Here is a 125,555-nt window from a genome sequence, read left to right as displayed (position 1 = left end):
GCAAAACTAAGCAGCTGATTATTGACTACAGGAGGAAGGTAGCTGAGTTCCAAGAGCTGGTCCTCATTTGGGAAATGGAGGCAGAGAAGGTCAGCACCTTTAAGTTCCTTAGAGTTAACATATCAGAGAATCGGTCCTCTGACCAGCACATAAGCATCATCATGAAGCATGTCACCAAAACTTAGACAAACTTCTACAGATGCACAGTGGATAGCATCTCAACTTGTTGCTCATAGCCTGGTATGGCAACCCCAATGCTCAGAAACATAACCGGCTTCAAAAAGTGGTGACAGTCTCCACCCCGCCCCCCCGCCATACTTTCCTCCAATCACCTTAAAGTTCACCCTCGTATTAGTCATTTCTGCCATGGCAAAATGTCTCTGACTATCCACTTTGTGCTGCAAAGTTCAAAGGATATATATTATCAATGTATGTAAGCAGTATGCATCCCTGAGATTTATCTTACCACAGACAGCCACAACACAAAAAAAAACCATGGAACCCCTCCAAAGAAAAACAGACACCCCCCCCCAACACCACCATCATGCAAAAAAAAACATCAACCACAAAAGTCAATGAAAGAGTCCAAGCGTGTTCAGTTTCAGTTCCATTCTAGTTCGATCTAGCTCTGTGTCGTTCGCCCCGAACAAAATCGGACAATATAGCAACAGAAAAAGGAGTGATCAGAAACCAGAAACACATCGATATCAGAAATGTTGTATTTGATATAAGGTGCTAAAACAAAGCCCTGATCCTTACAAATACGTAAAAGAACTCATGGGACTGAGAGAAGTAACGCAGTTGCCCCAGCAGACTGGATGATATTCATCCCTTAACAAATCGCGCAAAGGGAACAGATTATCTCATCAATGTCATAATGCTGATTGTGGGCACTTCCTTTTCACAAATTGGATGCCACATCTATATTACAGCAAAAAAAAAATATGTCAGAAGTACTTCATTAGTTGTAAAGCATGTTGAGACATCCGGAGATTTTGAAAGGTGCTATCTGAGTACAAGTCTCCCTTTCATAGGTTCAGGCTTGCAAGGGAACAGACAACTTAAAAAAACCCACTGCTCATTCATCACCTTCATTTGCGTAAGCGTCTGTCATCTGTGGCTTGCTGCTTTCTGTGTGCGTGAGAGAGAGGTGAAACGTGGCACATTTGTCACTGAATGTTAAAACAATCATCCTGTGTCCAATGGAAAAAGAGATCGATGCACAATCTGGCTGTAACAAATTCCAGACTCATCTTGGTCACTGAATGAGTACTGCTCAGATGCAGGGGATATTTTGCATTGATGCAATTCCTGGACTATTTTTGCAAATCTTGCACAACAGGAGGCCGGGTTGAGAAGCATAATTCACCTTCAGTCTTTTGCTCCTCAGAATCATTTTAATTGGAAGATTAAAAACAATGAGAAATAAAACTGTGTCAGGTTTTTTTTGCTTGAAATCATTTAATTGCCATGGTTCTAAGCTACAAGTTCACAGCAGGCCTGTTTTCAAAGATTTCAAAGTGTAGGAGGGCTCTGAAGACAGAGTACCCCCGGCAAGCGCTTGTCACCACACAAAGGGATGTTTTAAACCTTCCCTTTCTCTTGAATTCTCCATGCTCAATAATTTACCTTCAGTTTTCTTTCATCTAAGGCAAGGGCTCCCAACCTTTTTTATGCCATGGACCAATACCATTAAGCAAGGAGTCCATGGACTCCAGGTGGGAATGCCTGGTCTAAGGGCATGTGGCTTGGTGGATAGAACTCTCATCTCAGGTCAAACCCCAGAGAGACGTCCATACCCATCTGAGGATATCAATGTCCACAGCCTCCCGGCTGATCAAACCATCAAACCACTTTCAATAGCAGAGAGCAGATCATAGGATCGAGAATTTGGGGAAATTGGCAGAGACCGGACATGATCACATTGAATGGTGAGGCATTGATGATCTACTCCTGGTCGCATTTTCTTGTGTTTTCATGGAAAAATGGGGTGCTCGTCTGGTAAATCCCTATCACAAGGTACGTGCATTTGTGGTGGAAAGTTTCAGACACAGCTAAGCATTTCCATATCAAATGAGAGATTTGCTGTCCAGCCTCATCTATGAGTAATAGTGAGTAATAAAGCAACTAATAGAGGGGGTGACCCTTTGATACCCTGATCCTCGGGGACATTTGGACAGGTACACGAATAGAAAGGATTTAGAGAAACATGGGCCATGTGCAAGCAAATGAGACAAGCTCGGATAGACGTTTTTGTCAGCATTAACGAGTTGGACACACACAATGCTGGAGGAACTCAGCAGGTCAAGCAGCATCTATGGAGGAGAATAAACAGTCAAGGTTTGGGCCGAGACCCTTCATCAGGACTGGAAGGGTAAGGGGCAGAAGCAGGATACAAAGGTCGGTGGAGTGGAAGCTGGCAGGTGATAGGTGAAGCCAAGTGAGTAGGTAGGTAGGAGTCTGTCAAGGTCCAGTGCCCCCAGTGCGGTCTGCTCTAAATCGGTAAGTCCAGACATAAATTGGGGAAGCATTTTGTCAAGCACCTTCGCTCCATCCACAACAGGTGAGATTTCCCAATGGTCACACATTTCTTCCCCATTCTGATGTTTGGACCGAACAACAACTGAACCTCTTGACCATATCTGCCTGCTTTTATGCATTGAGGTACTGCCACATGATTGCCTGGTTGGATATTTGCATTAACGACCAGGTGTACCTAATAAAGTGGCCACAGAATGTGAATGAAAATCTTTCTGCTTTCTTATACTGACCCAATGGATTACATGCTAGTTCCCTGATTGCAACACTGGTTCATTGTGTTCCCACAGCATCACTTTACTGTTCTCCCTTCTTGGAATTGGAAGGTCCCGTGGTCTGACAGATTATTTGAGAGAGCTGGTTGTTGATGTCTGCAGCCTGAGAAGAGCATCATTTTTCATAAGCATCAAAAAGCATTTTCTTCCTCAGAGCCTCCAATTACGCTCTCAGTGTCGAGTTGTGGTTTGGTAAATTATGACATCCTGACAGTTTTAAAAATCACATAACGGATTCACAATGCTATAAGGGGAAGCTTTAGACTTACAAATTACACAGGCATTACCCCTGTCTTGTGTTTCTCTTCCATTTTTTTGGTTGCCCAGTGACCAGGTAACAGATGGTCAGTGTAGAACTTCCCCCACTGTAATCAAGCTAAATAAAATTTTTGGTTACACCACATTTAGAGTAGGGAATGCTGTTCTGATCACCGGATTACGGAAAAGGCGTTCTGGCTTTGGAGGGGGTGCAGAAGAGGTTCGCCAGGATGTTGGCTGGATTGGAGAGTATTAGCTGTTTGGGATGTGTCCTCTGGAGCATTGGAGGCTGACAGATGGAGGGTCCACACAGAACTTCAAGGCGAGTGGTCCCTGATTTGAATGCGGCTGGCTCCCTGCACATCTTCCATCTGTGCCGGTTTGAGCATCAAACTAGCAACTCGGCCTCATAAAAAGAAACGGACAAAATGCTAAGTAAACGGCAAGTTGCCACCTGATGAGCTACAAGGCACGGGGAGGAAAAACTAACTTAGTATAAAACTTTGAGAGGCATAGATAGGGGATAGAGGCTTTTTCAAAGGATGGAAATATCAAAAACTAGTTGCCAGAGCTTTAAGCTGAGAGGGGAAATGTTTGAAGGAGAGTTCTGAGGCAAGTTTTTTACACAGAGGGTGGAAGGTGTTGGAACATGCTGCCAGGGACCTGGTGGGAGCAGAAAAACTAGCAGTTCATGACACATTTAGACAGATACATGAATAAGTCCATCACGAGTAAAGCCCTCCCAACCACTGAGCACATATACACAAAGTGTTGTTGTAGGTAACCAGCATCCATCATCAGGGACCCCCCACCCCCCAGGATGGAGGAAGATACAGGAGCTTCAGGACTCACACCACCAGGATCAGGAACAGTAATCACCCCTCAGCCATCAGACTGTTGAGCCAAAGGATATAACTTCACTCAACATCATTGAAATGCTCTCACAACCTATGGACTCACTTTCAAGGACTCTTCACCTCATGTTCTCAATATTTATGTATTGTTTGCTTATTTATTTATTTATTTATTATTTCTTTACTTTTGTATTTGCACACTGGCTGCCTGCCCCATTGGTGTGTTCTGTCATTAATTATATTATGGTTATTTTCAGTTACAGATTTATTGAATATGTCCTCAAGAAAATGAATCTCAGGATTGTATATGGTGACATATGTGTATGTATTTTGATAATAAATTTACTTTGAACTTCGAAATGACAATTGAGGAACATAGACAGCCAGAAGGAATTAGTTTGCATGGGCATCGTGCCTGGCTCAGACATCATGTGTCGACAGACCAATTCCTGCGCCGTAATATTCCACATTCTATACTTTTTGTTCCATGTTCTAATGTAACCTCTTGTGTTCCTACAATCCAGAGTCCAATTTTGCTCTCCTTCATGTCTCATTTCAATTACTGCGCTGATCTGCCTTCAGTTATTAACAAGTTAAACTGACTCTCAGCCATCACAAGCTTTCTTTCCTCCTTTAAAATATTCATAAAAACCTGCAAGTACCCGAATAACTCCTTATGTGGTTTAGTGTCATTTGATAATGCCCTGGCCATTTTATACTTTACTAAAGTATTATAAAATGCTGGTGGTTTAATTGCTGTTCTTGTGCCATAGCTCTGCATAATGAGCTGATAACTTTTTTACTTGTGACCTAATGTCTAAAGACCTCCTTTGTTGAATTACTAGCTGCTTTATTCGCTGTGATCCTTATTAAAATCTATTTTCCTTCTCTACACAACAAGCATCTTTTTACAGAGGCTTTTGAAATAAGTACGAATGGCCACTTTGATATGGGTGGTGGAAGGATGCTGTCCAAGGCACTGATTCAAGCGCCACAGCATTTCAGAGTCATAGAGACAGCACTGATGGCAAGGCACAACAGTACAGCTGGAAGAGCTGCTGCCTCACAGTGCCAGAGTTTCATTCCTGACCTAAGCTGCTGTCAGTATAGAGTTTACATGTTATCTCTGTGACTGCTGGCGTTTCCATATGTTGCTCCAGTTTACTCCAGCAAATTTCCCCTGGTCATCATCATCATGTGTCGTGTCGTATGACGTAGGCAATTGTTCTTGTCAAATTTTTCTACAGAAGTGGTTTACCTATGCCTTCTTCTGGGCAGTGTCTTTACGAGACGGGTGACCCCAGCCATTATCAATGCTCTTCAGAGATTGCCTGCCTAGCATCAGTGGTCGCATAACCAGAACTTGTGATCTGCACCTGCTGCTCATATGACCATCCACCACCTGCTCCCGTGGTATCATGTAACCCTGATCCAGGTGCTACACCTTGCCCAAGGGCGACCTGCAGGCTAGCGGAGGGAAGGAGTGGTTTATGTCTCCTTTGGTGGAGACATATGTCCAACCCACCACCCAAAATTTCCCTTCGTATGTAAGTAAATCAAATCCTCACTGGTTTGATTTGACACAAATGACATCTTTCACTGCATGTTTCAATGTACATGTCATAAATAAAGCTAGCCTTATATTGTTTTAGCCTAGTGAGAGGCAGAATCTGGGTGATGCTGAATGAGAATGTGTGGAGAAATAAATGGGATTAATGTAGGGTTAATGTGAATGGGTGGCTGATGGTCACACATTTTAGTGGCTGAATGGCCTGTTTCAATGCTACATCTCTATGATTCTATGACAATGTCTCAACTGTAGCCTAAGAGGCAGAAAATTTGGTTTGCCAGTTGTAAAGTTGACAGCTCATCTACTTCCAGAGATCTGATCAAACACCAAGATGATGCTTACACTGCTTGTTGGGAGGGAGGGGAGGGGGAATGTAAGACTGGGGTCTCACACATCTCCCTGTGCTTTCCAAAGAAAACCTTAGGTGTATTTCCTCCTGTTCTGTTCACTTTCTATTTCTCAGCTATGCGGCCATTAGCTTAATTGTTTAATAGGATTTAACGGGACTGGACACAAACTGGCTTCTACGAAGTTCTAAGTAAATTTATGCTCAAATTACAAATATGACGCCACGTACTCCCCTGAGAGTCATTCAGTAAATGCAAGCCTAACCTTCTCACCCATGGTTTTGATGTTGGGTGCTATCAGGCAGGATGAAATAGTTCTTTACCTTTGGGGTCTGTCATGAAACGTCTTAAACAGCTCCATACCATAGGACTCTGTGGAAAGCAGCAAGTGGGGACGGAATCAGAATCATAACTCTATTACTTCATTAATTATTCCAAAGATCTGATCACTCTGTAATAAACTGCAATGCATTATGCTGATTAACCTCAATGTTACAGATGGAGTTAATTAGAAAACAGACTTTCTTTATAACTATAATTTAAATAACCTATTTTCATAAAGCTCAAATTACAATATATGAATACTGATTATATCAAACAAATTATGCTAATTAAACCCAAAATGGAAATTTCTTCAGCAATCATACTTAATGTATCAGCCTACTAGTGATTATGTTCTACTGACGGAGTGATTTCCACAGAGCAACCGGGACACATTCCTCCTGGTGTGTTCAATGTTCCATTGTAAAGCCCCAATCGCTGTGTGGAAACGTCACTCATCTACTCAGGACAATGGCCAATGCACAGTAGACATAAACTTGGGACTTGGAAGAACATCGACCCAGATCCTCCAAGTAAACAAGAAAGAAAATGTTTTCCAGAAATCAAAACTGCAGGTACCGGAAGCCTGAAATTAAAACAGAAAACACTGCTAAATCCTAGGGAGAACAGACAACATCCATATTTTAATGTATTTATGTATTAAATTAAAGCATATTTTGGAACACTATTATGAAAGGCAGTGCCTGATGTGGACAAATGTAGCAGCCGCTTTTGGACACAGTAAGATTTCTAAAAATTGGAATGAACTGAGTGGTTAAATTTATTTTTGGACGTGTTGTTGATTAGTTGGCCAAACACCCCCCCCCCCCGCCCCCATTTACCTTTTTTTTGGATTTGCACAGTCTGTCTTCTTTTGCACGTCGGTAGTTTGTCAGTCTTTACCTGTGTGTAGGTTTTCATTGATTCTATTGTCTTTCTCTGTTCTACTGTGAATGCCTACAAGAAAATGAGGTAGTATATGGTAACATATATGTATTTTGATAATAAATTTACTTTGAACTTTGAACTCAACCAAGTTCACCAAAGCAGATTATCTGATCATTGTCATGTTTGCCTTTTGGGATCTTGATGTGCACAAAGTCGCTGTTGCAGTTTCTGCATTAAAGTGGCTAATTGCAACAACATGGAAAAGCAATTTGGAATGCAATTATTTTGTAAAAGGTGTTTAATAAATAAATTGAAGCCTTTCCTTGGAGTATTTATTACTAACAGAGCGCTTGCCAAAGGATTAGAGGTACATACGGTGCAGTGGAATAAATTTAAGTAACTTTGCACAGTAATAATTCTTATAGAAAATTGCAGTGAGTGAACCATGGTGACAGAAAAATCAATTTCAGTCACTTTACTACAATCTGGTGAACAAGATTGATTGAGGGGGGTATTACCCAATCAACTCCACTGGCTAATTATAGTGTTCAGCCTTCATTAAAGAGTCCCTTTCACAAAATGGAATACCAGTTGGACCGTGTGTTTAAATACTGAATGCATCCACCTGCAGTTCAGTGGGTAGTTTGCTATCAACCCAATTATATGGTTCCATTTATTGAAAACAGTAATTCTACATTGGCTCACCAATGTGTTGGGCTTAAGAAATTGGTCAGACTTAACTCATCATGTTAACTACACAGTGATAGAAACACACTGTGAGAAGTTGGATGTATAACCGTCGATTTAATGTGGGAGTTGTTACAAAATTACCAAAATACTCGGATTTTAGAATTCAGTCAAGTAACAGCCTGCTGCTGAATGTGGACAAGGCTTAGAGGGAAACAGAAGAAATAAAAACATTGCACTCAATGTCAGTACAACCAATGAATTCAGAAAGGGTAAGGCAAGGGAACACACACCAGTTCTCATCAAGGGCTCGGAAGTGGAAAAGATGGACAGTTTCAGGTACCTGGGTGTCAATATCTCTGAGGATCTATCCTGGACCCAACATATCAAAGCAGTTACAAAGAAGGCACAGCAGCAGCTATATTTCATTCCGAGTTTGAGGAAATTTGGGAAGGATACTCGCAAATTTCCACAGTTATTCTGTGGAGAGCATCCTAACTGGTTGCATCACCGTCTGGGGTGGGTGGGAGAGAGAGCACTGCACAGGACCGGAAAAAGCTGCAGAAAGCTGAAACTCAGTCAGCTCCATCATGGGCACTAACCTCCCCAGCATCCAGGACACCCTCAAGGAGCGATGCCTCAAATAGGTGGCAACCATCATTAAGGACCCTCATCACCCAGGACATCCTTCTTCTCATTGCTACCATCAGGGAGAAGGTATAGGAGCCTGAAGACACACACTGAACAATTCAAGAACAGCTTCTTCCCCTCTGCCATCAGATTTTTGAATGGACATTGAATCCCATGAACACTACCTCGCTATTTTTAAAATTTTTTTGCACTGCAAATTTAATTTAACTTCTAATATTTATACTTCTTACTGTAATTTATAGTTTTTATTATTATGTAATTCATTGTACTGCTGCCGCATAACAACAAATTTCATGACATATGCCAGTGATACTAAATCTGATTCTGATTCTAAAATAATTCTACTGTTCAATGTATGAAAAATAATTCTCTAGTCCCACAAAGGGTAATTTTCTTCTGAAGATCAACATAAGTTTTTGCTCAATAGCCAGGCGTTTGGAATACAAATTATTTCTGGCATTTAGGAAGGGAAAGTGTGAAAGTTGAAGAGTTTATGGCCTACCATTATTATTAATCACCTTAAGTGGCTGATGTGCTTGCAAGTTCATAAACAATAATGGACCAGCCTGTAAACATGATTGTGAAGGGTACTGATCAGCTTGTTTTATTTAGAGACACAGCTCAGTACCAGATCTTTCCAGCCCAACAAGCCCACCCACCCAATTACACCCTTGGGATCAATTAACCCAATACTGGGTCACTGGTGTTGTAATAGCATTGCGCGAACTGCTACACTGTTGTGCTTCCCACTAAAATATGAAAGAAATGTTTTTAAATGTTGTAATACTTCAAAAATATTTGAATCATTCCCATTAGCAACCATCTCTTCTATGTCACAATAAAAATATCATCATATCGTTGTATCATTTTTAATATGTGCATTTCTAAATGACAATAAATGAGGACTGAGTGTCCTCATAATCTAAATCTAAATCTAAATAATTGATATCTCAGCCACAACTGCCTAAAGTCAATGTGGATTTATACGAAGGGCAAAGCTGTTTCCATCATCCATCCCAGTTCTGGAAAAATCCTGAAAGAATTTTCATCCAATGAAGTGATTAATTAGTATAGTCATTGCTATAATTCAGGAAGTATATGGAGATAATTTCTGCACAGCAGGTTCCTGCAAACAATAATGAGACTAGTAACTAGAGAAACAAAAGCAATTCTGCAGATGCCGGAAACCTTGAACAAAACACACAAAATGATGGAGGAATTCAGCAAGTCAGGCAGCATCTATGGAAGGGAATAAACAGTCAACACTTCAGGTCAAGACTTTTCATCAGAACTGGAAAGGAAAGGGGCAAAAACCAGAAGAAGAAGGTGGGGAAAGGGAAAGGAGGACAAGCTGGCAGGTGATAGGTGAGGCCAGGTGAGGGGGGAGGGGCAATGCGGTAAGAAGCTGGGAGGGGATAGGTGGAAGAGGTAAAAGGCTGATGAAGAAGGAATCTGATAGGAGAGGACGGCTGACCATTGTAACACTCTGGTTCTGTTGGCTGCGTAAGTCTAGGGAAGACACCCTCCGGCCCCGCTAGACATGGGAGATTGAAGCGCAAGCCTCCCAAATCCCCCTGTTTGTGTGGATGCTGCATGATTTGTTACCGTTACAAATCAGGACAACGAAATGACAGACAGCACACCGCACACAGTTAAAAGATTTAGCTTTATAATTCTTAATTTGACTAAAGAGTTAATGAAGATAAAGCAAAAACAAGAAAAGAGCTCATGTTAAGTGATACAGTCTAATGTGCACAAGTTGGAGCTCACGGGAATCTCCCCAGACTTCATCAAATCCCAGCCCCAGTCCGGATTGACTCCTCCGATCTCTTCTCTTTTCTACCCTCTCAAAAGCCCCAAGCCCAACCGTAGCTTCCCTCCTCAGAGAAACCTCCCCTGAATCCGTTCATCCCCATTCGATGGCACACAGTTCTCCTATCTCTTAAATGCAACAGTAACCCAAACAAGCAGCTTACACAGAGAACAGAAAAGCACAACTGAGATAAAATATGATCCATGTGAACCAGGGCATTGCACCATGAAGAAAGGGAAGGAGGAGGGGAATCAGAGAGAGCTGATGGGCAGGTGAGAAAAGAAGGGGTGAGGAATGCAATGGAAAATGAAAGGGGGGGGAGAGAAATTATGGGAAATTAGAGAAATTGATTTTCATGTCATCAGTTTGGAGGTTACCCAAACGGAATATGAGGTGTTGCTCCTCCAACCTGAGTGTGGCTTCATCATGACAGTAGAGGAGGTCATGGATCGTCTTTTCATTGGAATGGGAAGTCAAATTGAAATGGGTGGCCACTGAGAGATCCCGTCTTTCGTGGTGGATGGAATGAAGGTCCCAGATAACTAGATAAATTGACGTTAATAACATTGGCTGAGGGTTGTACTTTGGCAGGAACAGCACATGAACATTTGAGCAAATAGAAGGCTCGTGATTCAAATTTTTCTCCAGGGGACACATCAGTTTGAAGGCATAGTTGCTCTATTAAATGTGAGTTGTACTTCAGTTAGGAGCTGTTTCTGAAGCTTTCTTCTAAGATTCCACAAACTAAACAATCTCTCAGTGCACCATTGAGCCCATCACTGAACTGACAATGCTCAGACAATCTCTCCAATTCGGTCTCTTGAACTGAAATGGACTCCCTTTCCTCTTGATTTCACTTATGAAACCTAAAGCCTTGTCCAATCAATAATGGTTTCAGTTGTAAATGTACTTGCATTACTTTCACGATATCAGCAAATCTCATTTCAGCTTGTTTGGTTGGAGCAGTTAAACTTTTAAGTAAACTATGTATTTTTCCACCTATTACAGTCAGTAACACTAGCACTTGTTTTTCATTGGCTATTTCATTTGCTTCAAAATACTGTTCAATTTGTTGAGTATACATCAACCAGTTATCCATTGTGCAATCAAACGTGTCTATATTTCTGATGTACCCAGCCATTTCTGTTTTTAAGAATATTATTATAATTATCACTCGATAGTCAGTGATTATGAACTTGTGAATTTCATCTGTTTTCTGCCTTTCTTTGACTGTCTTTCTATCCTGGTGAAAAAATACCTGCTGTGCTTGTTTTTAAACTCAAATGTTGTCTCTCTCTCCTTCCAAAGAAGAAAGCGTGCTGCACATCAACAGGTAGGTAATTTTCTCAGATTTATTTTAAAACTTACTCATCATATGGTAACTCCAAAAACTAATGAAAAGAAAAATATGCAAATTGGGAAATGTGTCTGCTTAATTTTACTTTTAATGAGGCTCTCATATATGAGTGGTGGTGTAATGGTGCATGCCATTCAAGTACTTCATACATTTAACCCATAATTAATTATGTAAACAGAGAAAAAATGTTTAATCAAACAATTTATTCACAATATTACTGAAATATTAAATACACTGCAATAGTCACTCAACTAAAAGAAATGTAAGCCTAAATAATGTGCTTTTCTTTCTGGAGTAGTTTTATTTCTGCAGTAGGGTTTACAAACTACTACAGTTTAACTCTGCAACAAGTACCCTTAAGCCTAAGATGTGATTTTGTAAAGGTTGATGTTAATAAGTGTTTGATCAGAACTCCAAGAATTGAATTACAAAGGGTGATTACACCCACAGTAGTTTATAAGGTTAAGAGAAGATTTGATCAAATCTTTCGATTTAATAGGGGAATCTAAAAGGATAACAGCAAATTATTTCTACCGGTTGGGGATTCAAGAACAGAGAGAGGGAATCGAGAGCTTATTCTTTTAGAGATGAAGTTTGGTAAAATGTGAGCATGTCAAAGTGTGGGAGAAGCTGTGAACTTTCTTCTACAAACGGCCATGGAAGCAAGAGCAATTGTAAACATTAAATCTGAAATTTTAAATCTAAAAAGTTGATAAATCAGAAAATAGTGGAAATACTTAATGTGTGGCGTTAGGATGGAATTCACTTTATAGGAGGGAGGCAAAATGGCTTCTCTTGTTTATGTATTCCTAAATGATGTTAGCACTCTTTCCCTGTTTCCTCATTTAATTAACATTGATTGTAATTAGTTATCTCATCATGCATGGAAGGTTATAAATATTCTGGAAAAAAAAATCCTTTGCTGAGTTCAGCAATGGTTTCTTCAATATCCCTGTCTTCTGCAGTTAGCTCCTCTCCTTGGGGTGCTGACACAATATGTTACACAGGCACTTCGAACCCCTTGGTACCTCAGTGGAATACTACTGTTTGGATGCAATAATTGTCAAGGACAATTGTAATGACTCTGCTGCTTCCTGGGTAGAGAATAGCAAGCTTTGCACCGGATCTCAATTGAACTACTCGGTGTTTATGATCCAGACCTTCAATGAACAGTGGGGAATCTCACTACCAAGTACTGCCGTTGTCGGTATTTATAAATATATTCAGAATCAGAATCTGGATCAGGTTTATCATCACTGACATACGTCAGAAAATTCGTTGCATTGCGGCAGCAGTACAATTCATAAAAATACTATAAATTACAATTGAAGTATAAAAAAAAGTGGTGCAAAAAGTGAGTTCATGGTCCATCCATAAATCTGCTAATGGATGGGAAGAAGCTGTTCCTAAAACATCAAGTATATGTCTGTACCTCCTTCCTGATGGTAGCAATGAGATGAGGACACATCCTGATTAGTGGAGTCCTTTATGATAGATGCCGCCTTTTTAAAATGTTGCCTTTTGAGATGGTGGGGAGGCTAGTGCCCATGGTGGAGCTGGCTGAGTTTACAACCCTCTGCAGCTCTTTTTTTTTTACCAATTCTGTGCATTGGCCCCTCCATACCAGACAGTGATGCAACCAGTTAGAATGCTCTCCACAGCACACCTGTAGAAATTTGCTAGAGTCTTTGATATTTGTATATTCCATAGAACCATAGAATACTACAGCACAGAAACAGGCCTTTTGGCCCTTCTTGGCTGTGCCGAACCATCTTTCTGCCTAGTCCCTCTGACCTGCACCTGGACCATATCCCTCCATACACCTCTCATCCACGTACCTGTCCAAGTTTTTCTTAAATGTTAAAAGTGAGTCCGCATTTACCACTGCGTCTAGCAGTCCATTCCACACTCCCTCCACTCTCTGTGTGAAGAAGCCCCCCCCCCAATGTTCCCTTTAAACTCTTCCCCCTTCACCCTTAACCCATGTCCTCTGGTGTTTTTCTCCCCTAGCTTCAGTGGAAAAAGCCTGCTTGCATTCACTCTATCTATACCCATCGTAATTTTATATACATCTATCAAATCTCCCCTCATTCTTCTACGCTCCAGGGAATAAAGTCCTAACCTATTCAACCTTTCTCTGTAACTCAGTTTCTCAAGTCCCAGCAACATCCTTGCAAACCTTCTCTGCACTCTTTCAACCTTATTAATATCCTTCCTTTGATTTGGTACACAAAACTGTACACAATACTCCAAATTCGGCCTCACCAATGTCTTATACAAACTCACCATAACATTCCAACTCTTATACTCAATACTTTGATTTATAAAGGCCAATGTACCAAAAGCTCTCTTTACGACCCTATCTACCTGTGATGCCACTTTTAGGGAATTTTGTATCTGTATTCCCAGATCCCTCTGTTCTACTGCACTCTTCAGTGCCCTACCATTTACCCTGTATGTTCTACCTTGGATTGTCCTTCCAAAGTGCAATACCTCACATTTGTCTGTATTAAACTCCATCTGCCATTTTTCCAGTTTTCCATGCCCTTAGCTCGTCAGCCTTCCCCACAATACTCCTTGCATTAAAATAGACACACCTCAGAAGATTATTATCACCACACACAACCCTTCTATTTGTGACTTTACATGAACTTTTAACATCATTTATTTTCACCCCCACTCCGCTATCTGCTCTAGCACTTTGGTTCCCATCCCCCTGCAAATCTAGTTTAAACCCTCCCCAATAGCATTAACAAACCTCCCTGCAAGGATATTTCTCCCCTTGTAGTTCAGGTGTAACCCGTCTCTCTTGTACAGGTCCCACCTGCCCCAGAAGAGGTCCCAATAATCCTGAAATCTGAAACCCTGCCCCCTACACCAGTTCCTCAGCCACTTGTTCATCTGCCAGGGCTATTCTTACCCTCACTGGCACGTAGCACAGGTAGCAATCCAGAGATTACCACCCTCGAGGTCCTGCTTTTTAACTTCCTACCAAGCTCTCTATACTCACTCTTCAGGACCACCTCACTCTTTCTTCCTATGTCATTGGTACTGATGTGTACCATAACATCTGGCTGATCACCCTCCCACTTCAGAATGCTGGGCACGTGATCAGAGACATCCCTGACCCTGGCACCTGGGGGGCAACAAACCATCCGGGAGTCTCTGTCACGACCACAGAACCCCCTTTCTGTACCTCTAACTATTCGATGAGGCAGATACATAATATTTTGCCTATTTATAACGGAATTAGAGTTGATGGGGGATTCAAGGCGCACTCATTCTGAAACACACTAGAACAGCCTAAGGATGTCATATAAAGGCTTAACAAGTGCAGAGTGGTTCCTTAAAGTATTCTTTTGAAAAATGATCAGTGACACCCAAAGAACAACATTTCCTGGAAGCAAATAGGTCAAGGAACACAGAGGTATTCCTGATGTCATATTCAATGAACATAACTGTAGGAAAAGATACTGGAAATACTCAGCAGAATTGTGACAGGTGCTGTACAGCACTTCAAGCATTTTCTGTTCTTGAGATTCCGAGAACAAGAGAGATCCTGGCTTAATACATTAATACAGTAGCTGAATCACATTCAAGTTTAATATCACTGGCATATATCATGAAATTTGTTGTTATGTGGCAGCAGTACAATGCAATACATAATAATAAAAACTAAATTACTGCAAGGAGTACATATATATTGTAATAAATTATATACATATATATAATTCAAACCATTAACTAGTGCAAAAAGTGAAAAAAAGTGTTGAGGCAGTGTTCATAGGTTCAATGTCCATTCAGAAATCAGATGGCCGAGGGGAAGAAGCTGTTCCTGAATTGTTCAGTGTGTGCCTTAAGGCTTCTGTTCCTTCTCCCTGGTGGTAGCAATGAGAAGAGGGCATGTCCTGGGTGGTGGGGGCCCTTAATGATGGATGCCGTCTTTTTGAGGCATCGCTCCTTGAAGATGCCCTGGATGTTGGGGAGACTAGTACCCATGATGGAGCTGACTGAATCCACAGCTTTCTGCAGCTTTTTCCGATCCTGTGCAGTGTACCCCCCCCCCCCAACACACTGTTGGGGAACCAATTAAAGGAGTGGCTAACCAACAGAACTGGCCAAATCTGACACAGGACAGTCAACATTAATTCTATTTCTCTTTAGCTGCAGAGAATTTCCTGCATTCCCTGTTTCTTTTTTTAAATTTCAGGTTGACGATTTGTTTATTTTTTAATATTTTCATTCATGGCAAAGTAGAGATGTTAAACAGATAGATGTGGAAGAAGGAATATTATGTGGGAAAATGTGGATATTCATGGAAGTATAGAAAGGCTGACTTGTTTTTAAATGATGAGAGTTTGAAAGTCATTGGTATTCAATGGCACCTGGGTGTCCTTATGCTTAAATCACTTAAAGATTAACATGTAGCAATTAAGAAGGCAAACGGTAAATTAGACTTTATTGAAAGAGGAAGGAGTAGTGACCGTGTGCTCAACTATATAGGGCCCTGATGAGACAGTATCTCAAATATTGTCTATGTGTCTAGCTCCCTACCAAAGAACTACTTACTCGGGGGAAAGCAGTTAAAACTGATTATGTTGTTTCCTGGAGTGGCACGTTTCTCATATGAGGAGAGATCAAGTAGACTGGGCCATCTGGAGTTCAGAAGAATGACAAGTGACTTTGTGTGCATTCATTTTAAGGACCTGGGTATCCATGGCTAAGCAAAAATTTATCGCCCATTCCAAATTCCTTCAAAAGAGGTTAGCTTTATTTGTCACATGTACATCAAAACGTACAGTGAAATGCAAAGTTAGTGTCAACGCATATAGTTATGGACTGTAGTCTTTGATGGACTCTAGATCGAGGTCTCTCTGGGGGTGTTTGCATGGTATGGGGAGAGGGGCAGTCAGTGCTTTCAGCTGATGCAAGTGGGGGGAGAGTGGATGCTTCTGCAGCTTGTGTGTGGGAAGGGGAGGGGGCTTTCGTGCTCTGAAGCTGCTATCATTCATTCTTTCGGGCTCTTGTTTTGTGGATGTCTCTGTGAAAAATAAGAATTTCAGGTTGTGTGCTCCAATATTAAACTAAACCATTTGAATGACCGACACAGTCTGAGGTTTTGTGAGGGGCAGCCCGCCATGTTTCCAGCACCAACGTAGCATGCCCCCACAACACATTGACCCTGACCCTAGCTGTGCTCCTTTGGAATGTGCCAGGAAACCGGAACTCCCTGGGAAACCCATGTCATCATGATGAGAACGTACAATCTCCTTACAGTGGTGTAAGTTGAGCTCTGAATGCTAGCATGATAAGGTGTTGTGCTAACTGCAATGTAGTTTCTCTTTGAGAAGGTGATGATGAGTGATCTTCGTGAGCTGTTTGCAGTTCTTCGGGTGAAGGCACTCCCACAGTACTGTTGCCACGTTCCAGGATTTGGAGCAGTGGTGATGAATAACTTTCCCAGTCAGGATGGTCTGTGGCTTGGAGAACTTGTTCCTTCCTTTGTAACTGTTTGGTGGTAGAGGTTTAAGGCTTGAGGTGTGCGGTCAGAGTAGCCTGGATGAGTGCCTGCAGTGTGCGTGGTAGGCTGTGCACCCTGCAGTTACTGTGTGCCAGTGAGGAGTGAACGGATGTTTAGGCTGGTGAATGGAATGCCAATCAAGCCGGTGACTTTGTCCTGATCATGTTGACCTCCTTGAGAGTTGCTGGAGCATCACTCACCCCTGAAAGTTGAAGAGTATCCCATCGTGTTCCTGACTTTTGCCTTGCTGAGAGGCTTTGCATGTCAGGAGGTGAGGGTGCCCAGCCTCAAACGTGTTCTTTAGCCACTGTCCTGGGGATATAGGACCATGTATTTGCCTTGGACGGAGGGTGGAATGGGGCTTGTTTTGCTGTCACTGGGTATGTTCTGTATTGTGTTCTGTGATGTTTACTGAGCATTACTGAGCATTACAACATGCTATATTGGCGCGGAATGTGTTTCAATACTTGTGGGCTGCCTCCAGTACAACCTTGTGTGTTGGTTGTTAACTGAATTGACACATTTTACTGTATATTTTGACGTACATGTACATGTGATAAATAAATCTGAATCAGGATCTGTGATCACCTGGCTGATCCAGTTGTGTTTCTGGTCAATGGTGACCCCCCCCACCCCCCCAAGGTATGGTTAGTGAGGGACTTGTCAATAGAAATGCCAAGGGTAGGTAGTTCAACGTGTTGGAGGTAGTCAGCTTCTGGGACTCTTGTGGTACGAAAGCTGCTTGGCACCTATCAGCTCAGGCCCGAATGCTGTCTGTGTCTTGTCACGTGTAGTCACAGCCTGCTTCACCCATTGAACAGCTGAAAATAGAATTATATATTATGCAGTCATCAGAACTCTACCTTCACCCTCTGCCACTTCTGACGTTATGACGAAATGGTCGGGGCTAAAAACTTCGGCTAAAAACTTCCTGTAGTGATTGACTTCCTACAACCGTCCTTTGTGCAAAATATGACTCCAACTACTGAAATATATTCCCTTTGATTCCCATTAAGTTCACTTTTACCAGGGTACTTCAGTTTAGTGCCACACTTGTTTCAATGTTGCCTTGACGTCAAGGACAGTCTCATCCCCCCTTCCTCTGGTACTCATCCTTTGTCCCATGTTTGGATTGAGGATGTGGCAAGATCTGGAGCTCAGTGATCCTGCCAGAACCAAACTGGGCATCAATTTTTGGTAATTATGCCTTGTTAAGACAATTGACAATGATATTTTTTCCTGATGATTCAGAAGACCAGTTGTTGATAACCAGTTGAATGAGATTTGATCAACTTTTTATGAAAGAACATAGCTAGATAACTTTCCATATTGTCTAGTAGTCCAATATTGTAACTAGAACAGCATGATTACAGGCGCATCTAGATACTGGAATGTTTAAGAGGGATTTTGTTCGGTCCAACACAGTCTTTGCTTATTCAATGCTCTTGGCCATTTTTCTGACATCAACTGGAGTTAATCAAATTGGTTGGAGGTTGGCTTCTCTTGATGGTGGTGATCTCTGAAGGAGCTGACACAGATCACTTACTCAACACTTGTTCAAACACAGAATGACCACAGGATTTTATGGATGAGATGAAATTGCTTCCCTTGGCTGGGTCACCTGGATTTAGACATCAGTCTCAGAGTAAGACATCAGCCATTCTAGACAGAAATCAGAAGAAATGTCTTCAATCAGTGTCATTAGGTTCTAAGAATAACTCATGAACTTATAGACCAGGGAGCCTGCAATCAGTAGTGGGAATGTTATTGGAAGATATTCTAAGAGACTGAATATATAAGTATTTGGATAGACAGAGTTTGATTACGTGGTGGAACCATCATGAACTCCCACAGCCCCCTGATGATCATGTGATTTCAGTCTCTTGAGCTGCTTTCAGGAGGGTGAACCCACGAAAAGCATCTGGACCTGATGGGGTACCTGCCCAAGTACAAGGACCTGTACTGATCAACCAGCTGGAGTGTTCACTGTGATGTCTAACCTTTTGCTTTGACAGTCTGAGGTACCCACCTGCCTCCAGCTGGTTTCAATCATAAGAAGAGCACGGTAACATGGCTCAATGACTAGTGTCCATTATCACTTACATTGACAGTGATGGAGTGTCTTTAGAGTTTGGTGATGAAATGTATCAACACCAGCCTGAGACGTGACTTGGATCCACTCCAATTTGCTTACTGGAGCAACAGGCCTACAGCAGATGCCATCTCATTGCCTCTTCACTCAGCCCTGGGATATCTGGACAGCAAGGGTGCATACATCAGGATGCACTTTATCGACTACAGCTTGGCATTCAATACCATCATCCCCTCGAAACTGATCAATAAGCTTCAAGGCCTCGGCCTCAATACCTCCTAGTGGAATTGGATCCTCGATTTCCTCACTTGCAGACCCCTGTCAGTTCAGATTGGCAACATCTCCTCCATAATCTCCATCAGCACAGGTGCACCAACAGGCTGTATGCTTACCACCCGCTCTACTCATTTTCACTTATGACTGTGTGGTTAAACACAGCTCCAATGCCGTATTTAAGTTTGCTGACAACTCCACTGTCATGGGCTGAATCAAAAGTTGGTGAAAATCAGCATATAGGAGCAAGACTGAAAATCTGGCTGAGTGGTGGCACAATAACAACTCAGTGTCAGCAATACCAAAGGAGCTGATTATTAACTTCAGGAGGAGGATACCAGAGGTCGATAAACAAATCCTCAATCAGAAGATTAGAAGTGAAGAGGGTCAACAACTTTAAATTCTTCAGTTTTATCATTTCAGAGGGCCTGTCCTGGACCCAGAAAGCAAGTGCAATTTATTAAGTAGTGCCTCTACTTCCTTAGGAGTTTGTGAAGATTCAGCATGACATCTAAAACTTTGACAAACTTCTATAGATGTGTGGTGGAGAGTATATTGACTGGCTGCATCACAGCCTGGTTTGGAAGCACCAATGCCCTTGAACAGAAGATCCTACAAAACTAGTGGATGCAGCCCACAGGTAAAGCCCCGCCCACCATTGAGCAGATCTGCACCGGAGTGTTATCGCAGGAATGCAGCATCGATCATCAGGGATCCCCACCACCCAAGTCATGCTCTCTTCTCACAGTCACCATCTGGAAGGAGGTACAGGAGCCTCAGGATTCACACCACCAGGTTCAGGAGCAGTTATTACCCTCAGCTATCAGGTTCTTGATCCAAAGCAGATTACTGTACTTCACTTGCCCTATCACTGAAATGTTTCCACAACATATGGACTCACTTTCGAAGACTTTTCATCTCATATTCTTGATATTTATTGCTTATCTATTTATTATTTCTTTTTTTATTTGCACAGCTTGTTGTCTTCTGCACACTGAATGAATGCACAAGTTGGTGAGATCATTCATTGATTTTATTATGGATTTTAGTATGCCCACAAGAAAACAAATCTCAGGTTTTAAATGGTGACGTATATGTACTTTGATAATAAATTTACTTCAAATTTGGACTTTGATTGAGGATGCTTGGTCGGTCACGTCTAACCAATCCTATCGAGTTTTTCAAGGAAGTTACCAGGAGAGTTGGTGAAGACAAAGCAGTGGATCTTGTCTGCATGATCTTTAGCAAGGCTTTTAAGTAAGTCCTGCATGGGAGGTTGGTCAAGAAGGTTTATTCACTTGGCATTGAAGATGAGGTAGATGAGCCAGTGATCAACAGTGACATCATGCAGACAGCTTACAAAACTACTAGGTACTTTTCTGAACTCCGATTGATTGCAGCCTTTAATTTCCCTTTTAAGAATACATTTTTGAGCTGACTCAATGACCTGGTGCTTCTGCCATCTCCATAGGATTTAGCGTGAGTGCAGCTGCAGTCATTGCTGGGGGTGTATGCTACGTTGATTCCTAATGGCGGAATATGAACCCGTGGATGCTCCATCATTCCGTGGGATACGAGGTTGAACTCAACATTTAACTTTGGGTGGGGACATGGAAGGGAGGTGTGTGGAGGGCGATGGCCTGGGTGCAGTTCCATGGACCTAGGCAGATTAATGATTTGGGATAGACTAGATGGGCTAAAGAGTCTGCTTCTGCGTTGTAGTGTCCTGTGACAATGACCCTATCAAGAAAGTGATCTCCGGATTGATCTACCCAAGAGAATTATAGGAGATCAGACCATACTCAACCAAGAAACTTGTAACTATCTGGATATTAAGTTAATCAGCGGATATAAGATTCCAGCAGGAAGACACCGAAATAAATTTGCATTTAGGCTCAACGTGCTGAAGTTTACCACCTCTTTTGTAATTTAAGATCTTGAGTACAGTACTTTTGCAATTCGATCCCGTAAGCAGAAACTGGTTTGCGCGTCGGTTTACATCTGCCGAGGACGCGCCATTCCGGTTGCTAGGGCAGGCCGCAAATCATCGCGATAACTCCTCTGGCGCGAGAGTTGGCCTGGGGACGAATCCGGGAGAGCGCAGTGACGATAGGCCAGAAGGGATACAAATCCAATTCCTGATTGGTGATGTCGGAGACAGAGGCCGGCGGCGATTGGCTGCTGCTCTCTCTCGCCCGCCCTCCTCCCCACGCGGTCGGGCAGGGACGGGTGGGTGTCGGGGGGGAGGGGGTAGCTCAAACAGCCGTCAGCTGATTGGCTGTAGCCACGGTGACAAACGGTCGCCTGTGGATTTGAAGACGGGGGGAGAAATGATGGAGGGCGATTCTCCTTCGGCGAGATCTTGAATCAAGCCGACAGCCGGGGCGAGCATGTGAGCAGGGAGGCGGCCGCAAAGCAACGAGATGCGGGCAGTGAACTGAAGGCGAAGGACCGTGCGGTGTGGCACTGTGGACCTGCTGGACCCGCCCCGGCAACTCCAGTCGCTGGTCAGGGGGTCGCACCGTTGCCGCCGCAGGCCGCAGGCTCCATCCTCACCCTAACTCTTCCTGCCCCCGTAGCGGCCCGAGCAAAGCCGGTCCTCGGGGGAGCCTCGCGGCACCAGTAAGCCGCAGCGACTCCGATCAGGTGCAGCAGCGTTTTTGAGCTTGCCCGAGCTGGGCTTGTGTTATAGCAGCCTGTGATGTAATTGGATGTTTGGGGGTTGCCTACCTATGTACGAGCTTGTTCTCAATTTATTTAACCCAGTTATTTAATGTATGACATTCAAGGGTTCCTAACCAAGGAATGAATCTTTTGGGGGGAAAAATTGCCAAAATGCTTAGTTGATCTGATGACTTCTGAATATTTGTTGCAGTCCATTTCAGAGATTTCCAGCGTCAATGTTTTGTACTAGACATTGATTTGTACTGAATTAGTATTCTGAAGGTCATCTACATTATGCATTTATTTTTAAATCTTTGATGTTCTTTACAGGCAAATCTATGGGTGCAATTGTTAAAATAAGATTAATTTTCAAATTCCATGTCGTGGTTTTTGTCTACTTACATTATTCTTCAGCAGGGAACAAACAAACCTCCAAATTCTTCTTTTTAAGATGTGCTGTACTGTCTAGGAGTGGTGAAATTGATTTTTTTTTCTGAGTTTAGCTGAATTCTAGTCTAGAAGAAAATCTGAGATTCACAGGGCCAGAAAATTCAGAAGAAATGGGTAGTATCATAACTTATGGCATTCAAGGGAACAATCTTGATAAAAGCCTTTGAATAAAAATACAACTGGGTTACCCACAATGAGATCTTAGTTACAGCAATGCAGAAACTTTGATAGCATTGGACTTTTGGTTTGACTAAAGGGGTTCAGTATTTTTTTATTTTTTGAAAGCCTAAAATTCCTACAGTTCAATTAGAACCTTTTATGACTATTCTACTCAATTGGCCTTGTATGCATGAAAAAGAAGGATCTTCTCTGATCCCTCTACTCAGGAGTGCAAAGACAGCAGCAAAAGTCCAGTGTTATTGTATTTGTACGGAAAATTGATGTCATGGTAAAAGCTTAGCCATTATCATATTGAAAGGAGGAGAATGCTTGAGGGGCTGACTGGCCCTTTGCCTCTGTTTGTGTTTTCTGTGTCTGTGAAGTCCCTCATCCAAGGTTACAATTATAAGGAACAGCAAGCAACCAATGTACAAAAGAAGACAAGTTGTGCAAATAATAATTTAAAGTAGTAAATAAATAGTACTGAGTTGTAGAGTCCTTGAAATTAAGTCTTCCGTCATCTTGCATTTAATCATCAAAACAATATAGATTGAGCACCTTTTACCTGAAATCCCAAAAACCGATTTTTTTTTTTTTTTGGCATTGAGATGATGTCATAGATGGAAAATTCTGTGAAGCACTGGGAGGGTTCCCAGGTGATGCACAAGTCTGTGCACACCACAGACAGTTCTGAGAAGTGACCTCACATATGTAATGAACAGAAGTTAATGAAAAATAGAAAAACACTGCATAAAGTGGAAAAAGTCGATAGCTTACTTTTCTGGTGGTTCAATGTACACATTATTGTTTCATGCACAAAATTATTAAAGTATTATATAAAACTACCTTCTATGATATAATTTGGGTCCCATCCCCAAGGTATTTCATTATATAGATGCAAATCAGGAAAAATCAAAACACTTCCAGCCCCGAGCATTTGGATAAGGAGTACTGAACCTGTAGTTGTAAAGTTTATTCTATGATAATGATACCAGTTAAATTGAATTTCCATTTCTCAAGTAACTGGAGAAGGAATTGCTTATCCAAAATTCCAAGTAAATTTATTATCAAAGTACATGTATACAATATATATATATACAACCATATATACAACCCTGTGATTCATTTTCTTGTGGGCATACTCAATAAATCTAATAACCATAATATCGTCAGTGAAAGACTGCACCAATAGGGTAACTGTGTGCAAAAGACACCAAACTGCAAACACAAAAAAGGAAAAAAAAAGTGTTAATAAGTATCAAATGTGAGTTGAAGACTCCTTGAAAGTGAGTCCATAGGTTATGAGAACAGTTCAGTGATGATTTAGCCAGCAGTAAATTTGAATTCTTGAGTAGACCCTGCTGCCTCTAGTATGATTACACAAGTCACAAATACTGTTTGGTTGATAACAGAATTACTAATTATTCAGTAATTTATTAGTGACGCCTTACTTGAACATCAGAGCTGACAGTAGGCTTTTCCAGTGGTGGTTGGAGTCCATCTTAAAACTACCAAATTTAAAATTGTACACACATCTCAAAATTCCTGTACCCAGCATTTGAAATCGTGCAAAGAAAGCACTTACAATAAAATGGCCTACCCCTTCTGTGTTAGTTTCTTTTGGTGATGGGGGTGGTGGTATGAAAATAGAACATGCCATGCCAATTTTAAGTTACATTTTACTATCTACATAGTACCAAAAGAACTATTTTCAAGTTGTCCTTCTTCAAATTACTTATGGGAAAACTTTACAGTAAGATTGCTTATATTAATTATTATGCACACACATTTGTGGACATAATTAGAACCTTGGACTGTTGCTTCCAGATATTTTTCCCATCTTAAACAGTGTAGTATATTATCTTGGACTGATTGTAAGTTCCCATTTGTGTATAATAAGTGGCAGCTTCTGTATTGTCAAAGGGAGTATTGTATGTAGTTACTTAAAATGCAGAACCCTTGCATGGTCAACATTAAATGTCTGTGTGGTTTGTTGCAAAACACAAAAGAAATGCCTTACTCAAATTATCTGGTAAGCATTTTTTATTTGAGTGGCCTCTTTTGACTGATCTGAGTGTGGGAAAACTTAGTTTAAGAATCTTTAAATTACAGAAATGTACTGCACAACTTCAAATTTAAATCCACATTTTTAAAAACAGGCGAGTCCCAAGTTCTCCTGCCCTAATTTTATTTGCTATCTGTAAATGAATGGATTTGGACTGTGTGGAGGAAATACCTTGGCTCTGCCTGCTATTGTATAAAGCATTGCAGCCAGGAAGGAAGAAATTGGCTCTCATTCTGACTCTTTGAATTGTATATGCATTTAAAATTAAAAGTTTTAGCTATTGGTCACTTTAGTTTTGAAATTGTTGAGTTTGTTAGCAATCTTTAGGGGGAAAGCTGACTTTGTCCCTTTTTCTTTTCCGATTGTCTCATAGCAGTAGACTTCATCTTCAGAATAAAATCTGCAGTACGGAGCATAGAACGAAAATGGATGAGCAAAGTGTTGAGGTAACTTAAAGTTGTTGAATGTCATGGATTCAAAACTTCAGAAGAAGCACTAATCTTTCTCTCTGTGGACTTTTCTTGTCCCGCAAAATGTTCTTGGCATTTTCTACTTTAATTTGTTTTGTGTATGGTTTCTAGGCTGTTCGGTCCTTCAATTGGGCAAATAGAGTGCAACAATTTTTGCTGGATTGATCACTTTGTGGCCTTTAGTGGTCAACTAAATAAATGTGCATATTCAGACAAGTTGACTCTCTCCACTATCCCTGCAACCCTCCCTCACACCAACTCTACTTGATTTGACATTTCAGCGTTAGTCTTGCTCTAGAATTTTTCCCAGATCTTGATTTTGAGACACACATTTCTGGGAATTGCTTGCAAGTTCAGGGTCATTGGCAAAGATCTGTGGACAAAAATTGTCCATTCTAAACAAAACTGAACGCATCCTATTATGTGAATTTAATAAAATGTCAGTGGCTGCTTAACTAATATTTCTTCTAAAAAGTTATCTTTAAAAAAGCCCATTATAATATTAAATAAAATCATGCAAAGTGTGTCACCTTGCTTAACCTCATACCATTCTTTGGCATGTAATCAAAAGTTCTACTGTAAACTTGTGTGAATACTGTGCGGAAAGTGTAACTTCATATCTTGGTGGATAACAGTACAGGTGGAGAGGTGCAAAAATCCTACAGATTCTGTTCTTGGAGCATTTGGTCTTGTGTCCACAGTTCTAGGTAAACACAGCTATTGAAGAGTTTTAGATTAGATTAGATTCAACTTTATTGTCATTGTGCCGAGTACAGATACAAAGCCAATGAAATGCAGTTAGCATCTGACCAGAAATGCAAAGGACAGTGTTACTTACAAAATAGCTGCGAATAAAAAGTAAGTGCTACAGCACACAAATATAAAAGTACTGAGACAGTGCAATATTGGTTCAGTATTGCTTAGCGCTGTGATGTGAGGTTCAGCAGGGTCACAGCCTCAGGGAAGAAACTCTTCCTGTGCCTGCTGGTGCAGGAACGGAGGCTCCTGTAGCGCCTACCGGATGGGAGGAGAGTAAAAGGTCCATGGTTAGGGTGAGATGCATCCTTGATAATGCTTTTCGCCCTGCCCAGGCAGCGTTTATGGTAGATGTTCTCAGTGGTGGGCAATTGGATGCCGATAATCTGCTGGGCAGTTTTCACCACACGCTAGAGTGCTTTGCGGTCCGATACGGGACAATTGCCATACCACACTGAGATGCAGTTGGTGAGTATGCTCTCAATGGTACAGCGGTAAAAGTCCGTCAGTATCCTGGGACAGAGGTGAGCTTTCTTTATGCTCCACAGGAAATAAAGCCCTTTTGATCAGGATGGAGTTGTTTAGGGACCAGGTGAGATCCTCGGAAATGTAGACACCAAGGAATTTGAAGCTTGATACACGCACCACTGCAGCTCCGTTGATGTAGATGGGGACGTGAGTGTGGCTCCTAGCATGCCTGAAGTCCACAATGATTTCCTTGGTCTTCTGGACGTTAAGGGCCAGGTTGTTGTCGGCACACCATGCGGCCAGGTGCTGGACCTGTAGGCCGTTGAAATTGGTGTTGGAGTTTTTTAAAGTAATAGAATCTGCTATTGTTTTACTTTTAGATCATTACCCAGCATACCTGCTGGGAATTACATATTTGTAGATGAAATGCAAGTATGTTTGGGTTGGTTGCTACCCTTGATTTGGTGGTAAACTGAGGTGTTGTGGATATGTGGAATGGGCCGCCAGAGGTGGTGGTTTATAATGTTTAAAAAGTCATTTGGGCTGGTACATGGATTGAAAAGGTTCAGAGGGATATTGACCAAACGCAGGTAAATAGGATTAACGTAGATAGATACTTGGCTAATAGGTTGTGCTGGAGTGCCTTTTTTTGTGCTGTGCAACTACAATTCTGTTTGTGCGCAATAATGTGATGCTGAAGACCAACTATGTGGTTGAATAATTCACTCCCGTGTATGTAAGACTTCTTAAAACCTACTTACGTTGAACTCTGGCCTTAGATCAGCATATCGTGGTGGCATTGCCAAGTCTTATTGTAGTGTCTTTTCATGCAAATATATATTTTGCTTTGGAGAGACTGCATCACTGAAGGTCAGTTAAAGATATGGTTATTGTGGAGAGAATGAAATGGATCTAATGCTCTTCACTTAATTTGTGCTGCTGGAAAAATTGTACTGGGAAACTGTCAACATGAGCTGAGTTTCTTAAAACGGATTAGAATGTATCACTCTCATAAGGTGCATAACATCATATTTTTCAACTTTTTTGGACTTGCAGGAAGTCCATACATCATTAGCTCATTTTCATAAGCCTTTATCCTCAGTAAGTTGTGATGGTATTACATCAGGTTACATTCCTATTTTATCATTGGAAATGTGTTCTACCAGAAAGAGTAGGATATTTTTAAATAACGAATTGGGCTTCTGGCTTGTAAAACAACTTTGGTGATACTGCTGAAGGGCTAGTAGCTCGGAGGTATTAAGCAACAATTGTAAGTCATTCAGGCATATTGCAAGCTTTGCTGCCTTTGCAAAACCTGACTTTTGTTTGTCTAAGCCAAGTGACTAAATGTTGGTCTGTTTCCTGACAAAGGAGGGAAGCTTTTCATGAACTTCAATGAGAGGACAACATAAAAAAACAGTTTTGATTTACTGATCATTTGTGGTTTAATCTATCAATCCACTATAACTTTTCAAATATCAAAGTTTAAATTGCTTTATGAAAATTTTCAGCTTCTAGACCATTTAATTCTACTTCCCTTCAAAATGATAGACCAGATATATGTTCTGTTGTCCAGCACCCTATTTATGAACAATTTTGCACAAAAATGTATTCTTGTTGCACTCCAAGTCCTGAAGAAATTTTAGAAAAAATGTACTGCTCGAAGTTTTGATATGTCTGGTAACTATATTCTTTTTTACTTTTCTAGAGCATTGCCGAGGTGTTCAGGTGCTTTATTTGTATGGAGAAGTTGCGTGATGCTCGGCTTTGTCCACACTGTTCAAAACTTTGTTGCTTCAGTTGCATAAGGGTAAGAAATGGTTATGCTCTGAGCTGCGTGTGTGTGTGTACATGGTTAATTAAACCATTTCATTCAACGAAGATGTTCTGATCTGCAACTATCCCTATACGTACATCCGTCCTTAAACTGTACAATTTCACAAGGATGGTTCCTGAGTAGCATACCAGAAATAAAGTAAGTTTGAGCAATTTATTGGAGTTCTTCACAGAAGTGTAATGTACAGTGAATCAGTTGTTACACAATGCTGGATTTCCAGAAACCACTTGATAAGTTGTGTTTTAAAGATTACTACAGAAAATAGAGCTCACAATGTTTGGGGTAACATGTTGGCATGAATGAAATATTTGATGAATGAAAAGCGGTGAGTAAGCCTGAAGAGGCATGTTTTAAAAATTTTGTCTAGATGTAACCTGAAGTGCTGTACGGTGCAGGGAGGTCAACATGATATACGTAATAGTGGAATGGTTACATAGTTGTTAGTGTTATGCTATACCGTGCCAGCAATACTGATGAAGGAGCTTGTGCATTCTCCCCAAGACAGCCTGGGTTTCCTTCAGCTGCTCCAGTTTCCTCCCACAGTCCAAAGATGTGCAGGTTAGTAGGTTAATTGGTCACATGGGTGTATTTGGGCACCGCAGACTTGTTGGGCTGGAAGAAAATCACTAGATTCTGGAATGTTTCTGGAGAACTGCAAAACTGCAAATGTCACTCCAGTCTTTGAGTTATTGATAAGGAAGTCAAATGCAATGTTAGCATTCCTTTTGAGAGGATTAGAATATAAACATAAAGAAGAAATACTGAAACTTCATAAGGCATTGGTCAGACCATACTTGTTCTGTAATTTAAAATGAAATTGTTGAAAAACAAAACATGGGGGGGGGGGGTAGCTCAGCATGTCAGGCAGCATCTGTGGAAAGAGAAACAGTTAACATTTAGGGTTGAAGTCCCTTCATCTGGACAGAAAAGGGGAAGACAAAGTTAGTTGGAGTATTGAGAGCAGTTTGGTCTCCTATCTAAAAGAAGGATGTGCTGGCATTGGAGAGGATCCAAATGAGGATCACAAGAAGGATCCCAGGAATGAAAGGCTTAAAGTATGAGGAGCATTTGATAGTTTTAGGCCTGTATTTACTGGACTTTAGAAGAATTTGGGGGGGGGGGTGGTGTCTGATTAAAATCTATTGACTATTGAAAATCCCAGGTAGTGGATGTGGAGAGGATGTTTCCTATATTGGGGAGTCTATAAACAAAGGGCACAGTCTCAGAATAGAGGGACATCCATTTGGACCAAAGATGAGGAAGTTCTTTTAGCTAGACAGTGGGGAATCTGTGGAATTAATTGCCATAGACAACTGTGGAGGCCATGTCATTGGATATATTTAGAGGTGGAAGTTGATAGGTTCTTTGTTAATAAGAGTGTCAAAGGGTACAGGGAGAAGGCAGGAGAATGGGGTTGAGAGGGATAATAAATCAACCATGATGGAGCAGACTTGGTGGATCAGTGACCTAATTCTGCTGCTATGACTTGCTGTGCTGTATCCCTCAATAAAATTTGGATGAAGACACCAAAGTTATCATTAAATTTACTGATGATGTTAGCTAGGAAAGCAAATTGTGAGGAGGACATAAAGAGACACCAGATGTATGTTGAGTGTGCAAAGATTTGGCAAATGGGGTATAATAATTGGCTATTGGTAAAAATAAAAGCATTATTTTAAATTGCACTAGATTGCAGATCTGAGGATAATAGGAAAAGCTAATTAAATAGGTACCAGAAGTAATCAGGAAAACTAATCATTGTTTTCCAGTTATAATCAACAAAGGAAGGCTACGCTTTGGTTATGTTGCGTGCTGGTGAAAACACATCTGGGAACCTGTGTATGTACTAGCTTCCTTATGTGAGAAGGTGACAGCAGTGCTTTGGAAGTGACTTGGCGAGGGTTTACTGAACTGACATCTGGAATGATCAAGTTGTCTTATGAATATGGACTGGGCAGACCAGCCTTCTACCTGCTGGAGTTTACAATGGATAATACGTCTAATTGACATATTGAAGATACTGAGGTGTCAGAGAAGACTTTCAGTTGTGGAAGAATCTAGACCTGGTGGTGTGCTTATAACTAAAGGGTTGCCTATTTAGCGAGGAGATGAGGCAAAGAATTTTCATTATCTTGGAAGTCTAGGAAATCTGATTCCTTCACTCAGAAGATCAGAGTGAGTATTTTTAAGATGGGTCAGTATGTTTTTTATGGGCAAGGGAAACAAAGTTACTGTGGATAAGTTGGGGTGAGATCAGATGTGGTTTTATCGAATGGTAGAGCAGACTTGAGGGCAGGGCAGCCGAACTCTTGTTCCAATTTTGTATGCGCATGCATAGGTTGCTTTAAAATTTGCCATTCCTATTGACCAGGTTGCATGCTTTTGCCAAAATCCTGTGAAAGGCTTCTTGATTGCAGATAATATAGGAACTGTTAATTGTAATTTGAAGCAGAAAATGTAAATTGAGGAAGAGGAAGATTTATATTAAAGCGCAAGAACTTGTGAAATCGCAGGTTTTAATCCAGTGAGATTGATTCCCTTTGTGTAACCAAATGTATAATGTATCTTGTATTGCAAGGGTGTTTGTTGGATTTTGGATAATACAGTCAAAACTGTTAGTAAGCGGAAAGGCTTAGAATGAAAGGCAGCTGGAAAATTTCCAAGTGTCACTGTAGTGTTGATAATACATACATTTCCATAGTCAGTGTAACAATGAAATGAAGCAGTATTCTTTTGAAATAATTGTTTTCATTCAAACTGTGGGAATGAACCAGAAAGATTACATCTTTCTGATGTGACTAATACTTTTATTTTTGGAATGGTATCCATCCTGAATGCTTCAGCTGACTATTTTAAAAATATCCTGTTAATGCTGGGGTATGCTGTAATCATTACTGAACAAATCCATTGGCGAACAGTAAAGCTTCTGCATGTAACTGCTGACTAACTGCACAATGGCACCTGCATGCATGTATTATCCAAGGAACTATTTGCTTGTTCAGCATATGAGCAAGTTGAACATCGCACATGCAGAGTGTGCAGAAATGTACATTTTTTGTCTTTTGGTTTTGTTAAATAATTCTGAGGTTATCTCCTACCTACATGAACCCACTTTACTTTAATGGAACTTGATGCGTCATGAGGCACATCAAGACCCTGCCGGACCCCCTGCAGTTTGCGTATCATCCCAACCGCTCAACAGACGACACCATTGTCGGCACCCTCCACCTGGACAAAAAAGACACGTACGTTCGAATGCTGTTTATAGACTTCAGTTCAGTATTCAACACAATCGTTCCTCAGCACCTGAATGGAAAGCTGAAACTGCTGGGCCTGAGCACCTCCCTCTGCAACTAGATCCTAGACTTCCTGACTGGGAGATCTCAGTCAGTCCGGATTGGAAACAGCATCTCCAACACCATCACACTGAGCACAGGGGCCCCCCAGGGCTGTGTGCTCAGTCCACTGCTGTTCACTCTGCTGACCCACGACTGTGCTGCAACACACAGCTCGAACCATATCATCAAGTTCGCCGATGACACGACCGTGGTGGATCTCATCAGCAAGAACGATGAGTCAGCATACAGAGAGGAGGTGCAGCGGCTAACAGTCTGGTGCAGAGCCAACAACCTGTCTCTGAATGTAAACAAAACAAAAGAGATGGTTGTTGACTTCAGGAGAGCACAGAGCAACCACTCCCCGCTGAATGTCAACGGCTCCTCCGTTGAGATTGTTAAGAGCGTCAAATTTCTTGGTGTTCACCTGTTGGAGAATCTCACCTGGTCCCTCAACACCAGCTCCATAGCAAAGAAAGCCCAGCAGCGTCTCTACTTCCTGTGAAGGCTGAGAAAAGTCCATCTCCCACCCCCCATCCTCACCACATTCTACAGAGGATATATCGAGAGCATCCTGAGCAGCTGCATCACTGCCTGGTTCGGGAATTGCACTGTCTCAGATCGTAAGACCCTGCAGCGGATAGTGAGGTCAGCTGAGAGGATCGTCGGGGTCTCTCTTCCCGCCATTACAGGCATTTACACCTCACGCTGCACCCACAAAGCTAACAGCATTGTAAAGGACCCCACACACCCCTCATGCAAACTCTTCTCCCTCCTGCCATCTGGCAAAAGGTACCGAAGCATTCAGGCTCTCACGACCAGACTGTGCAACAGTTTCTTCCCCCAAACTATCAGACTCCTCAGTACCCAGAGACTATACTGACATCTACATCATTTATTATATTGTAATTTGTCCTCTACTGTGCCTATTGTCTTGTTTATTTATTGTACTGCCTTGCACTGTTTTTGTGCACTTTATGTAGTCCTGTGCAGGTCTGTAGTCTAGTGTAGTTTTTGTGATGTCTTACGTAGTCTAGTGTAGCCTTGTGTTGTCTCACTTAGTCTAGTGTAGTTTTGTGTTGTTTCATGTAGCACCAGGGTCCTGGAGGAACATTGCTTCGTTTTTACTGTGTACTGTACCAGCATTTTATGGTCGAAATGACAATAAAAAGAGACTTGACTTGTTTAGGGCATCAACTTAAATTTACTTGCTGCTTGTTAGTCTGCTGGCTTTTAAGGCAGCAATCAAGGCCCTCTGTCTCTGGTGGTGTTCAGGGCTTCTATCATCGTGTCAGTAGCTTTTCTGTTTTCACTACTGTCGGTCATGCAAGTCCTGGGTGGGGATGCAGGAATACCATTGCACTCAGATGTTGAAGGATTCTTCATTGCCGTTTCCATAACAATTTTGTTTTGCCATTCAGGGTTGTTAGCCCTGAGCTGAACCCCAAACCTGGAGGACAGGTGGACTACTGTTAGTTTGTCCTCTACCCTTTGATGTGTTTGTCATGGGTGACCCTGCGTTGAGCCAAAGCATAAAGCCCTGACTCCAGCCAACATAGCTCTCCAGATCATTGAGGCACACAAGCCTCCAAACCACAGTAAGGTTGTGGTCCTCTTGGAGGAGCTTATATTTAGTACTAGATCATTTACTAGTTGAGAAGCTGTATTCCCAGGAGTCAGCAGATATTGGTGGGTTCATCGATCGTTATTTCATCCCCTTTTATTACTCCAGCTTTAAATGTTTGGAGTTTATTGTGTTGAATTCAAGCACTATAGGATTGGCACAATTGTGTGATCTCATTTCTTAAAATATACAGTGAATCCTAAATGTTGGTGATTTTCATTTGTGAAAAGGCCACCAGAACTCAAATGCTATCTGGGAAGCCTTATTTCTTTTACAAATGCTTCTTTGTCTTCACAGCGTTGGTTAACAGAACAGAGAGCCCAGTGCCCGCATTGCAGGTAAGAGCACATCAAAGGCAAGTCGGGGTTTATACAAAGCTGGAAACTAGGTTAAGATGTTTAAACAACCTGTGTAATGCTGCTTTATGTGAGCCTTTTTTGTTCTAATGCAGAAACCTTGTGGGAAGGCTGTTTAACAAGATAAGAGCCCATAGTATTACAGGAAAGATATTGGCAGGGATAGAAGTTTATCTGACTGGCAGGACGCAGAGTAGAAATTTTTTAAAAACTTTTGCTGGTTGGTTGCCAGTGACTAATAGTATTCTGCAGGTGTTGGGACCACTTCTTTTCATGTTATATGTCATTGATTTGGATGATGGAATTGATGTCTTTGTGGCCTAGTTTGCAGACAATGTGAAGATTGAAATGACAGTGTTGAAGAAGCAGGAAGTCTGTAGAAGAGGTTGGACAGGTTGGGAGAATGGGCAAAGAAGTGGCAGATGGAATGCGGTGCAGGGAAGTATATGGTCATGCATTTTGGTAGAAGAGTCTAATTAGAGGGGAGTGAATGTGAAATTCATTGCCACAGATAGCTGTGGAGGCCAGGTCATTGGGTGTATTTTAAGCAGAGGTTGATGGGTTTTTTATTAGTCAGAATGTCAAAAGTTATGGGGAGAAGGCAGGAGGATGGGGTTGAGAGGGACAATAAATCTGCCATGATGAAATTGTGGAGCAGTCTCAATGGCCCAGATGGTCTAATTCTGCTCCTGGGAACTTGTGGTTTAATGGGAACCTGTCGATAAATGTGTGTGAGTAACATTTTTTTTTCTTTGTTTTGAAATTACAAATATTTTCCTCTGTGCTCTAATCTAACAAAACCAGAAAATGGAAGTTCTCAGATGGTCAGGCAGTGGTGGAAAGTGCAAGCGTCATTGTTTTGCTGGCCTTTCTTTAGAACTCTAGTTTATACTTCCACCACAGCATTTTCGATAGTAAATTTCTACTTACAAGGTTCCATTAATTACTGAAGACTAAGGGGAATGAAGCAAAATTGTTCAAATTTTTAAATATTGGTGTGTATCTAAAGTCGAACTGTTCTAGGTGTTTGCAGGTATGGGAATGAAAATATGGTGAAAGTAATTATTTGTGTCTTTTATATCATTACAGTTAAAAGGTTAAAAATCATCAGCTTGGCTCTCTCAAATTAAGTTCCAGATTAATTTTACACAGATTTGGAATTATTGCTTAGTTGCCAGGTTGTCTGCTTTGGGGAAGAATGGTATTTGAATTCAAATACAAATGAAATGTGATTTGCTTGGAAAAATGTTTTGAGTGTTTTAAATTTGGTAATTAGATTACACTTTTCAAATAATTCTGTTTGATTTTGGGCTTTCAAAGAGATTGTTTGAAAATTTACAGTGTTGCAGTTTAGGATAACTTTATCTCTGAGTCTGCAGCATAATTTTAACAATGTTGTATTGCCTCTTTCTATCAAATATCAGAGCAGAATTTCAGTGCTGGGTGTTTAATAAATGATATTTATGTGCAAGTATAAGTAAAATATTCATAATTCCAAGTAGTGCAGGCAACTAAGAATTGGAGTTACTGAGTACTAAATACACTTCAGTTTAGTAAGAACTTTTATAGTACTGGTGTTATAAAATTTTTACTCAATCTAAGAAGGTGTCTTAATCTGCCAGTACCTGGAAGTGTTCTAGTTTTGTTTTTCCAGGTCTGGTCTTCCAAGGTAGACAGTTCTGTAGGTTGACAGGGTTTAAAAAGGCTTCTGTTGCTCCACATATTTTAATATTTTTACAGAATCAAACTGTCAAGTGAAAATGTTCTTAAGATGTTGAAAACTTTATACTTGTGCTGCCTATTTACTAATGGGGAAAGAAAAGGAGGTAGAGGGGATAATCCCTGGTAATTCATCTTAGTGTCATGCTTCTTTTGCCTATTTGAATATAATTCAGTAGTGCAGGATTTGTTGCACATAAATAGATGCATAAGTAAATGATTTGGGAATGGCTTAAATACTTAAAGTGGTTATTTTTGCCCATGACATTTGACCATTCAATCAATTGGAATTTCTGCATTCAGATTTATCTGCACTTTCAGTCTAGAATTGTTTTTTTTTAATTGCATTACAGCAGAGTGAATAACTGTTTGTGATCTTTAATGCTTTGTTCCACTCCCTCTTTGTTTTCAACTCTTCTGTCATGCTCTAACATAAGCTTGTGGTGGCACCTAGAACTTGGCATCTAAGAGAATTCTGTCCTCAGTATTGACTTTAATTTCTGTTGATTTTCTATTCCCACTTCTAGATCACCTAGATTCATTGCTGCTTGCTTGTCCCATTGCCATCTTTTAAGTAATTGAGTCTCTTTTGCCATCTACTCTCTTGCTGACATTTGTTTGTTCATTCCCCTATACCCCTTCTGTATCTTGCCTTTTTAACTTTTAACTTTTTAACTTTTCACATCTAGTTGAAAAGTCATTCAAGTAAATCACTAGGCTATCTCTCTCAACACAGCTGCAACCTGACCTGCAAGTATTTTTCTGGTTTTATTACAAACTGCCTCATCTTACTTGCTGTTGAAATCATCATTTATATGGAAGTAAGTGTAGAGCCTGCTTGGTCATGTTGGTACCTTCCTGGGAATGTCTGGAGTTGACAAAGGAAGACCATGTCCACCTTTTATGCACAATTTGTTGAGTGAATTATCTATTGTGGTCTTTCAATACTGTCTATGTGAACAGGTCAGTTATTATAGTTATGATTCTATGCCTGATTTTTGTGTAGGGCACCTCTTCAGCTACGGGAGCTTGTGAACTGCCGTTGGGCAGAGGAAGTCACACAACAACTGGACACTCTTCAGCTATCTAATCTCAATAAGCATGAAGAAAATGATAAAGACAAGTAAGTTTTTGCCACTATATTTAGGACTAAGGTCATGATCAAAATGTAGCCCTTTTGTTTTGAAAGGTTTTGTGCCATTGATGCAAATGTAAAAGTACTTGTTACAGAGCAACTCTGATTCAACTTCAGTCCATAACATGAATAACATGGCTGTTATTTATTACAACAGCTGTGGCTTGTTACCACCACTGTCAATTTTTGTGATTGATAAGGTGGAGGTGACTGACAGCAAACATACAGCTCTCAAAAATTTCCATTATGATAGACATTTATTATAAACTCTTGGGAGCACACTGTTTTGTTTAGTCATTTCAAAAGTAATTTATCACTTCCTGCCTCCTCCTCCCTCAATTTTTTCTGTTCTTCCCTCCATACATGTTTTTGACAACTAATCACTTGATCAGCTTTGACATTAACACCCTGTGCCTGAGAAGTGAAACTCACTAGAACACATTTAACAGGGTAAACTGACATTGAACTTTATAAAGTCTAGAGCTCAATTAGGCTTTAACTTTGTGTGTACAGTACAATGTTAAGACCATCTGTACAGAGATATGATTTGGGTATGAATTCTGCACTGCACAGAATGGTTTGTTTGGCCCATGAGGTCAATTTAATCTGCACATCTGCTTGCACATGATCTTTCCTGCAATCCCCTGCTTATGTGCCTGTCTAAATGTCTCTTAAACAGTGCCTCAGCCATTTCCCGGTAGTATGTTACAGGCACCAATCACTCTCTATTTAAATGTAAAAACACAACAGCGAGCTTCTCTCATTTCCTTGAAAGTTTACTCTGTCACTTTTTTAAAAAAATAAAAGTCCTGTTGTATTTGATATATCAGGGAGTGGTGATGGGAAGAAACTCTGGCTGTCTACCCCATTTATGCCTCAAATTTTTCTGTACTTAATCTGATCACCCTTCAGCCTCAGACACTCCACAGAAAACAATCCAAGTTTATCTAACCTCTCCATATGGCCTTTTAAGTCTCTTATTTCCAATAATGAGAAATAATTTGCCATTGTGAACTTTCTTGCAGAATCTTTGAGTGAGACCACAAATTTGACTAAATTTTAGAAAGCCTTAAGTTGCAGGTTCATGCTGATATATTGTGTGAATGGCCCGGTATGTCTTTCGTTTGGAATTACTGCAGAAACAGAAGGCATATTTTGATCTGGATTTATTTAATCCCTTGTTTCATAAAAACAACTTTACTCCAAAGTTGAGTCATTAGAATTTATTGTGAATTCAATTTTATTGCAGATGTGACAGTCATCATGAGAAATTAAGTGTATTCTGTTGGACTTGCAAGAAATGTATCTGCCATCAATGTGCACTTTGGGGAGGAACGGTAGGTACACCGGAGACTAATATTTCTACATTCACTTGGCCTGAAAATGTTTTATTAGGTTTGTAGCTGTAAACGATGTTAAGCTGTCATCCTAACTTCTAATGGCTTGTCCAACTACTGCAAGAAAACAAGGCTCTTTGATTAGTGTGCTGCTTTGAAATCAAGTAACCATTAGAGAAGTGTTTTTACTTGTACAGGATGTGCACTTTTAGTAGCAAGGTCAAAACTTAATACCTGTCTTAATGGGCTTTGAATGTGGTGATTCACTGACTTGTTGCGAAGTTACTCCCACAGCATGATTATTTAAGGAGTCCTGGATTTTGACACAGCAAGTACTAATAGAGCATTGATTCCTGAGGCACTCTGTTAAAGTTTGGCAATTTGAAAATGACCTGTTTTGTGCCTACTGTCTTTCCTACCTGTTAACCAGTCTTCTATTCTCAGACTTAGTTTGTTCTGTCAACTTGCGTGATACCTTATTGAATGCCTTGGGAATCCCAGATCCTGTTTCTACCATGCTTGAAGAAACAAATTAGATAAACAGGATTTCCTTTCCATTAAACCATGATGACTATGCCTAATTATCTTTTCTAAGTGGTGTTATCACTTGCTTAAGTGATTGTAGCATTTTCCTGACAGCTGTAGAACTGTGTATGCAAGATCATTGACAAACTGATGTAGTTTCAAGTCGCCTGCTCTGAAAGTAGCTGAAATTTCTCTTTGATAAGTAGATAGGAACTAAAAAATATCATTAGGTTTTTAATTCACCCACAGTGCTCCATTTATTTTCTTTGCCTTCAGCTATCTTGTAAATAAGAACACAAAAAAATTGTAGCAAGAGTTGCTCAGTCCTCTCCTTTGTACCTGAATTGTTCTCATAAATCATGGTTCATCATTTTCTTCTCTCCTTTGAAACAGTGATTGTCTGTTTTCACTGCAGCATGGAGGTCACACATTCAAGCCATTAGCTGAGGTTTATGATCAACATGTGACCAAGGTGAACGATGAAGTGGCAAAGTTGCGACGTCGACTGATGGAGCTGATAAGTTTAGTTCAAGAAGTGGTAAGGTGATAAAGGGGAAATGCTGATCCACCAAACTTGACCATATAACTCAAAGTTGTCTATGCTGATTCTACCTGTTCTGTGTTCCTATCGAGTCTATCCTTTTCTATATTTTTGTATGATAGTAGTTTTCAAATTGCAAGATCGAATTTGCACTGGACGTATAGGTGTGCTTCTAATTCAATTAGCCCAGTAAAGATCACCTGTGATTGCACCATGCAGCAAGATGTTTATTTCCCTTTCTTGCGCAGCATTCTAGAAGTTTTGACTGTGATGCAAAGTAATTTGTAACCTCTTTTTTTTTATATAAAAAAAAAACCTCCCTAGCCCTTGGATTTTTCCTAGTTGTAGTTTGGCGTCAATTCCCAGATCTGCAGATTCTCCTCTCTTTATGAGTCAATATTCCTGTTGTCCCACTATGCATTGTTTTCCCAGAACTAGATTTCTTCACTCAAACTTCACTTGGCATGCAATTTGTTGTTTTTGTTTGTAATTTCTGAAACTTGATGTTTCTTTGTATTCAATAGGTTATGAAAATGTTAATGCAGTATAATATCATACACTTGGTAGCATGCTATTAAATAAGGTTGTAGTCATCAGTGCTCTAAAATGGGCTTCAGCTAATTCTTTCAGTAGTAAGCAGGCATTTTAGACCAGTGAGAACTGGCATTCCCTAAATCTCTGCTCAGAGACTTAAAAGGCGAAGCAGTAACCCAGAATTTTCCTGGATGAGTTTTTGTATAGTGTGGGATTTTGGTATTGATGAATGGCAGTGGGAAGCAAGAAAGTGTTTACTTTTGGATCTTGAACGCTTTGTTCGAAAGAGTGAATATTTCTGTGCAGCCGTGTATGGCACTCAGTGGCTGAGACACCTGACCAGTCTTGAATTCGAAAGGCTTAAAAGAATGCAAAGAACTTTTATTATTTCCTTGTCCCTACAAACCAAGGAAGTACTGATGAATAGATGCTTTAATGTAGATGTGTGCAGTGGCCAGTGTCTTCTATGGTTTCTATAGACTAGAATAAGTAGTAACTAGCTAACATAATTCTGCTGATTTTTGGTTGATGATTGATAGTAAGAAAGTTGCCAGGGTCATTTTTAACTAGTTTATGGAACTTGTTGACATTTTTTAAACTGTGAAAACTGATGTCAATCTCATGGAGCTTAAATTGTAATTTTTTGGGGGGGGGGGGAGAAAGCATTACTGCTCAAACTATGGCTTGATATTTCTGTATTCTGAATGAAATAATATCCAGATTGTTTTCTTCATGAAGCTTTCTGCAGTGGAGACCATTGTGTCAGTGTAGTCTGGGTTTGCTTGGATAAAATCACCATAGGTTTTATCTTCTTGCATTGGATAATCGCTAATTGACTTGCATCTCTAACTTTTTATAATTTGAGAGCATAACTGTTTGATTAACTATAATGTCCAAATTATGATATCAGCAGATTTACAGATGTTCTGCAGTGAGTAATTATTGGAGATTTTCAATTTTTAAAAAAAAAGGTAATCAAGGCTAGGGACAATAAATTGTTACTAATAAATAGAATAGTTTTGTTTTTATGTATCTAAACACATTACATTATTGAATTTTCTGACAGAATGAAGTTGAGGTGAAGCTTGGTACTGAGATTAATTAAAGAAATAGAAGAACGGTAGGATGGAATTTGTGTGATGCATAAGTATTAGCTTGGTGTATTGCTATGCTGTGAGTTCCATGCAGTCTTTTTTTAAATGCAAGTTTTTGCATAATGGTGCAGATTTAATAATGTTTATTTTGTACCCAGGAGAGAAATGTGGAAGCAGTAAATAGTGCAAAAGATGAGCGCGTGAGAGAGATTAGGAATGCCGTGGAAATGATAACCGCAAGACTGGATACACACCTGAAAAATAAACTTTTCACACTAATGGGTATGCTATACATATTTAAGGCGAAATGTTAATTTCCAAAAAGAAAATATTTCTCTAGATATCCTCACTGTTCATAGAAAAGTTTAAAAGAGAGAAATGGCACAAGTTAATCAACAATGCTCTGTGTGGATTTAAGAGTATGTAGGGCCTGACTAACATGAATTTTTATTTTGAGCCATGTCTTTAAGTTGATGCCTTGCATACCAAATGTAAGGGGGCATTTGCTGAAGTTTCTTGGGCAAATTAACCAAGAAAGTAAAAACAAATGGGATCCAAGCAAAAGTTTAAACTTGGCTTAAAAATGTTTTGATCAAGAAAGGCAACAGGTTATATTAGATTAGTTTTAGTGGTATATAGTAGGAGTCCGCAGGGTACAGAATTGAGGCCTATGCTTTGTGCAATTATACATCTGCATTATTTTAATTTTTTATCACGGACGTTTGACAATGATACCAAATTGGTAGTGTAGTTGATAATGAACAAGAAGATGCCAGTGGACTAGTTAGGATAAGTGCCTCAGTGGTGAGTTCACACTTCTTTTATTTATATATATATATATATAAAAAAAAGCCGTGCCCCCACCTTCTAACTCTTGACTCCTCATCCTGATGAAGGGTCAGCCCAAAGCATCGACCACAAGCGCTTCCATAGACGCTGCCTGACCTGTTGAGTTCCTCCGGCATTTTGTGTGTGTAGCGCAAAATAATGGGGCTGTTCTTTTAAAAACAATGGCATTAGTTGAGCCTTGACTGGAGTACTGTGTACAGTACTAGTTACTAAGTTACTGGGAGAATGTTGTAGCACTGGAGCTCTGTAGATGTTGTCATGAACGGAGAACTTGTAATTATGTGGAACAATAAAGACAGAGAGGTAACCGAGTTATATATAATTGAGTCTTGGGGTGAACAGGAATGATCTTTTTCCTCTATCAGTGGGCAGAGTTACCTTAATTTCTTTTCCATTCAATAAGTAGTGGAGATTTGGATTAAGTAGCGAATATAAGCTATCATTGCATTTTTTTTTTTAAAAAGTGCCTGTCTAAATGCTCGATGAACCAAAGCCCAAAAATGAGATTAATCTGGTCCACTTTTGTGTATTTTTGATTCTGAACATTTGAAGCTATGCAACACCAGCCAATGGGCTATTTTCTGACTTGCCTCATATTCCTATGATCATCTGTCAAGAAGGTGGATCTCAACACTGCAAATGCCCCTTTAGGGGATTTCTTTATTTATTATTTATAAATAGGCCCTTTGGGCTACGCTGTCCAGCAACTCTCAGCCCCAATTTAACCTTAATTTAATCATAGGGCTGGTATAGATTGATCCAGGTGCATCTGTAGATGTTATTGGTATGGCATAGACACTGAAGCCATATCTGAAAGCATACTATGTTGGCACCAGAATTTGTGATGACATTTGTGGGCTGCCACCAGCACATAATCAATTTGTGTTAATTGTCAATGCAAATGATACATTTCACTGTATGTTTCGATGCACGTGATTGATAAATAAATCTAAGTGTATAAATCTCTCAACATGACTTTTAAATCTTTTTTCCTAGGTCAGAAGAGATCGCTGACCCAGGAAACTGAGCTGCTTGAGTCACTGTTACAAGAAGTAGAGCATCAGGTAAACCAGAAGTGGAAGTAAAATAATAAAACTTACTTGGATTGCTAAAGTTGGAATTGACAGTTCTCCAAGAGCTCGTGATAGATTAACCTCCTCAATTTATTTCAGAAAAAAGTGATATAAAAACTAACCGTTGCAGTGGCTTGGTTGACACGTCAAATGAGTAGTGCATGACTAAACCATTGCCTGTCAGAAATGTGATTTCTTTCCTGGATTATAATGAGTTTGCTGATATAGCCTTGATATTGCTAAAGTTGTTGGTTTAAAATCTAATGGTGAAAGTATGAATGAGGGCAGCAGTGTCCTTGGCTATAATTGTGTAATAGGTTGATGGCGCAATCTGGGTTCTCTTCTGAAGGATGGCTATTTGGGTAAGGCGCTAAGGGGATGGACAGTGCCTGTGAGATAATTTCCCAGCAACTTCAAAGAAAGACAGTGCAAACAAAGAGGTTCAAAACTTGAACATTTTACGTTGCTTTACTCAGGTGATACTTGTAAGACTATTTCCGAAGTGACACCTGCCCTGAATAATTTTGTTTCCTGCAGCTGCGATCCTGCAGTAAAAGTGAACTAATTGTGAAGAGTCAAAAAATCCTGTTGATGTTTCAGCAAGTGCATCGTAAACCCATGGCTTCCTTTGTCACTACACCTGTCCCACCAGATTTCACCAGGTACTACAATACTACAAGGGCAGTAAGACAATTTGTAATAAATGTGCAGATAATGCAGCTGTTTGTTGGACTTGTGTGAAGAAAAGGAGTATGTATCATTTTGAACTTGGGCAACATACTGATAATAGAAGATTAGATATTTATCTCTGAAGCAGTTTTTGTTTGCAGACGTTCAGTACGCTCTGGTTTGTATTTTTTCCATCCCTGCTCATTCTCCAAAGTTTAACACAAGTTCTTGCCTTCCACTTTTCAGATATATGTAGGTATATAGATTCCGATGCTTTATTTCATTAGTTATAGTTCAATTGTTTTCTGCAAGATTAGGTTTGGTGTCTATGGGATATGATGTGGAGAAGTGGGGGAAGAAAAATTTTTTTTCTCATAATTGTTTAATTGTTTCTCATCTTGCAGTGTGGAAATACTGAGTTTTGAAGAATATGGAATTTTTTCTCTCCCAACCTAGTTATTTTTTTGTGTATTAATTCTATTGAAAAGTCTACGGTCTTGCTTTGTGTAAGAAATGCTGTGACCTTACTGGATGATGTTCAATGGAAGGTGCCATTTTCTCTCACGAAGAGTTGAGATGGACTTGTACCCCATCTAGTGGTTACATTAAGTTGTAGATGAGAATAAAGATTGCCTGCATTTTTCAATGAGGATTCCTGATGTTTCAAGTAGAACAATATAGCCCTGATTGGAAGGAAAGCGGAAGTCTCTGATACCAGATCTGCTTTCACTTTGTTCATATTTTCTTATGGATGATTGGTCGTTTCGGAAACTTGTACCTGAGTTGGGCAGGAGCTATGTTTAAACGTTGACTTAAAGCTGGGGTATGCTGTGAGACACTTTATTCAATTTTCTAGTCTCTGAGACGACGACGAATGCAAAGCACATGCTGATGCATAACGTGAATGCATTTCCATTTTTTAAATTTGATTCATTTTTCTGCTCCCAATTTCCTTTTCTACCAAATATTTTATTTTTGGCTCCAATAAATTCTTGCTTTGATATTTGGACAACTGAGATAGGGATGAAGAGCAAAGCAATTTAAGTGTTCTGTCCTTGGGTGCCTTACCGATGCTGGCCCCCTAGGCCTGAGTCGATGTTGTAGTAGTAGTAGTAGTAGTAATCCTTGGGTGGTGTTCCCATCAATCTGCCCCTCCATTTGCAAATAAAGCAGCACAGCAAACTTGGTGAAATTGGGGAGCTATGTAAATAATTTGTTAGCTGTGATGTTGGATACACCTTTGAAATTCTATCTATTACCTTCAAGAATATTGTGATTTATTAATACATTACTAATCATGTTGATTCCCATGTCTTATTAAGACGTCTCTAAATATGTATATTGTGTATATAAATACATTCAAGTATAAAAGCAAATGGCGTATTGATACAAGTTAATTTCAGAATAACATGGGAGTGCTGTTTTTATGTTATGCCTCTGAATGAGTGGATACAGATAGATTGAATATTTAATTGCAAATTTAATTACAATAAGGCTATTTTTAAATTTGGTTTCTTTTTTTAATAGTGAGTTGGTTCCTGCCTATGACTTCAGCACATTTGTCCTATCAAATTTCAGGTAATATTAAACAATTCCTTTAACAATTTGTCAACATTGTGGCACTTGTTGGTTTTATCAGTAGTAAGTGAATGGTACCATCTCTTTATTGCATTTGCCAGCATATTTTGCACTAGAACTTGGTTGATGTAGTAAATTGTTTAAGGAATATGTTAACAGGTCACTGAGCAGCTCCTTAATCAACCTAAATAAAGAATTGTTACTGAGGCAAGAAGTCCATACCAAATGAGTAGGTTAGGAATTCTGTCTAAAATGAGCACAAAAGGTAAAAGTAAGTTACAAGGAAAGATGGGACTGAGGGAAAGAAACTTAGTTTAAAGTCAAGCAACAATGCTGATAACAGTGCATCACACATCCCATGAACTTAATGCATTCTATGCATGGTTTGAATAGAAGGGGATTATAGCATCACCACCCATCCTGTAGACATAAGACCAATCTTCCAGAGAGTGAACCTGTGGCAAGCATCTGGGTCAGATGGTATCTATCACTATGTCCTTAGATTCTGTACAGATCAGCTAATGGGAGTTTTTGCAGATGTTTTTAACACTGCCTGCTTCAATCTAAGATGCCCATCTGCTTTAAGAAGACCACTATCAACCTGGTACCTCAGAAAAGCACAGTAATCTGCCTCAATGACTGTCGTCCAGGGAAGGGGTTCTTAATCCTTTTTATGCCATGGAAGCAAGGGGCCCATGGATCCCGGGTTGGGAACTCCTGGTCTAGAGGCTCTGAGAGTCTGGTCATGGTACACTTGACCTCCCGTCCACTGCAATTTTCGTACAGCCAAACCAGGTCTATGGCAGATAACATAACCCAGGCACTACACTAATCTCTGGAACATCTGGTCAGTAAAAATCATCTATGTTAGATTAGTCAAACGATAATTAATTAATGGCTCAGTCTGTCTGAGTAGACAATGGATGCGCTCAGTTTTCTGGGGCGCAGACCTAGGTGATGAATGTGGAGCTCCTGGGCTGTCCAGACATCAAGATCCCCCTCTTGGCCTCATAGATGTGGTCCAAAGGAATGCAAAGCAGTACATTTGGCATCAGTTTGGCTGCAGGAGCTGCCTGGAGATGACGTGATATGTCATCCAACCGCCTCAGGGGCTCCACTCTGGATTTGTGTAGGGTTTACTCCTTAGCCTTCTCTTCTCCCGAAGATACCCACAAGGCAGTGGGATCCTTAACCCTGTATAGGGGCCCATACCGGGTACTGTCAGCCGGAGCCAGCTAAGCCCGGGACTCGTGTAGGGCAGGGTCGTCACGCCCTGTAGTAGTGATATATGGAGCCAGTACCCACTACCCCTACAGCTTGGCTATCAATAGTATAATTCCAAACATACTAACAAACTCATAGACTGTGCACTCCTCCCTCTGCACCTGAATCCTGGAATTTCTTACCAGCTGGTCGCAGCAACAGCTCTGCCATGATTATTCTCAACACTGATGCCTCAAACGGCTGCATACTCGGCTCCTTACTCTACAGACTATACATCTGCAATTGTGGCTAGTTTCTGTTCTAACTCCATCTGTATGTTTGTAGGTGATACCATTGTAGTGGGCCGCATGTCAAATAACGATACGTTCATAGTAAATTTTATTATCAAAGTACATATGTTACCATATACAACCCCAAGATGCATTTTCTTGTGGGCAGACTCAATAAATCTATGGAATAAAAACAATATCAAAATCAATGAAAGACCACCCAACTATGGTACTCAACCAGAATGCAGAAGACAACGAAGTTTGCAAATGCAAAAAGAAGAAACAGTATAAATAAATCAACACTCACAACATGCTGGAGGAACTCAGCAGGTCGGGCAGCATGCGTGGAAAAGATCAGTCAATGTTTCGGGCCGGAACCCTTTGTCAGGACTGAAGAGGGAAGGGGCAGAGGCCCTATAAAGAAGGTGGGGGGAGGGTGGGAAGGAGAAGGCTGGCAGGTTCCAGGTGAAAAACCAGTAAGGGGAAAGATAAAGGGGTGGAGGAGGGGAAGCAGGGAGGGGATAGGCAGGAAAGGTGAAGAAAGAATAGGGGAAAACACAATGCGTAGTAGAAGGAGGTGGAACCAAGAGGGAGATGGTAGCCAGCTTGGGGAGGGGGCAGAGTGACATAGGGCTAGGGGAAGGGAGGGGGAGGGAATCACCGGAAGTTGGAGAATTCTGTGTTCAGATCACAGAGGGGGAGCAGTGAGAGAGGGTCTCACTGAAGAATAAATAAATAAATCAGCAATAGATACTGAGAACTTGAGATGAAGAGGCCTTGAAAGTGAGTCCTTTGATTGTGGAAATATTTCAATGATCGGGCAAGTGGAGTTGAGTGAAGTTATCCTAGTTAGTTCAAGAGCCTGATGGTTGAGGTTCCTGAACCTGGTCATGTGACTCTTGAGGCTCTTGTACCACTTTCCTGATGGCAGCAGTGAGAAGCACTCCAGTGTGTGGTGAAAACTGCCCAGCAGATTATCAGCACCCAATTGCCCACCATTGAAAACATCTACCATAAACGCTGCCTGGGCAGGGCGAAAAGCATTATCAAGGATGCATCTCACCCTAACCATGGACTTCTTACTCTCCTCCCATCCGGTAGGCACTGCAGGAGCCTCCGCTCCTGCACCAGCAGGCACAGGAAGAGCTTCTTCCCTGAGGCTGTGACGCTGCTGAACCTCACATCACAGCGCTAAGCAGTATTGCACCCATATTGTACTGTCTCAGTACTTTAATATTTGTGTGCTGTAGCACTTTTTATTTGCAGTTATTTTGTAAGTAACACTATTCTTTGCATTTCTGGTCAGATGCTAACTGCATTTCACTGGCGTTGTATCTGTACTCGGCACAATGACAATAAAGTTGAATCGAATCGAATCTAATCTAAAAGAGAGCATGTCCTGGGTCAGAGGCCAGGAGGGGAATAGCCTGGTGACAATAACCTTTCCCTCAATGTCTTCAAAGCAAAAGAGCTGGTTATGACTTCAGGAAGTGTGGTGCACAAGCTCCTGTTTACATCAATGGTGCTGAGGTCGAGAGAGTTAAGAGCTTCAAGTTCTTAGGAGTAAACATCACCAATAGCTTGTCTTGTCCAATCGCATTTACACTACAGCTAAGAAAGCTCACCAGTGTCGTCTCTTCCTCAGAATTGGCATGTTCCCATTGACTCCAACCATAGAAAATGTTTATCTCCAGATGCATCACAGCTTGGTATGGCAACTGTTCTGTCAGTGACTGCAAGAAGTAGAATAGTGGACATAACTCAGTACATCACGGAAACTCGCCTACCTTTCTCACTGCCTCTGTATAGCAGCTAGCATAATCAAAGACCCATCCACCCTGGGCACTCTCTCTTCTCTCTTCTCCCATCAGGCAGAAAATGCAAAAGCCTGTAAACGTGTACCATCAGAGTCGAGGTCAGCTTCTGTCCCACTTTAATAAGACAATTAAAAGGTCTCCGAGTGTAATCAGTTGAACTTCTGACCTCACAATCTACCTTATGACCTTGTTGTTTATCTGCACTGCACCACCTTTAAATGTAAGACTTTGTTCTGTACTGTTATTTTACCTTGTACAACCTAATGCACTGTTGAACAGCAGACAAGTTTTTCACTGAACCTCAGTACATGTGACAATAATAAGCCAATTTATTAGAAAGTTCATTTTTTAAAAACAGAAACCGAGAGAATGATATTTCACAACTAAAAGTTGATTGTCAGAGTAATAATGTGCTTTAAGATTTTACGGTTTTAAAAATGTTAATTCTTGCACGGACCAGCCCTAATCTTCTGGTAAGTTTAACTGGTGATTTATCATTTATCTACCTTGAGATTAATTTTCTTGCAAGCATCCATAGTAGAACTGAGAAATACAAAAGACAATGAAAAACTATGCACAAAGAATGACAAACCACCAATGTGCAAAAGGACAAACTGCAAATAAAGAAATAAATAAATGTAATAGGGTAGAATGTCATAGTTGCAGAATTAAAATTGCTTTATTTAATTATCCCTACTATTCACAAGATGGATGATAAATTAGACACAAATTTAAAAAAAAATTGGATTTAATCTAATTGCCATTAAGAAAGTGTGGCTGCTGGAACTTTGAATGTTCAAGGGTATTTTACAGAAGAAAAAATGGCTAATAAGAAAAAGAAGATAAGATAAAGATGAGAGCAGTACTCTAGTGAAAAATAACCTTGGTTTGGCAGATAATTTTGCAGTATTAGAATTACTTTGAGTCATGGTAAGAAACAGCATGGTAAAAATAAAACCATAGAATATTGATAGAGGTAATTTATTGACAACCAAATAATAGCTGTAAAATGGGCACGGCATAAATCAGGAAATTAGGGGATTGTGTAACAGGGCTAATAGAGTAATCATGGTAGATTTTAATCTGCATATAGACTAGACAAGGTAAATTAGTGATAATGGTAGAGGGTGAATGCCTGGAATGCAAACAAAATGGCTTTCACAGTATGCTATAACAACCAAATAGGGAAAAATCTATTCATTCTCCTGCATTGGTCTTTAAGGGACCCACATTAACCTTAGCTTTCCTTTTTATGTGAATAGTCTAGGCTTTTGGAGACTTTGCAGTCATACAGTTCCTGCAACTTAAGCACTTCAAATGTTTTAGTACAGTCTCTTAAAGCATTTAAATAAATTTGGTAAATTTAAGTAAATATTCCTGTTCAGAATTTAATGGATTTTTCGTTTCCTGTGATTAATTTGATGTGCTAGTATTATGCATTTGTGTATTGGATGTCACATTATTTATTGTTTTAATAAATATACTAATGTAATTGTTGAACATACCCCAAGATGCATGTACATTGATTTGGATTGATGGTTTAATATTCGCTGTTTATAAATCCAAGCAGTAGAAAGGTATTGCCCATTTAGCAATGAATCATTATATGCACTTTTCTTTTACTCAAGTAAACTTGCAAAGAAACAATCCAGTTCTGTAGTGATAAACAATACCATTTGAATCTCAAAGTCCGAATTTGGATCCTGCCTCACTCTATGTAACTTGTAAGTTACTTGGTAGTGTATAGTTCTGAGAACCAAGTTGCTGGTAGATGTGTTCCCCTGTCTTAAAGCCTATTCCCTTGTTACTGTTGGCTGAACACATTAGTTTGGAAGTATAGCGGTTAAAGAATAAAATCTACAGCAATAGCATTATTGGAAACTTCGTGTCCATTTCTCTGTATTTCCTTCACTCCTGACCCATTTTTCCACATTTCCTTCACTCCTGACTTCATATTCACTTAAATGTTCAGAGTTTGAAATCAAGCTATTTTAAATATAGAAATTCTTTGAAGGGGAATGGTCATGTATTTTTGTTATCCAATTTTAATATGTGAGTACTTCATTATTATTGTCCTTTTTATTCCAAGAAATTATTAACATGTTTGAGTTTTTTGGATCTTTTTCTGAATGTAACACTTGTATCCTGGTTTCAAAATTATGTAAATATTTTTGTTTTGAAAAGCACTTTACGTCAGCGTGCAGACCCTGTATACAGCCCTCCTCTGCAAGTATCGGGACTCTGTTGGAGACTGAAAGTTTATCCAGTGAGTTTTAAAACTGTATTTGTATTATCAGTGGATGCTGGAGGTGAAGCCTTTGTTAGAATAACTGCTGTTTGATGAACTTTCAACACAGGATCATTTTGTTGCATTGAGCTTTGTGATTTGAATGAAATATGACTGGATTCAACAACCTCACAACTTTGTTAACATCGCTCAAATCCTTGAGTGGTATCAACTGATTAGAAATTTCAGTAGTTCTATCAAATTTGATTTGCTCATGGATAATTTTCTAGAGATGCATGAATAGTAGACTAAGTAAAAAAAAATTATACGCAGCTTCAGAGAAAATTTTAAATATTTACAATTGTCTAGATTTTGAAATTGACTGAATACATTTGTGTAGACTTTTTAAAGAAGTATTTGTTTCAAAGGAGATGCATATACTACATGTGGTTTTAAATTTTCTTTAAAGTTTCCAATAAAAGTTGCATCTTCCTTTCTAGGATGGAAATGGAGTCGTGCGTGGAAATTACTTGTCAGTGTTTCTAGAACTCTCTGCAGGACTCCCTGAAACATCAAAGTAGGTCACTATGTTTGTATTAAACATTTTTGCCTCTTGTATACTGTTATCGTATTGGTTTGTCATTAGTATTATAATAAATTTTCCTCCTTTTGCTGGGAAAGTTTATTCGTGCTGTGATTATAATGCATTGGATGATAGCTTTCCGATAATCATAAGGTCATCCCTTCATCTTCATGCCTACTCTACAAGTATTGGGAAAATGTTTGACTGCAGTCTACTCATAGCCATCATTGTGAACTGTCATGAGTACATTCAGTCTGTTTATATGTTCAAACATATTTTGTTTTTCTTTGATTTCATCCCTTTTTACTCCTGTCATTTCCCCCACTGTTACCTCTTTCACTGGGTCCAAGTAAAGCAATTGTTGAGGTCAACTATTTAGTAAGTGGGAACATAGAATGCATTATCATGAGTAGTGATGGAACAGTGGCCATTAAAATTGTAATGGAAATGTAGGAAAAAGCTTCAAAAGACAGTGGGACTTGCTTTTGATTAGTTAAGGGAACAGCCATTATGTAAATTAGCACCACAAGGCATCCTTTGCTTTGTTGCCGCTTTGATGAAACACAGAATATTCTGGTCTCCAAATGAGTGTGCAGGAACCAGAGGGTACTATGGTCTTACGATCAGATGAGCTTGTAATTGATGAACTTGAAATTTCACTTCCACAAGATTTAAGAATGCACGAGTCCAAAGTTAACTATTCTTCCAATATCTGTTGAAGTGATAAAGCCAAAATTAAGAAGTTTCAAAATTGAAATATCAGATACTGATTAACTTCTCTCTCTCGCATTTTGAGCTATATATTTTTTACTGTGGGTTGACTCTGGGAACAGCTGCTTTATTTAACATTTGAATAAAGAGTCTTGAGTGAAAAAGGATCTAGTGCTTTCCCGGTGTATGTGATGAATAAATTCTTCTTTGCCTTCCAGCCAGCTACAGGTATCGGTTATGAATGAAGCTTCGATGACAAATTCTGCCATCTTCATCCAGGGTGATGACTGGACATGTCTAGTCTGGTGGTGTATTCTGTCCCTCCTGATTTGGTTAGTCCTCATCCTATCTGGTTTCTGCTCTCCCACCTTGCTTATAATTGAATTCCAGTTCTTACTTAGAGTGGGACCTTGGTCTAAAAAAATTTTAACAAAGATGAAGGACTTGCTCTTAAGAACTGGAATTCGGTTGCAAACAAGGTGAGAGAGGGGAAAACGAATTGGTTAGCCACATCTAATCAGGAGGGGGTATAAATACCACCGGACTAGATACCCAGACATCATCACTGATGAAGATGGCAGAATTTGTCATCAAAACATTGGTTATAATCGAAACCTGTACCTGGATGAGGTCCGAGAAGAGCTTATTAGTCGAGTGAAATTCACTTAAAAATATTGTTTTTCAAGATATATACTCTGATAGAATCTGAAGCATCTTGTAATTCCTCATTTCCAAATGAGTTTTGCACTCTAAATTTGTTTTCCTTCACTTTACACCTTGTTACAGCTGAGCCTGATCCTTATGTGCAGGTTTGCTAGAGCTGTTGGGAAAGGTTTAACCTAATTTGGCGGTGGGATGGGTACCAGAGTGATGGAGCTGAGGGTGTGGCAATTGGTTTGCATTGTGTAGTGAGATTGAGGAAGGGCAGGCAGATGGCGGGGCAAAATTAGTAGGCAGTGGGATGAGCTGAAGTGTAACAAGGGGGCGAAATTGAAAAGGATGAATACAAGACTGAAGGTGTTATATTTGAATGCATGTAATATATGGAATAAAGTAGATGATCTTGTAGCGCAGTTAGAGATTGCTGGTATGTTACTGTGGGCATCACTGAGTCATGGCTGAAAGATTATAGTTGTGAGCTTAACGTTCAAGATGCACATTCTATCAAAAGGACAGGCAGCTCGGCAGAGGGGTTGAGGTGGCTCTGTTTATATTAAAAAAAGAAATCAAATCCTTAGTAAAAGCTGACATAGAAGCAGAAGATGTAAAATCGTTGTCTCTGGAGTTAAGAAACTGCAAGGGTAAAGGACCCTGTGCAGAGTTATATATAGGTCTCCAAACAGTGGGCTACAAATTATAACAGGAGCTAAAAAATGCATGCCAAAGGGTCAATATTTCGATAGTTATGGGGGGGGGGGGGGGATTTCAATATGCAGGTAGATTTGGAGAAAATCAGGTTGGTGCTTATTTTGGATCCCAAAGAGAGAATTTGTAGAATGCCTATGAGATAGCTTTTTAGAGCAGCTTGTGGTTTAGCCCACTAGGGGATCAGCTGTTCTGGATTAGGTGTGTAATGAATCGGATTTGATTATGGAGGTTAAGGTAAAGGAGGCAATGATAATATGATAGAACTCACCCTTAAATTTGAGAGGGAGAAGCTAAAGTCTGATGTATCAGTATTACGGTGGAGTAAAAGCAACTACTGTACATAGAGGAACTGGCCAAAGTTGATTGGAAGGGGACAGTAGGAAGGATGACAGCAGAGCAGCAATGGCTAGAGTTTCTGGCAGGAATTCGGAAGACACCACATAGATACATGTAAATCCCAAAGAAGTAGTATTCTAAAGGCAGCATGAGGCAATTGTGGCTGACAAGGGAAGTCAAAGAGGCATAAAAGCAAAAGAAAGGGCATATAATACGTCAAATATTAGTAGGAATATTCAAACTTTTAAAAACCAACGGAGAGCCATAAGAGATAAAGGATGAAATATAAGCTATAAAAGAAGATGCCAGATGTTTTTTCAGATATATAAAGAGTAAGAGGCGAGAGTGGATATCAGTGTTGGGAAATGATGCTGGAGAGGTAGAAATGGGGGACAAAGAAATGGCAAACGAATTTTAAGTATTTTGCATCAATCTTAACTGTGGTTGCATTGGCAGTATGTCAGAAATTTGAGTGTGTCAGGCAGAAATGAGTGTAGTTGCTGTTACTAAGGAGAAGATGCTTAGGAAGCTGAAAAGACTGAAGGTAGATAAGTCACCTGGACCAGGTGGACCACACTCCAGGCTTCTGAAAGGTAGCTAAAGAGATTGTGGAGGCAATAGTAATCTTTCAAGAATCACTAGCTTTCTGGATTGGTTCTGGAGAACTGGAAAAATTGCAAATGTCACTCCACTTTCAAGCAGGGAGGGAGGCAGAAGAAAGGAAATTATATGTCAGTTAGCCTGATTTTAGTGGTTGGGAAGAGGTTTTGAGGGTACTTGGAGGAACATGATAAAATAGGCCAAAGTCAGCATGGTTTTCTTAAGGGGAAATTTTGCCTCACAAATCTGTTGGAATTCTTTGAGGAAATAGCAAGCAAGATAGACAAAGGAGAGTCAGTGGATGTTCTTTACTTGGATTTTCAGAAGACTTTTGATGAGGTGCTGCACACGAGGCTGTTGAACAAGGTAAGAGCCCATGGTAATACAGGAAAGATACTAGCATGGATAGAAAATTGGCTGACTGGGAGGAGGCAAGGAGTGGGAATAAAGAGGGTCTTTTCTGCTTGGCTGTCAGTGACTAGTGTATTTCGTAGAGGTTTGTGTTGGGATCACTTTTCACGTTATATGTCAGTGATTTGGATAACAAAATTTATGGCTTTGAAGAAGCAGGGAGTCTGCAGAAAGGCTTGGACAGAATGGCAATAAAGTGTCAGATGGAATATAGTGTAGGAAAGTATATTGTCATGCACTTTGGTAGAGGAATAAAGGCATTAACTATTTTCTAAACAGGGAGAAAATTCAGAAATCAGAAGTGCTAAGGGACTTGGGAGTCCTTGTGCAGGATTCCCTGAAGGTTAACTTGCAGGCTGAATTGGTTGTAAAGAAGGCAAATCCAGTGTTAGCATTCATTTCAAGAGGACTAGAACATAAGAGCAAGAATGTAATGCTGAGCCTTTATAAGGCATTGGTCAGACCACACGGAGTATTGTGGGCGGTTTTGGGCCTCTTAACTGAGAACCAATGTGCTGGCGTTGGAGAGGGTCCAGAGGAGGTTCACAAGAATGATTCCAGGAATGAAAGGGTTAATTTATGAGGAGCATTTGATGGCACTGAGCCTGTACTCACAGGATTTTAGAAGAATGGGGGCGGGGATGGAGAAATCTCGTTAAAATCTATCGAATATTTAATGCTCCAGATGGAGTGAATGTGGAGAGGATATTTCCTATAGTGGGTGAGTCTAGGACCAGAGAGCACAGCCTCAGAATGGAAGGACATCTATTCAGAACAGATGAGGAATTTATTTAGCCAGAGGGTAGTGAATCTGGAATTTATTGCCACAGACAGCTGTGGAGGCCGAGTCATTAAATATATTTAAAGTGGAGGTTGATAGGTTAGGGCTTCAAAGATTGTGGGGAGAAGGCAAGAGAATGGGGTTGAAAGGGATAATAAATCAGCCATGATAGAATGGTGGAGCAGAATCAACAGGCTGAATATGATCTTTTTCTTTTCCCCGTCTTTCAAAGAACTAATAGTGCTCCTGTGGGTATATTTTTCATCTTGTCTTTATATGTACTGACAATTTTAAGTAGCGGTATCTAAACTGAAAGCAATGTTGAGTTCAAATGTTTGAGTCCTTCATCACTTACAAAGGCTTGCACTTTAGATGTCTCCATTAAAGCATAGTGTATAGAATGTAATCTGGTAACAGGTTAAAGAAGACATTAAGTGCTGATCCTTGTGAGACATACTTAAAATGTTTCGAAGTTTAAAACTTGGTTTATTATTTAAGTTGGTCAAAGATTGAGAAAATGAAAGTTTTTGACCTTTTGTATTTGAACAGTTCCCTTTTGTACAGAATCTGTGAAGTTCTCCATACTTTGTTTCCAGGTATGAGTACAGAGTAGAAATGGTTCATCAAGTCTCCAATGACCCAACCAAAAACATAATTCGCGAATTTGCCTCTGATTTTGAAGTTGGTGAATGTTGGGGTTACAATCGTTTCTTTCGATTGGACCTTCTTGCCAGTGAGGGTTACCTGAATATGCAGAGTGACACTTTGGTGCTCAGGTAAGCAGGACTTCGGGATTATTTTCTTCATTTGAAAGAAGTACAATTTTACAAAATAAAATTTTGTGTGCAATTCCTGATTGAAGCAAGGGTTATAAAATTTTATTCAATTACTTTGGAATAGAGCCATATGTTTCCAGGACTACAGTGGTTTTACATTTTTTTAAAAGTCTGCCAGTATTTTGTAGAATACTAGCATTCTTTCAAAAATAAAGGATAAATTTCTATTCATACTGTTGTTTCATTTCACCTGCAGGTGGCAGCAAATGAATATAGTTACAGTTGTATTTTTTTAAAAAATACTAGGAGCCTAAATTGAGTTAAAAGACATTACTTGTTTTTTGTAGGCAGATTCTGAATGGAATTCCAGTCATAATGCACTGTTTAACTCACTTTGCAAAATCTAGTTTGCAAATTGGTTATTAACAATGAGAAGTGTCTCAGTCAAGGCAATCTGTTCAGGATTTCACCTTGCAGGTTGAGCACCCCTAATGTGAAAACCTTAAATCCAAAAATTTTTCTTGTGCTGTCATGTCAGCACATGGAAAATTCCATAAGGTGCTGAGTAGATTCCTAGGCAAGGCACAGGTCTCTGTGTGCACAGACAGCTCTTGAGAAGTGGCCAATATATGTTATGAACAGAAGTTAATGAGAAATAGAAACACTACATAAAGTGTGAAATAAAGATCTCGATTGTGTATTGAAAGTGGATTTGTCAGGTTTGGAGTGAACACAAGTCACTTAATGGTATGTTGATCATGAAACTTGCAAAGATCTATCACGACAAACTGAAAATTTGAAGGTAATTGTGAATATTCGGTAGGCTGGTTGCAGCAATTTAAGAAAAGACATGGCATTAAATTTTTAAAGATTTGTGGCGACAAAGCGTCAGCTTATCACGAAGCGGCAGGGAAGCTCATTGACGTGTTTGTCAAGGTCATCACTGATGGAAATCTTAACACTCTGAATGGTTGCATCAGTACATGTGTCTGATGAACAAGTATAATACTAAGACTGCTTACCGGTAACACATAAATTCAGAGTCAGGAATGATGGCAATGTCAAACAGTCACTGTCTGTCTGCTTAGGTGGCCAAGGTAGTGAGAGCTTACCTTTCTGATAGTTCAATGTACACATTATTGTTTCATGCACAAAATTATTAAAATATTACATAAAACTACCTTCAGAGTATATGTATAAGGTGTATATACAATGTAAATGGATTTTGGGTCCCATCCTCAAGTTATCTCATTAAGTAGATGCATTATATTTCAAAAATCTAAAAATAAAAGGCGAAACACTTCCAGCCCCAAGCATTTCGGAGAAGGGGTGCTCAACCTGTACACTTACAAAGGTCACTTGACTGTTACTTGAGGGTCTGGAGTGAGTCGTGGAGATCTAATTTAAATGAAAACTCTAAACTGTGCCACTAATACTAGTAAGAGGTTTAGAATTGAAAATAATTGCTGTTCAAGTACACTGGTAAGGTGTAATTTTATATTTTCTGATTTTCATGGCGTTATCAGAGGAGGGGATTAGACAATTAGATGCCTCACGCAATTTCAAGGTCCTAATCTTTTCGCTTCAGGTGCTTTTTTGGTATTGGCTACCCGACACAGACACACACCCCTTTCTTGATGTCACAATGATAAGGAAATTCAGTAGAACTAATAAAAAATTTTTACATAATTTTTACATTCAGATCTGAAGACATTAAGATATGGCAGCTGTAGGTACAAATTTGCATTTTCTGTTGAACCAGGTTAATGGAAATATTTTATCTGCAAGTTCTTTAGAAGTATCTATGTTCATGATTTTATTAAAATTTTCACGCAGCAGATGTAAAAAGAATAGAATTTGTATCACCTAGCACGACATTTGTGTGTCATGTGATCCAATGTCATTGGGAAAATGACCCAAAAATGAGGATGGAGAAAATGTTTTGAGTTGCATAATGTTGAGTCTGAATCATCCATGCATCTGACAGTAATAGACTGAGGATCTCAGACAAATATGTTTCATGAGGGACCTATCAATCTGTGACCACTCATTCTGAAGCAAGTCTTCATATTGCCTGTGTCATTACCGATTAATTGGACTCTGAGAACTCGCACTCATTCCTCAGTCATACTTTTATTTACTTGTACACAAAGTGAACAGCATGGCTCCTGTCACTACAATGATCTGAAGCTGTACAGAGAAATGTCGTTTTTATATAGAGTTGACTAGCCGTTATGAATAAATGACCATTTGTGAAGCTGTATGTTTAAATTTCTTTCTTCCAATATCAATCACATTCATAATAGAGGTGTTAAAAGTCAATAGAAACTAGAAACTAGCAACCAACGATACTTTGAAGTAATTATCCCTTGGTGTGTGTGGCTTACACTTGTCTCTGTATGACAAATGGCTCCCCCACCGCGCCTAGGAAAGGGAAGCTATACTCTTCAAAGACACTTCTTAAACATGCTTTCTTACCTGGGCTGACTGCACATTATCTGCATTTTGTGCTTGCCTGGACCTTCTGTTAACCCTTTCGTTGCCGCAACTTAGCACCTGTAAAGCCTGCTGTCAGCAGCCTACTGGAGCAAGTCCAAGGGTGGTGGTGGTAAGCTGCTGTGGTTAACTTTTTAAGGTAAGTAACTTTGGATGTTGTGGGAGGAAAATACTTAACTCTATATTGTTGCTTCTCAAGCTAAATGGGGATTTCAGTTGCGTTTTCTTTAGAAATATTGGAAAATTACATCTAAACCCAACTCCATCATGTTTCTCTGCTTCTGTAAAATATAATTTTGGCAAATTTATTATTTGGCCAAATTCATTTTAAGAGTTCTTAATTCTATATGTCCATCTTTCTCCCCCCCGCCCCCCCCCCCCCAAACCTGTCTAAATCGTACAGGTACCAGGTGCGTGCACCTACATTTTTCCAGAAATGCCGTGACCAGAATTGGTACATCAGCCAACTTGAGGTGGCTCAAACAGGCTACATTCAACAAATCAACAATCTCAAAGAGGTAAATTTCTGTAATCTACCTTCATCCTATAATCAAATGGGAACTTAAACAGCACTGATTGACATTTGATCTTGATGAATGGTGCTTCTTCCTGAATATTGTACTCTGATGTAGCTTTTCAGTAACTGTAGGTTCAGTCACTAGCTACATGCCTGAGTCATACTGCAACCACTGTACTGTATTGCTGTCAGGATTTATGAATGGTGTTTTCTTCCATGTTTAGTTTTGCTTTGTGCTATAATAATAGTTTGTAAATTTTTTTATATTAGAAATAGCAAATGAAATGGAATTTTTCCATTAAACTGGTTCAAATGCAGTTTTGTGAAGTGATAATGGTTTATGATGTCTTTTTATTTTTGGTTCAAATATTTTGTACCAGCTGTGTTTTTTTGTCTTGGAGGAAATAAAGCTTTTCATCAATTGTTTTGGGAGGAGCTGTAGGTCAAATTTATGCTGTTGGTGTGAATAGCATATGCCATTAGTTAGCATTGACTTTTACTTGCATAACTTTTAATTTCTTTGTGACAAGTGGTCATAAATGCAAATTATAACATTACTGTGGCAAGTTCAACAAGCAAATGGAGCCTGATTAAACAGGAGAAGCTGTTGTACGGGTCTCTTAACAGAAGTATGAATTAAAATGTATTCAAAGTGAAATTGAGTAGAGAAAGGTAAAGAAGATAAGGGCAAGGACAGTTTGAATTATGACAGAAGATTAAAAACACCAGTAACTTGGATTATACATTAAATAGGTTTAACATGCCATCTATGAAAAAATGGAAAGCCAGTGCCGCAACTATAAACTGAAACAAAGATAAAATGTTGGAAATTTGAAGTGTGTGTGTATCTATTTTAAAAAAAATGCTGCAGAGGTGCTACAGGTCAGTAGCATCTATGCTGGGGTAGGGTTAACATTTTGGCTTGATCACCTTTCATCCAGTTTGCCATCATTGCCAAATGAGGAAGTTACTGGAGAAACTTGTGAAGGTTGTAGGGCTTATTGGTTATTAACAAAAGGCTTCACCAGGATTGTTATAGAATGAGGTTGCGATATGTATGACAATTGGCTAATAAATATAGAAAGCTAGAATTGCTCAGCCAATTGGGCAGCATCCCTGGAAGGAGAAGCAATTAATGTTTCAGCTCCAGGCCTTCAGTCAGACTTCTTGTATACTAACAAGTGATTTTATTAAAATTAATCAACTTTTACAGTAGGTAGTAGATGATATAACAATTCAGTTTTTTATTTTAAAAAAAGCTAATGAAGTACCGGGAATATTTTACTGGCTGTCACAGAGAAAGGTTTTGTTGCACAAGAAAATTATGATTAAGCACAAGAAGATTAATTACAAGAATAATTATGCATAGTTCTGTATTTCATAAACTGTTGCTGCTGGATTTCCTTGATTGTTCATCTTCTTGCTTCCAAACTTGTTTTTTTTAAAAAAACACCGCCTATAATACGACAGCAAAGTCTCAGATCTTGATATTACCACTTGGTCCATGTGATGCCAGCACGTACACTATGATCATCTATAACTTCCTGCTTGATTAATGCCCTCATTTTAATAATTGATTGTGTCTCTGGTTGTGTAGCAATTCCAGATGTCCACGCTTTGCATTTGGACACTAGTTTCCCGGAGTATAGCCTTCCAGCCGTAATAAATTAAAGAACAGTTAGTCTTGTGTCTGTTTGAGAGATAATCCATCTAGCACCAGGAGGTCAAGTTGCAATTCTTGCTCTTGTGCTTCTCTACTCCCATTTTCCTGTTTGTAATTTGAACAAAATGCATGTAAACATACAATTAAAGTCCTTAGATGATGAGCACTACCAGATTAAAAAGTAAATTCTAGCTTGTTCTAATTCGTCTTAATGTGCATGGTGGAGGAGTAATTGGAGATGGCTGACCTGGGTTTCCTCTACAACTGATTGCAAAGAAATAATGTGCCTATCACCATAAGAACCTAACAGGCAGAGGTAGGAGTAGGCTATTTGACTCCTCATGCCTCTTTTACCATTCATTAAGATAATGGTTGATCTTCGATCTCTCTATCACTTTCCTGCACTAATCTCATGACCCTTTGTAAAGAGATCAATAGATTTCCAATTACTAGTTATCCATACTGTACAGATTTTATTGCACAATAAATGCCCAACTTGCAGTCTGTCCACTGCTCGGTTGTATAATTAAGGTCGATAATGTATCGGTGCTAATCATTTAAATACCTTTGATATTCTGTGGCATGTCATGTAAACTGAATTTGTGGTCCCACTTTGCTTTTGCAGTTCAGTCTTCAATCAATGAGATATACTTTTTATGTTACTGTTTTTGAAATGCAGTACAAGTAGTTTTAGATGAGATGTTATCTTTTCTCAGCATCCAATCTTGAATTTTTGAAGCACTAATGTGCTGGGGGTGGCTGAGTAAAGGTACTTCTCTACCAAAGTAAGTGTAACATACCTCTTCCCTCTGCTAGCCTGCAAATCACCCTTGGGCAAGGTGTACCCCTGCTTAGCCTCCGATCAGGATCACGTGCAGCTATGGGAGCAGTTGGTGGATAGTCTGGTACATATCGTAAGTTCTGGCTATGTGACCACTGCCGCCAGGCAGACTATCTCTGAAGAGTATTGACAATGGCTGGGGTCACCCATCTTGAAAAGACACTGCGCAGAAGAAGGTAATGGCAAACTACTGTAGAAAAATCTTCCGGAACAATCAAAGTCATGGAAAGACCGTGATCACCTATGTCATATGAACACATAACGAACGAATATGTTGAGCTCAACTATATGAGAACAGTTTTCCGAAATAGCTGCCAGATGTCTGAAAGACTGTTTTGATGTTGAATGTAAAAAGAGTGTTACTAAAGCTCATCACTCTTTATAGGTGTATTTGTGCTTGGTCTGGGAGAGAAAGCTATGGGAACTAATCCTCATAGAGAGAGTGGATGATGGCCAGTTCACTAGAATAATCATTTTGCAACAGGCATGTTTTGTTTCTAAGTTCATTCCAAAATTTGTTTGTTGCTGGTAAGGACAGATAATCCTGAAACAATCAATGATGTTGAACTGGCAGTATACAATCAATGAAATGGGGAATGGTATGTGACTTGGTGTGAATCTGTAGATGTTGGTGCCACATGAATAGCTGGAGGAACTCAGCTGGTCAGGCAATATGTATGAAGGGAAATGGACAGTTAATGCCCATTTCCTCTGCTGATACTCCCCAACCAGCTAAATTCATCCAGTTTCTGTGTTGCTCCAGATTCCAGCATCTGCAGCTTCTTGTGCCTCCATTGTAGCTACTCTGCTGTAAATGTTGGTGTCTGCAGCTGCAGCCCTTCTCCTCCTCTGTGGTAGAGGATCTATGTAAGCTGTTAGAGTGGTCGGTTTTCTTGGTTGGATCATACTCCCAGTTGATATTGGATGGCACTGATTGGCCTCGACGCTCCATTGCAGATAGATGGTACTGCTATGCTTGGCTTTCTTTCAAACTTGATTTATTGCACAGAACTGTAAAAACGTTTTTTTCTTTAATTGTAGAGGTTTTGATTTCACGAGAGGTTGTAAGAACTTTTTAAGCTTTGAGTATCACCTGCTGTAAAAATGCATCTGTACTAATAGAGAACATCTTGTATTTTGGTAAAAAGGACAACTTAAACACATTAGTTCAATTTTGAGAAGACTCTTTCCTTCATTGTTGCCTAGAAAGCACTGTCAGGAGTGGTGGTGAAAGCAATTATAGGAGAGCCTTTCGCAAGTCTCTTGGGTAGGTATTTGAATGTGCAGGAAATGGAAGGAAATGGACACTGTAGGCAGAAGCAGTTGGTTTAACTGGGCATTTGATTACTACTAGTGGGCTGCAGTGACTGTTTCTATGCTGTACCTTTCTACATTCTTTCCATTTCCAATTTTTTGAGATCCTGCAACTTTGCAAGTGGAATACCTAATCAAGTCAACAAATCTGCACTAACACAAGATATTCTACAGATATTGGAAATCTTGCTCAAAGTGCACAAAATCCTGGGGGATCTGAGTAAATCAGGTATCATTTATTCCATTCCACAGATGCTACCTGACTTGCTGAGTTCCTCCAGTGTTTTGTCTGTGTTGAGCACAGTTTTACATTTAATTCAGTTAGATGTAATAGAATCCAGAGTTTTGGTTATCGATGCACCCTGCTTATGAGGGATTAAGGAAATGGTTTACTTTATTGTGGAGTTGTTGACCTACTTCCACATCTGATATCAATGAAGCATGGATGGCCTCATTATCTTCTGCTATCTACCTACTGTAAGAGTCTATATATTCATCAGTGTTTATTAAATGTATGTGTCTATCGATTTAAGGGTCCTTCCAACATTCTTCAAGTGAAACAAAGACATATACTTCTTCATTTAGTTGGTCAAGGAGTGCACTTTATTTGGTGTATTTTAAATCATTTGTGTCAAATATCTCTACCATCTGCATTTTCCCCTGTCCCTATCTTGACTTTTACAGAGATTGGCCATTGAACTTTCACGTAACAGAGCCTCGCAAAGCTTGTCACCACCCAATATGCGCTTGAGCCCACAAAACAATGACTGCTCAGATACCAGGACAAAAAAGCTTGCTTGTAATGAAGATTTGCCAGCAGAGGGTGCTTGTTCAGCTTTAGCAGTAAGCCAGGTTAAAGAGGAGGAGGAAGAGGACAAGACTCCACAGGACGACTCAAATGTAGGTGGTTTTAGTTGCGACTACAAACTTTGAAAATCTTCCAAGCTGACTTAATGAAAATTCAGGTCAAGTCTTGAGGGAATATTTTGAGTATCTCAAAATCATACAAAAATCAAATATTGCAAACAGCTTCAAAAAAAAGAACTATAAAAATGCTTAATTCAGCACAGATGAATACGCCTACAAAGCTTCATTTTTGAGGCTTTGATGCTTAGCCCATGTTTTTTGTCCTACAGTTTTATTTGAATGGTAAATAAGCAATTTCTTCAGATTCTTAAGTAAAAGTAAATTTACAGTGCAGGGATGAATGCCATAATTGCAATGTGCATTAATCAGTTCATTCATAGAGTGAAATGCCCAAGTATAAAGGAGTGCTGCATAGAATGTGTGTGGATTAAACTAACGACAGCTCCTGTTCCATTTGCCCATTTTCGGAAAATTTTGGAAATACCTGTAGTCCCTTTACCAAGAAGTTGCAGTTGATCTCATCCTGCCTTTTAACGAAGTCCTTACTTGGGGAACTATTCAGACAGCTCATCTGAAAATAATACTATTTGTAGTGCATGTTCTGAAGTGCCTTAAACTGTTGGGTGAATTGTGATTGAACTTACTGCTTAGGATGCTTCAAAATATAGGCAGAGGTGAAGCATTAAAAAATGTTAGAAAAGAATGCTGGGGTCCTGTAACAGATGAGGTATGTTTGTTTGTTTAGCATGATCTTTCTGATGGTGATTTGGACTTGGAGTTCCTCACAGTGGATGATGAATTGAACCAACTTGATGGCAGCAGCTCCTCTGCTAGTTCCACAGCAACAAGTAATACAGAAGAAAATGACATTGATGAGGAGACCATGTAAGTATTGTGCACTCTACCCCATTACTTGGGCGATAGAACATTTTTATTAATAAATAAATGGACATTAGTGGGTCTTCACTGATTTAAATTCTTGAGCATTGAATTGTTTATAATTCTGATAACAGTCAAAGTTCAAAGTAAATTTATTATCAAAGTACAGCTATGTTACTGTATACAACCATGAGATTCCTTTTCTAGCAGGCATTCACAGTAAATACGAGAAACACAACAGAATCAGTGGAAAAACTGCGCCCAACAGGCCAGATAAACGACCAACATGCAAAAGAAGGAAAACTGTGCAACTACAAAAAAAATAATAAATAAGCAATAAATATTGCGAGTATGAGAATCCCTGAAAGGAGTCCATAGGTTGTAGGAGCAGTTCAGTGATGGAGGCAAGTGAAGTAATCCCTACTGGTTCAAGAGCCTGATGGTTGAGGGGTGATAACTGTTCCTGAACCTTGAGGCTTCTGTACTGCCTTCCTGATGACAGCAGCGAGAAGATAGCAGGGCCTGGATGGATGCTGTTTTCCTACAGCAGCGCTCCATGTAAACGTGCTCATTGGTTGAGAGGGCTTTACCTGTGATGGGCGTTCCAAGATGGCACTAGTGAATCACAACAACGCATTGCAGGCAGCTTACAAAACTTATAAATATCCTTCTTCTGAACTACTCTCACTGCAATTTTCAGCCTGTAATTTCCCTTTAAGTAACATGCTTTTGAACCATCTTTTTATGAATTAGCAATTTCACAATCATCTGAGCGAATTACAGATTTAACTCTCAAATATGCAGGTACAGCACCTTTAATTGGACGAAGGTACATTGCCACAGCTGAAAGAGAGCAAGGGGAGGACTCCAAGCCAGACTAAAACACTGGGGTATGAAACTTCCTCTACTAAGCATCATGTTAGCAAATGTACAGGTGTTGGAGAACAAGATCAAGGACCTAATGGCAACATTGCTGTATTGGAAGGAACTGAGAAATCGCTGCATTCTGTGTCTCACAGAGACGAGGCTCATTCTTGACATGCAGGATTTGGCAATCCAAGGACTTCTCAATACACAGGATGGACCAGACTGCTGATTCAGAGAAGGGAAAGGTGGGGTCTGTGTTTCATGATAAACTCTTTGTGGTGCTTGGACACAGCAGTCTTGTCACACTTTTGTCCCCCTGACCTGGAGCATCTAATTATTAAGTGCCGATCCGTACTACTTAACAAGAGAATTCTCCTTCGTTATCCTGACCACAGTTTACAAACCGCCAAAGGCTGACATTGAGTGGGCACTAACGATGCTGAATGCTGCCATCAGCAAACAAGAAAGAGCCTACCCCAGTGCCTTTCAAATAATTGTTAGGGACTTCAATCAGGCTTGTTTGAAGAAATCTCTGCTCAATTATCATCAATATATCACCTGCAGCACCAGTGATCCCAAGGCACTTGACCGCTACTATATTACAATTATGAATGCCTACAGTTCTATGCCGAGACTGCGTTTCAGGAAATCTGATCTACTCCTACTTGCATACAGGTAAATACTAAAGTCATGGGAGACAGGAGCAGCTATGGAATTGCTTCTGGTTCGTGGACTGGGCTGTGTTCAAGGACTCCTGTCAGAACGAATACACCATGATTGTCACGGGCTTTTATATTTTTAAAAAAAAACATTTGTAGATGAGGGTGTCTCCACAAAATCATTCAGAGTCATTCCAACCCTGGATGGACCACGAAATCCACTATCTCTTGAGAGCCAGATCAGTATCATTCAGGTGTGACGACTAAGTAATATAGAAGTAGTCCGGGTACAATCTATCTCACATGCAAAGTGGCAAAGCCAGATCAAGCTTGAATCACTGAAGGATGCTGAACAGCTGTGGCAGGCCTTGAATGCTGTTACCTTTTACAAAGTGAAACCAAGCAACTCAGGTGACACCAACAACGTTTCATTCCCAGATGAGCTCAATGCCAATGCCTTTTATGCTTGCTTTGATCATCAAAACATGGAGGCACCTTCACAAACTCCCAAACCCCACTGTGAATCTGGGATTTCAGTCTCTGAGGCCAAATGAGAGTCACCTCCGGGAGGGTGAACCAACAGAAGACACCCAGTCCAGATGGGGTACCTGGCTGAGTACTAAAGACCTGTGGTGAACAACTGGCTGGAGTGTTCACTGGTATCTTCAACCATCTCTCTTCAGGAGTCTGAGGTAAACGGCAGGCTTCAGTTGTGGGAAGAATGTGGTTACCTGGCTCAATGAATATTCAGCAATAACTTTAACCTCCTGCTTTGAAATTCTGAAATGTCTACCGGCTTCAAACAGGCTTCAATTACACATGCCTAAGAGGAACATGGTAACCTGCCTCAATGACTATCTTCTAATAGCAGTTGTACTGACAGTGATGGAGTGTTTTTAGAGTTTGTTGATGAAATGTATCAACTCCAGCCTGAGAAGCAACTTGGATCCATTCCAGTTTGCTTACTGGAGCAACAGGTCTACAGCAGATGCCATCTCATTGCCTCTTCACTCCACCTTGGAACATCTGAACAGCAAAGTTGCATACATCAGGATACTCTTTACAGACTACAGCCTGGCATTCAGTGCCATCATCCCCTCAAAGCTAAGCAATAAACTTCAAGATCTTGACCTCAAGATCTCCCTGTGCAAGTTGGATCCTCTATTTCCTCACTTGCAGATCCTAGTCAGTTTGGATTAGCAATGTCTCCTGCTCCACAATCTCCTTCAGCACAGGTGCACCACAGGCTGTGTGCTTAGTCCCCTGCTCTACTCACTTTATACTTAAGACTGTGCGGCTAAGCACAGCCCCATTGCCATATTTAAGTTGGCTGACGACACCACTGTTTGCCAATTCGTCACCATTTTTGATTTAGCTTATAGGAGGAAGATTGAAAATCCAGTTGAGTGGTACCACAACAACAACCTCTTACTCAGTGTCAGCAAGGAGTTGATTATGGGCATTAGGCGGAGGAAACAAGAAGTCTGTGAGCCAGTCCTCATTGGGAGATCAGAGATGGAGAGGGTCAGCAACTTTAAATTCTTAGGTGTTATTTCAGAGTACAATTACAAAGAAAGCACAGTAGGACCTTTACTTTGGAAGTTTGAAGATTCAGCATGACATCTAAAACTTTGACAAACTTCTATTGATGTGTGCATCACAGCCTGATATGGAAACAAATGTCCTTCCATATGTTAGCAGTTAGCATAACATTATTATAGTGCTAGTGACACGGGTTTAAATCCGCTGCTGTCGATAAGGAGTTTGTACATTCTCCCCGTGACCACATGGGTTTCCTCTGAGTGCTCCAGTTTCCTCTCACATTCCAAAGATGTGCACGTTAGTAGATTAATTGGTTACAAGGGAGTATTGGGCTAGAAAGGTCTTTCTCTATGCTGTATAAAATAATGGAGTGTATCTGACAGAACAGGGCTTTGTAATAAATCTTAACTAATGGGTGGAAACTATACTTGTGGCAAATTTATGGAATTTTCGATGGATGGGGAGAGGAAGTGGATTGGGTCCATCTCAGTCGGAAGCTCTCTGTCACGTTATGATACTGGCCCTTGCAGTAAAACTTCAGGTTAAGTATTGAACTGGTTTCAGCAAAAGTTGTTGCTTGGGATTTCAATTTACTTGGGTTTTCTTTGTGGGGATGTGAGGGAAATCAGTTATTAGTTCTACTTTAATATCCTGTAATCCTGATGGAATGAACAGGGATTGTCTCAAACTAACTTGCAAGAATTTTCACATGCAAAGTGCCAAAAGACTGCTGGTGCTCACTAATCTGTACCTAGTCTGAAGCAATCATTTTACTGAACCTGGGGGGGGGGGGGGGGGGAATTGTGTTTCCCTTATTTACAAGATCGTAATTTGATAATTACACCCAGTACTTCTGATCTTGTGTGTACATCGTGTGGCTCCTGACAAAACATAGGAGAGATTATACAAGCTATAACTCTGTTCACATTGACTAGTTTCTTGGTAGAAAGATGTGGTTTGGTATCAACTTTGGGAGGAACATTTCACTCATGAATACTTTGCTGTTGCAGCCAAACAATGAGCCATTGCCTGCTTCTTGATGTAAATATTACATGACTACAGATTGTACTCCAAATCTTTGAAACTCTCGTTGATCCCAGATACATTGATTATTTTTCTGCTCTTTAAGTCAGGGTTTTACTTGAATCTCAACTCAAACTGTTTCAAACTGTTACAGGTCCGGAGAGAATGATGTTGAATACAGTAACAACATGGATTTGGAGGAAGGGGAGTTAGCTGATTCAGCAGGAGCTGCTGGTAATTCACATTTTAAAATCTTTAGAATGATGTTGAAGAGTGAGCACCTTGGAATTATTGCCTTGCAAATGATGTTTCCATCAATAAAGTACATAGGCCAGATCCAAATCTATCAGAGATTGAACTAAAATAGCTTTTCTCTTCATTCATTGTCACTATTGAAGACCATTGCAAGAAGGTTTGTGAACTCTTTGCAATTACCTGGTTTTTTGCATTAATTACACATAATGTGGTCTGATCTTCATCTAAGTCACAATAGTAGACAAACACAATCTGCCTAAACTAATAAGAAGAAAACAACTGTACCTTTCACGTCTTTATTGAACACATTGTTTAATCATTCACATTCCAGGCTGGAAGAAGTATGTGAATGCTTGTATTTAATAACTGGTAGAGCCTCTTTTAGCAATAATAACCTCCACCAAATGTTTCCTGTAAGTGCTGATCAGACTTTCACAATGGTGATGATGAACTTTAGACCAGTCTTCCATACAAAACTGTTTCACTACTTCAATATTTCTGGGAAACCTTGCATGAGCAGCCCTCCACAGCATCTCAATTGGGCTATGGTATGGACTCTGACTTGGCCATTCTAAAACATGAATTCTTTTCAAACAATTCTGTTGTTGATTTTCTCTTGTGTTTCGATCATTGCCTTGTTGCATCATCCAACTTCTATTAAGCAGCAGGTGACAGACCACTACCCTAGGGTTTTCCTGCAAAATGTCTTGATACAATTTTGAATTCATTTTTCCCTCAGCAATTGCAAGCCATGAAGGTCCTGAGGCAGCAAGCAAAGCAGCCCCAAACAATGATGCTCCTTCCACCATGTTTCACAGTTGGGATGAGGTTTTGATGTCAGTGTGCAGTGCCCCTTTTTCTTCCAAACATAGTGTGCATTTCTGCCAAAAAATTCAACTTCACAGAACATTGCCCCAGAAACGTGTAGAACATCCAGGTGGGTTTTTGCAAACTTGAGGTGTGCACCAATGTTTTTGTCTTGTTTTCTTTTGTGTTTTTTTTTTGGAGAGCAGTGGTTTTCTCCATGGTGTCCTTCCATGAGCACCGTTCTTGATTGTTTTTCTTATAGTGGACACATGAACATAGTCTTTAGCAAATTCAAGAAATTTCTGCAGGTTTTCTGCTGTTACTCTTCAGTTCTTATTCAAACCTCCTTTAGCACTGCATGTTATGCTCCTGGTGTGATCTTTGCAGGAGCCCATTCCTAGGGAGAGGACTGAATTTCCTCCATTTGTAGACAGTTTCTCTTACTGTGGACTGATGAACACTCAGATCTTTAGAAATGCTTTTGTAATTATATGCATCTGTACTATTCTTCTGAGGTCCTCTGAAAGTTGTTTTGATCGAGGCATGGTGCACATAAACAGATCTTTCTTGAGAAGAGCAAGCTCTGTCAATAACCTGACTTTTATAGGACAACACATCTCTATAACCCCACCTCCAATCTCATCTCATTGATTGGAACACCTGACTTCAATTAGATTTTGTAGAGCCTTTCTCCCAATAGCTATAAGACTCTACAACTTCTCCTTAAGTATATAAGTATATGATTTCATTGCACATCTGTATTTTGCTCTATACTTTTTAATGCACATTTTGTAGTCTTTTTGTACCTCTGTGTTTACATTTTGTATTTTAAAGTATATATTTCTGACCGAATAACCTTGCAACAATAATTTCCTTAGGGATAAGTAGTTTTATTTTATTGTATCTTATTACCTGAGAGAGTCGCATCCTTTTTTGAACCTAGATTGTGATTGTTTAAATGATGTAATCAGTATTGATGAGAAGTAGTACAACTGTTTGTGTTACTAGTTTAGGCAGATTGTGTTTGTCTATTATTGTGACTTAGATGCAGATCAGGCTACATTTTATAAGTAATCAATGCAAAAAAAAAAACAGGTAATTGCAAAGTGTTCACAAACTTTTTCTTGCAACTGTAGGCTTGGGTTAGATTTGAAGTTCAGTGTCCAGAGGAGTAGGAGTAAGTGCATTTATCTCTGCATTTGCTTCATGTTTCTATGAGATCAGGACTGATCTTCATAATCAGATTTGGTTTTATACCAAAAGCTATAGCTTAATAAAAACCACTCGGTGGTGGTTTGGAAAATTTCATTTGAGCCTTTCTCTTTGACTTCCAACCTCATTTGCTGTTTTGAGGAAGAGTTTAGATTTCTGACATCCTTTGTGTTCCTATATCACTCCACCACTACAGGAATTATCTTTGCACTTGACAGTCCTTGTGAACATTTCAGTTCTATTACCATTCTAAACTCAGAAATGCAAGCTCATTCTATGCAACCTGTTTGTGGCCATATAACCCTTTAGTTTCAGCATTCCTTCTGTACTTGTTCATAAACTTGTATTTACATCAGGGGTTCCCCACCTGGGGTCTATGGACCCCTCAGTTAATGTAGGAGTTTATGGCAAAAAAAATGTTGGTGAGCCCTGATTTTCAGATGCTTGAGCTTAGGAATGATAGAGATTTACATTGTGCTTGATATATTTAAATAATGATTTAATGATTATCAAGACACATGGTCCTCTCTTATTGTCATTTAGTAATGCATGCATTAAGAAATGATACATCATTTCCTCCGGTGTGATATCACAAAACACAGGACAAACCAAGACTGAAAAAACTGACAAAACCACATAATTATAACATATAGTTACAAACAGTGTAACAATACCATAACTTGATGAAGAAGTCCATCAGCACAGTAAAGTTCAAAGTTTCTCAAATGTCCCACATCTCACGCAGACGGGAGAACGAAGAAAAACTCTCCCTGCCATGCCGACCACAATCCGACTCTGAGTCATCCGAAAACTTCGAGCTCTGATCAGCTGTCCGACACCGAGTACTGAGCGCCATCTCTGTCCAAACGATTCGACCTCCTTCTCGGTTGCCAAAAGCAGGCAAGGCCAGGGATTTTGAGGCCTACCCTCCGAAAGATTCACGACCACACAGTAACGACAGCAACGAATGGGCGTTTCAGAAATTTCTCCAGATGTTCCTCTGTGCTTTCACGTCCATTCTCCATCAAATCAGAATTGTCCACGGCCCCTATTTAATGGATATGATATCATTTTCACCGGAGAGCTGTGCACGCGTGGCACCCTGCCATCTTCTCCTCCCGCCGTCCATAAATAATTTCACATTAATAACAATATCCTGTTAATCCTTCAAACTTCGCTAATGGTCTCAAATAGAACATAGAACTTAGATCGAATATAGAATAGTACAGTCCATTTAGCCTATGATGTGCTGACCTTTTAGTCTTCTCCAAGATCAATCTAACCCCTCCCCATTTACCCCAAATAGCCCTCCCATTTTTTTTTTCATCCATGTGCCTGAGTCTCTCAAAAATCCCCACTTTCTCCAGGCAGGATACACACTACATGTACCATTCTACATTCATCAGTTTGTTTTGTTGGTTCCTCAAAAAACCAATCAGGCTTTTGAAGCATGACCTACCTCTTACAAAGCCATGCTGTCTATCCCTGTGACTATCCCCATTTTCCAAATGCTGTTAAAACCTATCTCTTAAGGATCCTCTCCAATGGTTTGGCCAGCACTGATACTATGAAGTCCCAGGATCATCACTATCACCATTCTTGAATAAAGAATAGTATTTGCCACCTTCCAGTCTGCTGGTGGTGTCCCTGTAACCAGTGAGGAGACAAAGATTATCTCCAAAGGTGCAGCAGTCTCCTCCCTCACTTCATGTAGTAACCTGGGGCATATCCCATGTGGGACTAGGGACTTATCTATTCTAATGTGTTTTTTTTCCCCGAAAATTCCAACACTACCTTTCTCAACCTTGACATGTTCCAGCATATTAGCCTGTTCTATGCTTACCTCTCATTCATCAAAATCCATCTCACTGGTGAATACTCTGTTGATCAGTCCTACACTCTGCTCATCCCCTAGTGCTTCACGTGTACAGAAAACCTTGGGGGGTTTTGCCAAAGCTTTCTCACATCTTTCACACTTTCCTCTTGAGCTTCTTCTTGGCTACCTTTTAACTCAAGATATTTTAGTACTTTTGAAAACCAGAACACTGAAAACTGTAAGTAGTAGGGATTGCATCTTCCTGTTTCCTGGTAACATCTGGAGAAAAAGCATACCCTGCTTATCAAAAGTACTACACCTTTAATATAGTATTTAATCACTGAGATGTAAGTCTAAATAGAGGTTTACTTTTTTTAAAGAATTATTTATCTCTTAAAATACACTACAAATATAATGATAAATCAGCTTTTAATAATTTAAAATAGATCTATAGTTTGAGTCAGGCCATTCATCAGAAATAAATCCATGTCAGGTAGTGATTTGACTGCAGTGTATTTTGAGTATATTCAGTTCTTTGTACTTAAGGCATTTTAATTACACAGTAAGATTCATTTGAATGAGTAATTTTAATTAAATGTGAAACTCCCTTGCTTCCTTTCCCAACCATATCCAATTATGTGTGAGTCAGGCAAGTGCTTCATGTTGCAGGTTTTTCTAAGAAGATAACAGCTATCGGTATTTTCCCTATCCTTAAGGAAATGCCTTGCTTGACTTTCTTCTTTTAGATATCCTGTTGTCATCTTTTTATTTAAGATACCAGTGATGTTATTGTTTAATTCTTGAAAAACAGCAATAATTTTTGGGTTGGGATTTTGTGACAGTTTTACGTATTTTTCGTTTGGAGAATTTGAGCAATCCACCCTTCGTTGTCCACTCTAGAAATATGAATCTTAAGGTATATGGTAACATGTATGTAACTAGATAACAAGTTTAATTTGAGTTTTGAAATGCACATTTGAAAACTGGTGGTGAGCAGTAGTCATTCTGATAGATGTCCAGAATTAAGAACCAGTGAAATATTTCTAGGTCTGGATAGTGTGCTATCGTGAGGACTTTTCTACAGTGGTATTCTGCCCTTGGTGATTGAGGCTGCAGGTTTGGAAAGCAGTGTTGGAGTAACCTGGTGAATAACTTCAGTGCATTTTGTAGGTGGTTCAAATTTCAGCCACTGTGCACAAAGCTCTGAGCAAATGAATATTTGGCATCCTTAAATTGACAGTTAATCTGATCCTATTGAGTAGCTGGAGGTACAGTAATCCAGGCCCATAGAGAGAATTCTCAGTGACTCACTGTGGGAGATTGAGGATCCGATTGGCTCTTGTAGTAACTGAACTAGAGTTCTGTAAGATCTAGTGCAGGAATCCTAGTTGTAAAATCTGTATCACTGATTTGGACAAAGTGATTAAATGCAACCTGGTGAAACTGGGTAGTAGTCTGGGTTCTGAGGGCAAAACTGAGGCTTCAGGGGGATACAGATGTGTTAATATCTGAAATACTCTGTACAAGTTTGGTTTCACTACTTAAGGAAGGGTGAGTTTTCAATAGAGGGGGTGTAGTTTCGGTACACCAGACTGATTTCTGCGATGGCAAGTTTATCCTTTGAGGGGAGAATAAGCACACTAGGCCTATGTGCTCTTGTATTCAGAAGAATGAGTGCTGCCTCACTGTAAGGTTTCCCGTGATGAAAACAGGGAAAATATTTTCCCTTGGCTGCTATGTTTGAAATTGGGGGGCAGATCAGCCATTCATAACACAAGTTTTTTTTTTCCCCCTTCAGAAGGTACTAAATTCAAAAAAGTTGTTGCTACTTGGTCACTGAGTGTATTCAAGATGGAAATTAGAAGATATTTGGGTATCAAAGGAATTGCAGGAAAAATCAGCCATCATCTCATTTAATTGTGAGCCCCCTTCTGCTTTTTCATATAATCATATATTTGGTTATCAGTTCAAGCCTACCCAGTAAGCAAGCACTAAAAGCTTTTCTTGAAAACAGGAGTAAGGAGTAAGGCTTTTCATTCCAGGATGAGGGAGAGGTCCTCCTTTTTTAAAGAAAGGGGCTTCCCTTCCTCCACCATCAACTCTGCTCTCAAACGCATCTCCCCCATTTCACGCACATCTGCTCTCACTCCATCCTCCCGCCACCCCACTAGGAATAGGGTTCCCCTGGTCCTCACCTACCACCCCACCAGCCTCCGGGTCCAACATATTATTCTCCGTAACTTCCGCCACCTCAAACAGGATCCCACCACTAAGCACATCTTTCCCTCCCCTCCCCTCTCTGCTTTCCGCAGGGATTGCTCTCTACGCGACTCCCTTGTCCATTCGTCCCCCCCCATCCCTCCCACTGATCTCCCTCCTGGCACTTATCCTTGTAAGCGGAACAAGTGCTACACATGCCCTTACACTTCCTCCCTTACCACCATTCACGGCCCCAGACAGTCCTTCCAGGTGAGGCAACACTTCACCTGTCTGTCGGCTGGGGTGATATACTGCGTCCAGTGCTCCCAATGTGGCCTTCTATATATTGGCGAGACCTGACGCAGACTGGGAGACCGCTTTGCTGAACACCTACGCTCTGTCCGCCAGAGAAAGCAGGATCTCCCAGTGGCCACATACTTTAATTCCACATCCCATTCCCATTCTGATATGTCTATCCACGGCCTCCTCTACTGTAAAGATGAAGCTACACTCAGGTTGGAGGAACAACACCTTATATTCCGTCTGGGTAGCCTCCAACCTGATGGCATGAACATTGACTTCTCTAACTTCCGCTAATGCCCCACCTCCCCCTCGTACCCCATCCGTTACTTATTTTTATACATACATTCTTTCTCTCACTTTCCTTTTTCTCCCTCTGACTATACCCCTTGCCCATCCTCTGGGTTTACCCCCGCCCTTGTCTTTCTCCCTGGGCCTCCTGTCCCATGATCCTCTCATATCCCTTTTGCCAATCACCTGTCCAGCTCTTGGCTCCATCCTTCCCCCTCCTATCATTTCCGTTCTCCCCCTCCGCCTCCCACTTTCAAATCTCTTACTAAGTCTTCCTTCAGTTAGTCCTGACAAAGGGTCTTGGCCTGAAACATCGACTGTACCTCTTCCTAGAGATGCTGCCTGGCCTGCTGTGTTCACCAGCAACCTTGATGTGTGTTGCTAAATGTATTCAGTAACTTGTTCATATTTGAGCAGCAGTCATAGTATCATTTCACTACTTTTGAATGATATCCCTTGGTACCTTTTACTTCAAGACATTGTTCTTGTCAGTCTCCATATGCAAGGCTTAAGTAACTGCATCGGCAAGTTCCAAGCGTATGCTACTTTGTAGAAAAGGTGCTTTTCCTGTGGTTGAAATCAAAATGTTTATGATGTACAATAACTGAGTATCTATATTTCCCCTAACCTAGCTTGCAAGATAATACAAGTTAGGTTTATGTAATTTCTGCTTAATTTCTATGAACCTGCATATTACCATACCTACCTCAATAACACAACACCCTATTCCTCTCCTCTCTCCCCCCCCACAACCCCTGGCAGTGCCTCTTATAAGAATGCCATCTCTTTTTATCTGTTTCTCCATCTTTGCTGCATATGTTCTCAAAATGAGACCTCTTGTCTTAAGAGCTTCTGAAATGCCTTCCTGCTCCTGGCAGAGTTGGAGCCCGTACACAGGTTTCCTCCACTTAGGGCATAACAGTAAAGAGTTCCCTCATCCTTGTCAATCTCTGTATCCATCATATCTCCTCAATTTCTGTCAGTTCCAACCTGATCCCCACCACCATGCGTTGACTTTTGCCTCCACATGGATTGCTCTTTTTGGGATTTCCTGGTCTACTTCCCTTTGAGGGTCATGTTTTTTGACTTCTCCAGTGCGTTCAACACCATCTACCCTGCTCTGCTGGGGGAGAAGCTGACAGCGATGCAGGTGGATGCTTCCCTGGTATCATGGATTCTTGATTACCTGACTGGCAGACCACAGTACGTGTGCTTGCAACACTGTGTGTCCGACAAAGTGATCAGCAGCACTGGGGCTCCACAAGGAACCGTCTTGTCTCCCTTTCTCTTCACCATTTACACCTCGGACTTCAACTACTGCACAGTCTTGTCATCTTCAGAAGTTTTCGGATGATTCTGCCATAGTTGGATGCATCAGCAAGGGAGATGAGGCTGAGTATAGGGCTACGGTAGGAAACTTTGTCACGTGGTGTGAGCAGAATTATCTGCAGCTTAATGTGAAAAAGACTAAGGAGCTAGTGGTAGACCTGAGGAGAGCTAAGGTACCGGTGACCCCTGTTTCCATCCAGGGGGTCAGTGTGGACATGGTGGAGGATTACAAATACCTGGGGATACAAATTGACAATAAACTGGACTGGTCAAAAAACACTGAGGCTGTCTACAATAAGGGTCAGAGCTGTCTCTATTTCCTGAGGAGACTGAGGTCCTTTAACATCTGCCGGACGATGCTGAGGATGTTCTACGAGTCTGTGGTGGCCAGTGCTATCATGTTTGCTGTTGTGTGCTGGGACAGCAGGCTGAGGGTAGCAGACACCAACAGAATCAACAAACTCATTCATAAGGCCAGTAATGTTGTGGGGATGGAACTGGACTCTCTGACGGTGGTGTCTGAAAAGAGGATGCTGTCCAAGTTGCATGCCATCTTGGACAATGTCTCCCATCCACTACATAATGTACTGGTTGGGCACAGGTGTACTTTCAGTCAGAGACTCATTCCACCGAGATGCAACACAGAGCGTCATAGGAAGTCATTCCTGCCTGTGGCCATCAAACTTTACAACTCCTCCCTTGGAGGGTCAGACACCCTGAGCCAATAGGCTGGTCCTGGACTTATTTCATAATTTCCTGGCGTAATTTACATATTACTATTTAACTAATTATGGTTCTATTACTATTTATTATTTATGGTACAACTGTAATGAAAACCAATTTCCCCTGGGATCAATAAAGTATGACTATGACTATTTCCCAGGCTCTTTTCTCCTGAAGGTGTAAAAGGTGCAACATCTGTTCCTTCACCTCCCTAAAAATAGCATTTCCAGGTGAGGCAGACATTCACCTATTCCCCATCCGAAGTGGTATGCTGATACAGTGTTCTGTGCAATCTCTACATTTTGTGAAACCAAGCATAGTTTTTAGTGACTATTTTGTAGAACTTGTGTTCTGCCCAAATTTGCCATTTTGAGCTTCTGGTTGCATGTCAGTAGCTATTCTTCCCATTCTCACAATACCCAGTCTCTCCTTACATTTTCCCATGGTTGCAAAGAGAGTTCACATACAAATAGGAAGATGTCCACATGGGTTTCCTCCGGGTGCTCCATTTTCCTCCCACATTCCAAAGATGTACGGGTTAGTAGGTTAATTGGTCACATGGGTGTAATTGCATGACGCGGGCTTATTGGGCCGGAAGGACCTGTTACCGTGCTGTATCTCAAAATAAACATACAAACGAACACACGCAGACAATTAGTTTTTCTTTGTCCATTTTTTTGCATTGCCCTCTGCCCCATTTCCATCTGCCCATTATCCCCTACTCATTTGGTTTCACCTGTCAGCTTCTGTCATGCATCCTGTACCTACTTCTTTATGCTGTCAATCTTGTATGTTTTCCTCTCCTTCCTGTCGCAGGGCTTCAGCCAAAAATATCCATGTTTTCCCCTTCACCTGCTGACTCTCAGTCAGGTTCTTTTGTTCTCCTGAATACAATTCGTACCTGTGTACTAGCTTTTATTGATTTCTGTACCTAAATGCACAGTTCTTTTACTGTTCATAGTTTTTCACCATGTGAATTGTTTCAATTAGTTCTTGAGTACAGAATGGATTACCTTGATAACAGACCACATGGAATTCCATCTGCCAGAGTTTATCTCAATTACTCTGACTGTGATCTTTTTGAATATGTTTTGTCCATCTGTGTATTTTTCAGCATCTATTAATTTGTACCTTCTACAAACTCCAGAAAAGAACTCAGATTATTAAAGATATGAACTTTGGTAGCTTCTGTGCCACCCTTCTGCCAATTGGAGTAGTTTTTCTTTATCAATCCCAATTTGTATGGATGATTTTCTATTATCAAATGCTGCTCTGAAGTTAATTTATATAACATCTGTAGTAATACCCTAATTCATCAAATCATATCAGAAATCCAGATAAGTTTACAAATCAATACGTTCTGGCCAACTAGTGCTTGTCCAAATGCTCAGTCATTCATCTTATTGATAGCTTTCAGTAATGCTCTTCCAACAGACTGCCTAAAAGTTCAAAGGTTCAATTTAATCTCTGAGAAATGTATACAATATACATCCTGAAATGCTTTTTCTTCGCAACCAACCGCGAAAACAGAGGAGTGCTCTCAAAGAAAGAATGACAGTTAAATGTTAGAACCCCAAAGTACCCCCCAGCTCCCCTCCCTCCTGTGTGTAAGCAGCACCAAGCAACAATCCCTCCTCCTCTCTCCCCCCCCACCCCCGCACCGGAAAGAAAAAGCATCGGTGCCCGCCACTGAGCGCTCAAGCATGAGCAAAGCAATAGCAAAGACACAGACTTGCAGTTACCCCAAAGACTTTGCATTTCACCCAGTATACAGCATACCACAGGCTCTCTCTCCCCAATAAGGGAGAAGGAGGTGTCTCTGTTTTCCCAGCGAGTGAGGAGACATAACGAACAACTCACTGGTTTATGATGTTAAAAGTCCATTACGTTTTTTTTTAAAGCTCTGTGCCTGAAGATCTCAGGTCTCCAGGCACACAGCCATAGATATTTCGATTTTTTTTTTCCCCCCCCCCCCCCCCCAACAACACATGGGTCTCCTGCAGTGACACCAACACTCGATCCGCCCATCTCCAGAGCCCCGAGATTCTAGGCTTCTAAATCCAAGCTGGACTCTTAGGCTGAGCCCTTGGCGTGCCGAACAACGGCCAGTTATGAAACCCCAAGAGAGGTTCCCATTACCGCAAAGAACCGAAGTCAGCTCCAGGTCAGTGTCTTCAAAGGAACCCTGAAAGGGAAAAATAAAGATATTAAAGATGGAAATAGAGCTATTTCCAAAGATGCAAGTGCCATACCTAGTTTCCTAGGTATTCTATAATTGCCAAGTTTTTCTCTTCCTTTTCCCCTCTTCTCCATTCAGTCAAAATCATACATTTGCGTCCATGCCATTAAAGCATCAATTGTCTGTCCTCCACCTCTGTTCTACCTACCACTTGCCTTTGGCTCCTATCTCACCAGTGTCCTACGCCTCTTTATATTGGCTATCTCCCTTCTTCACTCAATCCTTTTGAAGGTTCTTGGCCTGAAATTTTGACAATTGCTCATCTCCTTGTTCTTCATCCATCTCCAAAAAACAGATACCATTCAACTTACTGAGTTCCTCCAGTTTGTTGCTTCGAATTCCAGTATCTTAATTCTCCATACATCAGTGGAGTCAGTTGTGTCTGTATATTGATTGTGCTGTTGTTGCTTTAAGGTTACTTTCTTCCTTGTACTACTTTGGCTTTCCTGAAATGGTAAGTCTCGAAATTGTTTCATGTGATGAAGAAATCTGCAGCCTTGTATTTCACTGTGTAGGAATGAACTGATAGGGAATTTGGAATTTTTTTTTGTCACTGTTATATGTTTTCAGATATTAGTCACTTAGCTACTTGCAGAAATATTTGTCCTTCCACAATTATCAAATCATCTTTGGCTTCCTCTTTTCAGCTGTTTGACTTATATTCTCATAGATCTCTTTGTTTGCCTTTTCCGATTTCTCTGTTTATTTAATATGGGGATTGAAAATTTGCTTAATCGCCAGATTTAGCACTTTTTGTTTTTGGCTGAATGTTTGGTGTCATTAAGTAACCAATTATTGTAATCCTAAACTGAATGGAAAAAAGTACAGCACACAAGCTCAGCACGTCAATAAGCAGTCAATGTTACAGAGCAAGATCTTTCACCAGGACTAGAAAGGAAAGGGGCAGAAGCCAGAATAAGGAGGTGGAGTGGCGGGGAGGGAATGCACACTGGTAGGTGAGTCTAGGTGAGGGGTAAGGTGGATGCAGGGAGAGGGAGTTGAAGTGAGAAGTTTTGAGTAGGTAAGTGGGAGACGTAAAGGTCTGAAGAAGAAGGAATCTAATAGGAGGGGACAGTGGATGATGGATGAAAGGGGGGGAGCAAGAGGAAGGTGATGAGCAGAGGTGAGAGAGGAAACAGAATGGAAAAAGAGAGAAGGGTGAAGGGGAGAAAGTCACCAGAAGTTGAAGAAACCTGTCCCCCATTAATCACCAATTAAAGCGTTGAGGAAGATTGAGACATCAAGGTGAATGAAGAAGACGAGCAACTTTCAGCACTGACTGCCTTCCTTTTGATCACTGCCAAGAAGGAGTCTGTGAGTGTCCTATCGCTGTGGCAGGTGGGTAGGCCTTTGCCTTATGTGGTATCCCCCTCTTTCTATGAATGTTGGTGATGTTGTAGGATGGTATCATGGTTCTGAGTTTATAGATTGGACTATTGTGTTTACAGACAATTCAGTGAATATCATGTGACTCTTTCAGACTTATGGTTTTTATATTCAGTGTTTTATCACCTGTTCCTTTTCCATTTTGTTGTGCAAGGAGACAATGTTTAGGGTTGATGTTGTGTCAGTTTAATATGCGGGGAGGGTTGATTTTTGAGGGTCGATGTTCCTGTTCCATTTTGTGTAGGGGTAGGGAGGATTTGGGAGGGTTGATGATTAGAATGCTATTCTTTTTTGTACAGGGGAGATGGGTTTGCTGCCTCTCTCTGAATGACTTCTATGTTTCTTTGTTTTGTGGCTGTCTGGAGAATACAAATTTTAGAGTTGTATATAGACACATACTTTGATAATAAATGAACCTTTGAGCCTTTGATTAACCAGAATGCATACAATTCCTTATTAGATTTCCCTGTGGTTTGTCTTTAGAGATACTACCTGATTTACTACATATCTCTGGTATCTCCTGAGTGAGCAAGACCAGTTCATTTTATAATATTTGCCCCATTGTTTGAACGGGGGGGTGGGGGGGGGAATAAAATGGTGGCTAGCCAAGGGGTCCAAGAGTAACTTTGAGGACAAGTAACATAGAATATGAGCAAATTAGAAGCTATAATTGTTTTCTCATCGTGTGAAAGTATTGTGCGTAGAGAGGTACCTGTTTGAAATGTACCATATTTGCATTTATTGTGATTTTTGTTTTGGGAATCATTCTCTTTCAAAACACTAATGTGCTGAGTATTCTCTCCAGTGCTCAAGCTTACTATGATCTCTGCCCCTGAAAAATGAATAGAGCTTCTATAGTAAATTTTTGCTTGTTATTTCAGGTTTATTTAAATGTGATTTTTTTTTCTTGGGGGGGGGTAGTCTCACCTTGGTAGGCATTACATATTATCACGTTCATTGTATGAGCAAGTTATTCTGACTCTTGACACTTTCAGTTGGTTAAGCTTTTTTTCTTACCAATTAGTCAACTGGTGGAAATGATATTTTAGCTGTTTACACTGAATTTGTTTAAATTAAGATGTTTTAAATGTAAAGTAATATTTGTAGTCCTTTAGTACAATGTGGTTTAAAATTTTTCTGTCAAAACTTTATTGGGTGCAGTCTCTCCCAGTTGGGGTCCTAATTTCTAAAAAAAGACATCATGCAGCTAGAGGGGGAGGGATGTCTCCACACATCAGAAAACTCTCATTCACCTCTTCCCGTTTAAAGGAAGTCCTACTGACAAGATCTTTCATGTGCGGTTGAGGTGTAAGGCTTACTTTTGAGTGCCCGAGGCGCAATAGACAAGCATTTTTGCTAGTGACATGTAGAGTTTTAGGAAGTAGTAATGCATTATTCCAATCTCTGCTCTACTTGAGGGAATACTACTGAAAACTCAACAGGGTGAATGACTGAGCATTTGGGCAAGCAGAAATAGTTACCCCGGGAGAGAGTATCGATTTGTAAACTATAATCAGTCTGTATTTTTGACATTATTACTTGATGAATTAGGGAGTTACTACAAATTTTATCTCAGAGGCCTGATTTGGACCAGTGCAGATTAGGTAAAGCGTATGTCAGAAGTAAAAGATAAGTCAGTATGGACCAATACAGTATATTACTAAGAAAGAGGCTGAAGCTATGTTTACAGTGTGACTGTAACAGAAATTTAGACTAATTATGATAAATTCAAGTTGCTTCCAACGTAGCAATTGCCTGCTAGTGCTACACCTGTATTATTGCCGTTAATTTTGGAAACTGGGTTTTGGCAGTCCTGAAATGGAAACAAGAATTGGTGAAAGTACAAGGCCAGTTTATAAGTTTTTGTCAGGAAGAAAGATTCAAGTTTTGAGTTAAGATCTTTTGAAGAAAGAGAACACAAAGAGAAATGAATCCTTAACGACAGAAGTGATACATAATACATGGGGAGGAAGAGGTATAATCGTTGAATGCCTAATTTTTTTTGTGGTGGTGATGGCTGTCATGGTAACAATTTGGTCCAACTGTGCAAGTCTTTATTTGCTCAAAGTAATGAAACATCCTGAATAGTGAAACAAGAATAAAGTTCAGTGAATATCATGTGTCGCTTGGAAATATCAGCTTGTTTGTCCTATCTGTTGTAAATTTTGAGGACTAATTTAACCCCTTTCGGAAGACCACATTTTTCCTCCTCGTTTTTTAGTCTTTGCTGATTTAAGGTTTGTTTTTTTTTTGGTCTTGGTTATAGTATGCCTCTATTCTCCACAGGAGGAATGAACAACCACAGTAGGTCTTCAAGGAAGGTAATGGGCAGTCTGACGTCCACAGCCAGCAACAGCCTACTTGAAATTGACCCTGTCATTCTCATACAGCTGTTGGACTTGAAGGACCGAAGTAGCATGGAAAATCTGTGGGGTCTTCATCCCCATCCACCAGCTTCCATCCTGCATTCAGCAGGTAATTTAATTGGCCTGTAATTTGTACTATAATGTGTGAACATGATTGTTTGGACAAGTTGGTAAGACCTCCTAAAATTGGAACTGGAAATAACAAATCTGAATGGTACCTTCCTTTGAGAATGTGGGGCTTACTGCCATGAGTAGTTAAGAATAAAAGCATACCAGGAAAGATTAAAAGGCAAAAAAAAGGAACGTGCTAATGGTGTTTGTTGAGGATAGAGATTCATGAAGTTAAGTAATAGGTAAGGACAGCTGGGCTAGAAGGCTTTTTATTTTACCGCTTGTTTCCCTTTAGTTTCATTACCTGGGGTAGTCAGTGTTTAGTATTTTGTGCCTTTGCCTCAATTACCTTTTGGAAAAAATGGTGATGAATCATTTACTTGTTGCTTCATTCCTTGTGGTCCAGCTCTCCCACAGTGCTATTGGATAAGAAATTGCAGGATTTCGGTCTAGTAATGATAAAGGAATGGCATTATATTCTCAAATCTGGCCAGCGTGTGACTTGGCAGAGAACATGAATGCATTTGCCTGTGGGTCTGCTGCCCTCATAGTTTTTCTGGCAGAGACCGCTGAATTAGAAGTGCTACCAAACAATCTTTGCAAGTTGCTGCAGTGCATTTTGTAGATGTGTCCTGTAACCATGGTGTGCTGACATTGGAGAAAGCAAGTATTTAGGATGGTGGAATGTACGCTGTCTTTTTTTCCTGTCCGGGGGAGGCAGGTGGTGGGTGTTAACTGGGGTTTATTCCAACTGCTCCTATCTGGTCAGATAGAGCATACCATGTAATTTACTCACTTATGCCCCCCCCCACACACACAATAAAATCCAATTCCAATTATTTTATTTATCACATGCACGTTGAATCATGCAGTGAACTGCGTAGCTGGTGCTAACACCATCACACATTAAGGATGTACTGGAGACAGCCCGTGTGTCACCACACATTCTGGTGCCCATGTCCTCAATGCTTGGTAGAACAGCACAGATCACAACAAGCAATAAATCAGCAAAACAAGCCCCATTGCTTCATCCCACCCACCAATGATAATGGTAACGGTGATGAATCTTTTTGTCAAAAAATGAAACTGCTCCGTCCCATATCCCTGAAACATACTGGCTTCTCTTTAAAGTCAACTGATCTACACCTGATGTGTATGTTTGGTCTATCAGTGAGATAGTAAGTTATTTTCCAGTATCCCATACTTACAATCTTGTCAGTTGGAATGGATTAAATAATTTGAGGACTGCTTCTATAATGAGTATTTTGGGATGAGACAGATGGATCATCCATTTGTCACTGCTGAGGATGATTGTGAGTACTTTAGCCATGCCCTTAGCGGTTGCGAGTTGGGTTCCATTACTGAGGATGAGAAGGTTCATAGAGCCTTCTCATCCCTTTTAATTGTCCACCACCTTGCAAGCTGATGTGGTGGACTGCAGACTTTTGGTTGTGGGATTGTTGTGCACTGTTTTTTGCAAAGTGTTAATGCACTTTAGAATGCACTTGGTGCTTTGTTAAAGCTTCACTTGTGTTAAGTACATTTGATAGTGGTTCAGCATGCTTTCCTTGCTGCTCATTAACCTTCAGTTGCTCCCAGAGTTGGTGCCAATGGTAGAGTGACAGATAACGTCTTGAATTGGTATGTTGTAATGGGGACAACAGGAATTCTGCAGATGCTGGAAATTCAAGCAACACACATCAAAGTTGCTGGTGAACGCAGCAGGCCAGGCAGCATCTCTAGGAAGAGGTGCTGCCTGGCCTGCTGCGTTCACCAGCAACTTTGATGTGTGTTGTTGTAATGGGGTACAGTTCTGCTACTGAATCCCAAGAATGCCCAGCTTTGAACTGCTGGGTTTGTTTTGAATATATTAACATTTGTATGGTGGTAGTGCCACAGATTGAGAATGTGAAAGAGGAAACCCTTTGTAACTTTTTTGTTTCCATCCCTGTCCATCCCCTTCTTGCTGCAAAGCCTATCTGGCTGTTGTGTCCATCAAGGTTTGATTAATGGTGGTGCCACTGAGCTATCTGGCAATGGATAATAAACTTGCCCATCCAGGATCCATTTTTTGTCGTTGCTACCCTTGGTTTAATTTTCTTTGCTCGCTGTGGAGGAGTGAACATTCATCAGCTAATGAAATGGCCCTTGTTTTTGACCTATTGCCGTGAGGTTTCATGGAATACAAAATCAACACCAAGGATCTTGTCTTTACTGCACCAGTGAGAGGATGCACATATAACAATTATAAATAGGTTTCTATTATAAATTCATGGCAGCTTTCTGTAAGTCACTCCTTGGATCTCCCCAAGTGACACCATAGCTTCTTGCATCTTTTATTTGAATGTTTTCCTCAATTTCCAAGAAAAAGTTAGGGATGGAAGAAAACTTAATCTGAATTTTTGATTTTTAGGAAAAGAATTTAAAGTATCTGGGATTAAATCAGATGTTCAACTAGTTAAACCATTGTAATATTAAGAATGAGGAGTGATCATTTTAATAAAATGGTATTGTTTTCCAGGCCCATAAGTGTAACTCCCCAGTTAGTTAAATGGTCACAGGTTTTGAAATGCAAGAAACTACTTGGTGTTTCGTTTTGCCTCATTAGGAAGACAGACTTGCATTTATGCCGTGTCTTTTACTACTTGTGGGTGTCCCAAAGTGCTTTACAGCCAATGAAGCATTTTAAAAGTGTAGTCACTGTTGTAATTGCAGGAAAGACATCATTAGTGCAGTATAAATTTGCTACCATGTTCTTGATGATTAGTAACATCCAGATTGTTCTCTCATAACTTTAATTTTTATGCTTTCTCCTTGGGAGAGATTGTGTGACAGACAGCTTTATGCAGCGGAAGAACGCTGATTGGCACTTCATTCTTCTTTTGATCTAATGCCTCCCTCTCAAAATTTGGATCTAGCAGGTTATCTATGCATGATTGAAGCCCCTGCTGAGTCATGTAAGGTTCCTTCATGTGAAGGTGGCATGCCTATGGCTCTCTTTTCATCTGTGGCACAAACTACAATGTACAGATAAAGGTTGGGTGCAGCTGAAGTGTTAGTTTTTTATTCCTATCTGTATCCTGTTGTAGATATATTTGGGTACAATTTAGGAACAAGATAAATATTTTACTCTATGGGTATATACTGGTTTTATCTTCCACATTATCATCATCCTTCTATCTTAACAGCATGTTTCTATTCATTTCACCCACTTTCCCTTAAATATATTTATTCTGTTTGGCTCTATTTCATGGTCTAGTAACTAAATAATTTTCCAGAATGCTCTTTGGATTTACTGATAACTTCCTTGTGTTTCTAGCTCCTAATTTTGTACTCGCCCACAATTGAAGTTGATGCTGCCCAGTCTAGTCACAAATTTGAAATCCTCTGGTAGGGCACCATTCAGTTTCGTTTCATGAGAACGATCCTGGGAATGAAAGGGCTAATGAATGAGGAGCGTTTTGCTCTGTGCCTGTACTCACTGGAGTTTAGAAGAATCTGGGGGTGGGGGTGATCGCATTAAAACCTATTGAATACTGAAAGCTGTAGATAGAGTGGACATGCAGAGGATCTTTCCTATAGTGGTGGAGTCTAGGACAAGAGGGCACAGCCTCAGAATAGGATGTCACTTTTTTAAAAAAAGTGATGAATTTCTTCCACCAGAGGGTGGTTAAACTGTGAAATTTATTGCTGTAGATGGTTGTGGAGACCAAGTCACTGGATCTACTTAGACTAGAGATTGATAGGTTGTTGATTTGTCGTATCAAAGGTTACGGGGAGAAGGCAGAATGAGATTGAAAGGGATAATGAATCAGCATGATGGAATGGCAGAGCAGACCTAATGAGTTGAATGGCCTAATACTGCTTCTGTGTCTTGTGGTTTTCTATAGGAAGATATGTTGCATTTATATGCTAAATATATAATGCAACCAAACTCAGGAAATTTTGACCTGCTCATCTGAATCGGCAATGTGTAGCTGTGATCACATTTGTCTGCATTGTTTCCGCCAAAGGACTTTTTAATAACTCTTGAGTTAGAGCTACATTGAACTTTAAAGTTCTAGGCTAAACCTTGTTCTGTACTGAGAAGCATTCTGAGTGACTTTAAGAGACTGCAGCTAGTCTCGCCCTCCTTGCTTGAGAGTAAGAGAAATGACAATCTAAAGTTATTAATGCAAGGACTGAGGTTACAATGAATGTCTACATAAATGTATGTTTAAAGGAGGGGCTAAAAAGAAATTCATTCTGTAAATAGGTCCATGTCGTAAAGACCGTGACCAGCGGAGACAGCAGTCTGTGCGTCGTTCACCTCCTGACTCTGGAGTTCTGAAGAGGTTGAAGGCGCAGATGGCTGAAGTCAGGAGCAAAATGTCAGAAGTGAAAAGCCAGATGTCAGAAGTGAAAAGTACGGTGTCGTGTACTGATCTGGGTTCAAACTGCATCGCTTCTGCTGGAGAGCAGGGACCACTGGGGTCCTGTGGAATTGACAACATCCAGAGATGTGAAGCAGGGCTGGATCTCTTTTCTAATTACATAACTTCTGGTAAGTAACAAGGACATTACTTCCACTGTAGTTTTTCAACACATGCCTGAACAAAAAATGTAACATAACATAGTTAATAATGTGTTGTATTATCTGATTTCATTGAGAGAAAATGTTCAAAGTTAACAACCACATCACTTGAGCTGTGTTTTGGGTACTATTTTAGAAAGATCAAAACTATTGATACCACTTTAAAGTTTTGCTCACACAAAATGTACACCATTGCCTTTGATTCCAAAGTTAGTGTTTTTTCCTCTATCACCGTGATTGGGGACATGGTCACTTGTTCCTATTCCAAACTAATCACATTAACTGCTTCCAAGTGAAGACCGATCATAATAGAAACATGGAAGTAACTGGTACACAGGCTTATTTCCTTCGTAGCCAGTTCCTCAGTTTTAAGAATGACTTGCTTCCTCTTGGGTTTTGTGGGTTTTCAAGTGACTAATTAGATGAATATGATGTAGAGGGTATTCAACAGAGGGCAGTGGGTAATTTGAAGTTGTGCATCCTTACTTTCCACTTATCCAGGGCTTCTTTGCATGGATTTAAGGTTCTGAATACTTTCCTGTACACTCCTTCTCTGTTTTGAGCATTTGTGATCAGAAATTCCCCAAGAGTCATTGAGCACATTGTATTTCAAAAAGGCTTTGAGAATATTCTTGGGTTCTTTCCATGACCCAGCTCTATTTTGGGAGTCTGCTGTCAGGCACGTGAATGACACCACCTTCCTGATGGAGTTGACTGAATGTCTTTGGGGCTTCATTGCTCAGAAGTTTGACTTGGGATTATAGCTTATCCATTCACTGAATTTGGAAAATTCTGCAGGCTTTTATGGAATTCCAGCAGTTATTGTTGGTAGCCCAAATCTTGAAAACATAGGATGAGGATCATTTGCTGTATAGTAGGCAATGACATCTATGTTACGTTTAAGATCTCGATCTTTGAATATTTTATCTAAGTCAAGAAAGATCACTGCTACACTTTGAAGTTCATGTCAAATTTCAGTGATTCTGCTTTTGGTAACCGTCGAGATTAATTTGGAGACTTGGTATCCAGGTCTTGAGTGACCGCTCGCGTGTGTGTTGTGAGCAGATGTCATGGGTTGATGATCCAAAACAGGAATTGTCATTTTCTCTTTCATTCCCAATGCGCAAGGTGACTGGAGTGCCTCAGTTGGTACACACCTGAGCACAGCTAATGGGACAAGTCTGGAGTCAAACTTATCACCACCTGGTGCACAACTTATTACTGCATCCTCAGTCTAAAAGCTCCTGAGGAAATGATTGCACCTGTTTAAAAGTCAAAATGAATTCTCTTATCACATTGCTGTGGAAAGTGGGAAAGCAGATCTAATAGAGCTCTTAGAGTTGAATGCCAGGCTTGAGACTTGTCTCTTTTTGCAAAGGGAAAAAAAAATGCTTTTGTATGTAGCAAGAAGACAAAAATACTCTTATGAACATAAAGCTCTAGAAAATGTTTAAGCGCTGGAATTTAGTGCTTAGTGATCAGATTGTTGTTACCTGGGAAACAGGACTGATCTACTTCATAGTACATTCTGGTGAGCACTCAGTTTGTTCCTTCTGACATCAAAACCATAAATGTCCTATGAACACTGATTTGATTTGCTGACTATTTCAGGAAATACTTGTGAAAAGGACATTCAAGAAAATATTTGAGTGAATTGGGTACATGTTAGTGGGCAGAATTCATAACCAGTTTAGATACTGGGGAAATTTGATGTTGATAAACAAGCTTGTCAGTTTTTTTATTTGAATAAAGAAGAGGCCCTTTTGGTCTTGGATTTTCATGCCAGTTTCTTTCTTTTTGGATTCCCAGCATGCCTTTTATTAATCTGAGGAAAAAAATTATCTACCAAGTTCTTTTTATACTTCAAAATATTTTGACCTAATTTTAGAGGAATTGGGATTTGTATGCAGTAGCTTGAGGTTTTAGCTGACAAACAGATGAGCTGTAAGTCGTGTCTCCTTTCGAACTATCTGTTAGCAACCAGTAAGAAATCAGCATCTCCGAAGAACAATCGCTCTGGCCCAGGGACCTCCCTCTCTCTCCGCAGAGCACTGGATGGTGGAGATAAGGATTTCCTCTGCCAAGAGAACTGCCAATCCATTGCAGGAGGTAACCACTAATGTTTTTGTTCCTTTGCTTCATTTTCATACTCAAGATGGCAGCAGGTACTTAGTCTTGCAGAATAAGGAAGGATGCATTCAGAAAGAAACTAACTACAATTATTAGAGCAAATGGGTTAGAAGGAGGCATCCATCACTAGCAACCCTCACCATCTGGGGTATGTCCTCTTCAAGATTCATGATTGTTTAATGTAATTTCTAGTGCACAGTATAAAGGAGAACAAGATAATTGTCACTTCCGATCTGATGTGGCACAAAAAAAACTAAGATAAAGAAAACAACAATAAAAAAAAATGATAGGTTGTACATCCATAAAGTGATACTTGGCACAGTGTCTGTACATAAGCTGACAGGAAATGATAAAGCAGATATTTTCATTTGCACTGTTTGTTTATAATAGAAGCATAGAAAACCTACAGCGCAGTACAGGCCCTTCGGCCCACAATACTGTGCCAAACATGTACTTACTTTAGAAATTACCTTGGGTTACCCATAGCCCTCTATTTTTCTAAGCTCCATGTACCTGTCCAGGAGTCTCTTAAAAGACCCTATTGTATCCACCTCCACCACTGTCGCCGGCAGCCCATTCCACGCACTCACCACTCTCTGCATTAACAAAAAAACTTACTTCTGACATCTCCTCTGTACCTACTTCCAAACATCTTAAAACTGTGTCCTCTCACGTTAGCCATTTCAGCCCTGGGGAAAAGCCTCTGACTATCCACACGATCAATGCCTTTCTTCATCTTACACACCTCTATCGAGTCACCGCTTGTCCTCCGTCACTCCAAGGAGAAAAGGCCAAGTTCACTCAACCCATTCCCATAAGGCATGCTCCCCAATCCAGGCAGCATCCTTGTAAATCTCCTCTGCACCCTTTCAATAGTTTCCACATCCTTCCTGTAGTGATGTGACCAGAACTGAGCACAGTACTCCAAGTGGGGTCTGACCAGGGTCCTATATAGCTGTAACGTTACCTCTCAGCTCTTAAATTCAATCCCATGATTGATAAAGTCCAATACACCATATGCCTTCTTAACCACACAGTCAACCTGCGCAGCAACTTTGAGTGTCCTTTGCATTCAGACCCAAGATTCCCCCTGATCCTTCACATTGACAAGAGTCTTGCCATTAATACTATGTTCAGCCGTAATATTTGACCGAGCAAAATAAACCACCTCACACTTTTCTGGGTTGAACTCCATCTGCCCCTTCTCAGCCCGGTTTTGCATCCTAATGATGTCCTGCTGTAACCTCTGGCAGCCCTCCACACGATCCACAACACCCCCAACCTTTGTGTCATTGGCAAACTTACTAACCCATCCCTCCACTTCCTCATCCAGGCCATTTATGGAAATCACGAAGAGAAGGGATCCCAGAACAGATCCCTGAGGCACACCACTGGTCACCAACCTCCATGTAGAATATGACTATTTGCCTCTGTGGGCAAGCCAGTTCTAGATCCACAAAGCAATGTTCCCTTGGATCCCATGCCTCCTTACTTTCTCAATAAGCTTTGCATGGGGTACCTTATCAAATTCCTTGCCGAAATCAAAATTTATAGTAATTTTGTATCTTAGCACTGTACTACTGCCACAAAGCAACAAAATTCACATCATATAGATAGTAAGAAACCTAATTCTGATTCTTAAATCGTTTCACGCTGATAAGCGTGGCTTGCCATAGCATACAGAATGGCTTTTCTATAATATCGTAATTTCAAACTTTGTTCCAGGGTCACTCATGTTCAGCTGTATATAGCTTTAATCTGACAGTAACTTAATGTTCCATGTTCCCTGATGTAATTCACTTCTGGCCATTACAGCTGTCCCTTTTGGAACTATCTGATGGAGTTTGTGCATACATCCTCTACCTCTGGTGTAATGACTTTATTTCTGAAAATGGTAGATTAAGTGGAAGTTGGCAACTTAACCATGAACGCTATAATATCAATTCTAGAAAGGAAGTTATTTGTGGAGAGATGAGATTTTCTTTCTTGGGGGGGGAGAAATAATTTATTATTTATTTTTAGGATCGACAAAATCCAGCAGTAGACAAGGATCCCCACATTCCATAAACAAATGCAGTGATTTAGAGATGCCATCAGTCTGCAAGGCTGACGATAGGCCTTCTATCATTGCTGCTTCAGAAATATTCAGCACCTCGGCACTGAATGGATTGACCTCGCTGGAAATGTCACGGAAAATCGTCACAATAGGGTGAGATGTGTATTTACCTTCTCCATTTATGCTGCTTTGAATAAAAATAGCAATAAATGAATGATTTTGTTTACTAATTCTGCCTAAAGGAGAGTATTTTTAATCCTTTACCTTGTACAAAAGTTTGAAGTTCATGATACAGTGACCAAATCTGTATCTTTTTCCAGCCACACCAGAACTAATCCTTTAGGACAGGATGGAATTTGAATTTTTATTGCTGTTTATCATGCAAGCGTGAGGAGTTATTTTTAAAATGTAGCCTCTGTTCTCTTGACAAGCACCTGTAAATTTATCTGCAAATAATCCCAAAAGTAGCTAATGGACAGAAGTTTCTAATAGTGGTAATTAAAGGGAAGTGGTAAGAGAACTCAACTGATGAAAGTATTAATTTATCTTTAATATTCAAGCTATCACCCTGTTGGGTTTAAAACTACTTCAAAAGTGATATCTCTGATAATGTAGCACTATGATGTCGATTTACTTGCTCAATTCCTTTGTTACGCTCCCCTTTGATTTGTAATATTATGGACTGAGCCAAGATGATGTTTCAGTTGCAGTGTGTAACTGTCATTTTTTTAAATGTTTGCCATTTATAGCCTTTTTTCAATCACTTATGAGAAGGCATTTTACATATTTGCAATCGTCCTTGTGACAGGAAAATTGCAGGATTTTGATCCAGTGACAATGAAAGAATAGTGAAACGTATTTGATCCTGACCACTAGTGCTTTCACTGTGGAGTTTGCATGTTCTCTTCATGCTCATGTGGTTTTCATCCAAGTGCTCTGGTTTCCTCTCACAATTTCCCCCCCTCTCCCGCCCCACCCCAAAAGATTAAGTTGATAAGTTAATTGGCCCTTTGTGTTAGATGAATGGTAGAATTTAGTGAGAATGAGGAGAATAAAATGAGTAAGAATAGGATGAGTGTAAAGATGGTACTTAATGGTTGGTGGTAACTCAGTGGGTGTAAGTGGACATTTCTGATTCTGTGTGACTCAGAGGACAACTTGCAGATTATGCTGTTTGTGTTTCTGCTGCTATTAAGTTGCTGGTAGTCAGTGTGGTATTGGAAACCACACTTTGGCTTACTCTTGTAAAAGGTGTTCATTAAATTTGTAGCTTCCCCGTAAATGAAATTAACAAGAGTAAGTTCAGAATGAAAATGCTTGTGATTGGTTTAAAGGATCTTTATTAATTTTATCCCAGGTCAGTACCCCCATGCTCGTTCACAGAAAGTCAGCAGCACTCCAACACAGAGAATGCAATCACTTCAGGCACACGTGAGGCTGGATCGACTAGTCCTGAAGAAGGTATGGTCTCACCTGTTGAGTTATTAGGCAAATGCCAAGCAAGCTTAATGTGCTTGCTTAGTCTTTTAAAGAATGGATTCTATGGTAGTGAGACCAAGCTGCAGTAAACCATATTGTTGCTTCTGTCATTATATAGCATAATGTGAAGTGTGCATTGGGGACAGTTTTGCACTCATTATATAGTAATCTCATAGTGGGGTGCAAATTCAATGAATAAAAATTCATCTCATTGCATTAATTTGTAAGAATAACTCTGCCAAGGTAGGTCCATGATTCCATAAACACGATACTATTTTTACAGGTTGATAAAGTGGTAAATTCAGAAGCAATAATTAGATTGAGGACATGCAGTCCTCTTTTATTGTCATTTAGTAATGCATGCATTAAGAAATGATACAATATTCTTCTGGTGTTACATCGTAGAAACACAGGACAGACCAAGACTGAAAAACTAACAAAAAACACATAATTATAACATATAGTTACAACAGTGCAACAATACCATAAGCTTGATGAAGAACAGACCATGGCACAGAAAAGTTCAAAGTCTCTCAAAAGTCCCACATCTCACGCAGACGGGAGAAGGAAGAAAACTCTCCCTGCCATGCCCGACCACAGTCCGACTCTGAGTCGTCCGAAAACTTCGAGTTCCAATCAGCCCTCCAACACTGAGTACCGAGCACCATCTCTGCCAAATGCTTCGACCTCAGCCTCGGTCGCCAGCAGCAGGCAAAGCTGGGGATTTTGGAGCCTTTCCTCCGGAGATTCTCAATCGCACAGTAGCAGCAGCAGCGAACCAGTATTTCAGAAATTTCTCCAGATGTTCCTCTGTGCTTTCACGTCTGTCTCCATCAAATCAGAATTGTCCACGACCCCTATTTAACAGATATGATATCATTTCACCAGAGAGCTGCACGCACTGCGTCACGCTGCCATCTTCTCCCGCCCTGAAGAATAATGAAGAATGCTATATTACAGAAGCTCCAAATTAAACTCTACTACTGGAGATCATCTTGTTGGATCTACAATAAAATAGGAGCAGCCAAAAATGCTAAAATACTCGAGTGGGGCAGCAGCTGAGGAAAGAATAGCAGAGGGACAGCAATTTATCAAAATTGATGAATGGACACCAACTTGCACCATATCCTGTGTCGCATTTTTCTTGATGTTATCTGCCTCACTGAGTAAGCATTGTCTTTTTCACAATTTCAGTACACAGTATTTTGGTTCTGTAAGATATCTACATCCACATGAAGGGGTTTTCACCCAAAATGTCGGCTATCCACTTCCCTCCATAGATGCTGCCTGACCTGTTGAGTTCCTCTAGCATCTTGATTTACTCCAGGTTCCAGCATCTTCAGTCTCTTGTGTAGACAGGTATCATGCATGTGGAAATACAAGAACATGAAAATGGGAGCAGGAATACATCACCTGGCCCCTCAAGCTTGCTTCAGCATTCAATATGTTCATGGCTGATCTACTCAAGCCTCAACTCCATTTGTCAGAACCCTGCAGCCCTCAATTCCATGATTTATGTACACCCAACTGTGGCAAACCTATCCATCTATTTAGGTATATAGGACACAAAGTGATAGGTCTGGAGTGCATAGAATATTATATAGAACATATTCCCTAGAAATTTCAAATTGGATGTGTTTTTTTTAACCTGCCACGATATTTTGAAGTGGTGACCACCCCCCACCCAACATCTTTTCCTTCAGCTACTTATTTAATCCTCGTTAGCAATGCTTTCTACTTGAGTCGGTAACTCAATATATTTCCCCACTCCCTTGAAATTCTTGAGTATATTTCTTTCTTATCTGGTTCCCGTTCTCTAATAGAAAGGAAGCTGGATTACAATGAGGGATTAGAACAAGGAGTCAGATACAGGATTAAAACTATTTACTATTATTTCTCATTTAATAATTCAAATACCTCTGTCATGTTGCTGACCAATCTCTAACAAAAGTGATTTATTTTTCCAAGGCTGTATGTTTGTACTTTCTTGTGCTAGGTACTGCCTTAGTGAATCAGCATGGTAACCCCTCAGTAATCTTCCACTTGTGGTCTTAACAGTGTTATCTATATACTCACTCTTGCATTGTAACCTTTATGTTCTGGGCCTTTTGTTATGAAACCATAATTCTATCAACTTTTTAAATGTCTTTTCAGATACCTCCTTTTAAGATGTTACGAACTTGACCCTATAAAGCCCTGCAGTCTCGTAGCACACCGCTTTCCTTCATTTCAAGTACTGCGTATTTATTGTTTTTATTATTTTCTGATTTTGTACCTCACAAGCACTGCCATTGAATTGCATCTGCTACATCTTTCCGCATTACTTTTCCTTTCGTCTTCAAATTAATTCCCTTACTCTATTTCAAACCATCTAAAAATTTGTTACTGCCTTTAGCTTTACTGCCATCTTACAATGCACACTGAACAGAAGCATTTCCAGAACAGAGCCTTAAGTCAAACAGCCACTTTTAAATTCTGTTTTCTCCCTTCTTAAATGCTATTTCCCTACCTAATGACTGGCAGTTATCAAAGTTCCTCCCTATATAAATATAGTCCACAGTACAGTCCCCTGGCACTCAAATGCTTTCACTGCTAGGTTGTGCCTGCCTCTTCCAAAACTCTACACATTGCACTTTATGTCCCCTGGTTAAACATGTATTATTGCATGTTGGTCCTCTGGGTTTGAAGAAACCATAATACTGGTGTAAACAACAGCTAATTCTGGTTAGCATAATTGAAATGTCCAAAACACCTTGTCCTAGGCTGTGAGTATGCAACATAGTGGAAATGCAGCCTTGAGAGATGTAATACCTTAGGGTGAACAGCCAGAAATCTTGGTACATGTTGGTACCAATGACATGGGTAGAAAAAGGGAGGAGGTCCTGAAGAGAGAATTCAGGGAGTTGGGTAGGGAGCTGAAAAGCAGGACCTCCAGAGTAGTAATCTCAGGATTGCTGCCTGTGCCACGTGCTAATGAGTGCAAGAATAGCATGATCAGACATATTAATGGCGTGGCTGAGAGACTGGTGTAGGGGGCAGGGCTTCGGTTTCTTGGATCATTGCGGCCCCTTCTGGGGGAGGTACAACCTGTACAAAAAGGACGGGTTATACCTGAACCCAAAGGGGTCCAATATCCTAGCAGGCAGATTTAATAGAGCTGTTCGGGAGGGTTTAAACTAATTTGGCTGGGGGAATGGGAACCGGAGTGATAGGGCTGAGGAAGGGGAAAACAGAAATAAATCAAAGATATTGTGCAACAGAGACAATAGAAAGGACAGGCAGGAGTAAAGGCAGAATCACAACCAGTGGAATGAGTTACAGGGCAATAGGGGCGTGGTGCAGTTAAAACCGAAAGCAACAAATACCGGACTGAAAGTGTTGTATGTGAATAATGGACGATCTGGAAATTCAGCTACAGATTGGCAAGTATGATGCTGTGGCCATCTCTGAAACTTGGCTAAAGGATGGCTGCCATTGGGAGTTGAATGTCAAAGGAAAGATAGGTTAGTAGGCAGGCGGGGTGGTGTGTATAAGAAATAATGCTTAAATCATTAGAAAGGGATGACATAGGATCGGAAGGTGTAGAGTCTCTATGGGTTGAGTTAAGAAATGGCAAGGGTAAAAGGACCGAAATGGCAAGGGTAAAAGGACCCTAATGGCAGTTGTATACAGGCCTCCAAACAACAGCCGGGATGTGGGTTACAAATTACAGCAGGAGATAGAAAAGACATGTCAGAAGGGCAACGTCATGATAATTGTTGGGGATTTTAACATGAAAGTGGATTGGGAAAACTAGGCCAATGCTGGATCTCGAGAGAGAATTTGTAGAATGTCTAAGGGATGGCTTTTTAGGACAGCTTGTTGTTGAGCATTCTAGGGGATCGGCTGTGCTGGATTGGGTGTTGTACAATGATCTGGAGGTGATAAGAGAGCTGAAAGGTTAAGGAACCCTTAGGGAACAGTGATCACAACGTGATCGAGTTCACTTTAAAATATGAGAAGGAGAAACTAAATTCCAATGTGTTGGTATTTCAGTGAAATAAAGGAAATTACAATGGCATGAGAAGGGAACTGACTGAAGTTGACTGGAAAGGGACACTAGCAGGAAGGACAGCAGAGCAGCAATGGCTGGAGTTTCTGCGAAAAATGAGGAAAGTGGAAGACATATATTCCAAATAAGAAGAAATTTTCGAATGGAAGAAGGGCACTACCGTGGCTGACAAGTGAAGTCGGAGCCAAAGTAAAAGCAAAAGAGAGTGCATACAAGGAAGCCAAAGCTAGTGGGAAGATAGAGGATTGGAAAGCTTTTAAAAATTTGCAGAAGGAAACTAAAGGTCATTAGGATAGAAAAGATGAATTATGAAAGGAAGCTGACAATTAATATCAAGAAGATACTAAAAGTTTTTTTAAATATATAAAGGGTAAAAGAGTTGAAGGTAGATATAGGACCAATAGAAAATGACGCTGAAGATACTGTAATGAGAGACGCAGAGATAGCAGAGGAACTGAATGCGTTTTTTGCATCAGTCTTCAGTGGAAGACATCTGCAGTGTACTGGACATTTAAGAGTGTCAAGGAAGTGAAAATTATGACAGAGGAGGTGCTCAGGAAGCTTAATGGTCTGAGGGTGGATAAATCTCCTGGACCTGATAGAATGCACCCTCTGGTTCTGAAGGAAGTAGCTAGAGAGAATGCAGTGGTATTAACAATGATCTTTCAAGAATCGATACATTCTGGCATTGTACCAGATGACTGGTAAATTGCAAATGATACTCAGCTATTTAAGAAGGGTGGGAGGCAACTATAGACCTGTTAGCCTGACATCAGTGGTTGGGAAGTTGTTGGAATCGATTGTTAGGGATGAGATTACGGAGTACCTGGAGGCACATGACAAGCTAGGCCAAAGCCAGCATGGTTTTCTTAAAGGAAAATCCTGCTTGACTAACCTACTGCAATTTTTTGAGAAAATTACAAGCAGGGTCAACAAAGGAGATGCAGCAGATGTGATGTACTTGGATTTTCAGAAGGCCTTTGACAAGATGGCACGCATGAGGCTGCTTAGCAAGATAAGAGCCCAAGGAATTACTGGGGAGTTACTAGCATGGGTGGAGCATTGGCTGATCGGCAGAAAACAGAGTGGGAATAAAGGGATCCTATTCTGGCTGGCTGCCAGTTACTAGTGGAGTTCCACGGGGGTTGGTGTTGGGACCGCTGCTTTTTACAATACATGTCAATGATTTGGACTATGGGATTAATGGATTTGTGGCTAAGTTTGCTGATGAATCAAATTTAGGTGGAGGAGCGTTTAGTGTTGAGGAAACCGAGAACCTGCAGAGAGACTTAGATAGTTCAGGGGAATGGGCAAAGAGGTGGCAAATGAAATACAATGTTGGAAAGTGTATGGTCATGCACTTTGGTGGAAGAAATAAACGGGCAGACTATTATTTAGATGGGAAGAGAATTCAAAATGCAGAGATGCAAAGGGACTTGGGAGTCCTTGTGCAGGATACCCTAAAGGTTAACCTCCAGGTTAAGTTGATGGTGAAGAAGGCGAATGTAATGTTGGCATTCATTTCTAGAGGTATAAAATATAAGAGCAGGGATGTGATGTTGAGGCTCTGTAAGGCACTCGTGAGACCACACTTGGCGTGCAGTTTTGGGCTCCTTATTTTAGAAAGGATACACTGAGATTGGAGAGGGTTCAGAGAAGATTCATGAAAATGATTCCAGGAATGAAAGGGTTACCATATGAGGAACATCTGACAGCTCTTGGGCTATATTCTCTTGAGTTCAGGAGAATGAGGAGGGGGATCTCATAGAAACATTCCGAATGTTAAAAGGCCTGAACAGATTAGATATGGCAAAGTTATTTCCTATGGTAGGGGAGTCTAGGACAAGAGGGCAGGACTTCAAGGTTGAAGGACGTCCATTTAGAACAGAGATGTGGAGAAATTATTTCAGTCAGAGTGATAAATCAGTGGAATTTGATGCCACAATTGGCTGTGGAGGCCAAGTCATTGGGTGTATTTAAGGCAGAGATAGATAAGTTCTTGATTAGCCGGGGCATCAAAGGGTATGGGGTGAAAGCAGGGGAGTGGGGATGACTGGAAGAATTGGATCAGCCCGTGATTGAATGGCGGAGCAGACTCGATGGCCAAATGGCCTACTCCTCCTATATCATATGATCTTATGGTCACTTCAGGCTGACCACATAAGACTTAAAGCTAATTGCTCACATTGTATATTTCACAAGAGAAATGTGGCTTTTTTAATTTATTCCAGTACTAAGTTAATACTGCACATAAAATTGGCCACTAATTTCCATAAATTGTAAGGAAAATATTGCCTCTTGGACATTTAACAGAGGAAAAATGTTGTTTGCACTCTGCTGTCAGAATTTTTCATAAATTTATGGAGATGAATATGATGTATTTGTCAAAAAGACTTTTGTACATGAGACCTTCAGTTGATGTCATCATAATTTGTACTAATCATTACCATCCCTGCCCTGCTTTGTACCACCATGTGAGGGAAGAATTTGTTGATTTCTTTTTCAAGCAGATAATAAGTGATGCAGCTCTGAAGTTGGAGCACCTTTCACTTTGTGTTGTTATGTAACTAATGTCTAGAGCAATCACTGTCGGGTTTTAAGCATGTAACCAGCATCTCAGTGTTTATTCCAGAATGAGATTTGCATTATAGTTCTGACAGGTAATTTTGTACGCTTAACCTTTGTATACATACACAGCTGCAATGTATTTGTAGCTGTGTATTAGTACCAACAATCATAAAAGTTCCATTAGCACCTACTTATCCATGTTTACTGATGTTTGCTTTGCACAGGTGGAAAGTCTCACTCAGGGCATGTTTTTTTTTCCAGTCATGTCACTGCAGAAGACTATCCTCCGTTTACTGCCTGGGATGAGTACCGACAGTGAGAGCGAATGCGATACTGAGAATGAGGAGCAGGAGGAAAATGTGTCTGCAGAGGTGGTCACTCGTAACTTCGCAGTACAAAGTTCCGGTGAAGGTATGAAAGCAGAGTTCCATGCCTGAAAGCTAGATTTTCATTCTTGAGAGAATACAGAAACATTAGCGGTTTTTTTTTTGTCACATGCTCATCGAAGCATACAGGGAAATGTGTCATTTCCTTCAAATCAGTAAGTGTAGCCACATTTCTGGTGTCAACATAACATGCCCACAGCTCACTAGCTCTAACCTGTTTGTTTTTGGAATGTTGGAGGAAACTGGAGCAGCTAGAGGAAACCCGTACAGAGAGCGTCCAAATGCCTTGCAGACAGTGGTGGGAATTGAACCCCAATTGGTGACCACTGTTGGTGATTGTGCTAACTGTTATGCAACTGTGTCACCCTGTATACTGCCTATGCTTGCTCTCCATTGTGATTTTATTAAAATTTCACATCAGCCCTGCCACATGCAAAAATGCCATTCCCTATTCCCAGTTCCTCCGTCTTTGCCGCATCTGCTCCTTGGATGAGGCTTTCTGTTCCAGGACATCTCAAATGTCTTCTTTCTTTTAAGGATCATGGTTTCCCTTCTGCCATCATCAATGATGCCCTCATCCGCATCTCCTCCATTTCCCGCACTTCGGCCCTCACCCCATTCTCCTGCCACCACAACAGGGACAGAGTTCCCCTTGTCCTCACCTACCAGCCTCTAGATCCAGCACATTATCCTCCGCAACTTCCGCCACCTTCAACAGGACCCCACCACTAAGCACATCTTTCCCTCTCCACCCCTCTCCGCTTTCCGCAGGGATCGGTCCCTCCGCGACTCCCTGATCCACACGGATCTCCCACCCCGGCACTTATCCCTGTAAGCGTAAGTGCTACACTTGTCCCTACACCTCCTCCCTTGCCACCATTCAGGGCCCCAAACAGGTGAGGCAACACTTCACTTGTGAGGCTGTTGGGGTCATCTTTTGCATCCGGCGCTCACGGTGCGGCCTCCTCTACATCAGTGAAACCTGATGCAGATTGAGGGACCGCTTCGTTGAGCACCTCCGCTCTGTCTGCCACAACAGACAGGATCTCCCATTTGCCACCCACTTCAACTCTGCTTCACACTCCCATTCAGATATGTCCATACGTGGCCTCCTCTACTGCCATGATGAGGCTAAACTCAGGTTGGAGGAGCAACGCCTCATATACCGTCTACGTAGGCTCCAGCTCCTTGGTATGAACATTGAAGTTGAACATATGAACATTTTCCAGCTGCTTGTAATTCCCCTCCCCCTCCTTTCCCCTATCCCTATTTCACTCTGCCTCCTCCCCCAGCTGCCTACTATCTCCCTCATGGTTCTGCCTCCTTCTACTACCCATTGTGCTTTCCCCTATTCCTCCTTCACCTTTCCTGCCTATCACCTCCCTGCTTCCCCTCCCCCACCCCTTTATCTTTCCCCTTACTGGTTTTTCACCTGGAACCTACCAGCCTTCTCCTTCCCACCCTCCCCCCACCTTATTTATAGGGCTTCTGCCCCTTCCCTCTTCAGTCCTGATGAAGGGTTCCGGCCCGAAACGTTGACTGATCGTTTCCACGCATGCTGCCCGACCTGCTGAGTTCCTCCAGCGTGTTGTGAGTGTATTTCATTGGAGTGTGTAACTTCAGGGCCCAATAAATCACTCCCTCACTCTCCCTTTTAATCTTGAAGTCAGCACCAACATTGATTTGGTGAGGAATGTTGAGGATTTGGTGGATTATCACCTTTTTAGAGAGATGACAGCCTGGTAAAATGGCAACTTGGGTCTCCACGAGCATCAAGTAGCATTAAAGTCACAGTACCAAGTCATAGACGCTTCACTTGCTGGACCACATCAGAGCTCTGTAATCCTGCCTCATCATTTCCATGATGGGTGGCCAATATTTATTAGGAGCAGGTTTCAAGATTGTTCCTGTCATCGGCCATGTTTAACAAAACTGAAGATAAAAACATTTGCAGTCACTTTCAGCTAAAAATGCCAAATCGATCCATCTTGATACCTTGGGATATCTGCTCTCATTGAAACCAGCTTTCAGCTAATGCTATATTCATAACTAGTGATTCTAAGAAAGGCTCACAGTACATGCTGAGGGAGGCACTTAAGCTTTGCATAGCCACTGCAAAGGCTTTAGAGAAAGACCATGGTCTCGGGAGCTGACCACCACTGGGCGTTGAGGAGCTGGTTCCTGTGTAATAGCCCCCCAGACCTTCATGGTGACAAATCCAGTCTCCTCAAACTCCTAATGAAATAGAGCCACTGTCATGCATTCTTTGTAATTTTCTGTAGCTGTGAAGATTAGACTCTGGAACCAACTCTGTAGCACATGTTACAATTTAATTACTATGACATTTCCCCGCAATGTAGAAAAATGTCCAGGTAAATCTGTCCTCAAATGGTGGGATAAATCAAGTCTTGCTTGTTCATTTGCTCCCCATCAGTAATGTGATGGAAAATGTTAAAGCATGCCTTATACAAGCTAGGCCTTGCTTGGAGTATTGTGAGCAGTTTTGGGTCACTTACCTAAGAAAGGATGTGCAAACATCAGACAGAGTCCTGAAGAGGTTCACAAGAATGATTCTAGGAATGAAAGGGTTATCATATGAGGAGCGATTGTCTGGGCTTGTACTTGCTGGAACTTAGAAGAATGATGGGGGTCTCACTGAAGCTTACCAAAGTTGAAAGGACTAGGTAGAGTGGATGTGGAGAGGCTGTTTCCTATTGTGGTGAGTCTAGGATTAGAAAGCTTCACCAGAGAACAGAGGGACATTCATTTAGAACAGATGAGCAGGAATTTCTTTTAGCCAGAGAGTGGTGAATCTGTGGAATTCATTGCCACAGCTGGCTATGAAGGCCTGGTCATTGGGTATGTCAAAGTGGATGTTAATAGGTTCTTGATCAACAAGGGTGTCAAATGTTATGGGGAGGAGTCAGGAAAATGGGGCTGAGAGGTAAGATAAATCAGCCATGATCAAATGGTGGGTAGGTTCAATGGGCTGAATGGCCTAATTCATTCATACACGTTTGATCTTGTAACTCTCAACTGTTCAGCCAGGGAAGCACCTTCTTTACATCTTCTGTTCATTCGCCCTCAGTATTCTGGCAATGACAATTGACCAGAAAGTTAATCAGCTAACCTTATAACTAAACTATCCATATAAATCCTGCACTTTCAAGACCATATTGCCGGCTGGTGGTGTAGTGGCATTTGCACTTCAAGGCAGGTGGTCCAGGATTCAAATCCGGCCAGCTCTTTGCATGTTTTCCTTTTTTTTTTTTTTAATTTTATTTTTATTTGGATAAGGAATTCACAAATATCATGTACTTTTTTCACACATATAACCTTTTCCATTTTTTTATATGTATAAAACTACAATTATTTATACATTCTTAAGTACACATTGAGATGATATAAAAGGAAAATAAACATTTAAATAGATAATTATGTACTGTGGTAAATCTAACCTATTAGGCTAAGTAATGGAATTAGTTGTTAAGAAAAAATGGTAATAATAGTTTCCGTATAACCCTTCTGGACCATTTCCACTGGTCCAAAATGTTGTGTATAAGCCTATGTATCAACTATTGTGGGTGTTTATATCCTAATTTGTTTATGCTTGCTCCTGCCCGCAGACATAATTATCCAATTCCTATGAACTTATTTACTTAATTTTTTCATTTTTTTATCCCTTTCCCAAATCTTTCCCTTTACTTGTGTTAATTCTCTATTTTCCAAAAGAAAACAAAAAAAACAAACATTTAGACTAGGGGTGCTTACGTTAGCAATATTACTGTGTTGATGAGAAGAGTAGTATAAATCATTAGGAGAGTCATCTAAAGTCTGCTCGCATTGGGGTTATATATTCAATCCATTTATTCCAGATTTGATAAAATTTTTCTTTTTGAGTTCTCAGGGAGTAAGTCAACTTTTCCATTTTAAATATTTCCAAGATAATTTCGTACCAATCTTCTAATGTAGGTGGTATTGGATTTAGCCATTTTCTAGTGATTGATTTCTTACTTGCCGCTAAGAGGGCCTGCAGCAACTTTATATCTTCCTTCTGTTCAAGAAACAATACATGCCCCAAATAGAGCGTCTCAAAGTTCAGAGGTATCTGAGACCTAAGTACTTTAACTAATGTTCTATGAATACCTTCCCAAAATAGACTTAATTTAGGGCAATCCCAAAAAATATGAAAATGATTTGCCTCCATGGAGCCGCACCTTCTCCAACACATCGCATTTGTATCTTTATATTTTTCCTGATATGGGGTCTTGAAGTATCTTATAATGTTTTTCCAACAATGTTCTCTCCAAGTCAAAGAATTAGTCGAGGACCATTGAAAGCTGCAGATTTTCTCCCAAGCCTCCTCTGAAAGTACCAACCCTGCTTCTTTCTCCCACTTCTCTTTAATATACAGTGTATTTACATTTTTAGCATGGGAGAGTGCATTATATAATCGAGAAACTGATTTACTAGGTATTGAACTGCAAGCCGAATTCAGAATCTTGAAAAATTCTAATTCTACTGTTGATAGGTCTGTATATCTACAACTCTGGTTAACATAGTTTCGTACTTGAAGGTACCTAAAAAAAAAAAAAGTCATTATGTTCTAGGCCATGTTTGTCCTGCAGGATTTGGAAACTTTGTAATACTCTTTTATCTATAAATGAGAGGTAGGTTGTAAGACCTTTCTTTATCCATAGCTCAAATCTTTTATCTCCTCTGTTGGGAAGGAATTCAGTATCATATGCACACCATCTAAAGAGTTTTAACATGTTATTAATTCCACATGAATTAACCACCTTCTGCCATACTTTTAATGTAAGATTTATCCAAGCGTTTTTAAATTTTTCCAACTGGGCCATCAATCCTTTGTCAGCTATTGAGGCCTGAAGAGGAAAACTGTCAACTAATCCAAATTCTATTTCCTTCCATCTAGCCTTATATTCCCTATTACACCAATATAACAGAGGGATTATAAAAATAATTTCTCAGGCAAGGAAGAACCATACCTCCTCCTTCCTTCCCTAACTGTAAGGTGTTATATCGAATTCTAGGTTTCTTTCCTTGCCAAGTGAAGCGGGAAATCCATTTGTCCCATTCCCTGAATTGATTATCATCCACCTCCACCGGTAAAGTACGGAAAAGATACAATAACCGAGGAAGAATATTCATCTTTATAGTATTTATCCTTGAATTTAAATTTAAAAAGGGGATAAGATTCCATCTATGCATATCTGCTTTTATCTCTGAGATTAATGGCCCATAATTTACCTGTGACAGTGTTGAAAGATCCTTCGGCAGGGTTATTCCTAAATATTTTAATGATTTAGCTTCCCACTTAAGATCATATGTATCCTGCAATTTTTTGGATGGTGTATAATTTAGGGACATAACCTGCGTTTTCTTTACATTTATTTTATAACCTGATATTTTCCCAAAGTCATCCAACAGTGTAAACAATCCTATAAATGATTTTTCTGGTTTACTCAGATAGACCAAAACATCATCTGCGAATAACGCCACTTTCTGTTCAATCCCTGCCACCTTGATACCTTTTACGATTTCGCTCTGTCTTATTAGTTGGGCAAGCGGTTCAATACATAGCGCAAAAAGGAGAGGAGAAATTGGGCATCCCTGTCTAGTGCCTCTCTCTAAGATGAAGGAGTCAGAGAGGTCCCCATTTATCTTAATTCGGGCTGTAGGGCTGTCATATAGAGTCTGGATTACTTTAATAAACTTTTCTTGAAAGCCGAATCTTCCTAACACTCTGTATAGGAATGCCCAACTAACCGAATCAAAAGCTTTCTCAGCGTCCAATCCTACTACCATTGTCTCTGTCTCGTTCTTATTAACCTGTTCTAATATGTGCAGAGTCCTCCTTATGTTGTCCTGTGTTTGTCTTCGTTGAATAAATCCAGTCTGGTCTAAATGGATTAGGCCAGGTAAAAGCTTTTTCAATCTGCGCGCTAATATAGCTGTAAATAGTTTGTAATCTAAATTAAGAACACTAATTGGCTGATAATTGCCACATTCTAGTTTATCTTTACCCTCTTTAGGAATAACTGAAATAATCGCTTCTCTCCAGGAAGGTGGAGTTTCTCCTCTCTGCAAGATCCAATTAAAGGTGTTAAGTAGTAATGGGGCTAAGTGTGTCTTCAGGGACTTGTACCACTCTGAGGTAAACCCATCAGAACCCGGGGACTTTCCAGCCTTTAACCTAGAGATGGCCACGTTCAGTTCTTTGACAGTTACTGGTTCTAATAAACTTTCATTTTGTAAATCTGTAAGTTTAGGTAGATCTAAAAAATTCAATACACTGTCTATATAGGGCTCATTGGGGGCCCGGGGTTGGGAGTACAGCTCTCGATAATATGTTTCAAAACTCTCTTGAATTTTTCCTATTGTACTCTCCACAAGCTTTGTCTTTGGATTCTTTATTTTATGAATTGTATTGTCTGCTTGTTGTTTTCGTAATTTATATGCTAATAATCTAGCTGATTTACCTCCTACTTCATAATTCTTTTGTCTCGGGTAAAGAAAATTCTTTTGTCTCAGGTAAAGAAAATTTCTTTGAGTTTCCAACGTATAAATATCGTCAATTTCACTTTGCAATTTCCTAATTTCCTGTTTTTGATTTGAATTACTTTTGTTGCTATCTACAACTTGAAGTTGTTTTAATTTTCCTTGAAGGTCTGCTAATTTTTGTGCATTGATTTTTTTCATGTGAGTGGTAATGGAAATAATTTTCCCTCTCAGTACAGCTTTCAATGTATCCCATAAGATCACTGGTGATGTTTCTCCCGTGTCATTAAGGTCTAGATATTCTTTGATTTCTCCCCTTAGTCTCTCCATTACTTTCGGGTTATTGAGTATATGTGAGTTTAGCCTCCATAGTGTTTTCCTCATTTTCCTTTCCAGGATTAGAGACGTAGAGACTGGGCTATGATCCGACAGATCAATTGTTGCAATATTACAGTTTTTTATCCTGAGTCTATCTGTATTAAAGATAAAGAAATAGTCTATCCTTGAATAGGCTGAATGAGAGAAAGAGTAATATGTATAATCTTTACTAGTAGGGTGTAATTCCCTCCAGACATCTATAATTCCCAACTCCTCCATCAATGAATTCACTTTCCGAGTCAGAGGTTTATTCTGAGTAACTATTCTTGAAGAATCTAATATAGGATTTAATCTAATATTAAAATCCCCTCCACAAATTACTACCCCTTGAGAACTGACCATTAGGTCAAAAATGTGTCTATAAAATGACCATTCACAACCTGGAGGAGCATAAACATTCAGCAATGTTATTTCTGTACCTTCTATTCTTCCTGTGATTTTTACGAACCGTCCTTCTTTGTCTCTAGTCTCTGAAATATGTTCATAATTAAGAGTACTTGATATTAAAGTAGCTACTCCTCTTTTGTGACTCAATTTATATGATGAATAAAATACATGCTTAAAGCCCATTCTTTTTAATTTTCCATGTTCAGATTGGCTCATATGTGTTTCCTGGAGGAAAGCTATTTGTGCCCTCTCTTTTTTCAATTTAGACATAATCTTATTTCTTTTAATTGGATTCAAAACCCCATTAACATTATAGGAAATTATTTTTACCAATTCAGTTTGCATTTTTCTCTAGTAGAAAAAAAACACTCTCCTTTTCTAACCAAACAGTAAGCAATCCCTTCTCAACAGTAAACCAAGACGTATAACCACACCCTAGACATTTTTGAACGTGCAACATTTGAAAATTTTTCCCGACTTCCCACAGTGAGGCTGAGCACCGACCCGCCTCAGTTCAGAGGGATAACCTCTATCTTCACCCTGTGTTAGAGGGCCCTCAGCAGTTTGAATAATCATAGAGAATTTTCTCCTATTTATGTCTCGACCATATTGCTATCATTCAAGTTATTCCGTCTAGTTTATTTTCAGTTACCAGTTTTCATTTTACCTTTAAGTGCGATTTACTCTTTTCAGTCATTTCTCTTAATCTGTGCTCTCTGTACATTCGCGTCTGAATATTTGCAGCTTTTCCTTGTAGTTTGACACTCTGGTTCGAGTGGAGCGTCCTCGCCGCACTAACTGCCACGACTTCTGCCGAATCCTCTCCAGTAGCGACTCCGGTTGGGTGATAACTTTAATAGGTAGTCCCCGGTCCGCCAGGTCCAATGTTGCCTCCTCCACTGTAGCGTAAGTTTTTGTCCCTTCGTCGTAAAAGACTCTCAGCCGAGCTCTGGAATCTGATGTTGTTTTCCTTCAGGACTCTCAGCCGAGCTCTGGAATCTGATGTTGTTTTCCTTCAGGACCCTCCATGTTTCCACATATTCCTTCCGTCTGGCAAGAATCCCCAGTGCATAGTCGTGGTCTAAACTGATTTTACAGTTGTTCCACATGAAACCTTTCTTTTGCCATGCCCTTTCAAGCACCTCTTCCTTCGTTCTGTAACTGAGAAATCTGACCAGAATCAATCTGGGCTGGGCGCCTGCTGGAGGCTGTGGTGCCAACGCGCGGTGAGCTCTTTCTATCTGTAGGTCTTTTGCGGCCGGTATATCAAGGTTCCCTCTAAGTAGCTTCTCCACGAAGGGAATCATCAATCCGGGTTTACCTTCAGTTCCTTCGGGAACTCCGTAAATCCTCACATTTTCCCTTCTCGAGCGGCCTTCTTGATCTGTTAGTTTCCACTGGAGCTGGTCTTGCAGCTTCAGCATTTCTGCTATCACCTCCTCTGCGTTTTGTAGCTTCTCTTCAATTCCAACAATCCTCCCTTCGGCTTCATCTATCCGCAAGTTAGTTTTTACTATTTCTCCTTTAATATCTTACAGCTGTTTGCTGTTATCTTGTCGGAACTCGCGAATCTCTCCGAGAATCAAGGACAGAGTCACCGATTTCCCCCTCATTATCTCCGTCCTGGCTTGCTGTGGGGGAGCTAGGCCCGTCGCCTTGCTGCGTCTCTTTATGTTTATCAGCCTTCGGAGCGGACTTTTTAATCTTGTTCCTAGACATCATCCTTGCCCCTTTTATTAATATAGTTATGCAATATTAAGTATTTGTCTAAATTCGATTATGGGGCAGTTTACCTTCTTTTTTGTCGAGAGACCTTTTCCTTACGCCGCCATTCCCTTGATGACCCGGAAGTCCCCCCATCCTTTGCGCGTTTTCCATTCATGCTGAGTTGAGCGTCGAGCTAGCAACTCTGCCTTGTTAAAAAAAAACAGACAAATCTTAAAGAAATGGCAAGGTTGCTGCCCAATACGCCACAGGCGTGGAGAGAAACAACAAGAGTACATTAGGGCTCCACAGACTCCTCAGTTAATGGTAGGGATCCATGGCATAAAAAGGGTTGGGAACCCCTGCATTAGAGGTGGGATATTCTAAGGTGACTAAACTCCAGCTTCCAAAATGCCAATCCAGCTTCTGCAGGATGTGAGTAAAGAGTGCAGTGGAATGCTTTGTTCAGATGAGTGTAGCTTCAGCAACATTATGAAAAGGTCAAGTGCCATTAAGGACCAAGGTTCACTTTACTGACTTGTCATCACTTTGTGGTTTCATCTACAAGTTTACTGAAGTTACATGGCAAGCTACTTGGACAGCACCTCCAACAAATTCAAGGGCGTCAGTGATACAGGAATATTGTATTTGCTGTTTACCCCACCAAACCTCATTTCCTAACTTAGAAATGCATCACTTTTCCTTTATTTTTGACTTGAACTTTAGAAATTACTACAGGTTGAGCATCTCTTATCCAAAATGGAATATTTGCGTCTATATAGTGAGATACCTTGGGGATGATACCCAACTATAAATATAAAATCTATTTACTTACATAGCTGGTATAAAGCTCAAAGAACAGCCTGAAGTCTAAGTACAGTCTGGACCACTCCTGAACACGTTATTTACCTGTTTTCAGTGCTACGATTGGCTTCATATCCACCATCAATTTCAAACAGCCACCCATTCCACAGCAGTTACCACAGGAGGAGGGGGTAGTTTTATGTGATACTTTAAGCAACTTTGTGCATGAAACAATTACCTTCAATTTTTGTGATAGATTTTCGCTCGTATCATGATCAGCGTACTGTTAAACGGCATGTGTTCAGTCCGATGATGAATCCACTCTTTCAAAACACAATCAAGATCTTTGTTTTCGTTGTATGCAGTGCTTTTCTGCTTATCACTAACTTCTATTCCTTACACAACTGGCTGTGATACGCAGAGACCTGCACAGCACCCCGGAACCTTTCCAGCATCTTGTGAAATTTTCTACTTGTGACACCACGTCAGTGCTCAAAAAAAATTTTGGATGTTGGAGGTTTTTGGATTTAGGATAAGGGGTATTCAACCTATATTGAAAAACACCAGAAAGCATCTTTACAAGAACGGCAGCCATCACTTCCACTTTCAAAGACTATTAGAGCTGTGCAATAAACGTTGATCTTGTTAGCAGTGACACATGCGTTCCTGAATTTTAAAAACTGCAGTCAGTGCCAATGGGGTTTGGGGTGGGTGGGGATGAACAAATGTTATCATAATCTTCTGTTGAGAATTGTACAATGGTGAAGGAGGGGGGTATACCTGCTCTAAACAAGGAAAAGATTTAATATTTTATGCTCACCATTTCAGCATTTTGTGTCTATACAATAAAGTTGTAACTAGAGCTGCTCTTGCGTGAGTAATGAGTGTCTTTGGTTGTGTCCTTGGCTCATCACCAAAGGATGTGCCTCCAACAAGTTGTGCTGACCTTTCAAACCACAGGGACACTCATGACCCATTTTCCTCTGCCTGCCAAGCTGATGAATGATGAAGGTTGTATCTGCAGAAGGAAATTGAGATGCATTTTTTTTTAGCAGGTGATTTGGGCAATTCTGACAGCGCAAATTTTGTCACTGGAGAAAAAAATGAGTGGTAAGTGCAGCTATTTGTGATTATTTTAAGCTCCTTCTCTGGTGCCCAGTACTGTCCAACATGCTGGGGAAAAAAAAAGATTTTGCATTGTTTTTGTGACATTTTAAAATGGAGAGAGCTATTCCCTCGAGACACTTTTAAATGCAGTGCACTGTCTATATTCAGGATGATCTGGCTTTTGGTCTTCAAAGCCTGTGCTTAATCACTTCTTTTTGATGTGTCCTTGTCATCAGTAAAATCCTTAAGCTCTCCGTTATTAGTCATTCTCCTCTGTAAATCCCCACCCATTTAAATACTTTTAACACCAAACACACACTTGAGCATTTGCGTTGTAAAGCTGGTGTAACCATTCCTGACAGATCTCCCTAGACTAATGCTTTCATTTCTTGCTCTCAAACTGTAAGCTGCACATTCCCTATTCACTTTGGAATAGTGAAAACATAACCACCTTCAACAAATTGTTTTAAACTCCTCACTATACTTTTGACTCCAGTGGGAAGATTTTCGGAGCATCTATCACCAAGATTAAGATTGTATACCTGTTGGGTGATGGTCCCACTTGTTTTTCTCGTCACTAAAATGATGACCATCTGTCAACTTTTCCTGTTCTGGCCCACCCACCCCTCTCCTCAAAAATTCCTCCATGCTAGCTATTATTTGCAGTTTCCCTCTGTTCCACTTTGTGTCTGCTCTTGCCTATTCCGCAAAGAGAAACCTTGTGTTGGATTTCTCTTACCTCAGATTCTTGAATCAGTTGTGAATTCCCTGATATTATAGTTACGGTATTGAATTTGCCCTAATCCAAATAGCGTATACATACAGGGTACTGTGACAGCTGTACTATTTTCCCCATTACCTGCTTTCTGCTAATCTCACAATTGGCACTGCCTGAGCCCCATGTTATTCTTCTGTTCTGACTCATCTTCCATCTCTCAAAAGTTTGCCCTGAATTCAAAGCTCTACTGTCCACCTGAATTGTCCTTAACGTGAAACAAAAATATTCAGCATTTCAAGCAGCATCTGTAGAAAACCATGCTTTGAGATCCAGAACCATTCTTCTTTAATTGGCCATTGCCCGTGAGCTTTTAGCAATGACATCTCTTCCACTTTGTACAATATCTGAGGCTCTATCTTGTGGCCTTCTGATTTCTCATGTATGAGCTCCTGCTTTAGCACCACCATCTGAAAACTCATCAGGTTCCACCTGTATGCTGATGGTATGCAATCCCACCCCTCACATCCTACAGCTCTAAACTTATTCCTCAACCTCCACTGAGTGCTCCAAGATTTCTTATTTAAACACTGGGAAACTAATGCCTCTGCTGAAGCCTTGGTGCCTGTCTGGCCAGGCTAAATCAAAATCTGCAATCATGCTGTCTTGTTAACCATGATCTGGGACTTTATAACTACCTTTCAGTAATTATAACCCATTTTTGATGAGGTTGAAAGCCTCATCCATGTCTCTGATAGTTCCCTCCTAGTCTGGCCAGGCACAAGTATGAATTCATGTTCAACCTTGCTGTCTTGTAACTCGGCGACTTCCACAGCAGTCTCCCCATTATTCAGTGACTGAGTGAAGCCCAGTGATGTCAATGCTTTTAAAATTCCTGTCCATGTGTTTGATCCTTACTGCACATTTTCTTCACAATTTACTTCCTCCCAAAGAATTCTTCCTTCATCTTTCACCTTTGGTGAATCCTGACCTCTTTTACATAAGAACATAAGAAATAGGAGCAGGAGTAGGCCATCCAGCCCATCGAGCCTGCCCCACCATTCAATAAGATCATGGCTGATCTGTCCATAAACTCAGCTCCATCTACCTGCCTTTTCCCCATAACCCTTAATTCCCTTACTATGTAAAAACTTATCTAACTGTATCTTAAATACACTTAGTGAGGAAGCCTCAACTGCTTCCCTGGGCAGAGAATTCCACAGATTCGCCACTCTCTGGGAGAAAAAGTTTCTCCTCATCTCCGTCCTAAATCTCTCCTGAATCTTGAGGCAATGTCCCTAGTTCTAGTCTCACCTAGCAATGGAAACGGCTTTCCTACTTCTATCTTATCTATCCCTTTCAAAATTTTGTGTATTTCAATAAGATCCTCTCATTCTTCTGAACTCCAGAGAGTACAGTCCCAGGTGACTCAATCTCTCCTCATAGGTTAACCCCTTCATCCCTGGAATCAACCTGGTGAACCTCCTCTCTGCACTGCCTCCAAAGCCTGTATATCCCCCCTCAAGTATTTTTCTTTTGCTCACCACAGTACTGGGGTGCCCTGAACATGATCCACATACCCGAAATCCTCCATTAAACTGCCTCTCGAAATCTACCCCCTGTCCCAACAGTGCTTCCATAGGATGTAATATGCTATAAAATAGTCTGAGATTGTGAAAGGTGATGTCAGAAACAGTGGGAAGGATTGCTCCCAATGGGCCAAATGGCTGTATCCTTTTAAACTGAAAATAAGTTTGCCTTCCTTTTTGGCTTAGTGTCAATTTTTGTCTGAATAGATTCCTGTGGAGAGCCTAAGGACGATCCACTATATAAATGCAAATCGTTTTACAGTCTATTGTTTGGAAAGCACATTTGGCATTAATGTAGGCAAATGTGAAAGTTAATTTGCACAGTGTCATGCCACCTCTGAAGAAACTTGGTTCTTGCTGAGATCCAGTGCTGCAGATGCTACACACAGAAAAGTACTTGCCCAAAAAAGCTGTTATGTGTGTGTATGTAAACTTGGGTATTGTTATTTATTATATATTGAGGACTGATTCAGTGTACATTAGTTTGAGACCCTGGATTCAGCTCTTTTTGGTGTTAAATTTACGGGGAAGTGCTTGGATGTTTTGCAGAGGGCGAATGGAATTGGAAGTTGAATTATATATGATGGTGATGACGTCAACTCAGGCCTGAGAGGCCAGCATCAGGCATTTTCATGCCTTACAAGGTGCGAAACGAAAGACTGTGTGGCACGCCACTCCTTGCACAGACACTTCTCAGTATTTTTCTTTATTTTACGAAGTCGAGTTGCGATCTCAACATTCAATCCGGCACGGATGGAAAGCGTACTCGGGAACGGCCCGACTGGATTCGAACCCGGGAACCTCCGTTCCGGAGTCCGGCGCTGATGTCACTGCGCCACCAGCCGACAAATTATATAGTGGCACCAAATTACAGGGCTGTGGGCTCAGTCAGTTCAACAGGGCAGGAAGTAGAGTGGGTTATTTAACCTAACCACTGAGTTATTTCTGGTCTCTCTCTCTCTCTCCCCACAGATCATGAGGACTTTGTCAGTGGAAAATATTTTGTATCCAAGTTGCAGTGGAAGCATGGAAAAGAATGGGAACCTGCTGAAAATGTTTCCATCCTTAATAGCAGGTTAAGGGAAATAAACTATAACATCCCTTGTGAAAATAATGTTTGCCTATCATTCATACACTACTGCACCAGCCATGTGCTGATACAGCAAACTCCCAATAAACATTGCACTGATTTTGTTTTCTTCAATGGGTCAGAATTAATTACACTCACCAGTACCTGGTTGTATATTTTTTTAAAAAACCTGTAAACCATCTCATCAGCACAGCAAAGCTATGACTGTAATGGTCTCTACATTGGGACTCTGGCACATTTGCAGCCTGCAGTTTCTGTGTAGCTGCCCTGTCTACTGTTCTTTTCAAACCATCCTTCTGCAGCAGTTGAGACATCTTTCCAAGCAGTTGACTTGCTGTCCTTCATAACTTTAGTTCTTCTGCATTTTATTGTTGGAGTTATGGTAGGTCATTTCCTCCTCAAGCTGTCCACCGCTCCCAGAACAATTAGAATAAACATGTGAATGGGCCCTGGCGTGTTCTTATTTGCCCCTGGTTGACATAAGCTGAACATTAACGATTATTCGTGTAGGGGCTTGGCCTTCCCTGGCAGGTTGAGATGGGGGATTGGTGGGGGGTGAACAGGGGATTGGTTGCACTTGTGAGCAATGGCTGAACTTGTGAATTCACTGAGTAGGTTATTGGCGTCGTTGCTTGATCTAGGCCACTCGTGTTTTACTACTGATGACTTTGAGATTGTAAAGTGACCTGTTATAATTAGACTGACGGACTACAGTAGATATTATTGGTTAGTATAAATTGAGTTTATATTTTGTGTTTGCTGTGTAGCTCAGACCATTAGATTCATGATTAGAAGCATGTGCAGTATTATACCTGTACAGACACAACGGACACTGAATTGAGTGGTGATTGAGGAAAGTAATCCAACTGATCTCTGCAAGTCGAGCCTTTGTGCTTTTTGACTTTAATGGTGTATTTTATCAAAGTGACATTGTACTCGGTTGTTTTGCCATTTATGATCTAAATGGCAAATTTAAATACTGCCCTGTCAACCCCACTGATGTTGACTTGACTGGGCAGCTTTCTTGTCCTCAATGCAGAAATCATAGATTTGTTGTACTACTGCGTGGTGGTGCTGTGTATGTATTTTCTGTGCAGAATTTCTCCTCCGCCTGGTACCTCTTCAGGTGTCTCTAGTATTTCCATCACTTGCATCTCTTGTGTGCAATGAAGCCCTATAGCGACTAGCCTGCTGGTTAGCAATGTTACAAGTAAGCTGGAGTCCTTGACAATGAAACAGAGTATACCGTATCAAAGTTCTACAGTTGTCCTGTTTGTATGGTCTGTTTTATACTTGATTGTTTCAGTTCAGGATCATTTCTGGCACAAACGCTCAAGCAAAAGTTCCAACAAGATTCCTTGATGTTAATTTATTTCCAAATCATTTTATTTATTCATTCAGCTTCTGCTCTGAAGCAGCTATTCTGATACCCACTAGTAAACCCTTCTCTACCAAATGGTTTCTGTACAGAAGGTACAATCACTTTGTGTTTTTTCTTTGTAGCTGTGCCCTACTGGTGTCAAACAGTGCTTTCTTCCGGGAACTCCTCAGATAGGAATTGATTAGCAAAGCTGTAAGAGCTGGTGCCTTTATCTAGAGAAATCTCTTGCCTGGGTTTTGCTTGCTAATCAGCTTGATGCTCCCACCCCAAAAGCCTTTGTGTAAAACAGCACTTATCAATCTGTCATTATAATCTGTTCTCCAAGAGATGGGCAAATCTGTGGGTTCTATTAACTTATAGTTTACAATATCTCTGCCCTAGACCACTCTTTAATTATACTCTGATATATCAGGCATGTGTTCATTATTTGGTGCTGATATTAGAAATAGGTTTTTCCAGAATTTTCCATTAGGTTGGTCAAAAATACTTGAATCTTTGGGGGACTCTTTACTTCTCTGCTCACTAGTATGGTATGTTATTATTTTGGTTTTCAATGTTTGTGAGCCTTTCTTTGAAAGGTAATTGGTGATCATTTCGCTCTGGCAGCATGACCTTAACTGTAGTTCAGCAGCCTTGTCCTCATTTCTGCGTAGCCTGCAACTGTGACATGCTTTGCAATGCATTGAATGTTGGCTAACATTGCTTTACAGAGCACATTTAGGGTTTGTGAATTTCTTCAACACTCCTTTGAGAATGCTGTGCCATTGAGAGAGTTTGGAAATCTAGCAACAAGTCTACTAAGTCACTGCTGGCAGTCTGTCTGTGTACTAGGTGTCGTACTGAGTGGATCGTCCTTGTGGCGCCAAGTGCCCTGGGCCCAGTTCCTGCAAAGCATGTCAACATCCTGTCTAACTGTGATGTACCTTATACTGTGAGAAAGTTGTGCTTTATCTGTAATGTGTATCTAGTGTTGCATTTTAAATACTGTATCCATTGTGTTTACATGATAACATTTCTGCACTTTTTTGTTAATAAAACTTGTGTTGCAAACTATTGGTATATTTTCTGTTTCTTCGACGGGGTGGATATAACTGGGTATAGTTTCTAATGAGCCAAGCAAAATTTTAACGCAGAAGTGTTAATGGTTTCAAAGAAAATTTTATTTGTGTGATGCTTTGTCACTAGAGAACTTCTGAAAGTGGGTCCTGGGGTGGGTCATTTTGTGTGTTGAACTTTGCCCAGAAAATCAGCAAAGCGCAATAGAGTGAGAGAAGAATTGGTAAGGAGAATGCTGCCTAATGTGGTACTGACACTTTGCTGTTTTGAATAGCTGACAGTGACAGTCAACTTTTATCTGCCTTCTAGAAGTTTTGAGTATTCACTAACCCCTTGTTCTGCCTGATGCTCTGCACACCAATAAAGTTGACTTTGAAGTGTCTGCGAAGTTTTAATGCTTGATTTTTCCCTTTGCCTTTCCTTAAACTCAGTGCAGTCTCATGCCTTTCTTTGCATAAATTGCCTATTTTACCACACACCTTTTTCTTTCATTCCCTTCTCACTAATTAAGGAAGTGTGTTCACTTACTGTGGTCTCACCTTTACAGTTGCCACGTTGCTCGTTTGCTAATTTTCACCCTGGGTTTCTATTCTGATAGTGAGGAGTATCCTACATTCTCAAAGTTAGAAGGCATGTTCAAGGAACACCTCACCATAATTTAAATTGTGCCACTTTGAGAAGCGGTCATAAAATTCTTGCTCAGAGAATTGTCAACACAGCTTGTATTTTGATATTGCAGTAGTGATAGTGGCATTCAACATCTGTGAACGCATAAAATTACATGGTTAGTTTTTTTGGTGGTGTAAAGAGTGGAGTTGTTTGTAAAGGTGTCGTGGCATCATGGGCAGTGTAGGCATGATAGGGCGAAGGCTTGTTCCTGTGCTGTGCTCAAAAGTCATAGTTGTGTAGCACAGAGGCAGTTTAACTTGTCCATACTGAGCAAGATGCCTACATGAGCTAGTCACACGTACCTGTATTTGGTGCTGCTAGTTCATTCCATGTACCCACCAGCTGTGGCTGTGTATGTTGGGGGGGGGGGGGGGGGGAGGGTAGTCAGTTTATCCTTGGATCACTTTTAAATCTTTCCATTCACTTTAAACCTATGCCCTCTAGTTTTTAAACTCCCCTAACCTGGTAAGATGACTGTCCCTTCAGAGATTCTAAACCTCTTGAGTTCCCCCCTTAGCCTTCTGCACTCCAGGCAAAATGGTCCCAGCATATGCAGTTCCTCCTTTTATAATTGAAGCTCTAAATGTCCTGGCAACTTCTGTGAATCTTTTTCACCACCATCTCCCCCTTTTACCTGCCCGGCACTCCCACCACCTCTTAGTTTCATCACAACCTTCCCGTAAGAGGGTGTGACCTGAGCATTCCTACTATTCCAAGTTCTAAGTTTGATACATGATGCCAGGTCAGTGGTGGAACAATGTAGGGTAGGTGTTTGGTGCCCAGCCACAGCACTTCATCGAGCTGTGAGACGTTCCCTGCCCCACTAAGAAGCTGCGCCTGACCAACCCAAACCTTGGAGCTAATCCTTATCCTGAAGTTTACAGACCTGACTTCCCGACTTCCCTTCCTTACCACAAGGGTCCCTCAAACATCTGTAAGATGAAGCATGGCTCTGGCTTTCCGTTAGCTTATACTGGTGGAGGATAGAGGGGAGAATTCCCTGGTGGGTTTAATTACTGCTGTGAGATCCAGCTCAGGGGTCTCACTTTAATATTGAGTCATCAGAAGTTTTGAGAGGAGGGGATTTCAATCACATTCACTACCTGAGTAGAAAAAGCAGCAGCGGGTCACTAAACAAAAAAAGATCTTTGACCAGCAACCGATCGGTGTTTGGGATTGATTAGCAAGAGCAAGTTAAAGGAAGGCGAGGCAAGCGCGGTGGCAGTCATCTGAGAGGGCAGTCAGGGTAGTGAGGCTTTAGCTCTTCAAGGCTTCAGTCAGAAAAACAAAGGAAAGAAAAGCTCAAGGTTAAGTCCCCCCCTCCCCTTCATTATATCTGCTCAGCTGGGCAGTTGAGCTATCAGGCAGGATAGCTGAATGCTACTCTTACAGGATGTGGGAAGGCAGGGAGACCTCCAGTGTCCCTGATGACTACAACTGTGAGAAGTGCACCCAGCTGCAGCTTCTAACAATCCATGTTAAGGATGAACCCCAGATCATGTGGGGGAGGCTGAGGCAGTGATAGCTAGGAAATACAGAGAGGTAGTTACACCCAAGGTGCAGGACACAGGAGACTGGGTGAGAGTCAGGAAGGAGAAGGAAGTTAAGGAACCAGTGCAGAGTACCCCTGTGGCCATTCCCTTCAAAAGGAATATCACTTTGGATACTGTTGGGGGTGGAGGTGTGTGGTTTGCTTTGACCTAACAGGAAAGTCACAGTGGTAGAGCCTCTGGCACTGAGTCTGTCCCTGCGACTCAGAACGGAAGTGGGGGGGGGGGGGAGAAGAGGCATGCTATGGTGATAGACTCAGAGGGCTGGAAATTGAGGAAGAGCCAGAATAAGAAGGGGGGTGGGGGTGGAAGCAGGCAATAGGTGAAGCCATGTGAGGGGAAAAGTGGAGGGGAAGGGCTGAAGAGGGAGGAATCTGATGGGACAGAACAGTGGGCCATGGGCAAAAGGAAAGGAGGAGGAGAACCATGGGGCACTGAGAAGAGAAGTGGTGAGAGAAATCAAAATGAGGAATGGAAGAAGTTTTTTGGGGGCATATTTGCCCCAAAGCTGACACAATCTTACTTTTGTGTGTGTGTGTGTAACGAACTTGTAGGATGTAAAAGCTAATTTACAGAAACTTTTAAGTAAATCAGAGCTGGTCTCCCTGGGGCTATCCTGTGTTCTGATAGAGTTAACTCAAGTTCGGGCTTCTGTGCTTAGGACGGTGCCAATGCATTTTTCATTTCACTGGAGGAAGCAGCTAGAATTGTCAGTAAATGGAACTTGCCTGTATAAGATATAGGAGCAGAATTAGGCCATTTGGCCCATTGAGTCTGCTCCGCCATTTCATCATGGCTGATCCAATTTTCCTCTCAATGTCAATCTCCTGCCTTCTCCCCATATCCCTTCATGCCCAGACTAATCAAGAACCTATCAACTTCTGTCTCAAATATACCCTATGATCTGGCTCTGTTGCCACCTACGGCAATGAATTCCATAGATTCACCACCCTCTAGTTAAAGAAATTCCTCCTTATCTCTGTTCTAAATGGATGCCCCTATGTTCTGAGGCTGTCCCCTCTGGTCCTAGACTCCCCCACTATAGGAAACATCCTCTCCACATCCACTTTATCAAGATGGAACTTCCCAGTAGCCCAACATCTTAATTCTAATTTCCATTCCCATTCTAACATGCCAGTTCATGGCCACAATGAGGCTACCCACAGCGTGGAGGAGCACAATCTTATATTCCACCTGGGTAGCCTCCAACCTGATGGCATGAATATCGATTTCTCCTTCCATTTAAAAACAATTTCCTGTCTCCTCCCCACTTCTTTTCCCACTCTCCTCTTACTTCTTCTCACTTGCCTATAACCTCCCCCTGGATCTCCCCTTCCTTCCCTTTCTCCTATGTTCCACTCTCCTCTCTTATCGGATTCCTTCCTCTCCAGTCCTTTACCTTTTCCACTCACCTGGCTTCACCTGTCACCTTCAATAGATCATTCAATAGGTTTCAATGAAATCCCCGTCATTCTTCTAAATTCCAGTGAATACAGGCCCAGGGCCATCAATCGCTCCTCATACAATAAGTCTTTTAATCCTGAAATCATTCTCATGAACTTCCTCTGGACTCTCTCAAATGTCAGTGCATTCTTTCCTAGGTAAGGGGACCAAAGCTGCTCAGAATACTCCAGGTGAGGCCACAAAGTCCCAGCATTACATCCTTGCTTTTATATTCTAGTCTTAAAATGAATATTGCATTTGCCTTCCTCACCACCAAGTTAACCTTTAGGAAATTCTGCATGTGGACTTCCAAGTCCCTTTGTACCTCAGATTTTAGAATTTCCTCTCCATTTAGAAAATGGTCTATGCTTTTATTCCTTCTACCAAAGTGCATGACCATTCACTCCCTGACACTGTATTCCATCTGTCACTTCTTTGTTCAGTCTCCCAACCTGTCTAAATCCTTCTACAGCTGTCTGCTTCCTCAACACTGCCTACGCCTCCACCTATCTTAGTATCATTCAGAAACCTGGCCACAAAGCCATCAACTCCATCGTCCAAATTATTGACATACACTGACACCTGTAGAACACCACTAGTCACCGGAAGCCAATCAGACATGGCTCCCTTTATTCCCACTCTTTTTTTCCTGCTAATCAGCTAACACTCTCTTAGTGCTAGTATCTTTCCTGTAACACCATAGATTCTTATCTTGCTAGGCAGCCTCATTTGCGGCATCTTGTCAAAGGCCTTCTGAAAATCCAAATTCACAACATCCACCAATTCTCCTTTGTTTTTCCTGCTTGTTATTTCCTCAAATAATTCCAGCAGATTTGTCAGGCAAGATTTTCCCTTGCTGACTTAGGCCTGTTCTATCGTGTGCCTCCAACTACCCTGGACCACATCCTTAACATTCTGGTTCCCTTCTCACCAGCCCATTATTTCCCTTTGGTTGCCCTCCTCCTTCCCTTTCTTCCATGGTCCACTGCCCTCCCCTATCAAATTCCTCCTTTTTCAGCCCTTTATCTCTTCCCTATCCCCTCCCAGCTTCTTTCTTCTTCTCCTTGCCCCACCTGCTCACCCTTCCCCCTTACCTGGTCTCGCCTATCACCTGCCAGCTTGTACTCCTTCCCTTCCCACCTCCTTGTTCCAGCTTCTTTTCAAGTCAGAGAAAAGTACAGCATGGAAACAGGCCCTTTGGCCCATCTAGTCCATGCTGAACGATTTAAGCAGCTTAGTCCCATTGACCTGCACTGGACCATACTCCAGCCATCCATGTACCTATCCAAACTTCTCTTAAATGTTGAAATTGAACTTGCACGTACCACTTGCACTGGCAGCTCATTCCACACTCCCGTGACTCTCTGAGAGAAGCTTCCCTCCCTGTTCTTTTTCACCTTTCACCCTTAACCCCATGACCTCCAGTTGTAGTCCCAGCCAATCTCAGTAAGAAAAGCCTGCTTTTCTTTATCCTATCTATACCCCATATAATTTTGTATACCTCTATCAAACATTCCCTTAATCTTCTACGTTCCAGGGAATAAAGTCCAAACCTATTCAATCTTTCTTTATAAGGTTTTGGCCTTTATCAGTTGTGGGATTGAGTTTAGGAGCCAAGAGGTAATGTTACAGCTATATAGGACCCTGGTCAGACCCTATTTGGAGTACTGTGCTCAGTTCTGGTCACCTCGCTACAGGAAGGATGTGAAAACCATAGAAAGGGTGCAGAGGAGATTTACAAGGATGCTGCCTGGATTGGGGAGCATGCCTTACGAGAATAGGTTGAGTGAACTCAGCCTTCTTTTCCTTGGAGCAATGAAGGATGAGAGGTGACCTGATAGAGGTATAGAAGGTGATGAGAGGCATTGATCGTGTGGATGGTCAGAGGCTTTTTCCCAGGGCTGAGATGGATAGCACGAGAGGGCACAGTTTTAAGGTGCTTGGAAGTAGGTACAGAGGAGATGTCAGGGGTAAGTTTTTTACTCAGAGTGGTGAGTCCGTGGAATGAGCTGCCGGCGACGGTGGTGGAGGCCGATACCATAGAGTCTTTTAAGAGACTCCTGGATAGGTACATGGAGCTTAGAAAAACAGAGGGCTATGGGTAACCCTAAGTAATTTCTGAAGTAAGGACATGTTCGGCATAGCTTTGTGGGCCGAAGGGACTGTATTGTGCTGTAGGTTTTCTATGTTCTATAACTCAGCTCCTCCAGTCCTGGCAACATCCTTGTAAATTTTCTCTGTACCCTTTCAACCTTATTCACATCTTTCCTTTAGGTACAGTAGGTGACCAAAACAGCACACAATACTCCCAAATTAGGCCTCACCAATGTCTTATACAGCCCCAACATAACATCCCATCTCCTGTACCCAATACTTTGTTTTATGAAGGCCAACGTGCCAAAAACTTTCTTTACCGTAAGACCATAAGAGATAGGAGCAGAATTAGGCCATTTAGCCCAATAAGTCTGTTCCGCCATTTCATCATGGCTGATCCATTTTCCCTCTCAGCCCCAGTCTCGTGCTTTCTCCCTGTATTCCTTTGCGCCCTGATTAAAGAATCTATCAACCTCTGCTGTAAATATACACAATGATTTGGCCTTAACAGCTGCCTGTGGCGATGAATTCCAGATTCACGATTCACCATCCTCTGGCTAAAAACTTTGCTGCTCATCTCTGCTCTAAAAGGACACCCCTCTACCTACTCACCCTTCTTTTCCATTCCTGTTTATTCCACTCCATAGATACAGTGTGACTTGTTAAATTCCTCCAGCTCATGTGTGTGTTCCTCCAGAAGCTAGCTATTTTTCAGGATTGCAAAAATGACTAGAAAAAGATCCACCTTTATTTCTTACTATCCTAACCTAGAGCAAAATGGTGAAATGATACAAAGGCAGGGTCTTTCTTTCCTAGTAACATGGATTTGAGTCTTCGGGATTTAGAACAGCACAATGGACTGGTGCATGTTAATACACATTCCTACTGACACTTTTTCTTCTCAGTAAAGGTCAAGCTGAAGGAAATTGGCACAATCTAGCCTCCTCCTTCCTACTCATAGCAAAGCAGCATGACAGCAGTGTCAGAGAGCTGCTTTGAGACCAAGTTTGCACTGATTACGAGAATAAAGTAAAAGAAGACAACTTTTTAATCAAAGCACTGCCAGATCAGGCATATGGCATCCGAGCAAGTCTGCTGCTTGGTTGAGCCTGTCTATGGCATGGATCTGGCCTCATGGAGTGAAAATTATTTAAGAGGAAATCATGACATCATCATGCTTTTCTTTTCAATTTAGGAATATGTTACATTATGAGGCCTTTACTGGCCTGAACAGGCTGTGCTGCCCAAATACACCCGTGACCAATTAACCTACTAACCCTGTATCTTCGGAATGTGGGAGGAAACAGGAGCACCCGGAGGAAACCCACACGGTCATGGGAGAGTGTACAGACATTGGTGGAAATCAAATATTACCAGTGCTGTAAAGCATCGTGCTAACCGTGCTGCTCTCTTTTTTTTTCCTACAAAAATAAAATCAGCCAAATCATAAAATGTTATTGATGTTAGTTTTTTTTCTCTGGCAGGAGTGTGATCCAGAATGCAATATTGCCAACAAAATGGGATGTATTCATGTTTTAAATAGCCTCAATTGGTCACATTGATTTGCTCTTGCTCTCACTTTCTGATCAAATCTCCTGACCTGTCATGTTATTTAATATTTTATTGTTGAGCAGTCTTTCTTGTGTCCATGACTTCTGTGGCAAGAATGTGATTAAAAGGGGCGGGTATTGGGGCTGATTAGTAAAAAGGAAAACTTTTGGTGTTGAGAGTCTAGTTCATTTATACACTGGCAACTCTTCCATGTTGCAGATGAAGTACTGAAATATGATTTGGAGGAGGCGTGATGGAGTGGGTTTCTCAGCAATAAAGCCATGGAAATTCCAGTGTTTTGAAATAAATAAAAGGCAGATGAAAGAATTTCACGTGACAAATCTATCAGAATTCATGTTGGGACCTGTTGTGTGTTACCTGTTCCCTTATCCACTCCCCATTTCCCATCAATTGTCTGTTATATGGAAATTGCAGACTTTCAAAATAATTACTTCCAAGGAATTGATACCAACTTTTTGAAAACCTATTGCTGCAGTCTGGAACTGTGTGAGTCACCTCACAGATGACTCACAGATATTCAAAGCAGAAGAGCAATTGAATGTCATTATATATAATTTAATGGGTAGAAATTGCGTAGCATCCATCTATCTGACAGTTAAGATTTGAGGTATCTGTGCACGGGACCCAGCAGTTCCATTTTAAATCAAAAGCATTATCCATAATCATTGCCTTTTTATTTTCCTCTTGTATATTTTTATACCTTAAATGTGAGTGTTTTAGCCAGCCAGCTGATGCACAGAACACAGGCCCTTTGGCTGATAAT

At 40.6% G+C, this 125,555-nt stretch overlaps 1 protein-coding gene across 11 annotated transcripts; it reads left to right on the top strand.

Annotated features, from left to right (window-relative positions):
- The first annotated feature begins 21,695 nt into the window (after positions 1 to 21,695).
- On the top strand, positions 21,696 to 124,649 carry trim37 (tripartite motif containing 37). 11 transcript variants are annotated; one of them, XR_011883104.1, is made up of 27 exons: positions 21,698 to 22,091; positions 25,157 to 25,229; positions 28,186 to 28,287; positions 33,571 to 33,611; positions 36,355 to 36,471; positions 37,733 to 37,820; positions 38,761 to 38,883; positions 40,673 to 40,796; positions 42,360 to 42,427; positions 42,974 to 43,098; positions 44,633 to 44,683; positions 50,178 to 50,259; positions 50,721 to 50,797; positions 55,607 to 55,786; positions 58,686 to 58,800; positions 63,302 to 63,517; positions 64,230 to 64,369; positions 68,609 to 68,688; positions 83,298 to 83,486; positions 87,744 to 88,031; positions 90,039 to 90,170; positions 92,214 to 92,400; positions 93,605 to 93,708; positions 100,607 to 100,756; positions 111,582 to 111,636; positions 114,487 to 114,581; positions 114,910 to 114,991. XR_011883104.1 is itself a non-coding variant. In XM_072242805.1 (26 exons), coding segments are annotated over exons 2-26 (2,856 nt in total). In that variant the 5' UTR covers positions 21,698 to 22,091; positions 25,157 to 25,208; the 3' UTR covers positions 114,911 to 114,997. The 11 variants fall into 11 exon arrangements, 8 of the variants coding, with proteins under 8 accessions (XP_072098902.1, XP_072098904.1, XP_072098903.1 ...); XR_011883103.1 differs by having other exon boundaries at positions 111,579 to 111,636; XM_072242805.1 differs by lacking the exon at positions 114,487 to 114,581 and having other exon boundaries at positions 114,910 to 114,997.
- The last annotated feature ends 906 nt before the right edge of the window (positions 124,650 to 125,555 follow it).

The sequence above is a fragment of the Mobula birostris genome, chromosome 25 (genome assembly GCF_030028105.1).
Source record: "Mobula birostris isolate sMobBir1 chromosome 25, sMobBir1.hap1, whole genome shotgun sequence".
NCBI classification, from domain to species: Eukaryota; Metazoa; Chordata; class Chondrichthyes; order Myliobatiformes; family Myliobatidae; genus Mobula; species Mobula birostris.
The sequence above is the reverse complement of the archived record's forward strand: the minus strand, read 5'-3'. Positions and strand labels throughout refer to the sequence as shown.

What these genes read in the sequence shown, in the direction of transcription:
- trim37 (XM_072242801.1), top strand. Translation starts at nt 25,209, where the DNA reads ATGGATGAGCAAAGTGTTGAG. An exon ending in GCCCAGTGCCCGCATTGCAG is followed by an intron (nt 33,612 to 36,354) that starts GTAAGAGCACAT and finishes ATTTTTGTGTAG; the next exon opens with GGCACCTCTTCAGCTACGGG. An exon ending in TAAACTTTTCACACTAATGG is followed by an intron (nt 40,797 to 42,359) that starts GTATGCTATACA and finishes CTTTTTTCCTAG; the next exon opens with GTCAGAAGAGATCGCTGACC.